Source organism: Scomber japonicus, chromosome 4 (genome assembly GCF_027409825.1).
Source record: "Scomber japonicus isolate fScoJap1 chromosome 4, fScoJap1.pri, whole genome shotgun sequence".
Taxonomy (NCBI): Eukaryota; Metazoa; Chordata; class Actinopteri; order Scombriformes; family Scombridae; genus Scomber; species Scomber japonicus.
In genome coordinates, this window is record NC_070581.1 from 28,314,954 (window position 1) to 28,459,132 (window position 144,179).

Sequence of the window (144,179 nt, forward strand, 5' to 3'; positions counted from 1 at the left end):
AGTGGGAAGCAGACAATCAAAAAGAGCATGATTAGAGCTCAGTCGTTAGTCTGCTGGAGTATCTGGCACCGGTCCTCAAATTAAACTGTGATGGTGCAGCAATCTCATAAGCAGAGCCAAACCAGCTATGAACTGATCTACTTACAAGCACTCTCTCTCTCTCTCTCTCTCTCTCTCTCTCTATGTGTATCCACAGCCTGGTGTATGGTATTCCTCTGTGTTGCAGACTTCTGTTGTGGTCATAAAAATGATTAAAACACATCAATGAGCTGCAATGATGCGCTGGGTGACATTGTGAAGAGTCTGGTCATGTCAGAGGGACGTTTGAAACGGCTCCAAAGAGTAATAACAGTGATCAGAGAAAACAATGTAGAAAATTGTCAGACATATCCTTTAATTCAAGGGTTAAAGGAGGTGAAGTATACGCTCATTCTTTCTAGTTATCATTCTCAGCAACACTGTTCTCCCAAGTAAGTGCCCCGAAACATCATCTTTATGTTCGAGTGAGAAAGTCCCCTAATGGCCGCACTACTTATAACAAGAGCAAAGAAGGAGGAAATCAGATTAAGTTATTATATAGCAAAAAAAGGGTCAAGGATGGGTCAACAAAACATCGCATACAGGACATCACTTTTAATTTCCTGTTTCCAACCATGACTCACCACTGACCAATATATATATAATAAACCTGCATGAACTGCTTTTTTTGGCCACTTGGGGGCAGCAGAAACAAGCTGTGTGAACACTGACATATCATCACCTTATTATAAGATGATGTGTTTCTACCCACCTGGCAAATCTGTGTCCAATATTTACTCTCTTTAAACTCTGTTTTTGCCAAATACCCAGAAAAACATCTGGCTCTTTGGCTCTTAAATTCTCCTCTCTGTTCACCAGCTAGTTGCACAATGTGTCCGTCCTTTTCTTTAAAAAACAGCTGCCTGCTGCGGCCAAAAAATAGCACCCTGAGAGTGCTGAGCGGGAATCAAAAGAGTGAGAGTGGCAGCTTTAACTTCACATGAACTCACATTTTAAGGCAGTAGAAGCATTTTCACTTCTAAGTTGGAGCAGATTCATATGTTTCGTAGTGTTGAGCAGCCTTCACGGTCCCCAGTTTGATCTGTTATGACAGGGGTGAAAGGTTGTGCGTTGTCAGTTAGTGTGATAGCCTGTGTAATCAAACCCTCATGTCCTGTTGCCACTGCAGCGAGGATAATCTACACAGTATACGCTGCTCGCTCACATCAGAGCAATGCAATCTCCTCCAGAGCAGCAATGAAGTGTTATTGACTAATTGTAGCTGTCATTGAGGGAGGGGTGGAGGAAGGGGGGGGTACAGGGATGGGGGTGGGGGGGGATGCTGTATTGCTATATGCTCGAACCAATAAGGCAGATAAAACGCGCCTGGACGAGTGAAGCTATAAATGTCTGACTGTAAAATGGACCAAATTCAAGCCATAGAAAATATTTTCCTTTTATAACTTTATAACTTCTAAATAACTTCAGTTTTGGTACAAGTTCAACAGTTTTCTTCTGATTTCTTTGGTATCTGACTTGTTTGTTATGCTGGCACAGTTTCACATATTTTTTATAGAAATACTTTTGTGAACTTTATCCTCCTAGGCAATTGTCTTTTACTCTCTTTTTATTTATCAGACTTTTATTATATCTCTTTGTTTGAGTGCTGTTGGAAATGGTCCCTTTTATAACTGTATTGCTGTTTTTAATGTCTTGTTATTGCACCCTTAATGTATTTTCTGGAAGTAAAAATACATTTCTTTGTGTGTTTTTGTGTTGAAAACTTAGCAATATAAATACAGCCATTGCATTAATATTTTATTAGTAAGCACTCACTCATCTTTAGGAGAGATGTGGGTAATGCTTTAGATTACAGCAGTAAATATTTCGTACAAACTGAGCACCAATATAATACAGAGGTGGGTTTAAGGAAAGAAGCACAGACAATAAAGAGGGTAATACATCTGGAGGGACTATAAAACTAATAAAATGACATATGAATACTTACTATTAGGCTGCAGGTAGTTCCTTACACCTAAAGTTTAACCCTCATATATGTAATTTCTTCTCATCTTGCAGGTTTTCTCCAAATAAACTGACTCATGTGAATGTTTCAAAGCCAGCCAGCTCAGTCATAGCATCCATATCCACAAACTCAGTGTCTGTTTTTGTTTAATTTAAGGCTATCGTGCAGTAAAATGGACAGTGGAAAAAAACAAAATGGAACAAATTTTCTGCTCTATATCATTGAGATTAACTTGACGTGCCAGATTCGTGCGTGATCTTGTGATGTCGTGATCTTGCGAATCCAGCTGCCTGGCAAGGTAACATCAAGATAGCCGATTGAACAAATCAATGTGACAGGCTTTCTGACTCAGTAACATGAGGTGGATGAACTGGGAGTTTGTAGGTAGTAAGGTGCCCTTTTATAAATCCTCATTTGGACAGACTGAGCTCTTTCTCTTTTGGGAGGGATCAATACGTGGAAAAACTTCACAGAACTGAAAGTGGATCATGACGGGGAACATTTTAAACTCAAATTGAAACAGTTTAGTCCTTGTTTTGTGATTAAATGGACTCTATTTTATTCATTGAGTTTTGTCTAATTATCTAGTTTCATATCTAGTTTATTGCTGAGTTTAATGTATATTAACCCTTTCATGCATGAGATCACTACAGTGGAAAGCTACTCAAAAGCTGTTTATTATATATATGTGTGGATTGATTTTGATGGATTTTGATGGATTTTGATGCATAGTTGCACTTCAGCCATCACAGTAGACACTAATACATCATCTGCAGTTACTTTGCTGGTTATTATGATGTGATGTCAAGTAATTCGATGAAAAAAGGTTAAATAATCAAACTGAAATAGGCTATAAATGTTGTGTTATGTCACATTTGTCCATGCTGTATACTTGTCGCTATACAAATAAACATTAAATAAATAAATAAATATGTCACATACATTTTGGTTTTGTTTAGTTAAAAGAGTGAGAGGTCACACGAATCTATGCAATGTCGAAGATAACACAAATACAAGCTTAAGCTTATTTCCAGCATTCATATTTCAGCTACGTCATCAAAAGCAGAAAAACTACATGTGGCAATTTTACTTTTGTGTGTTTAAAAACAAAATTATATTATATGTTTAACCCTCCTGTTGTCCTCAGGTCAAGGAAGGACAGAAGGAAGGACAGGAGGAAGGACAGGAGGAAGGACAGGAGGAAGGAAGGAAAGGAGAAAGGATGAAAAGAGGATGGAATTTAGGAGAGAAGGAAGGAAGGAAGGAGTAAGGAGGGATGGAGGGAGGGAGGGAGGGAAGGGCGAAGGAAGGAAGGAAGGAAGGAAGGAAGGAAGGAAGGAAGGAGTAAGGAGGGAGGGAGGGAGGGAGGAAAGGGCGAAGGAAGGAAGGAAGGAAGGAAGGATGGAAGGAGGAGGGCGCAAAGAAAGAACGGTGGAGGGGAAGAAGGAAGGAGAAATTAAAGAAAGAGGGAAGAAGGAAGGAAAGAAGGAACAGTCAAAAGAGAAATGGGGTCAATTTGACAAGGGGTTAAAACAATACAGATGTAAACCCTTCTCTCCAGATATAGCCAAATATTTTAAAACCACCATACTGACGATAACAAAAACTACATATTTAAAAGCTTTCAAGAGTGTAATTCATGTATTTTTTAATTCATAAGGACAATGTTCATTAATCAACATTTCTGTAAATGTGCTGCTTCTGTTTGCCAGCTGGCTTATTTTCAATTCTCAGCTACAACACTCCTCTGGACAGATGTTCTCAAACCAATGAAGTGATGGTTAAAAATTACAGACAGAGGACAACCACAAAGACACATAGCAACAAAATAAACACTCACGAGACGCTTCGGAAGCCATGCAGAGCAAAAGGAGACAGAAAGACAGTTTCCACTATTCAGGACATGCAGCCGAGCAACGCTGACTACAACCATCGCTTGACACATGTAGAACAATAAGCATAAATTAGATATAAATAAAACATGATAATCATAACATTAATTCCCTAAGTTGAGTACCCTGTCATCATTTTAAAATAAATTAAATCAAAACAAATTTCATTACCGTATCGAGAATGCAGCCACACTCTTTTACCCATCTTCTCTTTGTCTTGTTATATCACAATATTACTTATATTACCTCCATCTTCCTTTCTACTAACATATTTGTCCTTGTAAAGATATTCAGTGCGTTTTTTATTGGTCAGTGGTAGCCTAAAGGTTAGAGAAGCAAGCATGTGACTGGTGGTGGTGGTGGGGTGGTGGTGGGGGGGGGGGGGGGGGGTCAACAGTTCAATCCCTGCACAGACAGGATAAATCTGGATTGGGAAAGTGAAGAACCAGCCTCTCCCTCTTCACCACCACTTAGGTGCCCTTGAGCAAGGCCCTTTGACCCCAGCTGCTTCAGTTGAGCTGATCAGTGGCCGTCAGATCAGACTGCGGTTGTACTGAGCAGCTTCCAGGTATGAATGTGTAACTGTACTCCTGAAAAAGAGACAGCATCGCTCTTAGTGAAATCCCCCCTTTATAAATAAAGGTTAAAAATAAATAAAGTAATTAACTCTCCTGTTGTTCTCGAGTCAAGGAAGGAGGGAAGATGGAAGGAAAGGAGGAAGGAAGGAAGAAGGAAGGAAAGTAGGAAGAAAGAATGGAAGGGAGGAAGAAAGAAGGAAAGGAGGAAGGAAGGAAGGACGTATGGATGGAAGGGAGGAAGATGGAAGGAAAGGAGGAAGGAAGGAGGGAAGGAAGGAAGAAAGGAAAGGAGGGAGGGAGGAAAGAAAAGAAGGAAGAGAGGAAGGTAGGAGGGAGGAAGGAAGGAAAGAAGGACAGAGGAAAGAAGTAAGGAAGGAAGGAAGGAAGGAAGGAAGGAAGGAAGGAAGGAAGGAAGGAACAGTCAAAACAGACAGGGTCAATTTGACCCGGGAGGACGACACGAGGGTTAAACTAAATATTCTGTAAATGTTGGACTGTAATCTAAAGCATTACTGAGCTATGGAGTCATTCTAATGTGATAAACTGTGTGCCAGATATATTTTAGTTTAGTTTATTTAATACAGAGATCACACATATCTACAAAATGTCATAACACAATAAAAACTAAGATTTATCACTATTCCCTCTTAAACACAGTTCTTACCTCTAAGTACTGATACTCTGTACGTAGAGCTGGGAGATAAGATAACAAACAAATATCTCAATGAATTTGACTAAATACGTCGATATCAGTATTGCGACTATCTTTTAGGGATGACTACCGGTGCTTTTAGAAAATATTTACATAATGGGATTTTTGATAACCATCTGTAATTTCCATTTTTCTCTATTTTCTGTTCAAACAAGATGGCGTCGTGTGCTCAACGAGAGGCTCTGCATGTCCTCAGTCTGTGATCTGATTACTGCACTTTACTGGTTTGCACATGTGATAGATGCTCGTACTACAGTATGTGCAATGACAATAAAGTTGAATCTAATCTAATGTGGACATAATGAATACGTGGGTAAAGCCAAACCCACACCATCAACAAGACGTGTTTAAACAATTTATTAAGAAAAATGATTGATGAGCTTGGTTCCTGAGTTATGTGGCAGCTCAGAGGCAGTTTGCTGTTGCACTGCAGCGTGGACCCCCTAAGGACCCTACAAAGGAGGGGAAGAAACAGGAGGAGAGAAATAGGGTGAGGAGGGGGAAAGGGTGCAGAATGTGAGAGTGGAAGGGGGAGGAGGGGGTTAGGTGATATATTTATAAGAAAGGCTGGAGGAGGAGCAGTTGTAGTGAAGTGTGGTTCTGCCTCTGAAACTTTGCTGAATGAGCTTCAACAATTAAACAACTTTAAGAGTCTGGTAAGTTCAGAAAATGACATCACTTTACTGTAATGCAGCCTTTACAACCAGGAAAAGACGACACTTATGTTAAATGACATGTTAGTAGAATATAAACCCAGTAGAGCTCTGAGATCTACTGACTCAGGTCAGATAGTTGAGCCCAGAGTTCAAACTAAACATGATGAAGCAGCTTTTACACTGGAAAACTGGAACAAACTACCAGCAGAACTGTGAACATTTTAAAATCCAGGTTCTCTTCTCCTGTGTTTATGATTGAGCTCTTTTAAAGCACTTTACATTTTAATCTTTCATTTGCACTCTATGTCCTTTTAATGATTTTAACCACTTAACGCACGCTGTTCCGTCTATGGGACGGGACGGATGTTAGGAGGTAGCCACACGTTCTTCTGGATGTTTTAAACACCAACCCTTAAACATATATATTCATGCCGTACATTGTTAGAAAGCTTAGATTGTCCTGATTCATTCAAGACCACTCACGACGTATATGGTTGCTCACAGCCGTAATAGTATTAGCGATTAGCTTGGCTAGCCACTCAGCTAAGCGAGAAAAGCTATAATGCTACATACCTTCAAAGTCTTCCCTTTATCCACAACGATCATCTTATGACTCAGGACTTTCTGTACAGCTCGCCAAGTATCCATTCTTGTGAAATATGAAATCCGTTTCCATAAAACCGAAATATTTTCCTCAATATGTCCATGTATTTAGTCCAACACGTAACGTAATAACACAAATAACAAAACATATACGGTCCGTTTACGTCATTTCCTGACCTGCGCGTCCATCTCAGAGTACACGTGACTAGATGTTTACGACCGTGAGCCTCTCCTGCTTCTGACGACACCACACACAAGCCAATCGGTGTTTAGGATTAGGCAGTACATGTCTCCAAAGCCAATGAGGACATGTGACCGAAGTTGATAACCTTTTAGCCAATAGTCTGAGGTTTCCAACGGTGTATGACCTATGTGTATGACACTAAGCTATCAAGTTTGGCTGTCCATAAACAAACTCCAAGCGTAACCGGCGTGCGCCCGGTGCATAAAAGAGTTGAACCATATATCATTACGCACTCGGCATTTTGGTACATGGTTGGTTCTTCTTCATCGATAGATCGATAGATAGATAGATAGATAGATAGATAGAGCCAAACAAAAAAAGGCTATATATAATAATATCATATTTATTAATAATAATAATAATAATAATAATAATAATAATAATAATAATATGGCGTCAGCTTTCATTAGAGACCAAGATTTTGATTGTAGGCAAAGGGGATGTGAAGTTATAGGTGTTTGATTGCGGTTATACAGCTTTGGTAACCAAGTGTCCATTTGGAGTCTCCAAAAAGGACCTGAGGAAAACGCATGGACATACCTGTTGAAAAATAATTCTGAAAAATTCATCTTTTGGTCTTTTGACTCCAAATTTGGACTGCATGAAGCCAAGACCTGTGGCTGTGGCCTCATTGTGTCTATATCCTGCTGAGAGGTCCCTGAATGTCTGTACACATGTCATTGTAAAGGCAAACCTATGGGCGAGTAAACAACCCCATCATTGTAACCTCTGCCACTCTTTGTCAGTAAGTCACAGAATCACACAGACACTTTTACAAGAATCCTGAGAGTGTTTCCTTTCCAATGATACCAGACACATCTCTGAGTCTCAAACTATGTGGGATCTGTGCTGCTCACAACTTGGGCATGTCGTTTAGACTAACAACATAAAAAATGGGGGCGTGTATTAAGTGGTTAAAGCAAATCATTATTTTATGCTGCAATCTCATATTTAATGCTCTATTCTAGCATTTTATTTCTCTCTTTCTATTTTTCTGTATTTTGTTTTTATTATTAGTGTGGGGGGGGTGGGGGGATGGGGGGTTAATTGTATGTTTTAATGTTTCTCAAATTACATGTTTTTCTGTTTTATGTAAAGCACATTGAGTTGCCATTGAAATGCGTTATATAAATAAAACTGCCTTGCCTTATGTTATCACGATATTATGATATAAGATATCTAAGACAATATCTAGTCTCATATCACAGTAACAATATAATATCAATATATCGCCCAGAACTATCTATATGTACTTTACTGATATTGTGATGTATTCAATAATAACTGGAAGGTGCGAGCTTTAAACCATTACCAAAATCCAGATGTGACATAAATCTACCATATATTTCAAAATCTTCACAGCAGTTGGGTTCATAGTAGCATCTTGTAATGAAACTGATCCAATTTGACCACGGAGCGGCATATGACGACATGATATGATGTCATATTAAGGTATACTGTAGATCAGCTTCATGGGTTAGTTGGACAGAGCCATGAATGAAAGCATCACCTCAACTAAATATTAAGTTATGTTGTGTCTGCACTATTTTTTCTCTACATGCTTGAGACGGTGTGTGCAACATGTGCAACAAACACACATGCACGGAGCGAGCAGACCACGCTCACTTCTCGAGGACAGAGAGGGGTAAGAGGCACAAGGCTCCTCCCTGAGAGTTTGTGAAAACATTCCAGCAAAGTGAGAGCAGTCAAAGAATTGGAAACTCTCTCTGTGCGGCCTCTTACTCTCTCTCTCTCTCTCTCTCTCTCTCTCTGTCTCTCTCTCTCTCTCTCTCTCTCTCTCTCTCTGTGTCTCTTTATCCTTCTCACCACCTTTGCATAAGTACTTAAACTGTGTGCAAGTGTTTAAAGTTTGTGCAAAGCTCTAAGGACATCCAGCTTATTCTGCAGGCGAGCACATCAAGGAAGCTAAATCTGAAGATTCCTTTAAAAGCTGGACAAAAGAAACGTAGGTGTCCCATTGATCGGCTCACAATGAAGCCGGTGTTGGTTCTCCTAGTTTCCACAGCCTGGACTTTGACTGGAGCCCAGTACTACTACCAGGGGCTGATGGACTATCTGGAGAACAGATTATTGGCTATTGAGGTAAGAAATAACCCAATTTAAATGAATGAGAACTGATCATTTAAGAGCAGTTCTTCTCAGTTGCAGGCCATATTTTCCTCACCTGTTAAAAAAGTATAATATCAGTTGATATTCTTTAAAAACTGAGTCATCCTCCTTTAATTTAAGCTCAATGTCCTAACTAATGCAAACCAATTAAAGCAATCTGTGCCCAGCTCATCAACTTCGCAGGGCCCTGTGGGGGTGTATCACTTGATGCGTGCATGCAGGCTGTTCTTCTCATGCAACACGCCACTTTCTGTCCAACAACATTACGATTTCCTCGGCGTTTTTAAGATGATGACACACCAGTAATGAGTACAAGCTCAACCTTTTACCTCGGTGGCATCCAACATCCCACCAGCTTCACAAAAACTGTTTTCTGTAAAAGGTAGAATGAATCTGAATTACAAGAAAGCGCCTGAGGGAGAGATTTGAACTACACAGAGTTCAAGTATTGTTTCTTTTTTTTCTTTTTTTTACAAGGGAAGTTATAAAAGACATGTCTGTGTCATGGAAAAACAAGTGAGGTTTGTGTGAGGGGAAACGTTTGTTGGCTTAAGGTGAGCGTGATATGAAATACAGAGGATTACATGTCTAGTCTCCTCAGGTACCAGCTTCAGCTACTCTCTCTGCTTTAAATATTTCCTTTAATGTATTTTTTGAATCTTTCTTTTTCATTAACTGTGTGGCTGCAGAACAAAAAAAAAGACAATCTCAGAACTGTTATCCACAAGAAATGAATTGTCTATTTACAGCTAACACCGGCCCCCATCACGTCCCCCCCACCCCGCTCCCTCCGGCAGCTTCCCTCCAGTCTCAGTTCCAATATGCTGGTGCAACTTCTGCATTGATATGAACATGGCAATTCATCAGCAACTTTTCATTGAACTTTCATTTCCATTTGACCACAGGCCCACAGAAGGCAAAGAAAGAAAATGAACCTGAGGCGGAGGAGAAAGTGAAGCAGCCGTCTGTTATTACCTGAATAATTCACCTGTCACTCTAGCTGCTGTGTCAATCACCACACTGGAAATCACAGTGTGATGTGTTTGGTAATGGTGATCATTCTTTGTTTGAAACAGAGACGTTTTACCATTTAAGATTCATGAAGTAGGCAAAGAGACTAGAATCTACAGCCACACTAGTAGCTCTGTGAGGCTGTTCTTAAAGGACGGGTTCACACATTTTTCCAAATGTGTCTTAAAACAACAGTCAGGAGCCCAAATGTACACTGAAATAGGGTTTTCTCACTATAATCACTCCTCCTGTTCATACTGACCATTAGACGATCCCCTCATAGAGTTTAGGATGTAAATTATGGAGTCCAGAACCAACTAATCCACTAATATGAAGCTTCAGCCGTCCAAATGAATCAAATCAAGTAGATATCTTTCAACGTTAGAGTCTTTTTAGTTCTCCTTTTTTTATGACTATATTTCCACCACAGCTCAACAGGGAAACACAAAGAGGGACTTTGATGCTAATAAGACTGTAAGTTAGTCAGATATCCACTTGATATGACTAACTCAGACTGCTGAAGCCTCTTATAAGCTTTACATAAACTTTTAAATCCATTTTTGGACACACTGTGGATTTTGGCCTCCATGGCTTACACTGAAAGCCAGTAGCCAGTATGAACAGGAGGAGAGGTGGTGGACAAAGTACTCAGATCTGCTACTGAAGTAAAAGTTGTAGTACCCAGGAGTAAAAATACTAAAGTGAAAGTCCTGCATGTAGTTGGGGACTTTGCAGTGAGACCTGTAGTGGAGTAAAAAAAAAAAAGCTGAGGCAGATGGGAATGCTATTAGTTTCTCAGATATATAAATTAAAGTATTGGACAAATTAACATTTTGACCTGATGGTGGCACTACATGAAAAGTTAAGAGCATGAACCTCATAATGACACTAAAGGAAAAGTAACATAATAACATGATGTAATTATTGTACATCCTCTTTGCTGCCAATCTACCAAATAGATATTTCACCGGATACATTAAAAATTTGACCTGCTGGTGGTGCTATATGAAAAATCAGAGAATCACCAAAGTTACTGAGATTCATCCTGTGGGCACAATGAATGTCTTTACAAGATTTTGCGGCAAATCATTCAACAGTTGTTGAGATATTCCAGTTTATACCAACAGACCGACTGACCGACAGACAGGACAAGATTGCCATTCATAGAGCCTCACCGCTAGTGTGGCTGAAATATGGAATAAAGTAAACATCTTCCCTGGTGAGGTGGTCTGAGTAAAAACCAGAAAAACCTGACTAACCTAATCTTATCCTACAGTAACATTATAGCACTTGTTTTGCTCGGCCTTGTAGGATCGCATGCAGCTGTGGCACGACCAAACTCATCGCTACCACACAGAACTGCTGGATTTCAAAAAGCTCACTGCTGAGAGCATGGACGGGCTGAAGCAGGAGCACAGCATGCTGCTCAAAGACCTGGAAGGAGCCGCAGTACGAGTGGAGCGAGTGGAGCGAGAGATGGACTACGTGGAGAGCCAGACTTCCCCCCGGGCCTGTGTTAATAAGGCAGACAAGGTAGTGGAGCAGGGAGCCTGGGCTCTGGAGGAGAGCCGAGGAGAGGAAGAGGAGGAAGACGACTGGGAGGAGCTGCAGTCCACAGTCTCTGGTGAGCTGCGGGGAAGTACAAACACACGTCAGCCAAACATCCTCTGCAGGATGCTTGTTTGATCTTTCATTTTTCATTCAGGACAGAGCTCTGGCACTGTCAGAACGTATGCCATACATAAGATATATGTCCTATAGCTAACTTTCACATTACACCAGAAGCTATACCACCTTTTTTTTCTTAATTTTTCCTCTTTTTGCAAAGTTGCTGTCTTGGAAAAGTCATGTCACTGGAAAATGGGAAACAAACAGGCTGCTGTTACAAGTCATTTAATGGTGTACTTTAAGTCCGTGGGCAGTCATGTTTTCCAGGAGATGTGGCTTCTCGATGCAACTCATTTATTTCTGCAGAGCCGTTCCCCCAAAAGTGCAGTTTGAGCACAGCAGCGTTTGTCTTTATAATCCTCCGAATCCCACGACATGCTGCTACAAACAACGCTAAGATACCAACTGCTACACTGACTAATTTACTCGGGTAATACGGAGACTTATAATTGTTTTAATGCGTGATGTGAGAAAGTTGTGAAATCACATCTTGATTCCACGAAACACATCAGTAGCACTTCACTGACACAGTCATTGAAATAGCCATATATTTGCACTTAATTGGTTCCAAAAGCTAAAGAGCCAAATCTAAGATGATGGATCATTACGTTCCTTTGGTGCAATTTATAATGACTCTCCTCACTGAGAGAAGCAACTATTCATTCTTTTATTATTCTCATACAGAAAATAAGGCAATCAATAACACATGAATTCAAAAATTACCCTCATAAACCCCTCTGCTCAGAATTATAAAGCTAGTCACGCTCTACATAATCAAGAGAGATTTCAGTCCATTATACGAAAGTGGATGATAGGACAATCCAGAGCTCTATTAGTCTCTGTGTGTTCGCTCCTCTCCTGTGTCTGCAGAGAGAGGAGCGACAGGAAGCTGCCCCGAGGTCAGCGACATTACTCTCCGAGCTCATGTTCGCAGGAGTGAGCTCTGCACACAGTGATCCATTGTGAATGTGAATGTGAACTGACCCAAAACCAACTTCGCTGCATTGTAAGGGTCCAATTCAGATTTGTTGAGCATAATTTTAATTTTCCTCTCCTGGAGACACCGGAGGGGGCAGCTTTTGTTCGTGTGTTTCACTGAAAGCACGCTATTAGTCTTTGTACTGCACTCATATCTAGTCTAATTATAGAGTCCTGTATGTCTAACCTCCCTTACCTTGTGAGGCAGCTGGATTCGTGATATATCAGGTCATCATGAGATCACGTGAGAGTCCATCTTATCTTATCAGGTTTGTGTCCGAAACACCGGTGGTTCAGACCACTCAGCGTCCTATAAGGATTCTTGTGATCTTGATCTCACAAATCCAGCTACCTTGCAAAGTTAGACAATGATGGATGTTGATAGACGGATGGTTCGTCCAATCACCTGTCGAGTGTTTTCTGAAAGCGGAGGCCTGTTTCCAAGCAGTTTCTAAGGATGAATTCTCACATCTGTGTAAGAAACCATTTGGAGCATCAGGTTACAGCTTCCCTCAGACTGCTTTGCTTTAATTTGGAGTGCCACATATTGACTGCTGCAGGCTGCCTCATGTTTTCTAAAAAATTAGGTTGTAAATATCCATTTCAGCTTCGGAGCAGCACTTCACTGGAAGATGCTAATTGGACTAATTATGACAGAGGATATAAATTTAAATTCAGTTATAATTACACCAACTGGTTGCAGCCTTACAGGTGCAGTATGTAGATTTTAATGGTATCAAATGGAGCAGACTCGGCAGAAATTGAATATAATATTCATACGATTGTTTTCATCAGTGTATAATCACCTGAAAAGAGAAGAATTCCTGAGTTTTTGTGCCATTTATATCTAGACAGGGAGGGCGTCCACTTCCACAGAGGCGGCCATGTTTCTACAGTAGCCTAGAATGGACAAATCAAACTCAGGCTCTTAGAGAGAGACTTTTGTGATTCGTGGCCAAGCTTGGAAGGAGAGGGGCGCAGTTCGCATTTCAACCTCACCACTACATGCCACTAAATCCTACGCACTGCACCTTTAAAATTCCTGAGGTTTTGTTACCTTAGAATAAGCCATTTATATCTAGACAGGGAGGGCGTCCACTTCCACAGAGGCGGCCATGTTTCTACAGTAGCCTAGAATGGACAAATCAAACTCAGGCCCTACAGAGAGACTTTTGCTTTTTTGATGAGTTTCGTGGCCAAGCTTGGAAGGAGAGGGGGCGGGGTTCGCATTTCAACCTCACCACTACATACCACTAAATCCTACACACTACACCTTTAAAACTCCTCAACATGCAGGTATCTAATAAAGTGTAATGAATTCAGTTTTTTTGAATTAATGAGATAATTATCACAGAGTTCTGAGAAAGGTTTTCATTTGGGAAAAAAGTAATTCTGCACTGATTTTGTGAGTTAATGAGATACCTGACTGCTGAACTTCTGAACCCCATTATGCCTAAAGTAGTGTAATTACTGTAAAGACGGCCTCCGAGCACGGCGAAAGTCCTCTTTAATGTTCTCTCTGTGTTCTTTAATGAACATCATGCATTATTCTTTTTTCTCATGTTTGACCTGTTGTAAGTTTCATTTTGCCAGTAAGTTATGAGATCATCCCTGAAGTTTTCTGTTCTCTCTAACATTGTTAAACTTTACCTGTTTGCAGAAAGTTCATTTTAATTCACTTCAGTTCTATTTATATGGCAGAGAATCAAAACAGAAGTTATCTCGGGGCACTTTTCACACAGAGCAGGTCGAGATCGTACTCTTTGTTTTACAGAGACCAAACATTCCCCCCCATGAGCAGCACTTGGCATCAACAACAAGAAAAAACTCCCCATTGGCAGGTTCATGAAACTGGAAACTAAAATAACCTCTTTGCTCTGTAGGCAGTCTGCTGGGGTTTGTTTCATCTATTTTTGGGGCTTTGATGAAACATTTTGCTCGTCCTAAAGGTGCCTGTGCAGAGTCGATAAACTAATAACAATAACATCTATATTACTTAAAGAAGCAGGTTTTTCCCCAATGCTTCAAACTGAAAATAAAGCTGGATGAAACTTAACAGGCATGACGGGTTTGCGTCCATGAACTCGAGCCCTCAGGTAGGAACAAGAGCTTCTCCTGGGATTTGGAGGTATCTGATTAATTCAGAAAAACAGAGACGAGTCTTTTTTCCCATGAAAACTTTCCTCAGATGATAATCTCGTTAATTCAGGATAACGGGGAATTTTTTTTTTTCTCAATTGAATGCGTTTCACTTCCGTAGGTATCACCATAATTATTACTTTATTTATTTTAACTGGCTTTAAAAAAAAACTTGAAAACAAAAGACAATCATGGTTTGGGGAAACACCATGCATAGATAATATTTATTAAAAGTTTAACTAAAAAAAAACAGCTAATCTGCTTTAATCAGGCCTGTGTGAGTTTGGTTTGATCAGATTTCTTTGATAGTAAAGAGGCAACATGAGCAAACACGTCTGTCATATTTTCATCCAAACATTGCCCCCTGTTTTTATTTCTGCATCACTGCAACACATTGAAATATCCTAAAATGTCTTATATGTCACTTTATATACCATACTGTATAAAGTTTGGGATCGCAGCTAATTCTAAATAAACTTCTGTGTGTTGATAAATGAATAAAGCTTTTATATATAACAACATTTATGATGAACTTAAGTTAAATTAATGTTAAATCAGAAATGAATGCACCGTGTGGATGAGTGAAAAGTGTCATGTGATGTCTGTAAACACAACCAAAAGCAAAACTCTAACCCATCTGGTTAGTGGAGGCCTGGAAGATAGAGAAGAGAGATTGATTAGCACAGAAGCTGCTTAAATAGGCTGAGACCCAAACCACCCAGGTGCTGTCGTCTCCCTGACGTCCTCTCTAGTCCCGCCCACCGGCCCCTGAGCCAGGAAGCCCAAACAAAAGGGAGAGAGGGACACAGCATGAGTTTGTGATGACTGGTCCATCAGCTGGGAGGTAGATTATGGAGATGAGTGATTGGGTCCTACATGGATTGAGTTGGATTTCTCCACATGCTGAAGCTGTTTTTTTTTCTCCAAAATCTAAAAACATAGCATAAGAAGAAATGGATTAAACAGTATATTTATCTGCTCTGCTGTAAGATGAGATCATGTCAGGCTAATTGGCTCACTAACTACTGCAGTAACCTGATGATGCTTTCAAGACTGAAGAGCACATCAGTAACTAACCTCATTAATTTGTGCAAAACTGTAAAAACACTCATTACCCTGAAAAGTGAACTATCATACTACCAACAGTAGTATATTTTCATTTATATTTTGTTATTCAGCAGACACTTTTATCAAAAGCTACTCAAAAGCAAAGCAAGACAATCAAACGTGAAGCAGCTGAGCAGGTAGAAGTGGAGAGAGAGAGAGAGAGAGAGAGAGAGAGAGAGAGAGAGAGAGAGAGAGAGAGAGAGAGAGAGAGAGAGAGAGAGAGAGAGAGAGAGAGAGAGAGAGAGAGAGAGAGAGAGAGAGAGAGAGAGAGAGAGAGAGAGAGAGAGAGAGAGAGAGAGAGAACTGAACTGAACTGAAGGTGTCTCTAATATATAAAGTAAGAAACAAAATGTGCATGGTCACATACGCTATTACTTTGAAAATTAAAGGGCATTTTCTTTTTTAATTGGGTTACTAAAACTTATACACCAGAAAACATTTGTTAAAGACATTAATTAGTCATCCCTTTCTCTCATCTAATATAAAAGTTTAAACAATGTAAGCTAAGCAGCCAAACAGTGTTGTGTTGGAACGAAATTAAAAGTCTGATCTTACATTTTTCCTCATTGCATTTTTTAATACAAGGACTAATTAGTTCTACACTGCAGCACCAGAACAATACTTTTTCTATTTCAATGGATTAACTGCTGATTTTACGTGTGGGGAAATATATCTTTAGCTTCATTCATTCAGCACAATATCATATACATAACCAGGTAGCGTCTCTATGTTCCCTGTGCTGTGGGAATGTAGGCCTGGGGAAACATAAGGCCTAATTTTGATGGGAAGAACATCTTATTCTTAGAAATGGGGGAACATAAGGCCGACCCCCATAACCATCAATCAAATCTTTAAAACCCCTTTTTTTTTTTAGAGTTCTTGTTTTAAAACGAGTCTGCTGGAGAAAACTGACAACCTAAAGCTTGACTCATGAACATGTTTCCTCCATTATTGCTGTAAGTACAAAAACATGATCCCATATTTCTACGTGTTTTCTCTCTCTCTGCAGACTGCGTGGAAATCATCTCTAACATCAGATCAGTGAAGATCCTGAAGAGAGTGGGCAGTCCGAAGGGTATGTGGGTCAGAGATCCCAGGTCGTCTAAGCTTTACGTCTTTAACGGGACAGCAGGAGACATTATCTACGAGTTTGACTCCGTGAGGGAGTTTTCCCCGCTCTCCCGGAGTCACCAACAGCCGAAGGATCAGTCTTCCTTCAGAATGGACGGGGACAGGAAGTACTGTTTATAACGGGTATTTGTACTATATAAAGCAGGAGGCTGAAACAGACGTGCAGGTGGTCAAATTTGACCTGCTGAGCGACTCGGTCACAGACTCCGCCATGCTCCCTCTGGAAAGCCACGCTACTGTTTACAACCTCAACCCAGAGACCGTCGCTGACCTCACAGCAGACGACGAGGGCCTCTGGCTTCTGTACGCCAGCAGTGACAGCGAACCAAACATCAGCCTCGCAAAGATGGACCCTGCCACACTCGATATAGAACAAATCTGGGACACCCGGTGCCCACGGGAGAACGCAGAGGCGGCTTTCGTAGTGTGCGGAACTGTCTATGTCGTTTACAACACCCGCCTGGCCAGCCGCTCCCGGGTTCAGTGCGTGTTTGACGTCAACGACATAGTGATCAGCGAGGAGGCTCCTCTGCTCTACTTCCCCAGGAGGTACGGAGCCCACGCTAGTCTGAAATACAACCCCGAGGAAAAACAGCTGTACGGCTGGGATGATGGCTACCAAATCATTTACAGACTGACCATGAAGAGGAAGCTCCTGGTCTGACAGCAGGGGAAGGGGTGTTTAATTTCAAAAAGGCGGCGAATAAAAAAAAAAAAAAAAAATGGCAGTAGTAAATTTGTACATGCCAGTCTTTCAGAAGCTTTGCACTTATCTCACAGCCTGCAGACTCTTCATTCATGGTAGATTTAATACAAATCACCCGTAACATCACACATTTTTTAAGAAAATGAATCAGCTTTTGAAGTATTATTTATTAATTTGACCCTTTTCTTGTGTGTATAATACACCAAAACAAGCAAAGAGACATTGAAAATGCCATTCAGTTTATTAGAGGCTGTCAAGTGTCGCTGCTCTGTGATGTGTGTGTGTGTCCGCTCCTCGTTTCATTTAGACCGTTTGATACAGACAAAATCTCATTTCCTTTTTGTGCCTGTTCTCGCTTATTAAGCCACTGGCTGTGTTGTCATTATACGGTGTGTTTGCCACAAAACTGACAGCGCGGCGACCATTTTTTGCATAAGTCTTTTAATCAAAGAAAGAAAAAAATCCATGTCACAGAACCGATAACACATCACACCCCATGGGAGAAAAAACAACAAACTCTTTTTCTGCTGTTGATTTCAGACTCTTTGAAACATAAACAATGACAATTTATGTGGTGGAAATACTGTAATGCTATTTCAGTTTACTTCATTAACACACCGGGTCACTTGTTAATTAATATGAGTCTTGATTATGATCTAGCATCTAAAACAAAAACTCATACAGTAGTCGACTTTTTTGCCCCCGAACTAACAACTGTTAATGTTACTCACCAAAAAACATTTTCTCAAACATTTCTGTCGTTACAAATACAAAATGTTCAATAAAAAATGTTGTAAATTCAGTGCTATCATAACAGTTGGAAGGGAGACGAGATCATATCAAGAAACATTACAATAGTAGGCAAAGCTAGAAGGTCTCGAAACAGTCCATAAACTGGAGGCAATTGATTTAACAGGTTTCATCTACTATGAAAACACACCACATCGTCAGAGAAATATATGACCATCATAAACCACATGTTTAAAAAAAAAAAAAAAGGAAAGAAGAGGAACAGAAAATACGCCATTATTCAACCACTTCAATTTTTTTTACACTTAAATAAGATATTAGAAATATATGAATAATGCCATAAGTCTTTTAGAGAGGGATTTCACCATTAAAGCAACTGTGTGTGAATAAAAAGGGTGGGGGTGTGAAGGGGGGGGGATTTAAAACTATGTGAGGCGAGGTGTTTGGTGATGCAATTATGGATTACGTCAAGCATGGACCATAATGCACTCTGACTCATTCTCTCTCTAACAAGTGCCAATTAGAGAAAAGTCACTTCTCTGTAGATGCTGACCGTTCCGCCCATCAGCTGCCCCCGCGCTGTCGTCTCCAGCTCTCAGACGCACACAGATACCATACAAGGTAAACTGACCCTGTGAAGCTTATGACTAAAACAGAGTCTGCTGCTGCGTCTGTTGAATGCATCTCATGCTCATCTGTCCCTCTTTCTCTCTTTCTTCAATGGCATTTTCACAACCGCTGTGATAAATGGTGTGTTCATTGTACAGTAGTCTGAGACTGAGAACAGTTTGTCTTTCTGCTATATCACTTGTCCAGAGTCTGTTGCCGTGTCCTCTGTTGCCAAGGCGAGACACCCGGCAGTCTGGATCGGTCCAGCTCAGAGCCAAGAACATTGTTAGACATCAGATTAAAAAAGTAGCCATGGGGGCAGCTGTAGAGATAATGCAAAAACTGGATGCAACTCAAAAAAATGGTGCTCGTATTGGAAATGAACTATCTGCACACCCATACTGACTATAATCTGAGAGTGTTTCCTGGCAATTTTTCCCCAGACCTGATGTCACATTGAAACATTTTTCTAACCCCTTGAATGTACTGATTGTATCTGTGCTTGCCAATTACTGCAAAACAAAAGTACTGCAGGAAGATAAAGCCTGAAAAACTGGAAGAAAAAATAATGAAAACCAGATGATTATGTTTTATTCTCATCACAAAGATATGAGATCATATTTTTAATTAACAGCAATAGACAGGAGGGGGGGGGGGGGTTTGTTTAGAGACAACAGACCTTTTCACAGCAGATATTTTGACTTGTCACAGCAGGAAACACACACAGGTGGAACTGATAGCATTAACGATGGGATGGTGCAAAGAAGCCATACTGATGATGAACCATCACACAGTTATTAATTGCACCTGGGTTTCTCCTGCTTGGACACGTCTGAATATCGGCTGTGAAAATAAAAGGTCTTTTGAGGTTTTGTGCACAGCAGTAAAAAACTCACTGTCACAAATGTCTTGGTAGCTTCTATACGGACGTTTTCAGTGTTTAGGAATAAAGTGACTCGCTGCAAATCAGTAAAATGACTGTTTAGAGGTAAATTTGTATGTGACAACAATTAGTCGATTCATCAATTAGTCGATTAACTTGCAGCCAATTTGATATAAAATCATTTCAATCATTTTTAAAGGCAAAAATGCCAAATTAACTTGCTGGTTTCAGCCTATCAAATGTGATTTTAACTGTATAATTTGTCTTACATGATAGTAAACTGAATATATTTGGGTTTTGGACTGTTGCTTGGACGTCTGAAGGTGTCACTTGAGTTGCGTTCGGGAAAGTTATCGCAGTCACAATGTCTTGGTAGCTTCTATACGAACGTTTTCAGTGTTTAGGAATGAAGTAACTTGCTGGAAACCAGTAAAATGACTGTTTAGAGGTAAATTTGTATGTGACCACACACTGTTAGACATCTGTCACGTATGTTAGAGCTGCAACAATCAGTCGATTAATCATTTAGTCGATTAACCTGCAGCCAATTTGATAATCACATCATTTCAATCTTTTTTAAAGGCAAAAATGTTAAATTAACTTGCTGGTTTCAGTCTATCAATTGTGATTTTAACTGTATAATATGTCTTACATGATAGTAAACTGAATATATTTGGGTATTGGACTGTGTTGCTTGGACGTCTGAAGGTTGAGAAGTTATCGCAGGATCACATTTGAACATCACATTTTCACTCTTTTTGGACATTATATAGAGAAAACAATGAATTGATTGAACATGATTGTTAGTTGTAGCCCTACAGTACATGAAATTAGCTCTTGCAGGTTTTGAGAAATTAAAATGAGCCTTTTTTTTGCTTCTCCTGTATATTCTAGTCATAACCTTCAGTTTCTCTTAAAAATAATTAACCTGCAGTGTTTAGAAATACCCAGGAGGTAAATCAAAAACACAATATTCCCAAAGACTCTTCTGACCATCTGGATGAAAGAAATCTTTTTTTAACAAGTTTTCCAAGTTTCCTCTCCAGGTAGCCATCTTTGTTATGATTGCAAAACAGAGGTTCAACTTGGGCAACAGGGTAAAAAAAACTTCTTTATACTTCAGTGTTAGACTCCAGATGGTTAAAATAATCTTTGGAGATTCTGGAAATAAAGTCAAAGCAAAGAAACTCTAGTTAATTATCTTTATAGAGAAACTAACTGTTACCTCTGTGACCCAAATATTTACTAAATACTGAGTTTCCTGTATGTTTATCCCAAACCATTAATGGGCTGCTGGGGTTAAAAGTACAGAAACTTCTCTCATATTTCAGCATTAAAAAATATATTAATGAGCATATATTAAATTACTACTGTTTGCCTCCTGCACAAGTTAAGAACACATAAGCCCTCGTTGTGGATATTAGCAGCATTAGCATGAATGAAAATCATGTTGTAGACTATTAAAATGCACCAGATGATAAATATATGCCAGAAATTAGTCAAAAAAAACAAATCAATGTTGGATTTCATTTTTGTTTTAAAGTTATTATCTATCAGCTACAAAGGATCCCGAAAAGAGACGCTATGCACCTGATTGTTTTTTTCTCTCCCTGACTAATTTTAAGCATCACAGTTTGATGCATTTTCAATTCAAAGCCATCAGTCTGCCAACTCTACTGTATCAGCCGCAATCAAGTCTCACGTCACGTCAAAGTGATCACCAAAGTATTGATCATACAGCCTGACAAACATTTCTACAGTATTCATTAAAAAGCCACAGACTGAGCAAACATGGTTCACCTTTGAAAAAAACTATCAATCAGCTTATTAAAATCCAGAGACGGGGCTGCGAGGTGCTAATATCTAATTAAAAGTAAGATTTCATTTTGCACATCATGTTTTTGATTTGTTTAACCCTTCATCTTCCCATCAGCCCTCATTTGTTTCTATACATGTGCATCTCTTGCAAATCTAATACAGCAAATGAAAAGTACTACTACTGGAATATAAACCTGAACCTGAAACTGAAAGAAAATCATGTAAATAACCAAATTTATTGTGTTTTTTTTTTTTTTATACCACAAAGCTATATTGAGTCTCCATTAGGCAATATATTTAATTAAAAGCTATTATTGACACATTTTTTCCCCCCACCTGAACAATTAAAAGACAAAGTAATCCATCCATGTTTTATCTGGATTTTTGTGCATCTTTTTATCTCACTTTAAAATGTTAGGTTATTTATATAAAGAGAGGGAATAACAAACAAACAGGGACCCAAATGATTCATAGTGAAGAAGAAAAAAAAGAATGGATTTACCACATGTTGCAGATCATCTGGATTCAAACACACGTTATTTATCCCTGCGCACAGAGTATGATTAGTATGTTTAGTGACAGAATAAACATTGAGGAAGTTGCATGTTTCTAAGATCAAAAAGAGGAATAAGTTCATATCTTATTCAGGTTTTTCTCAATCACCACCAACAAGGCTACATATATTCAAAATGTCAGTAATTTTTCTCTTTTTCTTTTTTTTTTTTTAATCTTATACCTATCATCATATATCTTTTCTGATTTTCTTGTTTTAGAAAAACTAAAAACATACATACAGTAACCAGCAGACGTCTTCTGTACATGAGACTATACACATCCACTAAAGCCTGTTCTTCAGTAACAGAACAAGAGGAGACGAAGCGGGTGTTTCGCGTGTTTGTCTGAAGGAAAGAAACAGAAAAAAAAAAAAAAAGAACATGAGTGTTTGTGTGTGTGAATTTCTCACTTGGAAGAAAAAGGGCGCCATCGCTCAGAAGTAAACATCAAACAAGAGAGAAGGAGGTAAAGCGTGTGTGTGAAGTGTGCTCGAAATTTCCCCTGTTTACAGAAACCTCCAGAGCTCCCTTGTAAAGAAAAAAAGAAAGAAAGAAAAAGAAAGAAAAAGCTTTTAGGCTGTTTCTTCTTTCTATTTGTGTTGTGTTTAATAGTTAAAGCTACGTGTGTCTTTGTCAGATAATTTCACTTTTCTACTTCTTTTGTTGAAAATTGACAAAAAAAAGGACAAAAAAAGCTAATTGGTTTTTTTAGAATTGAAATCAGATACAACACTGCAGCCTATTTGCTCTCACTTCCTGTTGTTTCTTCTTCTTCTTTTATATATTAAACTTGTTGTTTTGGCTGCTTGTGACCACACACACACATATCGGCAAACTGTCAATTTGGGAACATTTTAGTTTCAGCCTCTCAGATAAGCTGCTGTTCTTGTTGATGATGATGAAACTGGAAGTGCAGTGAACTCAGCTGGAGGTTTAAAATTCATTATTCACAAACAATAATGCCTGATGGAGCGGAGGGTTTTTTTTTCTTTTTTTCTTCTTTTTTTTCTTACATCTAATAGTTCCAAAAATGCTACACTTCAGTATCATTTTTATGCTAATACAGCACAATTATATATGAGAGATGGATAGTTTTAAAATTTGCTTGAGATCTCATTTAAGGATCGTCTCTTTTTCTGCCCCCCAGCCGTGTCCTCAGCTTCCCTTCTGTGAAACTTCTGCTGCTCTCGCGTAGTGAGTTTTTTCCATCAGTGGGTCTCTGCAGCGCAACTCTGAATCTTCAGTGCCTGGAAAGTCTCCAGTGAGGACGTCAAGATCTGCTCGTCTCAGCCCGCTACAGATCGTTAATAAACATGTGCAGACTGGATGTCCAGCCTATCTCTTCTGAGGACAATGAGGGCAGCTCTGGGTCGCCGTGGTGACACCCACATTTCAGCTTAAATCTCCCTAAAACTTAACCCGAAAAGACTGCGCTTCACACAATTAACTGACTGACGGTGGTCTGGGATCAGTTCTTGGGACTGGAGTTGAGGAAGGGAAGGATAGAGGGAGAGGGAAAGAGTGAGAGAGTGAGATAGAGAGAGAGATAGAGAGAGAGAGAGTGAGAGAGAGAGATAGAGAGAGTGAGAGAGAGAGAGAGTGAGAGAGAGAGATAGAGAGAGTGAGAGAGAGAGAGAGTGAGAGAGAGAGAGAGAAGGGAAAGACAGTGGGGGGGGGGGGATTAGGGATGGGTTTCTCCTCAGTCAGACAGACAGGAAGTGGATCAGCAGGAGGGAGGAAACCCCCTTCTGGGCTGCTGGGTCACAGGTGGTTCTGCTCAGGGACTCGCAGGGGGTCTGGGTGAGGGGCACGAGCCTTGGCTGTCAAAGCTGGCTGTCCTCGCCTTCCACTGCAGGATACAGAGAGACACAAAGCAGTCATTCATAGGGCACGGGCTGCTTTTAGGTTACTGACATTTATTTAGGTCAATAAAAGAGATGATGAAGTTTAAAAAAAAACACACAATATCTCAACATAAAGATTCCTGCAGTGGAAAAAGGTGAGAGCTGAAGCTACATTTTATTATCCTGACCTTTACACAACCAATACACCAATACACCTAATATTATTATTTACAATATCTATGTCAAACCAAGTACAGGTACATTATTTTTACCCTTAATAAACTAATTTTGTTACGTTTTCAATTTCTCATCACCTCTTTAACTGAAATACATTCAAAATGAGTCTTTTATTCTGAAATCATGTCAACTTTCTCTCATTTTAAACAACTTTTGGACACCTTCAAATCCTAATCGATTCATTCACTCGATTTTAACATGATTTGAATCATTTGAAAGATGATATCAAACCTCTAAATTCTAGTTTCTTTAATTAAACATTGGGTTTATTGGTTCCTGGTAAGTCGTTTTGTAGTTTTTAATTGTTACAGTTCTTCTTCTGATGAATGGGAATTGGTGTTTTATATGTAGTTCCCATATTTCCACACATTAAAGTACATATAACTATAAGAGAACAGTATGACGGCTTAATTCAACATCATCTATCATGAGTTTAATTTGTGAGTTTGTTATTCTTCTTTAGTCTTTAGTATTCTTCATGGCTGTCACCGGTGGAGTTAAAGGGTGGAAACGAATCCCAACAAAATTTCAAGTAGTATTATTTCACGACAAGAGTAGCACCCTGGAGGAATATATTCTTCCAGCGAGTCGAGATTTACCAGCTAAGCTCTTGATTCCTCACCCGAAATGACAAACATGTCCAGAATAATCCTTTAAAAAAAATGTCTCCGGTGCCAAACTTTACCTCTTTCTCAGACTTCTTAGACTCCAGCAGGGGGTGCCAGTGTGCAATGGGTTTACGTGGATAAGCCAGCATCTCGTTCCAGTGGTCTCTGCCAAGTCCCTCGGCGTTGCATCCAAGCCGCATCACACCAATGATCTCATTATGACCTACCCTGTGGACGCACACACACAGACACACAGACACACAGACACACAGACACACACACACACACACACACACACACACATACATACATTCATACACCGTGTAAATGCATCTGACTTAACCTGACACGACATCTCATACATCAAATTGTTTGTTTGCAATTGCAAGAGTGGCATGGTGTCATCAAAGGAGACACAGAATTTGAATGTGAATGTCCTGTCAGCTGATACGGAGACGCTGCTGCAGCTGCTCGTCTCCGTGACATTACAATTGACTCATCTCAGGAGGGACATCAAAGCAGATCTTTGCTCCATTAACAATGTCTGAAGTGCAAATGATCCCCGAGATTATTAGCTCAACCTGATCATAAGGGCGGACTGTAAAAAGCAAACACACAAGGGGGCTAGGTTTCTAATTCTGGGAGAGTATCTGTTCTTTTTATACTACATGGAGAAAAAAAAAATCCACACTCTGACCTTTAACACGTGTGTTCTCATTCTGTCAGCTGTCTGCACTGTATCCACTCTTTCCCTTTCTTGTTAAAGCTTCACATACACGTGAATATGAAGGTAGTGCTCTCGTCGTTTTCCAGTGGTGAAGAAGGAGAAGAAGGATTATGAGCTTTTCTTTTAAAGATCCCCTCTAGACATTGCATTAGGACACGTAAAAATCCTTTGCTTGGTTCGATTTCCTTGTTAAAATCCTTTAACGACACACCATCGACTGATTTTCCTTCATAAAAGAAAACTAAAAATCTATAAATATGCAAATATTCTTTTCATTAGCTGGATACAAGGTGTCTCCTTCACTATTAAGTCCATTTTCAGTGTTACCACATCACACTAGTACAGAGCCGCCATTGACTACACCCTACTTGTGATGTCATGTTCGGAGGTGAGCTCAGAGGAACTTTTTCCTTCAGCAGATAAAAGAGAAAACATCCAAGTCAAGAATCAAAAAGGAAAGTTTTTTTTTTTTCAGTGGAAGGGGACTTTAAGTAAAACTGGCAACATCAAAATGTAAAAATACTCAACTTCAAGTAAAAGCCTGGTATTCAATATAGTGTTTAATAATTAAAGTACTCTGAGCTAAATGTATTTAAAGTATAAAAATTGAAAGCACTCATCATGCAGAAAAACTGTTGAATTATTAATATAAATTACATTAAGGCTGATGCATCGATGTGTAATTCACTGCTGTAGCTGCTCGAGAAGGAGTCAGTTTGAACCACTTCCCAAACTAAAGGGTTGGGCCTCTCCAAAAGGTCATAAAATAAATATAAAAGGTTTGTGAGATGATGAGATGATGATGCTGGAGATGTGCAGAGACAAACCAACAATGAACCCATCCTACTAGCCTGATGTATCTTATTCCTCTGTACTGTGGACCTCCGTTTTTGTCCACCATGAAAAGTTTGGGCATGTTTCTTTATTTAGAAACAGCTCCAAAGACTAATAAGAGATCACATCTTCAGTCTCTGGAGAGTAGTTCTGTGTAAAGCAGAAGCCTTATTATGCTGCATATTACAAATTCTTCACTTTGTACTGAAGTTCAATGCAGTGCAACATAAACATGAAATCTGTTGCCAGCCATTTCTTTAACCCTCCTGTTGTCCTTGAGTCAAGGAAGGAAGGGAGGAAGGGAGGAAGGAAGGAAGGAAGGAAGGAAGGAAGGAAGGAAGGAAGGAAAAGAAGATTGGAAGGAAGGACAGATGGAAGTAAGTAAGTAAGGAAGGTAATGGGGAGGAAAGAAAGAGAGAAGGAAGGAAGGACAGAAAGAGAGAAGGAAGGAGGAAGGAAGGACAGATGGGGGTCAATTTGACCCTGGAGGACGACACGAAGGTTACTGGGGAGGACAAAAAACTTATATACATATTTGTGTTAATATTCAAACCAGGGTTATTATAGTTTTGACATTTTCTTTAGTTTTTATTTTTCTTTAGTTTTTCAGTTTGCTTTTTTATTTCAGTTTAGTTTTAGTTAGTTCATCAAGTGATGAAGTAGTTTCAGTTTAGTTTTTATTTAGTTTTAGTTTTTCAGGTATTAAGAGAAAGCCTTGACTTGTAGAAGCTGAAAAGGGTTTAGCATCAAGTCCTTTTTCATTTCATTCTTTAACCACGAAGCATAGCGGCTGCTGCAGGACAGGAAGTCATCGAGGGAGAAAACGAAACGACAACGAAAACTAAGCTGAATCTATCTGCAATTCAATTTTTAATTTCACTTAACTGAATTATTTTTTAATTGCTATTTTTAGTTTTAGTTAACTATAATAACCCTGATTCAAACTTTTTTTTTTGTCAAATATTGAATAATTTGACCACTTTCGGGATAAAACATTTGAGAGGTGTCTGTTGGTGGGAACACAAAAAAAAAAGATCAGAAACTACTGGTTTAATCATTAATGTGTTGTAATTTATAAGTTTATCATGTGTTTTTATATAAATACAGTTACCTAAAATGTACTACTACTACTACAACTACTACTACTACATTCAACTATATTTAATAATGAGGAATGATCCAAATTTATATTCATTTCACATTTAATTAACTGTTCTTCGCTGTGATGCTTAATTAGACATTTTATACGTACAAGTCGTAGTCCATGACGGAGATGTGCAGGCTGACGTGGTCCATGCTGTCCGGCGGGATGTCGAAGATGATGGCCTCGTTGTAGGTCGGATTCAGCGTGTTCTTCTTTATGCTCGTCTTCTTCTTTTTCAAACGTCTCCCGTCACATATGAGCGACACTTTGACATACGGATCTAATCGGTTAGAGGAGGAAAAAGAAAGGAAGTTGACTTTATAGTTACACCAAGATGTTTTTATGCTCTCCTTCCTATTTTTGGCAACTTGGTAGGACTGATAATTAGCATGAAGAAGCTTTTTACAATGTTTGCCTTGACCGTTAAATCATCTACAGAGATATGAAAGCCTTTGCAACACCCAGTGTGTATTTTTTCTTTTTAGCTTGTACTTAAGCGTGGCAGCAAACCCTGGAGGACTTGGCATCAGCAACGTGCATCGTAGGAAGTGTGAGTAGATGAGTCGACGCCTTGTGTAAACTGAGAGGATGGGAGGCCACGGGTAGCTTTAAGTAGCATGACTGAGAAAGCTTCCCGATGAATGCTGATTTCGATCTTCATCCGTTGGCGGCGAATCGTCCCCGTTTGATGCATTATGCCGCGTTTAAGTCAGATTTAAGCTGCCCTAAATCTACAAAACAACAAACATGAATGCTCTCCTTTTTTTTGCAGTATAATATGCTCGAAGGCACAATTTGATGGCTGCGGTTTACGACGCACAGATTGAAATAATGGCAGACAGCTAAACCCCCCGAAAACTTGGGAGGGATTGAAAATTGTGACTCACATAAAAATTTGTGAAATGTCATTAAACATTGGGAGGGAAAAAATGTCACATTAACTCCAAATTACAGCTGAACTCTGGCATTTAATGCACAATAAACGTCACATTTTACAAGTGATCTCAGTATTGTGGGGAAACGTTGAATAAAAAAGTGGAACAACAGTCGATTGAAATAAAACAGACAGCCTGAAACTATTTGCTGACAATGTTTTAATATTGCAAGTGTTGAATATTAATAAGTGCTGAAATAAACAAAACCCAGCAGTGCAGAGGGGGCTCTCCGCTGCTCATCTTATCTGACATGCTTACAATTGGATAGTCAAAGAGGGATAGTTTATTTCGAGTCAGTGCAGCTGTGAGTGAATCACACACACAGCTGCATATCACACACACACACACACACACACAGCTGCATATCTCACACACACACACACACACACACACACACACACACACACACACACAGCTGCATATCTCACACACACACACACACACACACACACACACACACACACACACACAGCTGCATATCACACACACACACACACACACACACATAATTATACAGTAAACACACCTGAGTATCCAGTGATGTCCATGGCCTTGAGGTTCCTGCATTTAATGACAGTAAGTGTAAGTCTGCCCGCGGTCGGCAGGTAGCAAAGTGAAAACATGATCTCCCCAAGGTCGACGCTTTCCTGTGAGAACACACACATACACATACACACACATATACACACACACACACACACACACACACACACACACACACACACACACACACACACACACACACACACACACACACACACACACACACACACACACACACAGAAAAAAATCTCTTCAGTTTCACATTAAAATTCAGCACAAAACCGCTGATCCAGAGTGATGTACAGTAAGTAAAGAGAGGCGTTTCCTCAAGGTCTGACCCGGAGATCAATTTTATATGTTGTTTATAGTCAGTGAAGCAAAAACTAATGAAAAATACTCATGTTGGTATATCTGAAACATCTCCCCCTCTTTTCCCCCTCTATCATGAAATTGCAAAAAACACTGTATTGATTGTTGGATCGTGTATTAAAGTCAAATCATTCTTACAACTGAGAATAGAAGACTACAGTGGGCTTGTATTGGAGCTCAGATCAAAGAGAAAAAGTGTATTTAAGGAATAAATCACGCAGAATGATTCAACTTTAAATTTGCATTTTTTGGCTTGAAAGAGAAATGCATTATTATCTACTGACTGCACTGACTCCTGAAAGACAGATGATATTTGCTGTGAAGCGAAGAACAAGAATAAAAATGATAGATTCCACTTTTAAAAGGACTAGTTGGACTTTTTGGTAAATATGCTTATCTGCTTTCTTGCTGAGAGTTAGATGAGAAGATTGATGCCACTCTCTCAAGTCTGTGTATGAACTATGGAGCCAAAGCAAGGAGTTGATTAACTTATCTTAGTGTAAAGACTGGAAACAGTTAGCTTGGGTCTGTCCAAAGGTAACTAATGATGCTTTTCCACTACACAGTTCCATCACGACTCGACTTGACTCGGCTCCAGGAACAAACTTTTCCATTACAAAAGGTACCTACTCAACGTGGGCGGGGTCGTCATAGCAACGGCTCAGCGAAACTGCCGTGACTTCGTTTTATACGCGACACAAACACATAAACAATCACTGTTAAACAATAATGATGTTTTATGATGTGACAGCGCTGCGGTTAAACTCTGGGTTAGGTCTACTCTGGTTTTGTTTAGGAAAAGATCAGAGTTCGGATTAAAATAGTCACTTAAAATGAGTTGTGGAATACTTTAAAGTTAGGAAATCTGTGTCGTCCTGGCAACCATAGTTATTTTCGTGGTCAGAAGCAGGATTTTTACCCTCAAACTATCATCCACCCAACCCTTCGCCACCTAATGTGGAAATTTGTCGTCACCTTATACAGAACGACATGTGAACTGCGTCAGTTCCCCGGGTGTTAGATTTAGACTTGTTGGTGTTGAGTACACACACACACACACACATGTACTTTTCACCCCTAGACGAGACAAAACGTGACACTAACGCGCTTTGACGTGATGTTGTGCTGATACATACTGAACTGGATGTTTACTATTTGAGTGAGAAAAAAAGAAACAGAACAACTAAAGCTTCACTTCTCGAGTCTCTCTTTGGAACAATTTGGTTTAATTCTCAAAAAACTGGCTCGATGAATTCCCCAAACAGTGAATCTCACCGCTCTCATTAAAGCTTTCATTACATTTAAGTGTGAATCCAGATTATGTTGATCCTGATGATCATTATCACTCAAGACAGCAAATTAAAGCAAAACAAATAGAATATCAAATTTACAGCACAGTATTTTCACAAGATGCAGGAAACCAATTACCGGCTCAATCAACGAGCGGATGAGGTTCAGAAAAATGTTTGTTTTACAGCCTTCAAGATTCCTTATGTAAGAATCTTAAATGACTTATAAGGCAAAAACTTTCTAAGCCCAATCTGTCCAGACACTAAAATATTAGCGTTCACTTGTGCAGAGACAGACGTGTACGAGCCCCTACTGAGCTAATAGTCTCAAGCTGACTGAAAGTCCTGTTATCTGTCCCATGTGAGTGCTCAGCTCCATCCTATAAACAGTATTAAGGTCGCACAGTCTCCTAATCACTCCGAATGAGCTTGAGAACCCCACTGATTGGCAAATCCCAACACGTCTGTCTAAGTGCTGCTGTTTTTGACGTCTCTTCTCCCATGCAGCTCCGATTTTTGGCTTTCTCTGCTGCGGGAAAGTGAAGGATTTTGTTTGAAGGGTGTGAAGGTTCAGCCATAATGTGAGAGTCATGTAGAGTCAGAGTAATGTGAGAGCACAGCAGAAATGTCAAATGTTGTAAAAGCATGAAGTGACACTTTGATTGTGTTTGTAGAAACACTGGCTGTTATGTTGCATCATCTCTGCAGTATTAATCTTTTTTTTTAGCCATGTGAGCAGCAGGGTTATTAGTTAACTAAAACTAAAGCTAGCAATGAACAAATAATTTAGTTAACTGAAATTAAAATAAAAACTTCAATTAAAAAAAAAAGAAAACTAAATAAAAACTACAATGAACAATGTAAAACTAACTAAAACTAAACTGAACTGCAGATAAATTCAGCTTCATTTTCTCTCTTGATTACTTCCTGTCCTGCAGCAGCCGTGGTTAAAGAATGAAATTAAAAAGGACTTGATGATAAAACATATTTGGTGTCACTCATTCTTTCATCCTTTTCAGCTTCTACAAGTCAAGGCTTTCTCTTAATACCTGAAAAACTAAAACTAAGACTAAAACTAAATGAAAACTAAACTAAAACTACTAAATCACTTGATGAACTAACTAAAACTAAACTGAAATAAAAAAGCAAACTGAAAAACTAAATAAAAATAAAAACTAAAGAAAATTTCAAAACTATAATAACCTTGGTGAGCAGTGTGGCTCCAGTTGTCCACCACTTTGATCCAGACTGAAATTTCTTAATAATTATACGATTGATTACAATGAAGTTTTCTACAGGCGTTCATGTTCCCCAGAGGATGAATCACACTGATTTTGGTGATCACGTGACTTTTCATTGAGTGTCTCCAGCAGGTCAAAGTTTCCACTTATCCAGTAGATATCTCACTATTTACTGAGACATCCTAATTATTATTTTTGTGATGACTTTTCCTCTAACTCCACCATGAATTTGACATTTGTGTTTCTGAGTGAAATGTCTCAAAAACTATAATAATACATTTTAATCATAAATTTTATTTATAACGCGCTTTTACAGGTGCTCAAAGACCCTTACAAGTAAAAATGCAGAAGTTTAAAAAGACATAAAATAGAAAGAGGATAAAAAACAGTTTACAGGTTAAAAGCCAGTTTAAAAAGGTGTGTTTTTAAGAGTGATTTGAAGGTATGGGGGTCTGTACAGTCTCTGATGGGTTTGGGGAGGGAATTCCAGAGGCTGGGAGCTCTGTCCCCCCAAGTTCGGTGCTTGGTCCGAGGGGGTAGGGCAAGGAGATTTCCCTCTGAGGATCGGAGGGCACGGGAGGGGGTGTAATGGTGGAGCAGGTCTGTGAGGTAGGTGGGGGCCATGTTGTTAAGTGATTTGTGGGTGAGCAGGATTTATTGGATGACCTGCCATAATATTTGTTGCAGACATTCACGTTCCCCTCAGGATGAAGTGTAATAACTTTCCATGATCTTTTTAATGCTTCATCTAACACCATCATCAAGTCAAGACATTATAATTAGGGTTACAACTAAGTATCATTATTTTATAAAATGTGATTAAGAAAACCAACAGACCACATCCCCAAATATATTCAGTTTACTGTCACAGAGGACGAGGAGAGGATTTAGTGCTATCTAACTTTAACACTTGTAGTATACAGAACAACTTCATTGTTAGACCAACGTGTTTTCGGCTTGTTGACTCCAGCTTGTTGACTCCATCATTTAAGGGCACAAGCTGAAACATGTTGGTCTAGCAATAAAATTGTTCTGTATACTTCAAGTGTTGCTGGAGTTTTGACCTTTTTAGAGGATTTACCCTTATCTGTGCACCTTGGAAGTACAGTAGGTGAAACTGTGCCAGAAACTCTTCCTCTGCTTGTCTAGCTTTGAGCTTGCAGGTTGCGACCAACTGAATACTCTCTCTACCTCTCCTTCTCTCTCTCGTTCTCCCTCTCCCTTTCCAAGCATGAAATACCCTCTCTAGAGTCAGTGTTTGGTTTGTCTGTTCCTCCCAGGTGGGGAGTTCCAGTCCTCTGAAATGAAGCCAACACGCAAGTAACTTAGAACTGCATTCTATCAAAAGGCCACCAGGGGGCGACCGTCTCTATACAAGTCAATGGAGAATTCACCAACTTCTCACTTGATTTCTAACCTCAGTAAACGTTTTCAAAATGTGTTTATGGTCTCAATCGCTAGTTTAAAGCCTTCTTCAATGCAGTATGATGTTCATTTGGCCTCCCTGATTTTATATGTGATGATAAAGCAGGGTATACATTAGGGTGTGGCTACATGGTGATTGACAGGTTGATTGCAGAATGTCCTCGAGATCCAGCCCTCGCAACTATAGCAACCTCCCCGCTCCGCCCATGGCCCCGCCCATGGCTCCGCCTCATGCCCATATAAGTAGAATCCGTATTTTATTTTTTTCCCAGCATGCACCTGAAATTTTCAAGATGGCGCTGCCCAAATTCAAATCTATTGGCTTCCGAGCAGCAGTCCACAAACCAATGGGTCACGGATGTTACGTCCATTTATTCTACACAGTCTATGGTTCCTCCATGGCAGAGGACCTGCTGCTCCCTATCTAGACATAAAGGGTTCATTCCAAGGTAACGAAAACACAACAATTCTTATTTTCAGGTGATTATACACTAATTATATTCAATTTCTGCTTCGTCATTTCTTCTAGATGCCTCTGAATTCCACAAACTGGTCCTTTAAGAAGCTGGAATCCTCAAATTAGTTAATTTATTACCAAAAAATTAATCGACTAATCGCTGCAGCTCTAATTATGAGTAAATTAGCTTGTTAAAGTTAGGATTTAGCTCACAGCCTCACCACTGTGTGTGAGTGCAGCCTCACAGAGCTAGCTGTAAGCACTGCTATTATTTATTTTTTAGTCATTTGCTCCAATTACTGCTTGTTTATTGCTTTGTGGATGCCTTATTACAAAGAATTATTACCTCTTGGGTTTTACTCATTTCCACATTTGACAAACACTCGTCTGCATTCTTGCCACTGATTAGTATTAAAAAAAAACCTTCCCCCGAAATAGTTTGTTTACATCAAACATGTGTGAGAAATAGTCTGAAGTCAATAAGGATGCCCGTCTCACCGATCCTCGGGGCTCTTTATCCTAGTAATGCTTGTAAGTTGGTGTTATTGATGAACATCTCTCCTTGATGTATGAACTGTGGGAAGCTGCTGGCTCTTATCCTTCACCCTTCCTCCCATATTTCAGCTCTGGCGTCTCCTCCTCCTCCTCCTCCTCCTCTTCCTCCTTCTCATTAGGCTTCACAGTGTTTTGTAAGTGTTGTCTTTATCTCATACAAACATACCAATACATGTGTGTGTTTCTGTTTCTACTTAAAGACCCACCAGCTGTGCATTCTTTACTTTGCCAATCTTTGAATTTAATGTGAGCAAGGGATTTTGTCATAAAATCATTTGGCGGTTCAATAAAGTTGGAGTGCCAAGATGAGGGGCTGCCCACATTTCTGCCTCCTAAGCAATAACGTTGAGGTTATTGAACAATGCTTGGAGAAGCTCAGGTTGAACAACTGGAGGGGGCGAAATTGTCAGATATAAGGGCTCTGTGGAGGTGATAAAGTGATGAGGGCTCTGAGGTGCCTAACGTGGTGCTAGAGACAAGAAACACTGGCAAAAGCTGCTGGGCACTATATCAAGAAGTAATAAAGCAAACAGAAAAATATCTACATGAGTAAGATTTTTTTGGAGGTATTCTCACATCTCAATTTGTAAGTGTAAGTGTTTGTATAATACCAAAATACATATGTAATTATTCATATTTTTCAACCTGAACCCTGTTTTCACATCTTTTTGTGTTCAAGTGACTAATGGGGACAACAGTTTTTGATATTGGTCCAGTTTTGAGAGAAACAGGCCGCTTTTCCACTACACAGTTCCAGCACGACTCGACTCGACTCGCCTTAACTCTTTTTTTTTGGCGTTTCCACTAGGGATAGTACCTGGTACCTGGTACTTTTTTAGTACCTGCTCTGCTGAGGTTCCAAGCAAGCCGAGCCGATACTAAATGTGACGTCAACAGACTGCCGGCCACTGATTGGTCAGAAGAGTTGTCACTGGAAGAGTCATGAGCCGTCCCACACAAGAATCAAACCCGCCATTTTTAAATACCGGCAACAGCGTAACAGCCATACGTGCATGCAGCTAGTACACCACTGCCTCCATGTCCTCCATTATTTATGTGTTTGTGTCGCGTATAAAACGAAGTCACGGCAGTATCGCCGAGACGTGCTATGACAACCCCGCCCACATTGAGTAGGTACTTTTTTGTAATGGAAAAGGTTGTTCCTGGAACCGTGTCGAGTCAAGTCGAGCCGAGTAGTGCTGGAACTGTGTAGTGGAAAAGCGCCATATATCAAGAAGTAATAAAGCAAACAGAAAAATATCTACATGAGTAAGATTTTAGCCCATTTTTTTGTTTGGAGGTGTTAAAACATCTCAATTTGTAAGTGTAAGTGTTTGTATTATACCAAAATACACATCTAATTATTCATATTTTTCAACCTGAACCCTGTTTTCACATCTTTTTGTGTTTAAGTGACTAATGGGAACAACAGTTTTTGATATTGGTCCAGTTTTGAGAGTAAATTGGTGCAGCCAGCAGTGGAGCAAACAAGCAAACAGGCTGCAAAGTAATCTGATGAAGCCGTAGTGCCCCATCGCGCCATGCTCCACTTGAAGTACTCAGTTTTTGCTACTGACAGGCTCCCATTGTTATTATAAGTGTCTGACAACATTATGGAAAGAAACATAAAGAGATATAAAAAAAATTCTTGACCTTTAGTTTGATCCGGTCTGTTTGTTATTGTGTCTGACCGAGTCTCACTCAAGGATTTAGTCTGAGATCTTCGTCTGAGTTGTAAATCAGTTAAATATTCAGCCAGGAGGACTTTGTGTTGTGTTGGACTGCAGAAAGTGTAGCTCGGTGTTATTTAAAGAGTCATGGCTGAAGATTTAGCTCATTTCAAAAAACAACAACTCTTGCAAAGACTTAAGGACGAGATTTCTCCTTTGAGCGAGACTCGGTAAGACACAATAACAAACAGACCGGATCAAGCTAAAGGTCAAGATTAAGAATAAGGTTTTTATTTCTCTGCATGGTTCTTTCTTCATGTATTTCCATAATGTTGTCAGACATTATGGAAATACATGAACAAACATACAATCATTTCCTATTCAGGTTGTTTTTTTACATTTCATTTCAGCTACAAATAAGTTATTCTGTAATTCAAACGTCTATTCTGCTTTTACTTTCATGTGCAGTCTCTCTGTGACTCGCAGTGTTTTCAGGTATATGTGTCATTTTAATTGAGGTTTCTGAGCTGCAGGCCATCCCTTTACTCCACCGCACGCCACACAGCCCTGTAACATTATCCACTTTTGTCTCTTAAAGACTCAGTTTTTCATTTCAGCAGCTTATATTTCAGCTTTGCTCAGGCTTCTTCTCCCTGTTGGTAGACTAGAGCTTCCCACCGCACAGCAGCTTTTAGCCATGTTTCTGTTGTTAGCTAGCAGACAGAAGTGACAAGGAGCTACTTTCACTCGATGTAAAGTCAATAGAGAGTGATGAAAGGTTTCCCCTCTTGGATTGTCAGGACTTGATTGCCCCCTCTCTCTATCTATCCCCCTCTCCTCTGATTGGCTGACTATTTATTTTTTTAACCCTCCTGTTGTCCTCAGGTCAAGGAAGGACAAGAGGAAGGAAGGAAGGAAAGGAGTAAAGAGGGAGGAAGGAAGGAAGGAGAGAAGGAAAGGAGGGAGGGATGAAAGGAGGAAGGAAGGAAGGGAGGAAGGAGGGAGGAAGGAAGAAAGGAAAGGAAAGGAGTAAGGAGGAAGGGAGGAAGGAAGTATGGAAGGAGGAGGGAGCAAAGAAAGAGGGAAGGAGGGGAAGAACAAAGGAAAAATTAAAGAAAGAGGGAGGAAGGAAGGAAGGAAGGAAAGAAGGAACAGTCAGAACAGATGGGGTCAATTTGACCCGGGAGGACGACACGAGGGTTAAGTGACGCACGCTCAGTCCAACCACAGGTAACAGATTGAGCCACAGAGCGAGAGAGAGAGAGCACAGAAGAGAGGAGAGAAACTAGCCCGACCATAAATGACAGCAGAACTCAGCAGAGACTCTCACACTGAGTGAAATAAAACAAGTGCACATAAATTAAGTTAATAACATAAAGAAGCACTTTTTTGTTTCTTCCAGGAGGGGCCAACCCTCTAAGGCTTTAAGGGAAATGCTGAAAGACACAGTTTCTGAACACAAGCTGAGTGCATTTCTCTATAGACTATAGAGAGTTTTGATACCTTCACAGTACTTATTTAGCACCTAAATCTGCTTTATAATCAAAAAAAGAAATGGAAATCACCCCTTCCACAATATGTCCCTTTGTTGCATTCACCTATTTTCTTCTGTTTTCTCTTAGATGTGAGCAAAATCCAATAGTTGTCTGGGTATGTTGTACAAGACATGAACAGATGGCCTGTCTTTCCTCACAGAATGATAAAACACTTGTTTGAGTCAGGTGCCCAAATAAATACGGACACATGTTTTTCATGCTGTGATCAGTCCTCCTGTTTATACTGGCAGTAAACACATCTCCATATTCATGATGGACGTTCAGTGTAAGTGATGGGTGACGAAATCTGCAGTCCTCATTTTGTGTGAATCTAATGTGTAAATGTGTAAAAGTGTATTCAAGAGTTTATCTAAAGTTAATATGAAGCTTCAACTGTCAAAATTATTAAAATCAAAAGTCAAAATCTTTCAAAGTTTAAAGTCTTTTTTGACTGTTTTGACTGTTCCTTCTTTCCTTCCTTTCCTTCTGTCCTTCCTTCCTTCCTTTCCTTCCTTCCCTCCATCTGTCCTTCCTTCCTCCCTTTCCTCCCTCCCTCCTTCTCTCTTTCTTTCCTCCCCCCTACCATCCTTCCTTCCTTCCCTCCTTCCTTCTTTCCTTCCTCCCCCCTTCCTTTCCTCCTTCCTTCCTTCTTTCCTTCCTCCCCCCCTTCCTTTCCTCCCTCCCTCCTTTCCTTTCTCTCTTCCTTCCTCCCTCCTTTCCTTTCTCTCTTCCTTCCTCCTTTCCTTCCTTCTTCCTCCCTTCCTTCCTTGGCTCGAGGACGATACGAAGGTTAAGATTATTTTATATTGTTTCATTTTATATTGTCCTACAGTGCAGTGAACTAGTCTGTCTTCTTTTGTCTTTCATGAGAACATGACAGACGAGGAACTGGGAAAATGGGAATATCTCTGATTTTATGCCTGCATGTACAAATTTATTGACTCTCTTCCAGCCTCACAGACCTGCAAATCTGCATAAATTTCATTGTGGTAATCATAATTGAAGAAGAGATATGTATGTGACTATGCATCAGGAAGAAGAGAGAGACACAATGGGTTAAAACTCATACCTCATTTAGCTTGTAAAATCATAATGGCTGCTAACTCTATTTTTAGTAGCATGTGTGTTTGTCTCATTTGTATATCAGTTTCTCATTTTCTCCTTTACTGTATTTTCCAATTACCAGGGAGCAATTATGGCTGTCCACTTACTTTAATTCTTTTCGTTTTGTTTTTTCATGTGTAACTGCATCCATATAACGGCTTGAGGGGTCATTAGAAAATAATACAGAGAAGTCTGAGGGTTTTATTTTAATTGCATATGAACAACAAGACTTCCCGCTTTGTACTGTACTGTGCAGCCATTCAAGACCAAAAGTGCAGGCTGAATGTGAACACTGATCTAAGGTGATTATGTGGTGATTATTAAATACACTCTCAGTCAGTCACATCACTGCTCTCATTGAGTTTTTTTTTAACAGCTAATTAGCACATTGATTATAGAGATAAACAGTAGAAAATAAAATGTTGGTGTAGAGTTTTTTGAACTGCAAACCATGCAAAGATATTCCAGGAGAGAGCCAGAATATGAATCCAGACCTGGAGATGACCTGGATATAAGGAATAAAACATGAGATGGCACTTTGGCTGAAAAATAAAGGGAAGGTAGATGATGATGGTGCACAGGACTCTCTAAAGCCCCTCTAATCCAATGTTTCCTGCATAAACAGACTATAGCAGATCAGTCTGATGTGTGTTTTGTTACTTTGTAGTCTGGTGTCACATTTCAGGTGATTTAATCAAGGTAAACACAGCGGATAACAGCGTGTAATGGTGCAGCTCTTCTCACATCCGAGGCTGCAGATTTATCAGCGTGTATCTGTCCTGCTGCTGCTTACAGATGCTGCAGAGGTTTCATGAGCTGAAGGAGAAGCTTTTCACTGAATACAAATCAGGTGTGGACAACAGATACAGTAAAAATGATTAATTCTAACTTTAGATAAATGCAGATTTCTAACCCACATTAAATATTTTTTTATGCTGATTTAAACCTATCTACGGTTTAAAGAGTGTTTATGTGCATTTTAAGCATTATTCTGTTATTGCATGATAAGAAGTGTTCTCTATAAAGCATTCGCCGCCTGGAATATGCTCCCTACAGGCAGGAGACACATCAAATGTAAGTTTTCTTTCTAAAAGTCACAAAAAGAATCTGTTGAATCCTACATCAATGTTACTTTTAGTTGTTAAGTTTTTTTTCTTTTCTTTTTTGTTTCTATCTTGAATATTTTCATTGTAAATTTGTACTATCTACCTATCCAAAGCTATTTCACAATGTCTTGTTGTATTGATCAATGTGAGTTTAAATTGCTGTTTGTTTCATTGTCACTGTTGTTTTGTGGATTATATAAAGACTAATGAACACTTAGTAAAAGCTAATGGGGAGCCAGATAAAACTGTGCATATGTTAAAAAGTATTTAGTTTGCTTTGGTTGATAAAATAATCTAAATGTCAGGTGACTTTGTGCTAGACAGATGTGGTTCTGAGTGGTTTATTCTCAATCTAATAAATTGATTTCTACCAAAATATCAACAACTGTTTGCATCTGTGTGTCATGCACGCTGCACTGGACAAAATATGAAGGTCAGTAAAATACCAAACTGTCCTGCTTGTGCTGGTCGTAGCACTGCCACAAAAATATAAATCATTGAGTCTGAAAGTACTGGAAACAGCTTATAAAATACCTAGCATGTGTATTCTTCTTCCCCAAGCTAACCCTCCACCCCAAATTCCCAGAAAAAGGACATGAGGATATGACCTTAGTGACCTCGTTGGTTGATGATGTAATGTGTATATATATGGATTGTAAACTTGAGCTCATTGGTTTTATAGTATATATTGTTACCTCTCTACAATCATTGGACACAGAAGAAGAAGAAGAAGCCAATAGATTCTTACACTGGTGGCATAATCGATGTCCCTCCATATGTTCGTCTCCCTGGAGAGGTCCGATGTCTCAAACAAGTTGTCCAGCACCACCTCCCCGATCATATCGTGTCGCGAAAACCGGTCAAAGTCAAAGACGCTCATGTGAAGCTTCCTGACCGCCAGCTCGTCGTAAGGCACAGGAAACTGGAAGCTCTCGCTGAATGTGGGGTTGAGCGTCTTCCGGTGGACGCGTGTCTGGAACTTCTTTCGGTCGGGCAGCAGGTAGACCTTCACGTAAGGGTCAGACGTGCCGCATAAGTCCTTGGCAGGAAGGTCTACTGCTTTGAGGATGTTGACTAGCAGGGCCTCGTTTTCGTAGTCGTACTTGAGGGAGAAGTTAATCCTGCCACAGTTTTTGCTGCTGCCATTCTTGGACGAATCCTCTGACTCCAGGGCCTTCTGTTGGTAGAGCTCTGGCTGGATGCGGCCAATGCTGGTGGGCTTTTCGTCTTTGTCCGGCATATAGTCATTTCCCAGGTCCAGACTTCCTACCTGCATCTGTCGGGGCAGGTGTCTTTTGAATGAGTTGTGCCTGTGGGGACAGGAAAGACAGGAGGAAAGAAAGAGTGACAAGGAATAGCTGTGGTGAAAAACTGTGGTGAGGTTTTGAGTTGAAGGGCCCCCGACACACCGAGCTGACCTCAAAGAACTAAAAGTGACAACAGACAACTGACTGTGTCGCCTCATGTCTTCTGTTAAAGGTGCAATTGATAAGACAAAGACAAGCAAAGCAGCCAACGGCTACCAAAGTTATTTCCTTTGTGAATAGAAATAACTAGTTAGAGGCCTGCATTCATACTAAGAAGAAATTCATAAAGCAATTATTCTGGAGAGATTACTATTCTCATACCACCATGAATTTGTTTGAACATCTGTTGTATGCTCAGAATACCAATGAACACATTTTGCTTTGCAGTAGTCTGGTCTTTTTTTGTGTGTGGAAAAATAAAAAAGTGTAGGTGAAATATAAGGATAAAACTTGACAAAATTCATGAAATAACCAAATAATAGTGTGCCACCGCCTGCCTCTGATCTCCATTCAACACGTCCTGTTGGCCCAACATTAAGCACCAGCACTGCTGAATGGTCAGAAGCTGTGCCGATGACTTGCTGTGTCGGGGACTTAGATGGGAATTTTTACTGCTTTAGTCCAAGGACAAATAGGTTTGCTTTTAAAGGAAACCTGCATAACAAGCAGAATGGACTACTGATGTTCACATATTAACATGCTGAAAACATGCAGTGCTGCTTCAGTGAATGGTTTCTTCTCCACAATGTTTCATTATTTCTCATGAAGAAGCCATCGCATACAATTAGCTTTACCATAATGACCTACACTCAGATGACTGTGAGGCAGAGTAACATGATCTAGAATATTATTATAATTAACTTTGTAGATAGCAGATTGCAGAGATAGAAAATTCCTTCTATCATTAGTAATATATTAAAAGGTTTTGTCTGCCTACTTGCTGGAAATTAGTCTGAGGCTCTTTCTGATTACTTCATGTCAGATTATTGGACCACAAGATCTGTTTTATATTCTACATGTGTGCATGCATGCATGCCTGTATGTATCCCTAAGCATATTTACATATGAATGACCTCATCACACAGTCTCATGTATTAGCAGCTTTGCATACACACACACACACACACACACACACACACACGCTCGTATCTGACTAACCGGGTGGAGGAAGCCGGCTCAGTGGTTTGCCTCTGCATGCGCTGCGTGCGGCGCAGGAAGTGCTCCCTCATGGAGAGCTGCACATCGGTGGGGATGTCGGGGGAAGTATGGCTTATCTTCACTGCTGCCTCTAGGAAGCCCATCGAGCCCATGGGGTCCTTCACCTTCTCTGTCGCCATGGTGACCGGCGGCTGCTGGGGACTGGGCAGCAGGAGAGGCGGCTGTAGTGGGCAGCGTTCGGTGCCACAGGCTGAGCTTAAGGATGAATTGCCGAAATGGGCCTTGTTCCGCCAAGGCACCCAGCACAGCTTCCAGGAGATGAACGTAAGAAGGCCCAGCAGAGCCAGGCCACAGACCACAAACACACCGAGCAGGAGGCCAAAAGTAGCGTCTGGTGGCGAGCCGCAGGGACCAGAAACAGAAGATCACACAATATGGACAACAGATGGTGATTACAAGGGTGAGGGAGGACAGAGAGAGATAGAGACAGGATGAGAATCTGAGGAGAACAGTCTGGTGCTATATCAGTGGTTTTTATATAAGTCTGAGGATGGCGAGCCAAGTACACTGGGAGAGATGTGCTTCATAAATATTAAAGTAACCTCCATTAGTCTTCACTATAGCCAAGGGATAAGGAAGCATATTAATGTAAACAGAATTCAAATGTGGGTTGGGTACGCTGTCATACACACAGATCATTTCCTATGACATAATACTCACTTCAGAGGTAAAATTAATTATAACCTGACAGATGATTAAAAAGAAAACAATATAATCTATCTGAATAAAATGAAAACAAAAGGCACATGGGGATAGAAAGAAGGTGTCACACGCCTTCCTCTGGCATTCTTTACTATCAAACAGATAAAAGCAGCCGGGCACAGTCATTAATTTTTCCAGAATTTGAATGTGCTTCCTGGGGAACAAGCAGCATACAAAGACCTGGAGACGCACCCAGAATGCTGACAAGGACTCTACGTGGATTCACACAGACCGAAGAGGGGAGGGGAGGGAGGGGGGGCGAAAGCAAACAGAGAAAACATACTGTCTCTGTAACTTTGCCTTTGGGACTTTTGCAACAGTCAGTCCTTTTTCTTGATTTAAAGTAATTATTCTTCAGCACCTGATACTTGGAATGTTTTCTGCAGTTTCCAGCTGGGATTCAATTCAATTCTCTAAATTCTGCTGGAGTGCTCTTTTCCACAAACTCTGATTACTGAGGTTTATCTACAATAACTCACGCTGAGGAGCGAAGTGGTGTGGCCCTCTCAGAGGATCCCTGACTCCAGTTTCCACAAAACACTCCAGAGATAGCAGGAAGAAGCTTCAAGGCACATTGAATTAGGTTTTTTTTTTTTTCTCACATCAACCTGGCTGTAACCTTTTCTCACTGAAGCACCGAAAACTGAATGTGAACGTTAATGAGCGCTGAATCCTGCAGGGAGGTTTGGTGTTTATGGAGGTTATGTTTTGACAGGATCATGTGATTCATTATTTAAATAGAAAGTCAGATAAGTAGTGGGACTGACTTTAGCTTAGATCGAACTAATAATAAGACTTTGTTTCATTTCTATTGTAATAAGCAAAACAAATGAATACAAAGCTGTGTCCTTACTAACACTACAGATAGCCTCCAGGCATGTTTCAAGACAAGCTATAAATACACTGCTCTGAATAATAATGTGTGTGTAATGTCTGGGTTTAACTACGTGGTTAAACTCATTTTACACTTTTAATCTCCTATTTTCCTTCATTGAAAAATCCAAAATCTATAAATAATCAAACATTTCTCATTTCAAAAGTGTACTGAAGGCTTCAAGTGTTCACATATTTTCTTATTAGAGTCTTTTCATAACTTTTTTACTTAGTTTTTGATTTTCTTATCTTTAATATTACATTTCTGGAGTTGTTTTTCAATGTTATTTTATTTTATTTTCAGATTACTATTCTCTTTGTTTTAAGATTTTTCTCTAAACTTTCCTTTTAATGTATTACGTGAGTGCTTTATGTGCTTGTCTATGTCTGTGATCTAACTAAGACACATTCCTATCAACTCGGTTTTGTCATAAAATCTAATGGTTTCTAATTGTGATGTTAAATTTTTAATTAAGTGCCTTGTGAAGCACTTTGTCCAACCTGATCTCACAATCTGCATACAGATAGCATGACTTCACATTTTTACTTTACATGCAGTTTATACGTCATTTAATGCTGTTGGTTAGCCACAAAATGCCATTAGTTAAAATTAGGCACAAAACACTGTTACTGTAATGTAACTGGCTATAAAAATAAAAAATAAAATAAAAGATTGGACGCATAGAAACATGACTCATCAAGCAGCTTCGTCCAGCTCCTCTTACTCCAGCAGATGTGTGTTCACATCTTGAAAAATCAGTCAGTTACCACCAGAACATTTACAATATGATAAACTTCCAGTAACATCAATCAACACAACTCACACTTGTACGTTATAAGAGCTGAGGTGCCGTGGACTCTTACGACAATAAGACGTCCTCACCGATGTGTAATTCTGACATGTCATTGCTCGTTTCACAACATACAGACAAACACTGTGTCTTAATCTGAGGAGCTTTAATTTCTCCTTTTTGGGGCCACACAGATCTGATGTTTTCATCTGCTGCAATTTTTCATATTTTTGGTGGAGAGGAGTCACTAAATCTGTCTCTAATATACTTTGTCATATTTTGCTTTAATCAATACACATATTATCTAGTATAATCAACTTTTTTGTTAATATTTCAATATTAGTGAATTGTCTGTTTCCACTGTGTCAAACTGACCTGACACTCTAGACCAGACTAAAATATCTTATTGAGATTTAGTCTTTTATGTGAAATGGCCTTTAATTTGAGAATAACTCACTTACTTGAATAATTACGATACACCATATATTAATAACAGGTATTACATTCAACAGACTGCTGCTTCCAACCCTAAATTATCCTTAGTCGACCAAAAGGCTATGAAAAGACATCATTTTCCACCCTATTTTGCAAAAATTATGAGCTTTCATGTTCAAAAATCAAATTAAATTGAGTGTCCACTAAGGCAAATTTATAGCTTTGCCAAGCGTTGGACAGGATTTCAAGACTGGAGGATTTACAGCTGAGGATTTCTCAGCTGTCCGCGGCCTTGGCCTCTCCATGTCATCTGAAATTTCACACAGCTCTCCACAAGGCATCGTCTTGACTCGACTGTCGCTCTCAGAGTCTTCATCCGCCGTCACGGCAAATTGAAGCAGACCCTGCGCAGCGGACTGAAATTCTCCAGCGAATGCCTGCGATGACAATCTTTCCCTGCAAAATGCGATGACAGGTCGGAAATTCGGTTCTGAGTATGTAGCTTCAGCTTGTTTTACTTCTACTTCCACTGCTACACTACCCTTCAGAGTGAATTATCCACTTATGCCACTAAATGGACTGCAAATGGTAAATGGACTGCATTTATATATCGCCTTTCTGGTCTTCCCACCACTCAAAGCACTTTACACTACATGCCAACATTCATCCATTCACACACACATTGGTAAACTGATGCAAGGTGCCAAGGTGCTCATCAGGAGGAGTTTCTAATGTTCATTCACACACACTCACACACTGATGACACAGCGTTCAGGAGCAATCTGGGTTCAGTATCTTGACGATGCTTCCACATGCAGACTGGAAAGACTGAACCGTTGATCTTCCAATTAGCAGACGACCCACTCTACCTCTGAACCACAGTTGCCAAAAAAAAAAAAAAAAAGGACTAAAAGCTGCTTAACAACAGTAATGACCGTGTGTTAGCAGACTGGCAGACATGAGGAGCTGGAGTGTTTGTGTAATGACCTTTTGTTCACATCACAGCTGTGAAATTACACTGCAGCACTTCTTTCTCATTTCTTTTTGAAGTTTTGCACTTTACATGATAGATACTGTAACTGATAAAGGCGTTAAAAAGAAATAGAAACCATTGTTTAGTTTTTTTTTTTTTTCTACTGGGGAACTACTTCTGTTGGCTTCTGTGATACTAACAGCAGCTGTATCTGAATAATGCACCTGTCACCAGTCTAGTTCAGTGTGAAAAGGTTAATGAGAAGACCACAAGCGCTGCAGCGTCTGCACAATCCTGTCAGATGATGTAAGTAACTTTTACCATAATGACTGCAGGAATAGAAGTATTGAAGCTGAGATGCTGCTAATTTTTCAATCTCTCTGTTACCCTCTAAGTGTGGAGAAGATGAGACATGCTGTATGCAGAGAGCTAATGATACAGCGACAGCGAGACACAGACAGACAGAGAGCCAGGGCGTGAATGTTAGAGAAATAGAGTCTGATAGCAAAGCCCATTGTTCTTCCTCTCAAGACGGATGGGTAATGGAGCAGAGCTGTGTGAACATATTATTCCCTCTAGACACAACCTGGCCTGACAGCGTGAGACTAGACTGACCTCAGGGTTTTAGCACACTATTGATGATCACACCCACACAATGGCGCAGTGGACTATCACTATCCTACTGTCAATCAAAAGGGGTCTTTTCTGGGTCCCTTCATGCTGAAAATACCTCTCCCAATCAGTACTTCAGAGGCTAAATCAATCTCACTGTAAAGCTCCTTCAGGCGGCTGTTAGGGCAGGTGCAGAGGGCAAGGAAGTAAGTGGAGGGTGGATATTTAATTTTAAAAAAAACGAAATGGTGTTGACCTTTGAGCCGGGCGACTTGCGTGAATGCACAGAAGGATCTGTTACTCTAAAAACATTGTGGCATTCTTACCCTTTCCCTCAAGATGGACCACATCGAGCCACCACTTTGCATGAGTCAGCACGATCTTTAATTCAAAGTCGAGTGGCGAGTTTTTTGGTCATGAAAACGGGACCTCGCTAGATATTATCCGAGGTTTCTAAGGGTGCGCAATTTTAATTAAGGTTCGATTTGAAGCGAAGTCAAAGCGCAAAGAGCAAAGTGAGGCCTGAGGCTTTTTTTTTTTTTTTCTTCTTCTTCATGAAATGCTTTAAAATCTAACCTGGTTTCCATAGTAACAAAGTCATTAGAGAGAGTAGGAGCTTGCTCTGTTTGCTGTTATGAATTGACTCATCTACACCTTCAGTGAAGATAATATTCACAGGTGCATAGAGACGTCAAAATGCCACCAAGGTCATCAAGACATAAGATGCCATTACTATACACAAGCTGCAGCGTAAAGCACAAACTATAGGCTTTATTTCACTCAGGAGAAGGCAGTGATGTTATTGTCACTTAAGGGACTGTAGGAAAATGAAAATAGTACAGGGAGGCAGGGAGGGGCAGATAAGGGGAGCGTTATGCATTTTTTCATTTTGCTTTAGGGAATCCTGTTTTGTTTTAGTTTAGTTCAATTTAATTTTATTTCTATTGTTAAGGGAAAGAAGAAAATAAAGTGTAGTAGTAATAAAGTATATAAGCAAGACATTTATTTGAATGTTTTCTTCTAAGCTAAATTAAAAATATAACAAAAATAACTGAAACAATTATAACTATAATATGATATATAATACATAATATAATAGTATTTCAAGAGGAGAGGAAGGTATAGGTGGACTATGTCTTATGCAGGAGGTGCGATCTGAAAGAGATTGGAGACTACAAGTCAGCATCAGATGGTGGCCTGAAGGATGTTTCATATGTAACATATTAAAGGAAAGAACAAAGTAAAATGTATAAGCAATAATCTAAATGTAAATAAGCAAGAAAACAAAATCCTAATCAGTCACATATATCATAATGACCTAAGACTGATTGTCTTGCATGATTTATCTAAAAGAAAGAAAAAAGAATTTCAAGAAGAGGGAGGAAGTTTATAAGACAGGAGGAAGGTGAACACAGGTGGAGTATGTCTATGTGCAGGAGATGCGATCTGAAAGAGTTTGGAGACTGCAAGTCATCTTCAAATGGTGGCCTGAAGGATGCCTTTGCAGATAAAGAAGAGGAAGAGAATAAAAGGCAGAACCGAGGATCAAATGGTGGAAGTTGAAGAAGGAAGACTGCTGTGTGGAGGTCAGGGAGGAGTGAAGACAGTAGGAGGAGAGGGAGGGGGGTAACTACTGCAAAAGTGGCAAGAGAGACAGACAGTTACAAAAGTACCTGATGTGTCATCTGGACAGTGGAGGAAGGTATACAGAGGAAGAGAATGGTATAGCCAGAGAGATTAAGAAAGCAGAGTACAAGGAAATGTGTCATAAGGTGAAGAGAGAAGTTGTGAAAGCTAAAGAAAAGGCTTATTATGTGGAGTTATGCATGAGGTTACACACTAAAGAAGGAGAAAATGAACTTGTACCAATTGATTAAACAGACAGACTGAGCTGGGAAGGATGTACAGCAGGTTAAAGTGATGCAAGGCAGAGTTGGAAATGTGCTGACTGGCCAGGAGAGTGCATTGAGAAAGTGGAAGGAGTACTTTAAGGGGCTAATGAATGAAGAAAATTAGAGAGGTAGGTAGAGAGAAGGTTGGATGGTGTGTGTGGGGATAGTGAGTCAGGTAGTGTGATGGATTATTAAAGGAGGAAGCGAGGGGCAGCTATAAAGAGGTTGAAGAGTAGATAGGTGATTTGTCCAGATGACACACCTGTGGAGGCTCGGAGATGTTTAGGGGAAATTAACTAGACTGTTTAACACAATCTTGGAAAGTAAAAGGATGCCTGAGGAGAGAGGAAGCACACTGATACTGATTTTCAAGAATAAGGGGGATGTGGAGAGGTATTGTAACCACAGAGGTATAAAATTGATCAGGCATGACATGAGGTTGTGGGAAAGAGTAGTGGGAAGCTAGGTTAGGAGGAGAGGTGGTGATTAGTGAGCAGCAGTATGGTTTCATGCCAGGAAAGAGCACCCGAAGATGTGTTTGCTTTGTGAGTATGAAGTATGAAGAAGGTCAGAAGGAAGCTGCACTGTGTGTCTTTGTGGATTCAGAGGAAGTTTTAAAGTGGAGGTGGGATTACATCAGCGATCGGCTCTGAGCCCTCTTTCTCGTTTGAAAAATGTGATGGACAGGTTGACGGATGAGATCGGGCAGGAGTCTCCGTGGACTACGATGTTCGCTGTAGGGAAAAAGTCCCTCCATGTTTCCAATGGCAGACAGTACAACCCTCAAACAACAGGACCAGTCTCTTTCTTCAAACCCCCTCCGAGGAACGCTTGCCAAAAATCATCAGTGAGATTTACAACATCCTGCAAACAGCAACGACGGAGATAAGAAGACTCCTTTTTGTGCTGCATTGACCGTTGACCCAAACCACTTTTGATCCTTCAAGATCTCCAAAAGCCAGCAAAGATGGAAAGACCAATTCACGTCCTGGTGTGAGCTGATGGATAAACCTCCCCCCGCCATTAGCCGCCATAACTCACCCTAAGAGCCGGACAGACACTGAGACAAGCCAGCATCAACTTTAATCCCGCTTTGAACTCTGATTTTCTGAAACCGACCCAAGAAGACGTGATCCCTGGCCAAACCAGCATGGACTTATTAAAAATGTATTTCATTCCCTAACCCTATTCCCGCCGAGGGGTGCGATCCGGCCCATTTGCCATCCTGTGTTATTTTCCTTCCTTCCTTCTGTCCTTCCTCCCTCCTTTCTTTCCTTTTTTCCTTCCTCCCTTCCGTCTGTCTGTTGTCCTTTACTGTCTCTCTTTCCTACCTTTCTTCCCTCCTTCCTTTTGCCTGTCTTTCTTTCCTTCCCTTCTTCCTTCCTTCCTTCCTCCCTCCCTTCTTTCCTTTTTTCCTCCCTTCCATCTGTCTGTCGTCCTTTACTGTCTGCCTTTCCTACCTTTCTTCCCTCCTTCCTTTTGCCTGTCTTTCTTCCTTCCTTCCTTCCTCCCTTCCGTCTCTGTCTTTCCTTCCTTTCTTCCTCCCTTCCTTTTGCCTGTCTTTCCTTCCTTCCCTTCTTATTTCCTTCCATCCATCCTTCCTCCTTTTCTTCCTTCCTTCCTTCCATTTTCCCTCCATCTTTTTAATGATCCGGCCCACATGAGATCAAATTGGTCTGTATGTGGCCCTTGAATGAAAATGAGTTTGACACCTCTGCTTTAAGCTATAGGAAGCATATCATCTTCAAGGATCAAACATTTTTATTTTCATTCCAGCCATGTAGACACATGAAAGACAAAAAATACTAGTCTCAGGTCCTGGTGAGTACTCAGAGCTGGAGAAGCCGCTGCACTGCTGCACGCCGCCATCTTGCCAAGAAACACTAACATCATGTCTGGTATCACTAAACACTAAAGCCTATTATCAAAAATGCAAAATTAGAAATGATGAAATTATTATAAGACTGACAATTTTAAATAAAAGAGTAACATCATCCAGGAGTTGAATCTGTCTTTCCATGAACAGGAAGTAGAAGAAGGATGTTGAAGAAGAAGAAGTGCTCTGCCTCTTTTAGCTCGTCCAGTTATTAATGATGATAATAAGTTGAACCATTTATTGGAAAGACGGCTTTTCAGGATTAAAAAAAAAAAGAAATATTAATAACTCTTGAGAAACATAAGACTTCAACAGCCTTCCCCATCCTAGTAATTTTCATACTGTCCCTAATTCCCCTCAGTGATATAGCAAATGTGAAGGACTGCTGTTGTGTGATGTACTGCTGGCCTCATTTACCTAAAGGCCAATGTCTGAGGATGGTGATGGTGAATGCTGGTTCTGTCTGAGCCACGTAGTCCGCAATTACTCACACTGTCTGCCTGTCACAAATGGCCATGACATCTGATATTACCGCAGGAGAAAGAAAAGAGCTGAGAAAACTTGTGAATGTGGGTTAGCAAATGAGAATTTTCTTGCCTGTCAGGATTTGATTTTTATTCCCCGTGACAGATTTTATTTAATTTGCCCAACAAATTAATATCTTTTCTTCTCCAAACTTGTCAGAAGAATCAAGTTCACCCATATATTTTCCTTTTTTCTTACAAACCCAGTTAAGCATTAGTTCTACTGAATAAAGTGCAGTAAGTTCAGAAGTAATTTCAGCCCAAATATTATAATGTTAAGAGGTTTATGTGCAGTTGAAATGGTGTTAATGGTTACAATTTCCTGTGAAAATTAAACTGGTTCAGGAAAAAGGAGAAGTACATTTTAGACAACGAGCAATAACGTTCCATGAAATTGGAAATGTACAGCGACTTCCCAAGGACTGTTTTCAGCACAAAAATAGGCTTTGTAGTTTTCCTACAATCTCCTTAAATTGTAAATGTTTTTCAAACACACTTGTCTCACAAGCGAGAGGGGGGTTGTCAGAGTAAAGGCTTCCCTGTCTTCTTTCCCTAAGGGGAGGAAATAATACGCTCTAATCTTGATGTGGGTAACTCAGCCATTTTTGGATTTCTGTATCCCATGGTGTCTTTTTCAGAGCAATCAGAAAATCCCCTAATCCTTCAGATCCCCTCCACCACATGCGAAGAGGAGTTTAGACCCCAGCAGATCAGCCGGAGGTGTGAAGAATTCGAGGCTTTGGAGGGAAGGGGGGAGAGTGGGGGGGAGAAAAGAAATAAATCACACTTTTCACTCCAATGGTAATAGAGAAATTCTTCAAACGAGGCGCAACAAAGGATGTCTTAGTAATTATCCTTACTTAAAATATTTAGAAAGCTATTACTCGTTATCCAATGCTTTAATTTGGCTTCATTTGTGTCTTAACATTAGAGAGCGTAAACGGACAGTAAACACTCAAATTGAAGGGGATGGATGATGTTCCCTTCCAGTCATTACAGAGTGAACTCAGTGCACCCGGCTCTGTTGGCCAAATAGATAAAAGGGGACAAGAACCTTTAAAGACACAAGAGATAACGCTTTTTTTCCTCCATTATGTGAACTCGATAGCCTTTAGGAGAGAACATGTATATTGGGTGCTACATCAAATCCAACAGCAGAGACTAAAGTTTTTGGGACCTGCATGTGATATCCCCACCTCAAACCAGCTGAATCATGTGTAGTTGACAGTTCCAACCTGCAAAGCTGAGATATACTGTCATGTGGAAATATGCTCAAATTTTTTAAAGCTGACTGTAAGAGGTGTTTTTTTTTTGTTTGTTTCTTTTTTTTTTTTTTTTTTTTTTTTCTGTCTCCCGGTTTGCCAAAATGTACGACAGAGCTGTCTCATCCAGGAGACTCATGGTGTAAAATCTCCATGACAGCTGCAGGTAAACTAAGGAGAGATGTTGTTGCAGCCGAAATGTAAAATAAACAAACATATTGAGCTTTACTCATCCTTAATATGGCTGTAAATATGAAATAGACCTGCTAAAGACATCAAAGCCCTCGTATCATTTTCAGCACGTAGCATCAGCTCCTAAAGGTGTTACGGACCAACGCCTTTGTTAATTATAAATTCATTAAGCGTTGCATTTTACTCTATGTTGTACATGCTGAATAGCTCTGTGCTGCTGCTTTAACCCTCCTGTTGTCCTCAGGTCAAGGAAAAGACAGGAGTAAGGGTTAGGAAGGAAGGAAGGAAGGAAGGAAGGAAGGAAGGAATGAGGGAGTGAGGAAGGAAAGGAGGAAGGGATGTAGCAAGGAAGGACGGAAGGAATGAGGAAGGAAAGGAGTAAGGAGGGAGTGAGGAAAAGAGGGAGGAAGTAAGGATAGAAGGAGGGAAGGGAGGAAGGAAGGAAGGAAGGAAGGAGGGAAGGGAAGGGAGGAAGGAAGGAAGGAAGGAAGGAAGGAAGGAAGGAAGGAAGAAAGGAAGGAGTGAGGAAAAGAGGGAGGAAGTAACGAGAGAAGGGAGGAAGGAAAGGAGGAAGGGATGTAGGAAGGAAAGAAGGAAGGAAGAAGGAAAGGAGTAAGGAGGGAGGGAGGGAGGAAAAGGGGAAGGAAGGAAGGAAGGAAGGAAAGAAGTATAGAAGGAGGAGAGAGCAAAGAAAGAGGGAAAGAGGGGAAGAACGAAGGAAAAATTAAAGAAAGAAGGAAGTAAGGAAAGAAGGGAGGGAGGGAGGAAGGAAGGAAGGAAGAAAGGAAGGAAAAAATAATAAATATATATGCTGCACAGACACAAACCTCTGATGTAAAACGTAGGAGACAGCAGTTGGTAAGTTGTGAAGTGTTTTTGAATCTTTGTGTCTAAATTCAGATGGAGGATGTCAAGCTTTGTTGGGTCGGAGCGGTTCCTGCTTTCACTCTGAGTTTGGACAGGTGGGTCAGACGCAGGTCATGTCCTCTATTTGTTGCTTTTTATTTTGAAGGTATGAAAGAGGCGGGACTGCACACTAAAAGCCTAAAAAGGGATGCTGGACTATATATATTGAGAGACTGAGGCTTTAAATGGAACAATTGCTAATCTAAAGCATACAGTAGGAGACGGCAGGTGGTTGGTAAGAGACCCAGCTCTTTTGCAAACAGCTCTCGTACCTCATGGATTTACATTATAGAAAATTAAAAGTGTATTATCTGCTTCTATGCCTCAATTCAATGTCCTCAATTTAGATTTTATAGCACTTAGTCTTGTTCTTTTCTGAGTAGATCCTTACTTGTGTTGTATTAGTTCTCATTTATATGTTGCTTTGGATAAAAGCGTCTCCTAAATGAAAATGTAATATTGCAACACTTTCCAAAATTATAGCATATATTTACGACCACTCGAAGCTCTTCACATTACAACTCATTCACCCGTTCACACACATTCATATACTGATGGCACGGTGCCAACCTGCTCATCAGGAGGAAGTTAACCATTCATTCTCATTCACACACCGTTACCGCAGCAACGGGAGCATTTTGGGGTTTAGTGTCTTGCCCAAGGACACATCGACATGTGGACTGGAGGAGCCGGGAATCGAACTACCAATCTTCCAATTGGAGGACGACCACACCACATACAGTATATACTAGGGCTGGGCCGATATGCTTTTGTGCCGATTCGATTCTCAAACGATTTTTGGGTCCAGATTCGATTTAAATTGCGATTCTGGGGGTAGAGCATAGCTCAGTGGGTAGAGCACCCACCCCATGTGTTGAGGCTACAGTCCTCGCAGGTGACCCCGGTTCGAATCCCGCACCGAGTGGTCCTATACTGCATGTCTTTCCCCCCTCTCAGCCTCCAGTTTCCTGTCTCTCTTTACTAATCTATACAATAAAAGCAAAAAAGCCCCAAAAAATGTTCTTTAAAAAAAAATAAAAAAAATTGCGATTCTGATTAAACAAGTATTGTGATTTTATATTTCAATGATTGTGATTTTCTTTCCTTAAACAAGAACAGGTTGAACCAAACACTTGATAATACATTATAAGTCATATTTACAAAAAATAATATACACATCACATCAGTTTGTGAGATTTATTTTTAAAACTGTGCACCTGCCCTCACAAAAAACCCTCATCCACCAACATCTTACAATAAACTGCTACATTTAGCTGGTCTTTAGAAAAAATAAAAAATAAATAAATAAAATAAAATAAATAAATAAAAATCAATTCTTGTATGAGGATCGATTTTTTAAAATCGCCAGACAAAAATCGTGATTAAAATAAAAATCAATTTTCTGGCCCAGCCCTAGTAAATACACAGAACTCAAGAAAATACACCAACCATGATAAAACAACAACAAATCATTCACTATACTACTGATTCATTTTCAAAAGCTGCTTCAAAACTTTCAAATGGTCCTAGATATTATCCATTTTGAATTCCATTACACATTTTTCTGTCTCTATAGTCAGATAAGATAAAATCCAGCTACTGGCAGTAATAACACCAAATGGTACTTATAAATGGACTGTACTTATATAACGCCTTTCTAGTCTTTGCGACCACTCAAAGCGCTTTACATTACAACTCATTCACACACATTCAAACACTGATGGTAGGAGCTACCACGCAGGGTACCAACCAGGGGTACAACAAATCATTCACTACACTACTGATTCCTTTTCAAAAGCTGCTTCAAAACTTTAAAATGGTCCCAGATATTAAATCCATTTTGAATTCCAGTGATCTCAATACACATTTTTTGTCTCTCTAGCCAGATAAGATAAATTCCAGCTACTGGCAGTAATAACACCAACTACTGTAAGAGTACACAAAATTAGCACTAGAGGTTGGTGATAAATTGTGTCTGAGTCTGACACCATGGCAGCCAGGCAGCGCTGGTTAATATCACTGAAACGCCCCCTCACTCTTTTCTGTGTAAAACTATCCACCACCTTATTAAAATCCAGAGTGCTGACCGGCTCTTTGGACACATACAGATGATTGTGCACTCTGAAACTGAAAGGCAGGTCTTCCTTTTTCAGGATATTAACTATTTTCCATCCATTAGTGTTTTCTGCAGTTCATGTCAGGGTCTTATCTCTCACATCTCCCTGCATTGCACCAAGTAGGAGACATCTTGAGTCAGAGCAGTAAAACTGAAATGAGTCATATTTACATTTTTATATATTTTGGAGAGAGAGAGAGAGAGAGAGAGAGAGAGAGAGAGAGAGAGAGAGAGAGAGAGAGAGAGAGAGAGAGAGAGAGAGAGAGAGAGAGAGAGAGAGAGAGAGAGAGAGAGAGAGAGAGAGAGAGAGAGAGAGAGAGAGAGAGAGAGAGAGAGATTTAATTTAAGTAGTTTTTAATGAGATGATTTAACTTTATTTGTGAGAGATAATTGTTTCCGATACAAATTATTATTCAAAGCCCAGAAATTAAATGTCTGGAGAGGATCTTTAATCATCGGGATCGTACATAAGGATCATCGTTCTGACTCTGTTCTGGGCCTTAACCTCTGTGTCGTCCTCCCGGGTCACATTGACCCCGTCTGTTTTGACTGTTCCTTCCTCCCTTCCTCTTTTCCTTTCTCCCTCCCTCCTACAGTACCTTCCTTCCTCCCTTCCTCTTTTCCTTGCTTCTTTTCCTTCCTTCCTTCCTTCCCCCTTTCCCTCCTTCCTTCCTTCTTCCTTCCCTCCTTTCCTTCCTCCCTCTTTTCCTTCCTTCCTTCTTCCTTCCATCCTTCCACCCTCCCTCCCTCCCTCCTTCCTTGACTTGAGGACAACAGGCGGGTTAAAAAACCCTGCCATGTTTACCTTCAGGTGACAGAGAAGCTGTAGTTATGACAGGAGGAAAGAAGGAAATAGTTCGTATAGCATGAAAAAGTTATAAGAAGGAGGTCGTGGGTGGAAAACATCTGACTTCAACTCTGTCGCTCGCTGTTTGTTTCCTATTTTCAACCACATGTCAACATTGTTTTTAAATTATCATGACAAAGAAGGTTCCTAACTTATAATAAAGTACTCACTTGGACACAAACCATCTTTTTCTAAATATAATCTTGTGTTTTTTGTGCTTTAACCTCATCAGACGTTAACCATAGTGTTTCCACATCATAAAATGATTTGTTTTGAAGGCACAAATTATGTCTTCCTGCTGATTACTTCCAATGTGGGTGTCATAAATCCTAAATGTAATGACTGTGTTTTGTCTTCTGATTTGGATGACTTATTATTTTTGACTTGTTTTGAAGTTTAAAAAAAAAAATCAATTTATGTATTTTTGTCACTCGAAAAAAAGTCTCTCATGCATATCGTCGCGGTCTTGCCACATAATGACTTGAGTTTTCTAATGGGCATCAGAGGGTTCATACAATGTGCCAGCACTCTCACTCAATAATCCACCCAGGAGAGACTCTCAGAAAGCTGTTATCTCCTCCACAAGTGTGGAGTTAATCAAAGTGCAGTCTCTCGTCTCCTCCGCATCGTCTAATCCTCCAAACCGTTTGAAAAAGGTTGTCATCTATCCAGGAAAGTCAAAATATTAAACTCATTAGAAAAACCCATATATTTTGGCACGAGCAGGTTTTTCCTCGGTGTCAAATGTCATGTGATTGCTGTGTTCTGCAGCCAATCAAAAGCCGTGGGGGAGACTCCCGGCGGGCTGCGGCTGTGAAGTTCAGCCCAGTATTAGCATCTGGTCCTATCAGACAATTAACCTGCTTGTTGACCAGGAGTCCCTATCTCTGTCGCACAGCCTTCAGCGTGCCAGGTTGCCTTTACTCATGGGCGCTGTGTGCAGAGAGCAAATATTGAAATAGATTGCAGAGCTTCAGAAGCCCCGCATCTCCCCTGTTTAAGAAAAAATAAACATTTAAAAATAGAAAGAAGACACAGTTTCATTTCCTGCTAAATCAACCCATTAGTCATTACCATTTAAACTACAGTACAGTACAGTACAGGACTCTCCTGAGGAAAGCCACTAATACAGTATACACTCATCATAGCGTCTTATGTCTACTCATTCATGTAATTCAAGTGGATTTTTACAGTTAAATCAATAATTTGCAACATATTCAAAATGACTAATGTGAGGGTTAGGGTTAAAATATGCAAAAGATAAAGAATTTAAAACGTTTAAATAGTAAATTTGTTTTATATATTTTCAAAATGGGCACATCCATCTATCCAAGAAGGAATCAGTTTCATCATTGGACGCCAGAAAATGCTTTTTCATTTAAACTAATCTATCAAACACTTCTTCAGAAAGAGCAGACATAACTAAAACTTTAAACTACAACTAAGTTCTTTCTACATCAGTAATGTACATATGTTAGAGCAAGAGTCAAACAAGTGATCAAGAAAGACTAAATGTCATGTAGGAGTTATACTCTTTGGTTCTTTGTGTGAAATATGAATTACAAGAAGCACTGACTTAGTATTTTTCAGGCTGTGCCGACTGCCGAGCAAGACTTTTATGTAAAACCACTCTCATCATGTCAGCCCCAATCCTGCTGAGATGCCACAGACTTGATTTCTAGATTAGATTTGTCCTGTTTACCCAAAATAAAAAAGCATCAGCTATGAAACTGGTGGGAAATATTCTCCATCCTGAGGGAGGAAGAAAAAAAAAATGCACAAAAAAACAACAACTTGCATATTTTCTCCTTCACTGCAGTTAGTGAAGTGTGCAGGGATGTGTTGTTATCTTCCATAAAACATGTTGTAGAAGATAAATACTGAAAAAGTATAAGTACAGACTGAGAAATCTGCTTTTTCAGCCTTATTACACACCAATATAAAGATAAAGCTGTATAATATGAGGACATTTTAAACCCGTTATAGTCTTCCAAGACAAACCAACACCAGACAAGACTGTCAGTATTGTTTTTAATGTCTAACGCAATGATTTAAAAACTGTCACTTCTGATTATATCTGCATGTACGGTGTGCTTACTCTAATTTAGCTTGATTTAATTTCCAATCTAACACTTTTAATCATGTTTAATCATGTTTTTATTTTGCCATGTGTTGCTTTTATATTGTGCCTTGATGCATTTTATGTTTTATGTAAAGAGCTTTTAAGGGCTTGTTGAAATGTGCATACAAAAAAATGTGTCTTGCTTTTAGGGAGAAGGAAAGATTGTAGTAAAAGTTAATAGCAATGCAGATCTGTGACTGGAGGGGATCTCCTGTTACATGCATGAAATCACACATGCTGCACACCCATCATTCATACCAGCCTTCAAACCTGAACCTCCTGTTCACACATACAGACTCAAACGCCGGAGGTGCAGCAGTAAAAACTTGAATCTATCCTACAAATAACTTCCTGGCACCAGAGAACGATTCAAGACTGGAAACACTCCCAGTGAGAAGAACCCGGAGAAGCTAAGAAAGATTCAGTCCTGTAAAGATTACTTCTGACATGCGGGAGTGACAACCCGGAGACCAATCATGGTTGTTTTGATCCCCTCGGGAAACACAGCTGAGCTGTCAAGGGGCCGCTGTATACTCCGTCAAAACTGTAGTTGGATGATCAGATAGGCTCAGAAACCCCTCTACTCTGACATGGAGGGGACAGAGGACGGATCCTTGATGCTCCTCTTGAGGATTCTTGCATTTTTTCCCAGTTAAAGGGAAAAAGGGAGTTTTTCCCTATCCGAATTGAGGTTACTGTTGCATTGCTCTAGATGTTAACGCCCCCTGAGGCACAGTTGTGATTTGCGATACTGGGTTGTATTAAACTGACTCGACTTTCACACTGTGACTGTCCAGCTGTGTAGAGGTGAGAAATGAGCCCCAGGGTTTGGACTTCTCTCCCTCTCTGTCTCTAGCTCTATTTAACTATTTCTGTCACATTTCATGCGAACAAACCGAACACAGCTGTGTAAATGTCTTCCAGGAGAGACTGTCTGAAAACTCAACGACTATAAACACTTTTTAAATTTTTCCGAAACGTTGTACAAATTAGTTCTGATGGAGTATAAACTGACTCTCCTTTCTCTAACTCAGCTGTGTGAAAGCAATGTGGGAAACACTGATAGTCACAGTTAACGGCCTCCCAATTCAATGTGATGAAACTTTAAATTGCTCAGGAAATTAAAGGTGCAGTGTGTAGAATTTAATGGCATCTACAGAGAAAAGGAATATAATACTCATAAGTATGTTTTAATTAGTGTAAAACTCCACAAAAATGAGGATCATTGTATTTTTGTTACCTTGGAATGAGCCTTATATTTCTACACAGGGAGCGAATCCTCTTCCATGGTGCACCACTGTGTCTCTACAGTAGCCCAGAACGGACAAACCGAACACTGGCATCACTCTAGAGCGAGCCTTTCATGTTTTTTTGTGAGTTTCACTTCCACCATATGCTATTCTACACGCTTGGAAGGATTTGGGGAAGGGAGGGATATTCAGTCGGTTACAATCTGCAACCTCACAGCTAGCTACATGCCCTAAATCCTACAAACTGGCCCTTTAACTACTTCACTGGGTGCCAGTATAGTCGCAACAGGAGAAAATAACCGTCCAGCCAGATCTGAGTATGTAAATAATGTGTTTAACACTGACACATCCGCAAGCTTGAGAGGCAAGATAGAGCTGCAGCTTTGAGTCCATATGTGCGAACAGGGTGTTATTATCCGCCTCTGTTAAATACAGACCTACATCAGGAATCAGCAAGGAAAAGATCTGTTGAGCAGCAGCGTTCTCTGTCAGACGTTTACTGCAGACAAATCACCCGGAGAGTTAAATCCAGACCATCTTCTCTGTAAGGACTTGTGCAATAAATGCTCTTAAATCTAACAAACTTGGTTTCTAACTTTATTTTTCTTATCTTTACTCTCCTTGTTGCTGATTTCCTTGCTTTCAACCTACATAAGCTATATATATAGTAGCATCACTTTTAATGTATTCAAGCAGCTGATTGTGTTTTAATTGCGTTTGTTTTTACGGCTTGCTGTAAAAACAAGAAAGAAAGCTATTTGGGAAGTTTCCCATCCAATTTGGCTACTTTTTTATTTAATCTGATGAGTCAATATTGTTTTGGGCATATTGCCAGGTTTTGGTTTCCACCGGCTGTATTTCAATAAACTGGCTCCTCCATCTCATCTGAGAAGAATGAAACTGATACTACACTGAGTTCAGTAGGCTGATGCTTTGTTCATGTCATATTAAAAGTTATCACGTCAACATCAAGGTTGCAATTATACTCCTTTTCCTGAAACCTCTGATATATCTGACTTGGCACTTCATAATACGGAAGTGTCTGAAACTCAAACAGTCTTGCACACCTCACATTAACCAAAGACCGACGTTCATTTAATTAAACCCACATTTAACTGATATGGAGTTAATCCAGTGTTTTAATCTTTACATGACTGCCTAATACTGCCTAATTATACTGATAAAACAGGAGAATGGGGGCGATAGGATTGATATATGAGAAAAATGTGCTATTTTTAAGATGATTGGGGCAAGGTTTAGGTTACTTGGACAAAAAGCTCTAATCTGATATAAGGCACATTAATTCCTGCATTGACAGTAATGTTGACATAGGATGTAAATCATGAAATGCAGAATACAGACTGGTTTATTTGAATGCACCAGTAGCTAATTCATTTATAATGTGTTTATACTCCAAAACTTACTCAATATACTTTTATTACACAATGACAACACACATATTACACCTGAACCAATGTGTTGGGTTTAGAAATGGGATGATAACCGTGTTCAAGGTATACCGCGTTTTGAAAAAGCCACGATAACCGAAACCGCAAAATTGTCCGTCATACCGTTCCTAAGGTATGAGCAGTTTTTTGTCTGGTCAAAGACAGAAAGTGCAGGTCACAAATCCCTCAGGTGGTGCAGCTGCAGCGTAGACTATCACGACCCCTCACACTCTCATTACAGTGTATATTCAGGTTAAATTAACATGTCTGTCTTTATTTTTCTTCCTTTTAGGAACATTTTAGAGCTGTAATCACAATACCTCCATACCATTAAACTGTGATACATTTTTTCTTATGGTTATCATACCACCAGAATCTCATACTGACCCATGCCTAGTTGGGTTAATTGTTAATGATTAATGGTATTGATTTCCTTAACTGAACTGGACCGGTATATTCACTCTGACCAGGTAGGTTCGGGTTAGGCTTGTGTGTACAGTGTGTACCTGTATGCTTAGTCCCAAAAACTCTTCATCCGAGCTGTCACTGTGCACAAATAGACTACTGCACCTGAGTCGCCCTTAAACATCAGTCTGGTCTATAAATACTGAAACATCACAGCAACACACAATCATTTTTTCTGTACAGCATACAGCATTAATGGATCATAAAATAGTCTATCTATTTTCATTAGCTGCCAACACAGCTCGAGCAAGCAGTGCGTGCTTGACATCGCTGTTTATAGGACGTTACAGTTCATAAGTGTGGATGCTCCCATCATTATGTTTATAGTTATTGTTATAGTGATCATTCTTAGTGTGGACGGGCCTTTACATACCTATGATCATATCCAGATCCAACCTCTCTTTGTATTTTACTGGTGAATAGGACACACTAGTATATAAGACGCACCCCAACTTTTAAATGAAAATATATTGCGTTAAAGGTTGTTAAGGTAATTCAGGCTCCACCCAGCCTGTTCAGCTCCATCTTCCCTTCAGGCATTGAGTTAAATTTGGCCATTGTCCCCCTACAGCAGTGACAGGCAGAGATCCTGTTCCTTATAGTTAAGGTGTTATCAGTAGCTGACCTCGAGTCACCTCATCAGTGCCCTCGATCCTCCTTGGCAGCCCAAGTCAGTGAGATAACACGCCATCCCTTCAGCTACCTGACTGAATGGGGTACATCTGCATCCTGCCTGATCCATCATCCTACGCAGCCTTGTCTCGGAGACTCTCCCTATCATTCTGTAGCTAATGAATTTTTATCGCACAGAGAGCTATAAATATTATATCCAGTATGAGGTCATATGATTTGTTTTATATGAGATCTGGAGGAAAAGAAAATCATGAAGCTGCCGAACCCTTGAGACTGAGCGGAGCAGGTGGACTTGCGAGATCAAACAATAAAGGTGGACAATTTATGACATTGCATAGGTGGAGAACCTTTATTGATTTCACCCATGTTGCCTACATGCCGCTATATGAATGTTTTAATTTCAAGAGATACTACAATAAACCCAACAGCACTGCAATCCGGCCCTGTGAAAATAGCTTAAGCTCATTTTCAGTCCCAGTATTTGCCTCACCAGGGATTTTAAATGGAGGTGCTACATCCATTTGCCACACACAGAAGTTATAAGCGCCTTGGTATTGCTCGATGAAAGCTTTTTCTCCACTTAAAATGCTCCATTGCCCTGAAATATTGCATTGTTAATCATGACGAATAAACATGTCTACCGGCGAGCCTGTCGTGTTGCACAGAGAGGATATGAGTGATGTCGATGGAGTGGGAGGATGCTACAGCTTCTTAATATCCTGTTTAAGTTCAGGAAAAATATGTGGGAGAAACATAATTGAAGTGGTAATACTTTAAGGCCCAATCTAAAGAGCCTATTAAAATGTTAGATTGTTTACCAGAGGCTGTGGAGACAATGGATATCTAATAGAGTTTGTTTAAATAACAGAGTCAAGGAATAAATATTTATACATCACATCATATTAATATGTATTAATGTTGTTTTTGTAGTGGAAGAAGTATTACTTGAACTGATGTTTTGGAGGAATATTCTTATTTAACGAGCTAGACGAGAGTTAGACATTCAGTCAATATGAAGCTAAAGCCAGCAGATGGTTAGCTTAGCATGGCATAAAGACTGTAAACAACACCTCTAAAGCTTGTTTGTTTAGTTTGTACAAATGCCAAAGTGTTAAAATGACAATTTGCAGACAATTTGCACAAGCAGAGACTCCAGGAAGTTACTGAACCCAGCCAAGAAATAGTCTAGCATGCTAATAGGCTAGCTGTCTCCCCTTTGTGCTAAGCTACGTTAGTCAGCAGTTACTGGTGGCTTCATATTTACTGTACAGACATGACAGGGATGCTGTATAGATGATGTATGAATAATAAAAAAGTTTTTTAAAATGCAGAACTTTTCCAGGGAACTTGGGATAGATCTATGACATTTAATTTGAAGCCTAATTAAGACAAATATCACCTAGGTAACCTGTTAAAGGAGCATTATGGACAATACGCTTCTCCACTTTCCTGCTGAGACTTAGCTTAGCTTATCTTAAAGACTGGAAACAGGGGGAAACTGCTAGCCTGACTCTGTATAAATGATGCTTACAAATACCTCCGAAGCTCACTAATTAATTACCACGTTAATCTGTATATTTAGACAAGCAAGGCAAGCTGTTTCCAATCCTCATGTTAAACTAAACTAAGCCATGCAGCTGTTCTCTCCAGCTTCACATCATTCAGACATAGTGAGTGATAATGTTCTTTTGATTTAACTCTAGTCAAGAACATGAATAAGCAAATTTCCCCCAAAATGTTCCTTTGGGATATTTGTTTTAATCAGGTGTCATAATTAATCTATCCCAAGTTTCATGTTCAAATAAACATCAAATCTTGCTCTCTTGCTCTGAACAGTAAAAAAAAAAAAATAAGTAGAAGAAAAAAGCCATGACATCAGATTTCTTTGGAGTCAGGACCTTGGCTTGACCTGACCTTTGGCCTTGGGCCCTGAATGATGGCAGCAAACAACAAGTCAGCATGAAGAAATGATGCATCCATCACTCCGACTCTGTTGAATCAACCGAGGGCTGATATTTGGGACCCACGTGCTGAGACGCCAGTGGCCTCATGATGTATTATAGCCAAGCTGATAATGAGAAAAAATGTAGAGCACCCAGCGTTTTATCGCGAAAGGCAGCAGCGTTATCGCCATGAACGGCTCCTCGGCACTGCTCGAGCAAGACAGTTCACTGGCGATGGTTCGACAGCTGAATACACTCATTTTTCTTCTCTACAGCTACGACTTAATCCGTCAGATGAATGATTATTTCATCGTTCAATGCTTATGCAACTCAGAAGCTCTGAATAGTGTAAAGTATATTACTGTTTCAAACTGAAACAACTCCAGCTACTGCTCTACAGATACAGAGAAGCAAAGAATTAATAATTGATTAATAAAGTTTTTGATATGTCCTCTGAAGCCACTTTCTATATCCAGTTCAGTTCCACCACGAAAACTCTTGAAAGCACTTTCCTCCTCTGTAAAAAATATTCTGGGATGAAACCTCCAACGCTTAAACTGTCCTTATTGACTTTTTGGGTTGCCCGTTGGAAGGCACCTAAATTTATATCCCTGTGTTTACCGGACAAAAACAGAGTTAAAGAGCGCCCTCGGGGTGTTTTGGTGTTGTCTTTGCAGGTGGGAACAGATCACAGTGTTCAACAAAAACAACATGAGGTGGTGATGAAGGCTTCAGAGCTAAAAACATGCAGGTCACAGTCAGAAACAATGACTGTGCTTTAAAGCTTTAAAGAGGCCCATCAGTGCTTGTGTGTGTATATTTAAGCCTAAATTAAGACAGCTCAGTTTGGTTTGTGCTGATTTGCTTTGTACTCTTGTGATTTAATAAGCTAATCAGATTCGATGACCCTCCTTACATCACTTGGAGTTTAGTTAAAATTGACCGACCTCCCTTACCTGCTTCAGAGTGTCCCCCCGCTAAATTTCTTGAGGTCCGCCATGTTTTTCACACAAGTGCTGGCTGGGACCTCGCTAAACTAAACTAAACTAAGGGTGAAAAATGTGCATATATCACAGGGCTGGACCAAAGCATAGAGCTGCTGCTTGGCGACAGAGCCGGGTACCAGAAATGAGGATTAACTTCTGGAAGAATGAAGTCCCGATGCGGCTCTGATCTGGAGGAGCAATTTATGTTTTAAATTTTTTTTGGGATTATGTGGATTTAATTTCAAACTCGCTTCTCAACCTATAGCCGGAGCAGAGTTCACACTAGAGCCACACACCCTCTCAGCTGCTGTCATCAATGATAAATATTTTAAATGCTTCAATTAGTTAATTAAGTTACACAGTAGATATCTGTGTGTATGAACAATAAAGTTGCTGCCATATTTATGCCTTTAGATTATGTTATTCTGAATGTGGATGGAGCAGATACAATGTTAGCATAACCCAAAGAAGACGAGCATTTTAACTTGTTTGCTTGTTACCTTGGCGACAGACCTGACAAAGCATGACTTCAGACCTTTTTACAAATCAGTGTCATGATGCATATATTTCAGCATCCATTTGATCTGTCTATTCTGGGTTCATTCAGACTGAGCTTCAATATCATCACTGTGCTGGTTTGGGACTAGTCGGTACCTGCCGTTGCTCGCTGGTTGTTTGGGGCGAATAAACACAAAATGATCCCACAGTCAAATTCGCACAAATAACGTTAGGCGTTTGTTATGTTTGCTGCACTGCTATGTTTTCTCTGGCAGCCATGTTTCTCCGGGGTCCACAGTCAACAGTTGCCATGGCAGCCAGCGCACCAGGACAGGCACTAAAACCCGACCGTTCTGAACGGGGCTGTATAGACAGGATGAGAAGGCTGCTCTGGTGCTTGATGCTTGTGGTATTTTAACGAAAGCATACCACATACACTTTATCAAGTCCCCAAGGAACTGTGTTAACTTGTAGAAAAAAAGGGTGTAGTCTGGCCCCTTTAAAGGCCGTCAACACTCACGACTGCCTTGGATTTGATAATTATACGTTAAGATGAAAAGTGTAATTATGAAGTGATAATTTGTTGAGAAGCTGCAGAAAATGCTACGTGCTAAATAATTTGCATTTCAGCAATTTCTGTCTGAAACGGTTCAGAGATTCGACGTTTTAGCACCTGATAAACAGGATTCTCCTATTTTTTTCCCAGGTGCTTTATTTGCCATTAGCTGCTTGCACTCCCATTAAATAAGTAAATCATTGTCCGTATAGCAGATCCTCTCATTTACAAGAGTAATATTGTTTCCCCTCACAGACGGCCATTGTATTGATCCAACCCACTGAGCTGTCAAAAGTCAGTCCAATTTTATATTGAACTGAAACAAATTGTACCTGTAAGGGGCTGTCAGAGGAAAGCTCAGTATTATCTCGCCCAAAGCACACAGCATTGCGTTCACAGCTGTGTGCTTTACCAGGTTTTATCACACCGCTGTGTTCTATTGTTCACACGCTAAGCTCTCGTGCAGGGACATTTTACAGTCCAGCCTTAGTGAGTGACATTTTAACAAGAAGTCATAAAACATGTCACAGGAGAGCGGAAAGAAGACAAATGCCAGAATCCCTGAATCCGCCTCACAAAGAAAAGCAAGCGACCCCTGCGGCTATTCTGATCACACACAATCATGTCAACGCCGCTGACTACACACACATACACACACACATAAATGCACTCAGTCACATGCGATTTGTAACCATGTACATTTGCACACACCCACAGCAGAGCCACCACACACACACACACACACACACACATACATATACACACACACATAATAACACAGCCTGCCAGGAAGGGCCACCGGGGTCCAGTCATGGTAGGAGCCAGCAGAAAACTGATAAGGCTGGCTGGATTTGTTTAATTCAGCCTTTTCCCCAAAGCTGCTACTGCTGGAGGGAGGGGAGAGGAAATATAACTGCACTGTAGGAACAGGTGAAGGGAGGCAGTGGGGGATCCAAGTGAACCGCAGAGATAAACATAAGCACTGACAGAATTCATGCAGATCGACATAACAGGTTGTAAGGAGATATTTCCAACAATAAATGCAGTCGTTCCAAATAGATTCAAGCTAGGAGTCGTTGCTTTTTTATCACATCGGAAGTACTTTAAATCCAAAGTGTCAACAAGGGCTGACAATGATCAAAATAACACAATTTCCTCACACTCAGTCTGATGTGAGACGCAGGGTATCCTGCTGTATCTCTCCCCTATTAGCCCCACAGCTCTGACGCTTCATCAAAGTGTCATGATGCACGTTGATCAAACCCAGCAAGAGCCAAGAGGAGAGAGAAAGAGAGAGAGAGAGAGGGGGGAGAAAAAAAAGTGGCATAAGCATGTGCAAACAGAAGCAGACAGAGACATAAATAGAAAACATACACAGACACACATATGACGCTGTGACCTGACTTAACATTTTACGCTATGCAGCAAAGTAAGTCTCATCACCTCTGCCGTACAGGTGGAGTACTGAACACAAAGCATTAGTTCAGTTGCTCAATAATTGATAAAAGCTGTGGAAAGGACAAGTCAATATCTCACTAATTTCAGCATGGTTCAGACGACAAATATAATGGGCAGAGGTGTGTAAGATAGAGGCGGAAAGTGCAGCTGCAGACATCCAATCTAATCAAATATTAACATGGTGCTTAATAAATGATCGAAAAGAAGTATGATATAAGCGGGAAGGCTGCCAAAAAAAGAGAGGACTAGTTTTATGTCATCATGTATAATTCAAAAGTAAACACACACACACACACACACACACACACACACACACACACATGCACACACACCCCTACACACACACACTGTTAGACAAGGATTACCAACTAAAAGGTTACAACCGTATTAATGACTGATTAACAAATAAAAGAGCTGCTGCTGTTCTGCCTCTGCGTCTCTGATAAAGAGAGCAAAAAAAAAAAAAAAAGAAAGAAAGAAAGAAACCACCGCTCTCACATCTCTCACAACAAAGTGACAACCTGCAACCTGTTTCATGGCACCTCAGCAGCAGTGAAATCAAGCCATAGGAATCAATCGTCAAAAGCAAAGAAAGAAAAAGAAGAAGAAGAAGAAAAAAAAAGACGCTCAAAGCATCAAATTTGAACCACTGATTCAATCTGCTATGACAGCTATGTACTCACCAGTGACAGTGTCTCTCACTTTTCCTCTCTTGATCCCTCACTCTCTTCTCCCTCTCTCACTTCTCCCTCTCCCTCGGTTTCTCTTTTCCTTTCTGTGTCTCTTTTTTCTCTCTCTCTCTCTCTCTCTCTCTTTCTCTCCCCCCCTCCTCACTCGCTCATCCTGATCCTCTCCCTTGCTTGCTCCTGAACAGACTGAGCCTCCACTGCACTCAGGAACCCTGTTTCTATGGCAGTGTGAGCAAGCAAGCAAGTCAGCAGGATACTATAGTGCAAATGTCTAGGGGCAGATCCCTCACTCAGCCCAGCGAACAGTCAAACAAGCTCAATAGCCTCTCACTTCAATCTTGTGCTAAAACACCCGCAAGCCACTTCAACTTCTGTTGTGGAAAGAATTGTTGAGACTGAACATTCAGTGAAGGGGGGGGGAGAAAAAGAAAACGCCACTAAGGAAATATTTATTTGCGTCTTTATAAAAAAAGAAAAAAAAAAAAAAAAACAGGCAATGCAGCAAAACAAAGGAAACATGCATAAGTTTAAGCAGCATACATATTGATGAGGGTATCCTCATAAATATCAAAGCTTTTCTTTGAATAGATGTCCAGATAACACATTCAAAGAGTTGTTTTATTTCTACATAGAATGAGATTAGGCAAATGCGTCATGAAGGATCAAAAGGGAGTCTTTTTTTTTTGATGAGCAACACATGCAAGCCTTTGCTTTGTTCTGTGTCAAGAGAGCTTGCGGTAAGCTGCTGTGATGAACACATGTATATCCACGCGCTGCTTCAAGAGGCATACACCATTGATTTAATAAGCATGGGAGAAATTACACCTCACTCTGCAGTTCTGACCATGGTCATGCGACATATTGCAGCACAATCAGTACAATCTTCAACAGAGAGAGAGAGAGGAGAGAGAGATGGAGAGAAGACGGAGGGGTGGGGGAAGAAAGTACAACCCCCCAGTCTTCCCTCTATCTAGATTAGCATCAGTTCCTCAACAGCCTGTGGTCCGCAGAGGATGCTACTCTGACCAGAGGCTGCGGGAGCACCTTAAAATCAATTGGATGTGCAACACTGACAAACTAAATAGGAATGAACAGCAATTGAAGCGCTGCACACATGTAGAAAATGGTGCAGTTGGCAAACGTACAAAAAATTGTTAGGATGGCTGGACTTTAAAAGAACGAGGCTTGAGGCAGAGATTAGGCTTTGACCAACCAGGTGTTTATTTCACCCACAATGAAGACATAGTGACAATAACAGTCACATTTTCCACATAAAATACTGCAGACCAGAGGCAGCACGTGTTCCTGAAAGCAGCAGGGCTTGATGAAAACTGGCTGTCTTATATAGCCTGCATCTGGCAACGACCTCGACCCCTACCACAGTGTGGAGAAATCTGCCCCTCACCTGGCAATAAGCTACACCTAGCACAACAAAATACATTCAAATACATCTATACTACACTCATGTCAAATAGTCCATCACCTTAATTTATGTTACACATTAGAATAGAGTCACAAAAAACCTGAACAGCAGATTATTAAAGTACACCAACACCCCTACACCAATTACCACATGGTATCTCCCAGAACCTTTAAATTGGTGTTCAGATGCCCTGGGGACTCTTTTATCCGTAACACCCTGGAGAGGAGACCCAACAAAGGTGAGTGACCTTAACGCAAACATTACAAATTATATTACTGCACAATCAAACAACAGTACAGTCATTCCACCATCATTTTGATAAAGGTTGAACCACAATAAGCTCATTAATTATATTGAGGTAATCAAACGAGGGTCTTCATATCCAGCTGAGAGGCAGCTACACTTTCTACAAAACACAGCATTAATACACCCTCAAGTTCACGGCCTATCTCTGTACCAGTACCTTAATTACAGAGATCCTCGAAAGTATGTTCTGGATAAGATAGACAGCACAGATGTTATCAAGGGAAAGCATTTCTTTGCTAACTGTTACCGTGGCTAATGAATTATGCATTACTACGAAATACTCCAGCAGAATGTTTTGGTTTTTTTTAAAACTATGTTGGCTCGCCCTCGATTCATATTTTATCATGTAAGAAGTCAGAACAGCTCCAAGGTCTCATGCATCATTTCAGGTGAGTCTGCAGTGTCCACATTGATATTTTTTGATCCGCCTGCTGCGGAGAGAGTGGATAACTGGTATTAATGATGTTACTCATTTGTGTCAGAGATCAACTCCAGTAAATCCTGCATTGGTAAGCATTAAGTGAAGAACCTCGGTTACACTTATACAACACTGTCAGACTCACGTTGAATAGTTCATCTTTTTTACAACACGCATTCGTCTTCCTTTTTTTAAAAATTGCCTACATTTCCCACAATGCTACTTTGCTGTCAACAGCCCATGTGTGTTATCCAACCAAGCAGCTAGTGTTGAGCTTGCGAGCCTCAACCAAAGTTGCATAGTGGGCTATAGGGGTCTGGAAACGTCGCTTTCTAACCTCAGATTTATTTTCAATTTTGTAGTCTTAATCATCAACCGATGCTGACTCGAATGACATCACTTGAGGCAATTTATCAGATTTAACACAGCTCCCTCTGGAGCCACAAAAGGCTTATACAACCCTTTTTTTATTATAGTACTTGTACTATTAGAGACACTGATGTTCCCCTTTAATCACCAACCGCTTCAACACGCAGCACACATCTTGCTAAGAAGCTTATTGGGATTTTGACTTCCATCTCTGTCCTTTAATTTCTTTCTAACAATTAAAATCAAATCTAGCATCTGTAAGACGAACAACGCCACCCCCCCCCAAAAAAAAACCTAATATTAAAGAAACAGATGTACCCATAATCCAGCAATTCTGTAGTCAAATCACATAATACAGTTTCTAGTGATGTACTCAGTGCAAACAGCACACACAACAATATCCTTTAAACATTAACTATGCATGACAGACTGGTTTATAAGAAGCGAACAGCATGACAATCGGCTGACAGGGTCTGACAGGCATTTGATGGGGCATTGATGGGTGTAAGCAGAGGGATAGTGATGCCTCAGCTAAAGGTAGACTGCTCTTGAGCGTTAGCCAAACAAATGCCAGTATGTGGCTGGATGCAATATGTATGAGCTCAGAGTGTCAGAAGAAAAGAATTACTGTCCCATATGATTTATCGTCTGTTGAGAAATCACACATAAAAGGATGCGACTGACGTAATTATCAATCAACATTTTAGACCCAGACATGACATTCCAGATGTTGGTGGCCTAATTTTGATTAAACTTGGACATATGGTGAATTTCAAAATGTGTCTCGATACAATAATACATTTTATGGCTTCTTAGGAGCACAGTTATTAAAGTAAAAGGCCAAATTTAACTTTCTCCAGCCAACTCTGTTAAGCCCCTTTGATACACAACACTTCCTACATGTTGCAGATTAGGTTTTTCTCCTTTCTTCTAGCCCACTTAACTGTCACTGGGATGAATTCAATGATTCATCTGTGCCCTAATTACTGGGTGCCATGTTCAGAGCTATATCTAGGCAGGTGACTGTTCCTCAGATAGACGTTTCTGCCTCTTTCTGAAGCCTGATTTCCGTGCAGCTGGCATGAGCAGTTTGGCGTACTGGCCTGTCCTTTTATTTTCGATCTGGTCTCCCAGCAGTTTTTACCAGCAGATTTATAATCTTCCTGTTCCTGACTGTTCATAGCATGTGTTATTGGCATTTTATCTGCTCCTGCTCTCTTGCATTGCAGCATGGTCTGTTTATCTTCTGGCCACAGACTGATATAATTTTTCCTCATTTTTAACTTGTTGAATGCAGCGTTATTTTTTAATCTTACCTCAATAACCTTAACAGTTTTTATCTGGCCTCCAGCTGAACGTGACTTTTTCTTTCTCTCTCTCTCCCTCTCACTGCTGGGAAGCTACACCTTCACTTTCATGAGTTGGCGTTAATTTTGATTCAGCTGTAGTTCCCAGTTGGTAATTTTAGTGTCCCATGTACTTCACTGGTACTTTTTAGGCCAGGTTGTGCACCGCTGTGAGTGACCCTTTCTAATTCCTGGCCCTGACACAACTGCTGTTTTGTCTCTGCTGTTTCTACTTTTCTTTACATCCCTAAATCAGCTTTTTTGTTTCCACGCTTCCACTAATAATTGTTGGTATATGGACTAATTTTTGTATGTATTGGTTTTTTTAATGCATATGTGTGCCACCACCAGTTTGGCTCCACAGCTCTGTCTGTGCATAGTTCAGCCAGCAGCTAAATGATGTTTACATCAGGAATGCTACTGGCTTCTGTGTTAAAATATAACAATATGTGGTTTGGGGGTTCTTTGTCTTCTTTATTCCTTGGTCCATGGTTACAGAGAGTTTCTTTTAAGAGTAGTTTGCGTCTTGGGGCCACAATTGTCTCCAGTCCTGTCAATGGCTGCAGCTTCAGGTGGCTAATGGTCTTGCAGTCTGTTGTACCCTCTGTCCCTGGAAACTTGGGAATAAATGTCACCTGCTGATGCTGCCGAGACCTCTCTGGGGAACAAGGTCTTCCTCTTTTCCAGTTAAGCAGGCCCCCAGCCCAGTCATTGTGACCCTGCAGCATTGACACCAGTCTGCCCTTCAATGTCCAAGAAATGAGTACTGTCAGGGTTTGAGGTATGTAAGCAATGCGCATATCTGGCGGGGTAATGAAGTTGGTAGCTAGCACTTGCCCTGAACAGCTTTCCAGGTCATGTTGCGTTCATTGAGCCCAAGTATTGGTCTTTTCGAATGGAACCAGATGTCCTTTCGGTTGAGTAATGCCCCAAGCACCTTTCAGCATTCGATGCAGAGATTGTCTGGGGACCAGTAGTGTCTGTCACTGCTTCTTTATCTCGATGACATCATCATGATCTCTTCTTCAGTCACCCAACACCTGCAGTGACTGGAAGTCGTCCATGGTTTCCTCCATGAGGAGGGACTTTATATATATATTGTAATTAATATAATTTTAACATGGGGTCTATAGGGATTGACTCACTTTTGGAGTCAAGTGGCCATTTGAGGAAGAACAGTTTTGGTACTTCCGTATTGGCTTCATTTTTCAGCCACTTGATGAAAGCGAGTTGAAAGCATCTCCCAAGGTTGACTGCAGAAACACAGCAGGGCATCAACTGCTATCGAGCAGTCAAAGATTGCTGCAGTCACAGATGAGGAGCTCAAAAGAAACAAAGGAATCAGTGTGAAGTGTGGGATTTATGTTCTGCTTTATTGGAAGTATTTTATGTTTTACTTTTACATCCTACAGTCAGGGTCATGTGAAATGAAATGTGTGCCAATATGGTAGATTTCTTCTCCATGCAATTACTCGTTCCAGAATCAAGCATATGACATGACTACTCGACATGTGAGAAACATGACAACAAACATCAGCCTACAAAGCTTCCTTATTATAAATGCATAGCACTATAGCAAGATCTGCCCCAGTGGACAGCAAGGAATTGTACAAGACTGGCATGAGATGAAAGAGGGAGATCCCCATGCGGCCCAAAGTAATGAGGGTCATGGCATGACTCTAGGGCCTGAAGCAAAGCACATAGGGATCCAGGACCTTTATCCTGTAGGTGAGCTCACCATATGGTTCATGTTATAAGAGCTGCGGGTGTTTTGTATAGCTGCAACAGACAAAGCCTTGTTGTGTTCTCAGCTCTAAAATGTGCAGAAGAGGAGGTAGATACTTCCTCCTTTTGCATCATCTCCTCACTAATAGCAAAAGTAAGCTGCAGGCACTGAACTGATGATGATGATGATGTCAAAGATGGCCCCAAGGACTGTCTCAGGAGCAGCAGAAGCACCACCCTGGTGAGCAGAAAAAATGTCTAATTTGTCTCGGCTAGTTTTGCAGAGAAAATGGTCACCATGGTGCCATTTTACATGTTACCAGGCTTGTGCTACAAAAGAGAGCTCAGTATGATACATAACTGAGAGCAAAGCCGCAACAGGGTAAAATAAAGCCAAAAAAATCCAACTCAGTAGCAGCCACAAACACAATGGGAATCTGCCAGGCCACTCATGTGGTTTGCAAGCCTAGGGAAACTGGGCAACCAACGAAAATGCTGAGATTTAAGCTAATGTTGGACTGGGAGAGCACACCACCGCCTAACAAAAGACATAATTTACCTCTGTCAGATGGATAAATAACCAAAGCTATCCCTTCTGGAAGAACAACCTGAGCATCTGTACCTGACTGGCTTTAAGTGGATTAACACTGATTAGGGGGCACTCAGGATAGATCTCTGCCCAAGGGGGCAAAAGACAGAAATAACAATGCCACACAGCACGACATACACAATAACAGTCTTAAATACAGCGAGGAGGAACCATTTTGTTCAGGTGTGCTGTCAACATAATGCCAGTGATATACAGAGTGTTAAAGAGAATGAGGGACTTCTTGCTACTTACCTGCACAGCTGAGTGTGTGAGGTTATCTGCAAGAAGATTACAGATGAAAAGAGATGAAGGGATTTTCGGATGACAGAGCATATGTGGAGGCATTAAGTGGAAAATCAGAGACTTTGCTGCTTGAATCTTTTGACCTGTGCACATGTAGCTCAATCTTATCCAGTATGAAACACTGCCTCAAGCGATCAGGAAGAAAGAAGGAAATGCAGCATTTCACTACCAATGATTTGGGTGACACTTCATGATTACTCTATTAGAGTTGTGAAGTTGGAGGAGATATTTTGGACATCCCTAGTACCAGAAGTAAAAATCACATTCATTTTTTCCATAGACAATATTAAATGACACACAGTTTGAGGATTTCTACAGCTTAGATTGGCATGTAACTCTCCCAGTTAAATCATCAGTAGGAAAGATGTAAAATATTTGATAAAGTTTTGAAATTAGACTAAGGCTATGTACATAAAGATTTTGAAAAGAACCAATCACTGAGCTTAAAATCACACGACCGCAGGCTGAATCTCAAGATTATGGTGTTGAGTAAAATGATTTTCAACAGTATAATCTTCAATCTGCAGCGTCAGTCAGTTCAGTTTTAATTTCTGGGTCACTTTTGTGTAAATTCAGCAAGTATGGCAAAGTGTTTTAATTCTACAGATCAACTGCAGCTGAGGCTCATGGGTATTGTAGTATTCTGGGCCATCTGATGTGCCAAAAGCAGACAAAATGTGATTTCTCAGAAACAAATTTGAAATACATTAAACTAATTATTACAAACTTTAATGATCAATACCATCATCTGGGGGAATTCTGTATTTCTATGATAATGATGATGAATATATTGTTTGAAGACAATTTTGAAATGAGAGTACAAAAAGGGGGAAAGCACTTTTAAAACTCCTACTCGTAACTCTAAAGCAACAGCAAATGAGGCTCATGGGTACTGTTTTTGTTAGCTGTCTGCCACATCAAAACAACATACAAAACATGATTTCTCAAAAACAAAGTGGTCATAACATAAATCTTCAGGGTTGTTACATCATCTGGGAAAGTCTTGGTTTCTGTAATATAGAACGGGGAGAAACATAAAAACAACTTACTGACCCGTCTTTGATTATTACACACATGATGTTTTTTAGGATGTTTCTAGTTTTTAGCCTGTCACTCTTTCTAGGTCAGTATTCAGCTCCATACTACCAACCTGCATGCCTCACCCTCTCACTGAAGTTTTAGGATACAAACCTTTTTATATTTCTACAGTCAGTCTTATTTTGCAATTCATTTTCAAATGGACTGCACTTTACTTTATTCTATTGAAACCCTCCTAAAAAAAAAAAACGTGGTCAGCAATATTCCACTATTTATTGATATCCATTTTCATTTAAATCCTTAGCTTTGATTCAACTACAAAGATTACACTATGTGTTGCACAACCATATGACCTACTATTGTAATGTGGGTGATGGTGTAGCACGATTGTGTCTACCTGCTACCCCCTAGTGTATGTAGACAATTTCAAATTACCCACAAAGGACCTTTTATTATTTTATTTTTTATTTTCAGCCTTCAAGTAAATGTGAATCTCCAGTGTAGGCACGTAGGCATTTTTGCAGGAACAGAGACAAAATGACTCTACTATATTTTCTGCTATCTAGATGGTCACAATTTCTTGATTTCAGTCATGGCAATTCCTTACCTCTTGCAGAAGGAAATTGAGTAGCCTAAATATTCTCTAGGAAGAAGCTCTTGTGGCTCATCTACTCCTTATTGTTCTCTTCATCATGAAAATGTCAGAGTGCCATGGCACAGTGTGCTCTCCATTTAAAGGGAAGGGGGAAAAAGAAGTGATCCGATAGGTTCAATCTCACCTACTTGAAATTCATTACGATTCACTCAGTAACCCTTTCTGTTACAGTCCCCTGATAACTAAGTTTTTAACCAGGAAATAAATGGTAAATTGAAGTATATTGCTGGGTAATTAATCACTACAGCTGGAATAACAATAAGACCTCTATTTGAATTGGTTCTAGAATTCTACTATTCGAGAATCCTACCTAGAATTCTAGAATCCCACCTAGAATTCTAGAATCCCACCTAGAATTCTAGAATACAGTCACAACTACACAGTACTTAAAATGAGATGTCATGTCTCCAGCAGTGGAGAGGTGCTGCACCGTTAGCTCCAGGGAAAGACATCACTGTCCAGGACACTGAGCGGGTGCAGGATTTTTGAGGTGAGGCAGACTGAGTGAGCACCAAGATATTTTCTTTACCTCAGAGCTGGATTAAGTTGTGTAATGCTGCTGCAGTGTGTGTTGGTCAGCCGGTCTTGTTTGTTACTGCTGGAGTTCACTGCTCCTCTCTGCTAATGTTGCTGATTGACAGCATGCAAAGTTCACAATATCCTTCAGGCTCGTCTTGCAAAGGTAGACATTAATGTAATTGTATTGACAAGATAACTTTAGAGTGTGCGTGCTGTAGACTGTCAACATCAACATCACATTATTTTGAGCATTAATTTTTGACATTTGTATATTGATTCAGAATGGTAAGAGATAAGAAGGCTGACAGTCTGCTGGTCTGTGCACATTATGAAATGACAATTCTACTTTTTGGATTTTATCTTCCTGAGTGGGTCTAATCTATCTAGATGGGGGTTGTAAGCCCTTGTCTGTGTTTTATACCAGCAAAATTATAACCCTTAATCATGCATGGTTTAAAGGGGTGGGTTAGGGTTAGGTTTGGTAACCTTTACCACCCTACAATCTGACTGGCCATCCCAGATGCCACCCTAAAATTTCTGTTACATGATTGGCCAGCGTGACTGGTTCACTATTCAAGCTGTGTGGGGTGTGGCAAATCACACAAGGGTCCTGGCCTCACCCTCATGTCAAAGCAGGTGTAAACTTGGATGAGAGGATAAAGTGGAGCTACCCTTGTGGTTATTAGATAAAGGAGAAAAAAACATAAGGGTGAGTTTGGGTAACATCTTCAAAATCAGGTAAACTTGTGTTGTCGCCTCTGTGTCTGATTTCAGCAAGTAACAGTGATTAGTTAGTTGGTGTGTTAGCTTGCAGTGCATCTTTGGTCTGTCTGTCTGTGTCCTGCTTGCTCGCCAGGCCTGTGTTCTGTGATTTTGTGCCTAACAAAAGTGAGTGAAACACAATTATTTATTACTTTTGGAAAAGGCCAGTGGGCAACAATGTTTATGAACTGCAGCATAGCTGAAACTTGCACTTTCAAGCAGTAGCCTCTGTGGGGACCAGTCCAGACAATATATGGGTGTGATGGCATTCCTCCTAGACAGTAAATAATAACCATCAAATATTCAGCCAAGCCATAGTTATAAATAGAACTTTATATCTGAAAATGTATAAAATAAAATTGGGCCAGTTTGAATGCACTGATAAAGCTGATTGGAATTGATGATAGTGTTATCTATAATTTATAGGTGCTGGGATTAATCTTTGTTTAATCTTGGAACGACAGATGGAGCACACCTTTTAAAAAGGAGGGAGGACTGTAGTGGGAGTACTGGGATATCAAGTGTGTGACAATGGCAAATAGTTTACATGGCTCAGTGGTCAGGTATGAGGGCCCCTTAGCAGCTACATTATATTTTTCAGTCTTTTCTATTCCTCAAGTAGTGTTTTTTAAACTGAAGATTAGGGCTGCTCTGATTTCCCAGTCTATTTGGTATCACAAGAACTGTACATGCTGTTTCTCTCTCTCCCTTCCCATTTATTTTGATGTATGTTGCTTGTCCACAACCCTCCTCACAGGTGCTGGTTATATGAACATCAATTTTGTTTAATCCAGATAAGAGATAAATACAAATACTGTACAATATCTGCATTTATTGTCAGATGCCTATTTCTTTCACATAGAAGTGCAGCTTGTAACTGTTGCCATTGCACTGTCTCCTTATCAATGTCTCTGCAGTCTCTGATTGCACATCAACAAGGCATTGTTTTATTACTGCATCATGCACAGGCTGATCACAATATTTTTGCTGCTCTTTTTCTGAACAATAATGTGAAGCACACTTGTCCTGCAAGCTGTTGTACTGATTCATATAAATAGGCCTCCAAGTTTTTGATGAGGACTGTCATTGCTGCCTGTCAGACCTCATCAGTGTGCCATACAGGGGAAATATCTGATGACAATATAATTGTGACATTTGAGTCAATCTGCATAATTGTTTACCGTGAGTTGGTGTGCCTTGTGATTCTGGTTTGACTTTTGGGCCCCAAAACAAAATGCATAATGCATTTTTGTTTGGTGGTTTGCTCAAAGCATCCAACTTCTCTACAGCCTTAACTTTTGTAAATGAGCTTAGAAAAGGTCCTGTTTATTTGACATTGTTAATGTTACCCTACTTAACTATAAAGGTTTCTTAAAGGTTAAAAAATTCCACATACACATTAAAAATACATTGTGTCCACCTCTAGACATCACTTTGCCACCCCTGAACAACCCTTGACCTTAATCCTTGCTTACAAACCAGACAGAAAGTCTTAGTAAGCAGATCCTTATTTGAGTATAAAATGCTGTACAAATAAAACCAGACTTAATTGACAAAAAATTATATTCCTGGCAAAACCTAGCTAGAAGTTTTTATTGTCAAGTTGAGTTTATTTACTTTTCTTTAACTCTCAAATTGTTTTTACATCTCAACTGTAGTGGTACATGGCATATCTTGGTATACAATTAATTATTTAACAACAGATGAAATGGTTCCTTGCGTCCAGTGGATATGGAGAAAGCAATGGCCTGAATACTTTCAAAAAATACTCTAGTACATACAACAGGGTCAATCCTCACCGGGAATGCACTCAGCACAATTCATCTTTCTGGTGAAGCATACATCAAGAGCCTCCTGTCCTCCGAAGGCCTAAACAACACATTGGATCTGCTTATGGCCAGTGTCCCAGCAAGAAATGTAAGTAGAGTTCAAAGGAAACTGAGCTCAGGATGGAGGACAGCGCTCTCCAGGGAGTTATGCTTCAAGAATAAAAATCTAAATCAAAATCCACTCAGGTATTCACCAGAGGAGATTTAATATAGCCCCCTGAAATCCTTCCATGCATCAGCATGGCTGACCTAGAACAGTATGTTGACTTGGAAAAGATGGGAAGGTTAAAGGAGAGGCATAAGTAAGGCTAGACTCAAGAGGAGCAGGGAGTAGAGATCATGGGGGACAGACATAAGACTATTTTCAGGGAACTGAGGACGTCCACTGCTACTTCAATGAAGGAATAGACAAGGTTATGGGCCTTAGTGGTCTCTTTTTCCACAGCAACTCAGTGGTTTTTTATCTCTTCAAAATATTCTAATTCCATATCTCTATGCAGCACATGCAAATCAGTATGAGAAAGTGCAGTGTTTCAAGGTCTTCATATGGTGGCTTCTTGTGTTAGCCCCCAATTACAGTAAAAAGCTACCTGATGGAGGAGGTTATAAACAACAACACCTTGAGGCAACCTCTTACTCAGGGGTTTCTACATATGCAGGGTAAATTTTAAAGATTTTATGTGACATTTCGTGACTGCGATGGTGTTGCTGCTGGTGACCTTATTCATGTATCCTCATGAATTCATTTCTAGACACGAAGTAAAGACAAAGGGCAACGTGCTGCCTTGTTTACAGGGTTAGTTTCATCATGTCAGGTTCAGCTTGCTATAACTAGTCAGTGTGTATGGACTCTGAATATATTGACTGGGTTATTAAAAATAGCTCTAATTAACTGGCTAGACCGCTTTCCAAACAGTTAGTGTCCAATCATAGTCTAGAAACGGACTTCTCTGCATGCCAAAGTAATGTTTATGAGACATTAGGCGATACTCCAGTAAATCTGTAAGCTGCTAACGTTAGCATGTGTGGCTGACTAGCATACTACCTAAAGCCAATGAGCATTAAATAAATTATTTTGTGTTACAGACTATATTTAAAAACCCCCCAAAAATGATTCTTCATGATAGCAAAAAGGGATGGATTTATTAAAGTTTACACTCCAGCATCCCCAGCCAAACTCAGTACCTGAGATAGTGTTACTTTAGCCAAAAGCCATTTCTTTTTCAACGTGTTAAATAAAACATAGTGTTTAAAAAATAGAAAATAAAGCAGGAATCTTGCTTCTGTCTTGTTTATCGAACAACTAGTCCGGCTTATGTTAGAATAAGTTGTTTTTTTAAAGTCTGATTTTACTTTTTTTCTATCATACTATATCTCATATTTACTATACAGTTATCATACTATGACTATAGCTACACTGCAATAAAAGAACAAAGCTTCTTATTTATTTATATGTCTACATGAATAATTGAGGCTGCTTTTGCCCGGGACATGAGGCATTTAAGACTCTTTTACAGGGTACAGGGTTAAAAATGAGTCAGCTAAGAACATTAAAGTATCAGTCAGACACTGTGTTTTCAACTAATGGAGAGAACTAACATTAGCTTAATTAGCCGGCTAGCTGCAGTTGATAAAAATCAGCTAGCAATTTCAGCTAGTAGAATCGATGTTCCCTAGTTAGACATGAAAAGCTGCTTTTATCTACTTCTGTCTGAGATCAAGGACCCATTGTTTCAAAAATTAGAGGACAGAAAACTTCCCAGGCATGGCAACTTTAACTGAAGGGAAGAGACTTAACAAGAGGTCAGTGAAGTTTAAACCTGAAGGATAGAGGGTGATTAGTATTTTTTCTGTGTTAACCCTGATAAAAGTAAAGCACAGAAGCTTTTTGCTGAGCCACAGAGGGATGTATCAGCTCCCGATCAAGTCAGCCAGAGGCCGGATATTAGAGGACTTCTCTGTCTAGTGGTTTGAACAGTCCAGGGAGAGTGTTTCCATTTCCTCTCTCTGAATGACCTGCTTCATTCTGAATGCAGGGCAGCCCTCAAACACTGACACTTTCTTTCTTCAGTCATGGTCAACTGCTGCAGCGGCTGTGGCTATAGGAACACCTACCTACCTATCAATTGTACAACCTTACACTGTAAAGGATGCTGGAGACGGACTCATTTCCATGTTGAACTCGTTGGTATGCAGAGCCCGCTCACCAAGACGGGTAGAGTGCAGTGAATATACCTGAGGAGTACCAAATCATTGTCACCTGTGTTATGATGTTAGGAAATAAAAACTGTAAAAGCATCAAGAATTAAAACAAATAAAAATTAGCCTGTTTAAAATTGCCAACCCAGTCTCACAGTTGGTAAAATAGTCAGAGATTCATGTACATCGACACAAATTAGCCTATTTTTTTCGTGACACTCGTGCACAACTTTCGAACTAATGTATATTTCCTGCATCACAGTGACAGACAGATATCATCCATGACATGTATATATGGTACCAATCTCAATGTTTGGAAGTGACAGGTTGGGTGAATGGATGGATAGATAGTTGACTTTGCTGCAGGAGACTACTGTTCGTCTCCCGTTTCAAATCGCGGTGTAAATGTTGCCATGGCGATGAAGGTTACATCATTTTAAGGATGAAACATTCCTAAGTTTATCATACAAGTGACTATTTTAACGAGGAAGTGGTTTTTGTGATTTGTGTGATTTTAACGGCTTCCCAATCCCAACTGGCAAACATAGTGGAGGCACGAGATATTGTTTCAATTGAAATACATTCGTTTGAAAGTCCTGCTGAGTGTCATAAAAAACAGTAAAGGTTAGTATTAAAGTCATACTTGGCTTTAAGACGGATGGGTCAAATTAATACATGTAATATTAAAGTAGTCGCGTGTAACTCACAGACAATTAAGTATTTTAGTGTCTTATTTTTTCTCATTTTGCTTTTTTACGGCTGCAAATTTATTGTTTTGGCTGACGCTCACTTCTCTAATCAACCACCATTCCTGCAGCAACAGCAGGCAGCTGATTCTGCATAAAAACTAAAAAGAAAAAACGCCTCTGTATGCTGTCCAACACTAAATGACATAGTAACTACAAGCCAGATAAAATAGACAAGTATTTAGCAGCTAAAGAGCCGCACATTTCCCTCTGGAGTTGGTGGAGAGCAAAAAAGAAGTACAAGGACAGTAAAAAATGGACTTTCATTGATCACAAGGACAAAAACACAACAGCAACTGAATGTTAATGTAACTCTGAGTATGCTGGATGTGTGTAACGTATTCACTATATCAACTTAATAGGTGATGTCAATGTTGCATTTACAGCTTATTCTGCCAAAGTGGCCACAAAAAACAAAAAAGAAAAAAGTAACTTGAGTCAGTAAACTGCTAATGTTGACCATCCTTTTTGCCAATTAAAAGATATAAGGACATATACAATAGAAAGAATTATCAAGGGTACCAATTATATGTAACTCACCCACATTGGTAATTGTATATCAGCTACAGATAGATGACAAATTAAAGAGAAAACCACCATGAAGTGTCTCAGTAAGGTGCTTTGTCACCACATTTCACCAGAAAAGTTTCAGTGTACTCTCTCTGAACTCTACTGGAGGGATGAACACCGTTCTTCCAAAAGATATTCCCTCATTTGGTGTTTTGATGATGGTGAAAAGTGCTCTCTTGCACCTCAGTCCAAAACCTCCTAGTGGTGTTTAATGATGCCTTTCCCGTAGATCCAAATTCAGATGTCACTTTAGTCACTGTTCCTATCGAAGCACCATACAGATGAAGAAGTCTTTGTGACTGACGCTCCTGCCATCCGTGCCCCAACAATGAACCCTCTTTCAAAGTCGCTTACATCTTTTCCCTCTTGCCATCTTAATACTAAATCAGAATCAAACAGGCCTGCTCAGTATTTTTATGCGTGCCACAGAGCATCATTAGATGTTAATTGCTTAATTGTACCATGCAGTGCATCTGTGTGGAAACATCTGTATTTGCTATGTTTATCAATGTAGACCATATGCATGCAATCATATTCAAATACCAGGGAGAAAATAAATCTTTTTGTATCATGAAAATTTAAAACCACTTTCAACGTAATAGCTGTCACAAACTGCCTCAAAGCTGGACAAAGGAGGGGATGCAATGCATGAGTTGTAACTAAATACAGATTTATTGCACATAACTTAAAGATGGATGAATTAAACCAACATTAAGCCAGAGGAGAGAGGACAAGCAACTGACTTCTAACCAGCTGAATCCACCTGATGACCAATAATGAACACAACATACACAAAAATAAATAAAACACACATATTTTCAACATATATAGTATTTTAGGTTAATTGTACATAAAATATATACTTGGGATTATTTTATATCGGACTGGAAGGATAAATATGTATCATGTCTGTATTTGAGCGAATTACATTTTTGTTATTATCTATCTGATCATCAGATAAAAATGAAACAAACAAACACCTGCTTGATTGATACTCCATGGAGTGCACAAGCTGAAAATCATGATTTCAGTGAATCATGTTTTCCTTTTGTGTTTGCACTCCAGGGAGTATATATTGTGTGTGTTTGTGCACTCCGGGGATTATCAATCACACAGGTGTTAGTTCATTCACGGTATGATAGGTTTTTGTCTGCTTTTGCCAATGAACCCTTCAAATATAAAGAGAACATATATTTTGTATAAAGTTTGCCAAAAAGCACCACAAATCTGGTACCCTTGGGGTCACAAGTTTTTTTTAACATTATTTCATTCGACATGGCTGCGGTTTCATCAGCCTTAAGAGACAGCTCGAAGGAGAAGTTCATCATATTTTTTAAAAAAGCACACAGTAAGAGCACCTCTGATCCGATTCTCAGCAACAGACCCTCAGGTATGTGTACCATATCTGCTATAATGATGGGATTATGGTATGGTAATGCAATGATATGATACAGGTCCAACATTGTAAAGGGTAGCTTGAGCTTGAGGCTCCAAAGCTCAGTGATTCCCTCCAGCAGTGGTTCAGCATTCTTGAAACACATTTCTTAGAGTTATGCAGTGAAATCAGACATTTCTGTCTTAGGTAAGATTCACTTCTGTTCATCACTTAGTAATGCTTTCCCCTCTCCTGTCTTCTTCAAAACCTGGCTGATCGAATGCATTAGAGAGCATGTTTGGTGAGTGACAGTGACAGGTGATTAGTTACCACACCAATGGCACAGACCGATGCTTCACTGTCATGTCACACGCATGTATCGCATTCCCAGCATACCCAACTCTCTGCTCTTAATTACACGCCTGGCTGGGGATTAGCTCGTCAAACAGGGGGCTATGATCTACCAGCCAAGGGAGGAATTACCATCTGCAAAACTTATTTACATAGTGAGATTTCCATAAGTGACCCCCCCGAGGTCATCGCTGATAACATGTAAATTGGGGTGAGTCATTTCTGTTCCTCTCTCTCTCGACGTATTTCACCTGTTGTAATGTTAATGACACGCGAGTAACAATTAATCGCAGACATTACAACACTGATATGCCAACAGTTACACCTAATTGCCATATTAGTGAAAATGATTAATATTATCATCATCTATCTACATGCAAATCAGCTGTTTTTCCTATTTTCCAAAAACAATTAAAAGTCAACATTAAATTGCTGATTTTCACGCTATTTCTTTTTACAGGTTCATTATTTCTAAAAGTTTGCTGGAAAGAAAATTGTTTATTAGTACTGGCTTTGGGAAGAAAAATTAAAAGTTCTGGGAAAGTTAGTATAGTTTAGATATATATAGTTAAAAGTCAATTTAACCCAAGTAACTTCATTTAATTATTAATGCTTAGACATTTTACATTGCATTGTATCCTAGGCTGTAGGCGTATTGTATTTTTTTCATGTTCAGATGACTGGCTGTGCACTGAATAGCAAACACTGGATTGCACTATTGTTAAAGCTGGTAATTTATTGTAATTCATGTGTGTGGCTATTGAACGCTGCCTCTGTTTTCTCCCCTCTATAATTACTACCATATGTCAGGAGTACTCTCCAGGAAATTTTCTAGGACATTATTTGAAATTTAGAGAAATGTAAAATAAAGAGATAACTGCTGATTAATGCTGCACACTTAGGGATGTAGTTTAACTTTATAGAAACTTTATTTAGCAAGTTTTCAGCAGATTTATGACAATATACTGACACCTTTAACAGTAGACACGGGGCATTAAAGCAAAGCAAATCTGTTCACATTTATTTAGATGTTTCTAAAAAGTTCCACTTTTACGATTTGCATTTTCCCCAAACACTTATTACATTGTTTTCTGGGCAAAAACTCAAACCTCTGCCTCAGAATTAATGAATTTAAAGTAATTTAGTCGTAGAACACAATGTGTAGCTGGATATTTATTACTGCGTCTAACAGATAAATGAAATATGCAACATGAACGGATGCATGTGGTAATGAATAATGGATCATGGCCCCCAGAGAGACAGAGAGAGTGTGTGTGTGATTACAACTGCTTGTTGACTGGCTGTGTGTCAAATATTCAATCAACAGTATATTCTACTGTATTTTGCATTTTTATGTAAGTTTTAGACGTTTTTCCAAGAACTCATTCCTGCTGTGATCTCCTGTGTGTGTGTGTGTGTGTGTGTGTGTGTGTGTGTGTGTGTCTAGTATTTTTTACAGTGATGTAACAGAAGTGATAAAAATGCAACAGGAATACACGACTGTGTTTTCAAATCTCCCAATGTTTCACAGTGAAACCACAGAGCAATTTTCTGCCGGTGGACAAGCTTGTAAGGTCATTCCATCAATTCTTGTCAGCTTAGGTAACATCATTTCAGACCGGGCAGTGCCTGCTTTGCAGAGGGCGCTAATATAATCAGAGGATGAAATGTCACAACAAACCTCAAATTGCACCTCTATTTTCCCATTCTGCCCAAAGAAGGATCTAAAAATCTAATTCTGTCTTTAGTCGTAATGAAACATGATCACTCCGTTGTTCAAAAGCCTCGTGCTCTGCCACAAAAAAACACACCTATTCACATGCACACACAAATCTACATGAGTGCACACACACACACACACACACACACACACATACTTCTCTATGCCTTCAAGTCTTTTGTCATGAGATTGTTATTCAATTTGTCCTCCCCGCCCCTCTCCCTGATTGTACTTCTTGTGGGTCATGTTTCCTGGGGGGATTGTTAATGGCAGTATAAGTGAAAACACAAAATATAGGAAGCAGCAGAGATTCCAGGAAATGGGAATGATACAGTCTGAACTGATGCAAGGCCTAAGGCACCATATGTTCTAGGTACTGTGACCAACACGTTTTCTGGCAGCTCAGGAACACTGGGTATATATATATATATATATATATATATACACACAAAAGATTACAGTCTGCAACCCAAAAAAAGATACATTGCACACTGTATAATAGACTATCTTATCAACTACTACATACATTGGTGCTCTTCCCCTTTGGCTGAACCTTAAAATAAATAAATAAAAAACATGTAGTCATCTTTAATCAGTGTCATAATAGATAGCAGCAGTATTCAGTCACTGTTGGGGAACTGCACTGCTGCATACATATTACACCCTTAGTTTGTCCCTTAAGCATTGGTATTTGTATTTCATTTAGCCTTTCATGCGTACAACATCTCTGTCTTATTAGTGAATAAAGTTTTAATATAGTGGACCTCCTTCTCCTCATTATCTTGTCATAGCCTGTGGGTTATTACAAGTTAACCTTGCGAGGCAGCTGGAATCACAAGATCACGCAAGAATCAGTCTTGTCAGGCTTCGAGTAGTGCCCTCGTGGCTAAATCGCAGTAGTACGGACCAATCGGCATCCTATGAGGAACTACTAGCAGTTTACGGGCGTGGTTTAGATGTGGTGACAGGACGTAATAGATAGTGATAGACAGATGGTTCATCCAATCACAAATGCCCACCCTTTTTAAAACCGTTTTCAAGGACGATTTCTCAGATGAATACTCTGTAATAAACCATCTGGCACGTCAGGTTAGGTTACAGTATTAGTAGAAAAAAACATCTCACCTCCTTCTCCTACAGGCAACAGATACAACACATCTCACACCACTGCTGAGTGGAGCTCTTGTGGTTAAAGGAGACACTTGTGAGAAAAACAACACTACTGCAATGAGTCACTAGGATATATGTGCATGTCTATATTTAGATATAACAGAACATATGGTTTGATGAAAATAAAAACTGGCATTAGCTGAGGTTAAGATATCAGCCAGAGACTTCGTTTTCAACCAATTCATGAAGATACGAGTTTAATTAGCTAGCTAGTCACAACTGACAACAAAAAGCCACAACAAAGTCTGCAAACTGGACCAACATTATGTTAAGACAGTATTAAGGGACTGGACTTGTCATTAATCATTCAGTGAGTTATGACAGAAACAGAAAATTAAATGTCATGTTTTATATTGCCTTTTATCATGATCTAAGAAAGAGGATGTTGTTAGAAATAATGGAAAAAACTGCAGCACTCAAAAGATTATACAGACCGAGAGCGAAAACAATTGGTGCCATAAAAATGCAACCAAGGACTAAAACACTAACAAAAGGCCTGTAGCCACTAGCTAAAACATTAGATTTGAGCATGTCAAAGCGTTATTTTAGCACTCAAAGTCTGCCAGAGGGGAAAAAGTAGTTCATAGCATGTTCTGAAACCTGTTAAATTTAGTTGCAGTCAGGCGGGGAGTTCCAGTCCTCTGAAATGAGGCCAATGCGGAAGTAACTTAGAACTGCATTCTACCAAAAGGCCACCAGGGGGCGACCATCTCTATACAAGTCAATGGAGAATTCACCAACTTCTCACTTGATTTCTAACCTCAGTAAACGTTTTCAAAATGTGTTTATGGTCTCAATCGCTAGTTTAAAGCCTCCTTCAATGCAGTATGATGTTCATTTGTGAAATTTTGGCCTCCCTGATTTTATATTTGACGATAAAGCAGGGTATGCATTAGGGCGTGGCTACGTTGTGATTGACAGGTTGATTGCACAATATCCTCGAGATCCAGCCCTCGCAACCAATCGCAAACCTCCCCGCTCCGACGTTGGCTCCGCCCATACTTCCGCCCATGACTCCGCCTCAAGCCCATATAAGTAGAATCTGTGTTCTTTTTTCCCCCAGCATGCACCTGAAATTTTCAAGATGGTGCTGCCTAGATTCGAAACTATTGGCTTCCGAGCAGCAGTCCACAAACCAATGGGTGACGTCACGGATGTTACGTCCATTTCTTTTATACAGTCTATGGTTGCAGTACATGAATGCAAGGGCTTACATCCTGTCCACACTGAGATAGCTCAACTGTATAGCAAACCCAACCACATAACAGGCTGGCATGACACTTTTCACAGGCAATGATATGGCAAGTACTGTTTCAAATTTGGAAATTATACCTACAAACATGCAATAATTTCCCATTCAGGCTGCATACATTTTAATTAAACAGCTGCTTGGTTTTTCCTTTCATGCCCATTCTCTGTGACTACCACCGTGTCCAGGTATATGTGTCATTTTTGAGGTTTTTGAGCTGCAGGCTGTCCGTGTGTGGAAGTGTCCCACCACACAGCAGCTGTTGACATTTTGTTGTTGTTCCAGCAGACAGAAGTGACAAAGAGGCACCTTCACACCATACAAAGTCAGTGGAGAGTGATGAATTGTTTTCGCCTCCAGGGTGGGCGGGACTTAATTGTGCTCCGTCTCTATTGACAACACATGAGCATTAACATCTCATTAATATTTTTTTTTATTCCATGCATGCTTCTTCCTTGTCATAATCTTGACAAAACATACGTTACCCACCATACAACTTCACTTGATTCACTGGACTGCACAGACTCAGGTGTGTGTTAGGAGCCATTTTCAGACTTGTGTCTTCAGCCCGTCTGATGACTTACATGACATCACTTTTGTCTGTATTGCTGATGTTTGTCGTAGGGTGGGGATGTTTACTGTGGGTTTATGGATGTCTATTGTAGAGTAGTGGATGCTTGTTGTCCGTAACTTCAATGTATTTGTATTTATCTGACGATTGCTGTAGGGTAAACCATGAAAAACTATCTATTTATCTTGAGGCAATTTTTTGGATTTAGACAAATATTTTCTACATATACACATTTACATATGTACTACAGTAGTACCCTACCTGTCCAATATTCAATAGACTAATATGTAAAATCGATGGAGGGTCCCTTTAAGAAAAAAAATTAATTGTATAGGTAGTTTTATATTGTTAAATTTTTACACATTTTTTTGTTTAGATTAAAATGCTATTAATAAGGTAACGGCACTCTAAAATGTTAGAGAGATCCACCAGGTATAGAAACTCATCATTATTCCATTCTCATAATATTCTGTGAAAACTCAGACCAATCTTATCATTCGGTCCGAATATTTAAAAAATGATGATACCAGTACCGATTCAAGTACCCTTAAAGTGATACAGATACCAACTGAGTACTTCATTGGATACACATTACACCTGTTGTGCGCTTGCTTTCATTCGGTGTAACAGGCGTGTAGTGTAGTCACACTTTAGAGTGTTTAGGTGGCATCTCAGCTGCTGAACTGCTAAACGCGCTAACTCAAATTCACCACGACTTCACCACCACAGACGGGTTGTAACTACTGTGGCAGTGGGCCAATCACATGTTGCATTAAATCAAAGATCGCTTTCATTGATTGGCTGTGAGCAAGTCCATACAAATAGTCATATTTTCTAGCTCTGGGTGCAAAAAAGGATCGATTGCAGGTATCGTTTGACAGAAGATGATTCAATGCTACTTGGTATCGATTTATTTCAGTCAATACCTTAAAACGTATCAAGTACCGATACCCAACCCTAACAGCAATATGTGATATTATCATGTACTATGTAATCCTGTGGGATGGATCATTTCAGTTGTATGACGGGGGGATAACATTCATTCATTGAAATACTTTACAGTTCGACTATCTTGACAAACAAGCACGGCTTTAACCTTTCTGTATAATACAGCACCACATACAAGAGCTGGCAAAAAGACAACGAGGTTTAATCAACACCTCTGACTTAGTGAGTCATGAACAAATCATTCGAAACAAACTATTGTGCAACTCTTACATTAAGGGTATTTATGTAAATGCATCAAGTTAATTACTGGATTAACCCTGCCAACTCCGAGCCCTTAGACTTTCTCGCAGGGCTAAGTTCACTTTGCTGCTTGTTTCAATTCAGTCGTCGCTCTCCCTGCTCGGAGCTGAAGGTCTAACTCAGGTTGCACTTAGCACTCACTCACCCGCAACTTCCACGTCACAGTCAGTAAACATCCATTCATTGTAATTTGTCCTTTTTTCCGTAGTTTTCTACCACTCCATTCTGATTCATCATGAAATTCAACCATCTGTGATTTCTGATTAGTAGACTCACCACATAATCCGAGTGTGAAGTGAAGTAAATCAGACTCCCCCAGAGACCAAAGACTACCCACAAATGATTTTCACCCATGGGGTCTCCCAAGAAGATATTTCATAAGATGTATTTATTTGTACTAGTCGGAGTTGCAGGCTGTAATTAGTAGACGAGTGTCCGTTCACCGTTGGAGGACTCCCCAGGCTCTGACTTCAAAAGCCGACTCTCTTTAGTGACTCATAAAAACTCGAGTAAAAAAGAGCTGAACCTCTCATCGCTGGTCTGAACACAAACTGAATACAATAAGATTAATTTATTGTGGTCCTGTATGTGTGCTGGATTATATTAGATTGTAGAGGAGAGACGTTAAAGCACCACAAATATTCTTTTAAATGATCTTGTGTAATAGATGAGATAAAAAATAAATAAAATAATGATTGTAATATTTATCAGTTAATTACCTTGTAAACACAGTTTGTTTTCTAAATGAGCATCAATTGATTTCTTTCCACTTGCCAGCACTACAAGCTGTGAAAACACCATTGATATATAAAGATCATGAAGAATATGTTAAACAGTAGACAGCAGACACGGAGAAACAATGTTATGATTAAATTAGTGAAATGATCATTAAGATGATTAAAGTTCTGGTTTTAAATACTGAGACTTGTGTTATTACATTGGTGATCAGTAGTAATTGTAATAACTTCAATAAAACTTGTCTTTTCCTTCTGTTTCTGGCACAAATTATAATCAAAAGTTAGTTAAAAAGCAGAAATTTCTACTGAAGTGGTAATATTGAGATTACACCAACATCTAAAGAGCTCCAAGAAAACTAACTGGTATAACACAGTGTAGATGTCTCTCTTAGAAACACAGAGCTCCTCATGAGGATATAACAAGATATTAATACATTACATTACACAAAAAATGTCTCTCAACAATGTCAGGTCTAAGCCACAGTTAATTGTATCCTCACAGATCTCAGTCCTGGTTTTTGTTCTTTGCAGGAACAATGTAGCGTTTCTAGATTATCCTCCAAGACTGCACATTAATTTGTGTGATGAAGTGTACAGGCCCCATGTCTGATTCTACACTGTCAACCTTGTGAGCGTGACAGAAGTGTCGGTCCCAGAGGCCTAAAGCTTTTTACTGTGACAGACAACTCAACGAACCAGCCAGCGAAACTCAGAGACAGAGGAGGTACAGGGTGGGCTCGTTAGAAATGAGAGGTATGAAAAGGGCTTGACAGTGATGCAAGGAAGTCAAACGAGGTAAAACAAGACTAAGAAACACATCATTTTCTCCTTCTCAGCTTCTTTCCCCCGCAATTAAGCCATCCCAAAACACACAGTATAGAAATGTGCAATTGACTGCTAGCAAATCCTATGCCCCCGCACCATGATTGTCCAATCACAGCCTAGCTACCATAACGAGGCACGGCAGGCCTGTCAAGCTTTGGATTTCCCCACATGCTGAAGAAGTGTGCATGTGGGGCTGTGTGTAAAAGTGATACTGTGTGGAGGATGGTGTCTCTTTTTTTAGCCTTTCCAAACCCAAAAAAGACCCACAAAGTGAAAAGGTGTAAATAATTGAGTAAAATGTGTTTGTATGGTTTAATGCAAGCTGCAAAACACACAATCATGTTCATCTAACTAGCATACTACCTCAGTAGAAACCCAAAACCAAAGAGCATTTAATACTTGGTGGGTGGTTAAAAAGGTTAAAAGCTCAACTCGTAATAGCAAATTCACCATGAAGCAGCTGGTCTTTGATGCTGTTACAGATTAGGTTAACATTAGTGTCTCCGTCCTGTTCTCTATTGAATTTGGGGAAGTTTCCACTCCAGCAACCCTAACCGAACTCGTTATCAACCACAGTAGATCATCAAGCATATGATAGAGATAGATAGATAGATAGAGAGATATAGATATAGATATATAGTGTATATTTAAGTCCCCCTTTTATAGGGTTCTTGTTTGTCAGCTGGAAACATTAAAATGTCAGCCAGAGGAGCATTGTCGTAGCCAAGTGCATGCAACATCCCTGGTTCAAATCAGGCAAGGGACCTTTGTTGCATGTCAAACCCATTTCTTTCTCTCCCATTGTTTCCTCCCTGCCACCAACTGTCCAATAAAGGCAGAAAAGCCCAAAAAATAATATATAGGTTGAAAAGAAAGTCAGTCAGAAACAGCATTTTCAGCCTGTTCATGAAAGCCTCACATTAGCTTAATTAGCAAGCTAGCTACTGAGGATTAAATCTACCAGAGACAGTTTTCATTTCAGCTGAAAAAACTAAATAGTCTCCAGGTAGAAATAATAAGCTCATTTTTGTTTGTTTGTTTGTTTTTCTCATAACATTGTGTTTATAGCAGCAGCTCAGTCTGTTTTGGCAGCGCTCACAGCTCAATAAAGATACATAATCAGTGTTGTTACATATGTACATGGGGAACGTGCACACATCAGGTCATGGTTATATGTATGAAGTGTGAATGTAACATGAGTTGCTACACAGCCAGTATAGATGGCTGAATCGATTAAAATAGAACAGCATCTGTTCCATCAGACGGGTGCAAAGATGGATGACTGAAAAAATGCGCTTTCTTCGAGTTGTTAATCCGCCACAGTTTTCAATGTAAACTGCATTACATGCTGCGTTGCTAATGGAAAGCTTGACAGGGATAGCAACAGTAACTAAGGGTGGTGAGAATAAGCACATGATCAATTAAGACTCAATTGTTTTATACGTTGTAATGTTACGCTTCGGTGAGATAGATGGATGGGCGAAAAGAAAAAGAAATCTCATGCTCTATTGTGTCTGTCCTCGACCTGTGAGGCTCTCATCGCTGTGCTTGCTTGGGGCCTGATTCCTTAATCAATAAGCCAATGTTACTGCTCAATAGCCCAGCAGAGGCCATGCCCAAGTGCACTGGCCTGGGTAAAACACAGCAGGTTTCTACATTACTCAACCTAAATAACAATAATGACACTGATGCATTTTGTAGGAGACAACCAAGCAAGGAAAGACTGTTCTCTGAATCACTAACAAATCCTACAAAGCACTGTGGTCGTCTGCACTATTTAATCCAGGAAGAAGGACTTTTATTTATATATTATTTATTAATGGAAATGGATTCACATTCAGGATAGCACCACAGCTGTTCAAGCTGAGGAGCAGATAACATCACTCGAAATTAGCACCTTCAGGGACATCCCAGTTGCCATTGAGAATCACAATTAAAATGTGTAGGGAGGAATCACCAGAGAAGCCCTGAGAGAAAGACAGATTATAATGCTGTTCACAGTCTGCTTATAGAGGAGCTGATTGGTATTCAAGCCGCTGTTTGACTTTTGTCTTTAGCGCATTAATTTTAATGAAAAATGTGTTCCACTTGGCCGGTCATTATTTCCTCCTCCTACTGAACCGGATCGCTGACCCTACTCTGGCGTATCTATTTGATTTTAACCCCTAGTGCCATCAAAAACACCCTTACATTAGGTAATTAATCTTTATACCTCCTCACTTGTGTGTTAAGGTGCAAAAACAGGGATTAAAGGCTGACAATTATAAATGGGACTACATAAACCTTCCTAAAGCTTTGGATTTATTTCTCCGTCTGGCTTGTTTGAGTGAGTGCTTTTACAAAATAAAATAAAAAACTACCCCAAAAAAAAAAAAAAAAAAGTGTTTCATTATTCAAATGATTACAGCAATAATTACTGAGGACTTTGAGGACTGACGTTTGGTCTTTTCATGACAGCTGAGACAGACATTTTTTTGGCTTGTTATCTCCCCCAACAGGAACAGACGTTGTCTCCAGTGTTCTTTTGTGGTCTACAGTGAAATGTTGTATCAATAAAATACCAAGACAGTAGACAGTGGGTATGAATTATTGAAAGGCACATTGGTTCAGCTGGGGTTCTAATCTCCACAGTGCAGTTAATTTGATGTTCTTGTTTTTTTTTTTGTTGTTTTTCGGATTCAACCTGCAATGCACCATCCATGCCTGCAAATACCACAGATATATAGAAAGAGAGGAGCGGACCAGCGGGGGAGCTAAATGAATGATCCGTTGATGCTAATGTCCTCTGCCAGCCAAGGTCTTGCTTAATAAACCTGGAGATGAGATGGGAGTGTGAGAAATAATGTGATCAAAAATAAGCCTTGTCAATTCAAGCCCACACACCTGAAGCTGCAGCTGATAATGAAAGTGGAATTGGTAATGAGCATGAAGCAGGAGGAGGAGGACGAGGAGGATGGTGGTCATTCAGGCTTAAGGGATATGTTTTGTAACCTGTATCAATGCCCTGAAGTAAACATCAATTTCTAAAGTAAGCAGCTGATCAGTGGGGAAACGTTCGCTCGGCAGAGTGTGAGCCGCTGACCCGAGCTCTCGTTTATCTAGCCTGGAAAAAAAAAAAAAAAAAAGTCTTGTGTTGTCTTTCGCAAGCAGAGCAGTTGGATCTCACGCTGTTCCAGTCTCAGCTTTGATTTGAACACAATCAACCAGCTCAAGATTCAACAAATTGGTCAATAAAGATGATGGGGTTATTATCTCTCAGCCACATCGAAGCAGGGGGAATTGAAGTCCCAGGCTTTTCTAATTGGTCATTCTTATTTCTTATTTTATCATAATCGATTTGAAACTAGTGAGGGAATACTCAGTCAACGGTGGGCGAGATCGGAGGGAAATTCGCTCTGTTTAAATGTCTCTTCCGCTGTGAGCCTGATAGGTGCAGATATATTCAAACAGCTCCATGTTCACAAGCCTAATGTGCACTGAAACACAGGAGAAAATGAGGCAAAATGAAAGTGAAACATTTTTATGTTCTTGAATCACCCTAAAAAGCTTGATAGAGAGAGATGAAGAAGGAAAATAAACATTACATCTAAATGTAAGAATGAATGAATGTTTTGGGAGCAACAGAGCGGCTAATGGATAGTTTCAGCAGAGAGTGGGCTCTGTTTGCTGACATTTAAATGGGACATACTCACATTTTCAAGTTTATATGATTTATCTGGGGCTTCATTGTCTTTCTTTGCGTCATTTACAATTTAAAAAACTTCTCCTTTAGCCCTATATTGACTTGTTATACAGCCCCCTCAGTTCAGCCTCTGTCTCTTTATGTTCTGATTAGCCGGGTTTAGGGAAGCCTGCAGAGGGTTGAGTTACTGCCGATGCAAACCCAACCTCTCCTACTACACTGCTTTAAATTAAATGCTTTAAATGACTAAATAATGGGAGACTTTACAGGAAATTATTAAATGAAAATATTTTTTTTTTCTCTCTCTGCAGTGGCATCTCAGCTGAGTCATTACATTGACCCAAATTTGAGAGGGGGTTGTGTTTTTTAATGCAGAGATAATTGTGGTCTAATACCACCTAAAGCTGCAGAGATTCATCATAACGAGGGGGCGTCCTCTCACATTACCAGAGTTGAGCATGTTACTTGAAACATGTAATCACTTGCATTTTACATACTGGGCTGTGAAATTTACCCCCACACTAAAAATGGTTTTACATTTTAATAAATTACAGTTATATAGGGTGCATATCACAATATTTTCAGAGGCAATATTGACATAAAATGAAAATGTATAAGGTATAGTGTACTAGTATTTTATTATATTGTTGTCTGACCCTCAATATAATGACAATAAAGCTACTACTACTAGTAATATACAAGGGTCTTATCAGCTTCCACACCTGCATGCTACATCTGTTTATTTAACAGGTGTATAAAAAGAAAAAGAGTTGTGGTTTAACAAGCAGCCAGTGTCCAGTTTGGAGGTGTTTACTGACCATTAACAGCTAACTCAACATTTGCCCCTCTGACTGCATTAAGTGTTCCCACCTCCTCCAGGTCTCACACCAGGCTAGCATGTACCAGTCTGTCCACTGAACTCACAGACATCAAACTGATATCAACCTTTCATCAAATTAGCAGGGATCATCAATTAAAAAAATCAAATCATCAAAGTAAAGGTGTAATACTGGGATTAGTAACTGTAATGTAATTGCTGAATTTTTAAAAAGTAATACAATTATTGTAACCTAATAAAATGCCCAGCACTGCACATTAGATATGTTATAAGTATAAAACTTTAGATTATAGCCGCTTTAACAAATAATATATAATCACAAATAGTATTTTGGCATTGCATTGCTCTTTTTTGGTATGTATAAACCCTTTTGTTTCAGTCTCTACTGTGCATAAGATGTTTGTTTGTTGAACACAGCCGCATATTGCTCTCTGCAGGATCTATGCATTGTAGCCCAGAAAATATATACAAGGAGACATTTTATCCATCCCCCAACCTACACATCCTCCAACATTATGAGAAGCAGCTTGTCTTTAGCTTCCATGTGGCAGAAATAATTTACTTCAATGGCTACATAACATGCAATGGCATTTAATGTCCCCACAGCTCAGTAGTGGATGCCAGTGGCACTGTGATGTACGTTCAATTCCTCCACTGAGGATGATGTGAGGTGACAGTGGTTTTGGTCAGAATTGGTGTGACATGCACTCTGTGAACAACAGGGACCCATCCTTTAAAAAAAAAAAAGCAGCCATAAATGGTATTTTTCTCCTTTCTGTGCACCTGCTGACAGAGCTAAAGACCCTGTCAGATATAAGAGCTCAAAATCAGTGCTCAAAGCTCAGCACTTTGGTTGGAAAATGAAATACAAAATTAAACGGATTAGCAAACAATTTAGGAATTTGGATATAGATATCACATATGCAAGAGATCTCTTAATCAGTATGAAATCATGTCCTGAAATATTTAAACTGATGTACTGATGTCTTTATATTATAAATCCAGCTTTACTGCATGAGGTAAGGTTTTTTGTCTGTTTCATTCAGACACAGATTTTCCTGCATTCACATAAAAATAGTGTCATTCTTCACATTGTTTACAGAACATGTTTTATGCTTAAGCTGTGCTGCCTAAATATCTGTACACTGTGAGCGAACTTAAGCCTGCCTTTCTTAATCTGCCATGCTACAATGTTTTAAACACCCTTTTGTCATGTATCGTATAGTTAAATCTGCATTGAAACACAAAATAAGTTTCCTCTGCTTTTGAAGACAATTCCACCAGTATTTGCTTGACTGAACGGCGCACTCTCAAAACTAGACTTCACAAAACACACTAAGTCTTCCCGAGCCTGTAGGAGAGCTGCTACATTAGCAAAGCACTTGAAAAGAGGGATTATTCCTTTAAAAGGGGGCGAAGCCCACTGCAAGTGCCAAAGCAACAGATGCACAAGGCTGCAACAGATGTGTAAATCATCCCTCATGAATAAGTCATAAATCCAATTCAGGAGGAAACTTTGCAGAACGGATTAAACACATAACGCTACTGCTCTTGCACTAACGTGGTCGTATTTGTTTATTCACCCAGGCGTTGTACACGCATGCATTTCTGATAAGGTTTGTTTGTTTCTCGTCTCTTGTCATTCTAAGCTTGAGTGGTCAAGACAACATCAGCTGGCATTAGTCAGCCAGGCTTATCTATTAACGGTAAAGAAGCTGTGTTCTCTGGGGCAAACATGGGGAGTCATTGTTAGTTTGTTTTGCCCTGTTTTCACCACAACTGTATAAATGGCTTACAACACTCAATCGAAGTCCTGTCCGAGCAACCATATGTAATGGTGCAAAGTGATGAACGTGAAAGAAAAGGAATAATATCAAAGAAAAAGAATCAGAACCACATGCTAAACAGCAAGAAGGCAGACTGTAGCTACCTTTGGCATGCACATACAAATAAAGCACTGCTACAGAGAATCCTTTAAAATTAGCTCTCTCTTTAAAACACACTGAGCATAGAGACTCACACATCACACCAGACAAGCTACTGCCTTACACTCACTACAGATCAGGAGTTAATTATAGTCCTTACCCGGATCTTTGCGGTCAGAGCTTTTGCCAGACAACAGGGAGAGGAAATCCTGACAGGTGTCCTGATCCAACAATGTGCTGTTGTGCAGGCAAAGGTCAACAATTAGGGTCACAGCTCTCTGACAGACCATGTCATACTCCTCTCGGTCAGAACTCATGCTCCCAGCTGCATCCTCAGCCGTGAGTGCTCATCCAAGGGGACTAACACACCCACACACACACACACGCTGCAGCATAGCATGCAGAAGATAAATGCAACTTGTCTCCGTCCTCGGCTGATTCTTCTCCGTCTTTCCTCCAGAGTCTCTCAAGAGTGTTTACACACAAACACGTGTATGCATGTGTGTGTGTGCATGTGTGTGTGTGTGTGTGTGCTTCAGTTTGTTTGCGTGCCAGTCCAAACGTGGATGAGTGTGTAAGCCGGGCCAAGACTGTTAAATGTATAACAACATGTTGTATGCATTCTACGCCATAGCAAATGTTTGTGTTTGTGTGTGTAACATTTGCGTACTTAATGAATCATATTGTCCCCAGGTGATGTAAGGACAGAATTATTGCATCATATCTTTGCTAAAGAAGTATGTTGAATGAGACTCAACAATCATGGGAAAGACTCAATACACCGAGAAGCAACCAGGGTCTAACAACCCCCCATCGCCCCCCTCCTCACCCTGCCTCTTCTTTGCTCCGTTTCCACTCCGCTCCCCCCTCTTGATCCGACTGTGATGCCACTACCGCCCCTGCTCTTGAGCGTGCTCAGACTAAAATACCCTCATAACGACCACTGGGCTTGTTTTTCTCAGGTCGACTGAGATGGCTGCTCCCTTAGGTCAGGACGTCTCCTGTGAGGATTTTCCCCTGAGCTGAACCACCTGTGACTGAGAGGTCTCGCCGCTCCCACCGTCAATCCCCCGCCGTTCCAATTATGATCCCTGAGTGTTTACAACCAGTAATGATGAGAGTTTACCTGTGTATGTGTGTTGTGTGTGTTTGAAGGAGAAACACAGACAGCAAGAAGGAGAGATCATTACATGTGGCTGTATACAGTGTGCATAAATGCCCACTTACAAAATGCTGATGTATACATATTTATATATAGATTTAGAAATTTGTAACCTTGCAAAACTGTGTGTAGATGAAAATATGTGTGAACTGAGATGTGAAATTGCCTTCATGTATCTGTTGGGACAGTGTAGCTGATGAGGCTCAATAAAAGCTAATACGTCTCCAGTAGAGGATTCATGCACTACCCCCCCCCCCCCCCCCCAATAAACCTCTGAGGATTCAAGTCGAATTAATTTCTTGTATCTGATTATTACAATAAGTGAACATTCAAATGTTTATTTTTTAAATCACATGGCAATGGGTGGAGAGAGGAGAGAAAAAAAAGGGAATTAATTGACTTGACTTTTTCAGTATATTACACTGAACTTCACGTGAACCTTCTTGACCTTCTCCTTTAATTATGTTCTTACTAACTTAACCATTAATCAAAGTAATTTAATAAACTCTATGACGAATAAAGCATTAAAAATGATTTCGTGCCCATCTAATTACAAAGTACTACTGAGTTTAACCAGATCTTGGTTGACTCCCTTCCTTTAATTGAGTTAAACCGGGGCGTAAAGACGACACTGTCTACGCTGGTGGGCCGTTGCTCCCAGATAACTTGGATAATTGAGAGCTTATCTAAGTCCTTCCCTCTCCTCCCCTCAAAGGTTGGATCTGGGGTCTACTGTGCTTCCTGTTATTGGAGATTACATCTGCCCTTCTTAGACAATTCTGATTAGCAAATTGTTTCTGGCTTCAGGTTTTCAAAAGAGCCAATTACCTCCCTGCATCTGCTGCAGCTGATACTGACCCCCCCCCCCCCCCCCCCCCCCTTCATTTGTCCAGCAGGTCTTGTTAATGCACACAGGTTCAGTGCTACCTGAATTCACAAGCTCATTGTTAGGCGTCAAAGCAAAATTAGTCAATAATTTCCCTCCAGCGTTGCTCAAACCGCCAATGCAGCAGTTTTAATGGTATAAGAAAATACACCAGGGATTTAAGAGTTCTTCCTTACGCCCATAACATTATTTAGAAGGTGTTGTCAAAGGATGTCCAGCATGTGAGACAAATAATAGTATTGCATGTAATGGTTCCTTGTTAACTCATATTCCATCACTCGGGGTGACAGCTGGGAAATAACCTGCCATCGCTAAGAAAAATGTACAACTTCCTCCTACTTTACCACGTTAGTAAGAATCGTATCCACACACGCTGCAATTTGAGGAAAACTTTGAAAATGTTTGCAGTGCGAGATTAAGCCAAATAACGTCGTAAACAAAGCTAGATAAAAACACACAGTGGAAGCCGGCAGAATCATATAAAACAGGAGTGTGAGTGAAGTAAATAAAAACAGAAGCAACAGTGACTACAGAAATCAAAGCAGAATCAAATGTGCTCATATTTAATGTGTTGAAATGACCGCGCTCGATGTGTTAAACAGAATAAAACTGACTAAACTGCTGAGATTGGACTGTGCGGTACAACGTTATCTCCTCTGTTAATTATTCATGAGGCACAGTTAGACAGAAAACAAAATAGCGTCTCTCTTATAAGTGCATTTTTATCTCTAAATAATTTAGAGCTCAGGCAGCTACAGAAGTGCTTTAACGAAAATAAAATTAACCCGTCTCTATGCTAATGGTGAATTAATGTGATAATAAAGACAACTGCTGAGAGAGCTCATTTAGATAGTCACACTAACTAATAAGGCAACACATTTTAAAATATTTTTCTCTCCTCTGTCATTAAGGATTCTGCCTATAAGCTATAAATAAATGAGGAGGGTAGTGACGGTCATATTGATAATTTTGTAGCAGGTGCGGACGTATTTTTCACAGCAAATGAGGCGGCTGTGGCACATGAGGTCCTCGGTTTTGATATGGAAATCAACTTCATCTGTGGCAAATCTTTCTGTGGTGACAGCCCGGTGGCTGCAGATGTTGAACTTGATTCATCATGGCAAATGCATGACAAAGGGTTGGCTCACTCAAAGCTATGCTAATCAACATCAGCACTTCCAAACTTCTCTTCCTGAGGGGGCAACGGTGGCAGGGATTTTACTGTATATAGTTGAGTGTGTATCGGTGTGTGTATGTGTGTGTGTGTGTGTGTGTGTGTGTGTGTTTCATTGTCACGACGTGTTAATCAAAGATTCCCCAACTCAGCTGTGGGGCAACAAGAGAAATATTTCTATTTTGACTCATAGTTAAGCTCATTAGTAACAGTCTTGAATTTGTGTAAGCAGGATTTGATGGATGATGCTCTGCAGCTACAATACAACAGATAAAGAGTTGATCTGTGAACAAACAGATCTGCCAATCCATATTACACAAGAGCCTGCATGATATACAATGAAATATACACATGTTGTTTATGTGAGGCCCTCAAAAAGGGGGGGATTAAAATACTTACGGAAGCCACATCACAATATTTTTTCAACAAGGCAGAGCACACAACACTGTGATGAACGAGAATGGCATTATCCGCAGCATGGATAGGGATCAGCATAATCATTCTGCGTCCAGGTGAAATGTGCACCGAGTGGTATCTCATCCAAACACGTCTAGCATGCCATTGAGATGGGGTGTTTAATTGAGCTCCTGTCAGCGCGGCCCAGAGGAGTGATAGAGTCCAGAGGAGACGGTTCTCGGTCGCCGCTGTCATGCATATCAATCCCACGTCATGTAAATACTGTCAGGGGTTTTTTTTTTCTCCCCCTATTCAATATTCTCATAATTGCTTTACAGGTAAACACAATGCAAAAACCTAACAAAAAAAAAACAACCCCAAAATAATTTAATTGGAAATTGAGACCGCTACTCGAGGTGTAATCAGAAGACTGACAATGAAATCATCTCTATTTGGTGCGGTGTTATAGCTTTACATAAAGAATATATTATCCCTAAATATGCAGGAAAAGGAGAACAAAAAGCCGCTCCTGTTCCTGCCAAGAATACTAAACCGGGATAAAAGCACTTTGACTTAAAAGATCCATCTTTCAACGTGACTTCAAGGGTATCTCGTTACGTTCGCATGATAACAGAGCAAAGTATGCGGGCAGCTGTGGTTGATTGCACTCCACCAGGCTGATGAAGAATGAAGGTTTTACTTTTAAAGGCTTTTGGTAAATACTCTTATTTGCTTTCTCGCTGTGAGTTTAATGAAAAGATTGATGTCGCTCTCATGCTTGTAAGTTAAGTACGAGGTTAGGAAGTGATTGATTTAGCTTAGCATAAAGAGTAGAAACAATGGGGCAACAGGTAGCAGAGCTCTATGGTTATAAATACATCTATCAGCACCTCAAAAGCTCACTAATTAACACACTGTATCCTGTGAAAACGACTGAGATTAAAACACAGTTACAAGCTGTTTGTATAAGAAGTCAGTTTAAATGCGTCTAGTCTTCACGCTGAGCTAATACTAAATACTCAACTTGCAGACTTAAGAGTTACATTTATCTTTTCCTTGATCTTTCAGCGAGAGAGCAAATAAGTTTATTTCCCACAAAACTCAAAACCATTCCTTCAAACGTTGTGAATCTGTAAACAAGAGAATAAAAGAAAGATTTCCACTGGTTTGAGTTTTGGCTTCATTTTCCCCATAGACGATGTTACATAAGTGACTCACGGTGGGAGTACTTTTAAGGTTTGGATCAGCAGGAGACTTTCTTGGTTGAATCATCAACACAAAAGCGTAACAACAGCATTGTTGTCCAGTTCTTTGATAAAAAATGTTGAATGTTGAAGCTTGTGTACGTATAAAGTTTAGGGGAGAAGTTAGCTGTGACTCCCAAGGTGCATTTTGGCAAGAAGAATCGAATCATTGAGCTGAGATTTTGCTACGGAGAGACGAAGTGAAACCAGAACTCCCAGAATCTGTGATGAAAATTAAAAAGGTAAAAAAAAAAACCTCAATACAAAACTGATGTTTGTAGTAACTGACAAACAACCTTGGAGCCTTTCTGAACTTTATATTGTGTTGTTCACTTCATGTATCAACAAGGATTTGTGTCTTTTTTTGCAGCCTTTGATGAAAAAGCGTTTCGCTGCCGTAGAGACCCTGGATGAGTCAAGGGGCTGCGGTGGGTTTAAAAAGTAGAGATTGCAGCATTACAGCTGAAAAAGCAATAGAGGATTGTGCTTTATGGACAAAATGAAGTTAAAATGACAAGTTCCTGCACTTCTGCACACACACTAAGTTTTCATTGTTTGTATTGTCTGCTCAGAGTAATCTTTGTGTAACTTAATTAAAATCACAGAGTAAATGGACTGTACTTATATAACGCCTTTCTAGTCTTTGTGACCACTCAAAGCTCTTTACATTACAACTCATTCACACACATTCATACACTGATGGCAGGGGCTACCACGCAGGGTGCCAATTCTCATTCACACAATGTTGGCGCAGCAACGGGAGCAATTTGGGGTTAAGTGTCTTGCCCAAGGACACATCGACATGTGGACTGGAGGAGCTGGGAATTGAACCGCCAATCTTGCAATTGGAGGGCGACCGCTCTACCTCCTGAGCCCTATCGCCCAAAGGTTTCAATTCATGATAGCTAGCGCTGTTGTGGATGCCAATTTGGCTTCAAATATGGAAAATAAACCCCGGAAACATGCTTAATTTATTCAGAAAGAGACTGCATTGAGTTAGAAACATTAGTAGAACTATTCAATTTCAGATCCTGCGTCAAATTCTGATAAATTCAGCAACTATGCCGCCATATTTGTTCACAAATTAGACAACAAAGCATTGTGAATTTGCTAACACTCACCAAACATCAAATATATCTTTCTTTCTCTTTAATATGTCCTTTTGAGTTAACTCTCCACTATGTGAAACTCTCAAACTCAGTGTTTTGACATTAAAAAGAAAATTGCAATAAACACTATCATACTGCAGCTCCTCCTGCGTGTACAGTAGATTATTGTAGCAGACTGCTATTCCTCAGATCTGAAAGCAAATGAAGGCGGAGAGGATCAATGCGGTCTTTGATCTATTCTCTGGGTTTTAGAGCGACAGAGACGAAGAGAGAGGAGGTTCTGCTTTGAAAGTTGAAAACTAAAAAGGACGGTAAGGTGTGTATCCCGCTGCATTTCCCTTTTTAATGTGTTTAATGTATTATGTGAAGCACGTTGAACTGCCTTTGTGCTATAAAAATAAACTTGAATTGCCTTGTAACGCAGCACATCTGCTGACAGTAAGACGGAAAAAAGACACGCTCACCTTCCAGATCATAAAAAACTGCAAACTTAAACGCTCTCTTATCTGTAATTCATCGACTAAGCAAACTAAATAAACATCAGATTAAACCATTCACAAAGCCAGATGAGTTAAACAATATTGTAGACTCATACATCCACATAAACCTGAGCTTTTGTTAGTTATGCATTTTTAATTTCCCCGAGACATTTGGGGATAGTAGGATCTGATAAGTAGAAAATCTTTGAACAGGAAGTAGTTTTTGAATAAAATAATATCCTCATATGGGGACAATGGGTTTATATTACTGTAAAACAAATAATTCACCACTGTATGAAACTATTTATTTCCTTATATTTACACTTTTCCTTTGCACGAATGATAATAAAGTCCCAATGTCCTCAAACAACTACTTCCTGTTTAGTGTAATAGCTAGCTGCTGTTGCCAAAATTAGTCCACTTTTGTTTGGGGATCGGCTGATGATTGATTTGGCCAAGATGCCCGCCATCTGGTTTTACACTGATTATTATATTATTATTATATATTATTGTATTGTACTTTTCCTACTACCAGGTGGCACAAAAAAGCATTTATGAACAAGGATAACCAGTCAAAGTTAAGTAGAAATAAGTATACGGTTCAGCAATCCCAAAATGTAATGTCCTGATATGAGGACGCAGGGTTGCAGGAGGTTAAAATATCAAAAAACATATCTAATGTGCTTTTCTATCTTAATGTTTTACACTGTCAGGAGGACATGGACAGCAGATCTGTAGCCAAACAAATCAAAAAGAAACTTTTTTGAAGAAGAAATGTGACGTGAAAGTAATATCAACTGAGAAATACTGCTAAAAGACATTGCTTCTTCTTCTTCTTCTAAAAGTCTTTATTTTACAATAAACCCCAAAGATGTGTTTGTTTTTCACACACACATACATCACATTTAATAATAACATAATAACCTTTTGCCAATATTTTAATAATTAAAAGGTATAGTAAGCGATGTGGGGGCAAATGAGGAGAAAGGAGTTGTTGATATTTGATTAAAAACCAAAACAACCGGGGAGCGTACCTATGTTCCCCGATCGCGGCTAACTCCGCTGCTAGCTCGGCGGCTAACTCATCTGCTAACTGGGCTGCTAAGTCAGCGGCTAACTCGGCCACTAACTCAGCTAACTGGCTAACTGTAGACGGGATCATCCCATAGAGATCATCCCTATGTTCCGCGGTCACATACAAAGCGGGGAACATAGGGATGATCCCAACGGACCACGTAACCACTGCGCAAGCTTCAGTTTGATAGCAGCATTTATTTATCTGATAGTACAGGTGGCTAGCCTGGCTAACACCAGACAGCGTCTCAATCTCACGTGAGATTATTGTGATAGCAAACCTGTGTTTATGTCTTCATGACTGTAAACACTTTGAAAGCAGTGAAGAAACACAGATACACAGCGAACAACAACACAGCAGCTACGTTGTAGGTTACGTTAGCACGCTGCTAACGTTAGCACGCTGCTAACGTTAGCTGCGCAGCTAACGTGCAGAGCGTCAAACAGCTGTAGTAACAACTCTGCTACTTTACAGCTAACATCACAACAACAACACATCCTGACGAACTAGACAGTGAGCTGAATGTCAGCAGGTAACGTTACAGTGTATGTGAAGCAGCGCTGATGTTACTCACCTGTAGCACCGTCCGTCTTCACTCTCCGGTCCTCCGCCGGTTCTCTGTTGGTCCCTCCCATAGACTGTAGGTCCCTCCATCGGTCCCTCGCGGTTATAAAACCACACTGATGTGTCCGCGGGTCCTTGTCTGGTCAAAGTCCTTCTTTTATGTTAAATATTTTTCTAACTTTCTCCTCTCTGGATGTTCCTTGGTCAACTCTCCTTCTCAACTATGTGGTTTGTACCACACGTTTCTCGCTGCGTGCACTACGTCACCTCTCCTGCCTCTCTGCCTGAACGTGAACGCGCATGAACGCTCCCTGTCTCTGATTGGCTGGAGCATTGTTGTGTTGGCGCGCTCCGAGCCACTTATTTATCTACTCCTTAACTCTTGTATTATGTTTGGTCAAATAGTAAAACTTAGAAACGAGTCCAAGAGAAAAATAATACAAGCATAACTTTGTTTTAATCTAAAACATGGTTATTTAATTCCCATTGTAAAACTCATGTCTTAAACATCTCCAATGTGCTTTAGTATGTTAATGTTTTACTGACACGAGGTCATGGACGGCAGATCTGCAGCCAAAGAAATCATGTTTTTGAAGAAGAAATGAGATGTGAAAGTAATATTAACTGAGAAATACTGCTAAAAATACAAAAACACATAAAAACACACATAAAAAACTAATAAAAGTCGATATCTTACAGTAAGCACAAAGAACGTCCTTGTTTTTCACCATTAAAATAAAACAAATCACATTTAACATCCAAGTTCACCTTGTGCAGACTTATACTGCTTAAATCTTTTACACTGTTTCGCCCTCCCTCCCTGCAGAGTCTCTCCAATATATTATATATTTTTTGCCAGTCAATCACTTGTATTATGCTCTGCAGTTGTTTGGAGACCAGTGTCAGTGGAGACTTTATATACTTCTTTCGAGTTGTAGTTTGAATGACCTGCTCAGGTATTTCAACAGAGTGGTATGCAGAAGGATTACTAATTTAGTTTTGTGGTCTTACAAAACAAAAAAAAAGTCAGACATTTCAGGAAAATAATTAAATGAATCATCTCATCACTCATGCTTTTTCATTTTTACCTCTCTAGCCTGAGGGGTTGTTCTTTCTTCTTAGACACTGCTGCTGCTTCTGCTCTGTGCTGCATTTTTTTGTTTTGTTTTTTTGCTCCTCAGTGTGTTTATAAGCCACAGACAGCTACTCAGTATGGGAGAAATGTTTCCAGGTGAGCGTCTGGTCAACTGTTGGATGAGAGGATGGGACGCTGCCAGACAAATCCTGTGGAAAAATGTAGCTGGTGAGCATCTGGTGGTGGAAATATCTCAATAGGTGCTTTAGTAAAAGGATTGATTAATGAATAAATGGATGAGAGGAAGATTATATTTGTCTTTTTTTTTTAAACCACTCTAGTGTAAGGTGGGCAGTTATTCAAACACTTTGCTCCAGACTGAAATAACTCCACGATTGGATGGCATGCCATAACATTTTATTCAGACATCCATGGTGCCCTGAGGATGAGCCCTAATTACTTTGTTGATCCCCTGACTCTTCATCTACTCCTATTTGGAGGTCAAACTCTTCACTTACCCAGTGAAATATATTTCCTCGGACTCCATCATGAGGTTGAATTGTGTGATTTTGAGAGGAAATGTCTCAGCAACTATTAGATGGATTGCAATGAAATACACACACACACACACACACACACAGGATGAAGTGAAATAAGTTAGCCAACTCTTTTTTCCAGTCAAAAATAACGTCTTTTTAAAAATCTATTGCTCAGGTTTGTTTTCAAAATAATGAAAATAGCTCTTAACAGATGCTCCTTTTCGTCTCAGCCATCTGGAAGAATGTGCGAGTGTTTATTTGGTGGCTCGTTCGACAAGCCGAGGTGCGGGACAAATCATGTGTTCACGTTTCTAAGTTTGATGAGGGAGAATCTAGCAGGAAAGCTAATGTGAGTTGTTGCTCAGATGCAGCTCTTATTGCTCTTGTTGTGTAGCACGCAGCTGTTTGGCTCACTGTGACCGTCTGTTCTCCTCATGATCGAAAGCTCACATTACTGCTTCATGCAAAGCAAAAATCATGGTCCAGCACACAGCTTAGAAGTGTAATAAAGAAACTTCAGACTTAAAAAGCACTAAGAATGGGAGGCATCTGATGTCAGTAGTTTAACTTTTGAAACACAAATTACTATTAACAGAGATCATAAAACATAAAACCCTAACTGAGGGAACATTGCATCCAGCAGCATCAGGTCAAAATTTAAATTTGTCCAAAACTTAGTGGCTGTACTTTTGATTTAGTCAATCAATCAATATTTATTTGTATAGTGCCAAATCACAACAAAGTCATCTCAAAGGGAGTCGGATTTCTGACTCGGGAGGTGGGAAAAAAAGTGCAAGTGGGCCAGTGAGGAGTCTCTGAAAAGTCACACGATCCCAGCATACAACAGTCAAAATTAAAATACCACCAGGAGAAGAGACGGCTAACTTCCTGTTTAGTACTCCTAGTACTCGCTAATTAAACTTGAGTAAGGAGAAAAGTATTCAATCATGCAACTTTTCAAGACTTTCCAATGGTGATCGGACCAAATGGATCTTATTCTGATAGTGAAATTAGTCACTCCGGGGTTGTGACACTCAAATTTACATACATCTCTCGCAATGTACGTTTGTTTTTGTAACTTTATTAGCATCCATAAACATTAACAGAACAAAAATCACATTAAAACTGCTGCATAGAGTCAAAATACATGCCACAGGTCCATACATCACATAAAGAATTTAAGTTTTCACCAAGGTAGAGATAACAGATGTCCAACTCCTTATAAATATAGGTATTTTTAGCTGTAAGAGGGCAGTAATATGTTCCATCATACAGACATATCTGATTTTTTGTACCCATTGCGCTATCACAGGAGGGTTAGGCTTCATCCAGTTAATAGTAATCATTTTTCTTGCAAAAAATGTATGCAATATATAACAGGTGGAGGTGGTAGGACCCAAATGCAGCACAAACACACCAGGGAAGCTGTTTGTAATGACCTTTATTAATAGTCTCAGCAAGGTACTTGGCAGATTTCGTTGGGGGGGGGGGGGGGGCTGGGCTCATCGAAGATGAAGCAGAGTCGGCAGGAGGTAAAGTAAAGCCAGTAGCACTCATGGAGATGAGGTGTTTCACTCGGCAGGAGACTCTGGGCTCTCCAGACAACGCTGGAGTCCAGGTGAACAGAGTTGGCTGATGAGGAGGGTGTGGCTGACTAGCAGGAGTGGAGCAAGAGTTGGAGTAAGTGGAAATTTACTGGCAGGTAAATGGGAGAGCTGACTGTGACAGATCAATATAAGTCTATGGGGAAAAGTCATTTTGGATTCAATAGCATCACATGAAGTTGTCATTACACGTTTGGTCGCTATGTCAAATTGGCTTCAAATCCTGGCGCTCTTCCTGTATCCATTTCACTTTATACATCCATCATCTGGAAGTTCCTGGCTCCAAACGGAAAAGATGGTACCATAAGCAGCAACTCTTATATACAAAAATAAAATTGAATACTGACATGGAGAGGGAGGCGGAGGAGGGGGGACTCACACGTCAATCTTTACTGTGTGAATGCTTAACTGGAAAAAACATAAATTGACTCAAAGCCATCTGTTTGTTATCTTGTCATCTTAACCCAGAATCACCATATCGTCCTAAGCATCCGGACTTTGAAAAGACATTGCAAGAAACTGGGCCTGTCAGAGAATACCCGAGTTTATTTCTCATCAATTTGACGGAGTAGAACGGAAGTGAGTGGAAGTTGATGCACAGTGATATACATGTGATCAGAAAAGTCAAGAGTAATAAATGTGTGGCCATCCTCTTCAAGCCTCCATGTTTTGGATGTAAGTATGGGTGTCTATAACGCTCGGTTACACAAGTATCTCCTTATTGCTGAACCCAACTGAAAAGTACAATTTGATCAGTTCTTCCACAGCAGGCATAATGCATGACAAGCGACGTCTCTCCAGTGATGCAGAGTGAGGCTATGTGACTGCTTGGCAGAATAAAACACCTTTTTTTCCAGAGTTTTTTTTTCTTGCAGATTTGCGACTTTAATCTTAGTTTTTTTTTCTCAAAATATTATCCCCCCCCCTCCTCAAGGTCAGTACTGATTTATTTTTACATAGCCCTAATATGCTTGTCATGGTCAACTTTATTTTTCCATGTTATTGGCCAGGCTTTGCTGAAATGCTGACTATTGAGTGCTTATTATTCTGAATATCTTCCTACTATATTATAGAAGCTTCTTCTTCTTCATGAGCCCCAAAGACTAAAACCCAAGTATCTACTACTTTACTACCTCAAGTTACTTATTTACAGTCTGATTGATATGTTGGCAGTTTAAGGCATTTATAGCCTGTACTGAGCAGGTGCAGACACACACACACGTACCAAATGAGCTTGTTTTTGTCTGCCACAGGAGGAAATGTGATCCAGTCACCACGGCAACTGAACCCATGGGTGCACACAGGATTAAGTAATTAAAATCAAGGCCAAAAAGAAACTTCAATATTATTACTTATTACTGCCACATACCGCAGGCATCTCACAAAATGTAGTGTTTATTTGAGTAATGAAGTCATGAGCAGTAAGCGCCACACACAGTAAGCTTGAAGATGTCTTCAGTGAAAGTCTCTCTGCTATGAAATGTCTGATTCATCCAAGTTTAATTTTGACTGTTCAGATTGTGGATGGGGGTGAAAGTGAGTGAGGCAAATAGCTCATGGATCCATTCAGGCGTGTACTAAAAGTGCAATAAGAACAATTTAGTGAACGCTCCTCTGAACATCGGGCGCCATAAAAAGGATATACATACCTGTGCTAAAATGTGAGCACAGCAAATCAGTTAGTCTGTGTTTAGGATTTCCCACCCAGGAGTTCTTACTCTTGTATCTGATATATTCTCACTAACCTCAGCCTCTCAGAGCATGAAATCATTCAGGCAGAATGACACAATGTTTTGCTGTGGAGCAGAAGTGCGAAGATTTATTCCCGAGCAGATAAACACAAGCTCGGCTCTTGTCTCAGCAGCTGAGAACATTTTCTGCTTCAATTTCAAGGAGAGTATGCATGGCAGAAAATAATCACACGAGGAGCGAACAGATGCAGCTAACGGCCTCAGATATCTTACCTGTCAGTGTTAATGACTGGGTAAAAATATTTCTGTTTTGATACGGATATATAAATGTTAGATGTGGGGAAATGTCTTGATTATACGATGTATCACGAAGCAGATCGGACGACTCTGCATAGACTCACAGAAGTCAAGAATTGATTATTTATACTAGTTAATAACTTGATGTGGGAGCACATGGTGGTCGAGTGGTTAGAGTGCACGCCACATAATCGCAGCGTCCCTGGTTCGATTGCGGCCAGGGACCTATGCTGCAGGTCACCCCCCCCCCCCCCCCCCGTTTCTCCCTCTGCCTTTTTGCCAGATACTATTTAAATAAAGGAATAAAAGCCCAAAATAAATCTTTTAAAAAACCAACAACTTATGGGGCTTTTCCACTACACAGTTCCAGCACTATATAGTACCTGGTACCTGCTACTTTTTTAGTACCTGCTCTGCTGAGGTTCCAAGCGAGCCGAGCCGATACTAAATGTGATGTCAACAGACTGCTGGCCACTGATTGGTCAGAAGAGTTGTCGCTGGAAGAGTCATGAGCCATCCCACACAAAAATCAAACCCGCCATTTTTAAATACTGGCGACAGCGTTACAGTCATACGGCTCAATTTTCTTGCTTTGTGTGTGACAGAAAGCCACATACAGCAGCAAGTACACCATCGCCTCCATGTCCTCCATTGTTTATGTGTTTGTGTCGCGTATAAAATGAAGTCACAGCAGTTTCGTAGAGCCGTTGCTATGACGACCCCGCCTTCGTTGAGTTGGCACTTTTTTGTAATGGAAAAGGTTGTTCCCTGGAACCGAGTCGAGCCGAGTTAAGTAGTTCTTGAACTGTATAGTGGAAAAGTGCCTTTAATGTTGATGGACGACAAATGTGGAACCAAACTGTGGGGGCAGCCGGACAGTCTTATAGGCCACACACACAAGAGTTCATCAGTAGTTCATCTTAAAAAAGAAGCGACTGCAGCATTTTTTAATCGAATGACTAAATAATTACCTTTGTGAGACGATCGTGAAGTTTACTGTGAACTTTCAACGCAGTCACTCAGCTAACGGTAATGTTAGCGGAGCTCCTAACGAGACCAGCTGACCAACACAGACTACAGCATGAAACAATGAAACTCTGAAGTGAAGAAAATAACTCAGTGCTCAGTCTGTCTCACCTCTACAACCCTGCAGCTGCTCAGCGTGTTGGACAGTGATGTCTTTCAGGCTGTTCTCTACTGCTGGAGACATGATTAAATAACAGTGCTGCACGCTGACTTATTTTGGTCTATTTACTTTAATGTGAAGACATGCATGTTGAAAGTTGACATCTAGATTTTTAAATGGCCTTCTAATAAATGTTATGTTTAAAAGAATAGTCTCAACAACTTAAAACAAGCGGTGCTGTATCTGGCATCCATGAATAGTTTATTATTGAATCATTTTAACATCAAAAGGATATTTTCTACCACAAAGAGAAAAAAAAATCGATGTGATTATATAATAAAACTAACAATAATATGATAATTATACTGTAATAGTTCATTTGTTTTATAGTAATTTACAAGTAATCTGAATCACTCTAAACACTAAAAGAAAAGTAAAAGTCTTGTTATATTACTCAATTAACTGATTAAAAGCAAATGGAGAAATATTAAATGGCACATGCTACTCATTGCAATTTAATTCATCATTGAAAGTCATTCTTAGCAAAAACTATAATTATATTTTTGTAGTTTCTTTGATGACTTGCCTGCTGTAAAAAATGATTGTTTGGGTTTTTTTTTTATCGATGGGCTCCTGGGCTCCCTTGTTGTTGTTTTATTATGAAATATTTGGCTTGTTTGTTGTTTTGTGTGGACTCTGAGAACACTACAGCGACTCCTTTGTGAAAGGTAACAGAAGTCAAATAATAAAAGTTTGATAAATTGGTGTGAAATGGTTAAATAAACTACCCTCTTAGGACAGGAACATTGTCTTCTTCAACTAAATTGTGGTATAGTTAGCAAGAGAAGAGGCAGCAGTTCTCTGGTATTGTAAGAAAAAATTTGCTGTTACAAAGAAAAGGCTTCTAGGCTAAAACGGAGCCACATTTCTGAACTTAAAGGTCACAGTTTGTCAACCTCTGACTTTTACATCGCCTTTAAACACCGGGGGCGTTTTTTCCCCTACGCTTAATTTGAACATCAATATATTTTCTGTAACTGTTGTTTTTATTATGAGTACTTTCCTACTGAACGTTAATAGTATGCAGTGAAAAAGGGTCGTAATTGTTTTTCAGCTCCAAGTCCATTTTTATGAGCTTGCACCCATCGAATAAAGGCTTCAACCTATCATGAAGCGATATCTGCAGACAGCTGTTTATCATGAAGACCCGTGTGTGGTGTTGAGTGTCCCGCTGTATGTGTCATTAATCGTGTCTACGTCGATTGATCAGCTCCCAGTCTGTCTCTGAGGTCGCCCATTTCACTGCAGACAGACGGGAAGATAAAGCCAATAAATAAATATATTGATTATTGCATCATGTATCATCTTAAATCATCATTTATTTATTAGTGCAAACCCTGTTGATTTCTTCCCTGGCCGCTGTGTGGAGCTGCTGCTGACAGACGGCTGCTTCTGTAGACAGAGACGCTGAACGCAGGTCAGAGATCATCATCATCATCATCACTGGAGGATCTTAACATCATCCTGTCTTCCTCCTCCTCCTCCTCACTCAATAAAAGAAGAGAGCATTATATCTGTTCAATCGACACAGAGTCCGACCTGTTTTCAGTATCTCTGTCTACAGAGGCAGCCGTCTGTCAGCTGCAGCTTCTAAAGGAAGTGAGAGGACAGCAGCCAGACAAACTGCCTTCACCTGGCGGACTGACGGCCAGATGAGCCGCTGCAAATTCACATTACTGTTGGTATGAATAGTTTTTCTGTTAAATACTCACAAATATTTCAAGTTTTTATGCTGTTTATTCATCATCAGGTCCTCTGTGTGTAACAACTTTTACTGTTAAGGAGCCACAGTTTAACCATCATAAACCAAATACGTCTCATTTTAATCAGTAAAATATAGCAGGTAGCATTTAAGTGGGAGCGTACCTATGTTCCCTGATCGCGGCTAACTCGGTTGCTAGCTCAGCGGCTAACTCCGCTGTTAGCTCGGCTGCTAATTCGGCGGCTAACTCGGTTGCCAGCTCGGCGGCTAACACAGCTAACTGGCCAACTGTAGACAGGATCATCCCTATGTTCCCCGGTCACATACAAAGCGGGGAACATAGGACCCGGGGAACATAGGGATGATCCCCATTTAAGTTAGCCAAACTACTATCTCGAAATAAAATATCTAAGTCATAAAATCATAAAGTTGTTTACCATATTTACTCATACTGCTTCAGAGTGATCTACCTCACTGGTTTACAATACATTTTGTCAACATCACAGCAAGTTTTCAGTTGACGATTAGCTAACTAATGTGCTAGCTACTTGCACATATTTCACGTTTTTATGCAGTTTATTCATCATCAGGTCCTCAGTGTGTAACAACTTTTACTCATAAGGAGCCATAGCTTGGCTATAATTTCATGTGTTTAACCATCATAAACCAAATACATCCCATTTTAATAACTTTGAGTAGCTTTACACATCACATCGGTAAAATGTAGCAGGTAGCATTTAAGTTAGCCAAACTACTATCTTGAAATTAAATATCTAATTAAGTCATAAAATCATGAAAATACTGCTTTATACCTCACTGGTTTACATTTTTACATTAGGCTACATCACAGCAAGCTTTAAGTTTTCAGTTGACGATTAGCTAACTAATGTGCTAGCTAACAGTAACAATTTAAGTCCCTTTATTTTGTGATTAAAAGCATTTAACAGATAATTAATAGTTTATAAAATACTTATATTTAGTTGTAAGCAGATATAAGTGTTTATTCATGTATTTATAAATAAGTACGACTCATCCTGTGGGCGTCCATACGGTTTATATATCACTATAGTGCAGCTGTACAAATATCAGAAAAGCTGTTAATTCATAAACACTTTAAATGTTTTTTTATCTGATTACAACTACATTATAGTGTACTTAACTATTTATGAAATGTTATACTGTTTATATGGGGCACTTAAAGTAAGAGGATACCATTAGCCTCAAATTACATTTAAATAGCATTTATCTAACTAAAGTTAAAACATGATTTGATTCATACTCTTATGATCAAATGGTTGCATTATAGAAACAGATGGTTAAAGTGCAACAGAAATGCTCCAGTCTGGGTCGTCTTAAATTGGATTTCTGCCTTGACAAAGTGCCGTAGCTCCGCTCTCTACGAGGCAAGAACCTTTAAAAATAAAAACGGCCTATTTTCTGTACAAATCTAATATTGAACCTTTTTTGTGGTAAAAGGCTCTTTGATTTGTGAAAAGAAACCACAGGGCTCCTTATTGAGCTCTTTTCTTTACCAGAAAGACTGTTTTTTTCAAAGTGTGGGATAATTGTGTTGAAGCAGTAATCCAGCAGGCCACCCTAACGCAGGCAGCACTCTTTGTTTCCCTAATAACCAGTTGAGGTCGTTTTCTGCCCACCAACTCTCAGTAATCTCCATCCATAATCACACAGCTGCCTCAGAAATGTGGCAGGAGGCAGGAGCCCCCAAACATATAAGCGCCTTTCGGTTGAAAAGGAGGCAAAGCCGCTCTTTCCAAGACAGGCTGCAAGGAACATACGGCTCCCCCGGCCCTCCCAGGGTTTAATGTCTTATTATTTTCCACAGACTGTACCAAAATGAAGCGTTTTGTCAGCAGGGACGCCGCTGTGTTGGTGTCACTTCCTCTGAATACGCAGGGAGGGAAGTAGCAAGGCTGAGAAATGACGGAAACTAGAGGAAACTTGCTGTTTCATTATTAGCTGCTCATTTAACTGGCGTCTTGGATCTGAAGATTATTTAAGAGGGAGGATGCGTGTTCAATAGATCAGTCATGCATCCTGCCAGAGTGAAGTAATGCCTAAGTATTGTAATACATCGAAGCATCGAGGCAAATATAGCATTTACCCAATTATTTTGTTCTTTTTCGCTGACGCCGTCCTCGGGTGTCTCCATTCCTGTTATAACAATTTGCACGTATTGAATTTCTGTTTAACACATTGTCGGATCAGGGCGGTCTGTTTGAATCGAATGAATCATCGCGATGGTCTTGAAGGCAAAATTAACTGTATGTAATCACACAATGAGCACAGTGAGAATAGAAAATGTTAAATCATGCTTTAATATTCATTTTATAAAGAGCTTGCCCCCCCTCCGTCAGCCCCCTTCATACATCTATGAGAACAGCTGATTGACTGATTAAAGTGGACTTTGAGTGTACAAAATAATTATGAAAGATGACTGAGGTGTATTTATATGCACATAATTACAGTTAAAGGGTAAGCTGAAGTATGACATGTACAAAAGCATCTTTAAATATGCTTATATAGTAAAAGAGTCTCCTTTTTTTTAAATATATAGTTGATATTTTGATGTATGATGAAGGAACTGCATTGAGATGTTAATCACTTGGGTGTGTTGGATGATTGATTTAAACCTTTATTTGATTGACTAAGAGCTCACATGGATTGAAATGATGCCAATATGAATACATTTTGTGGTTTGGAGACTCTTTTTTGCTTCATTTGGGAACAGCTGATTGATTAAAGTGGATTTTGAGTGTACAAAATAATTACATAAGATGAGTAAGTGATAAGGTGTAATTATATGCACATAATTAGAGTTGTTTGGTTTTTTTAATATTATTTTTTGGGTGTTTTTACCTTTTATTGGACAGTTGGCGGCAGAAAGACTAACAGGAAATATGGGGAGAGAGAGAAATGGGTATGTCATGCAACAAAGGTCCTTTACTGGACTCGAACCAAGGACGTTATGGGTGAATGGTAAGCACTTTAACCACAAGGGTGCTCCATAATTACAGTTATTTAAAAAAACACAGTTAAAGGGTAACCTGAAGTATCACATGTTGTACAAAAGCATCTTTAAAAATGCATATATAGTTGATATTTTGATGTATTTTACTTCTACTATTTGAGATGTATCTTCTTGATTGTAATTTCGTTGAGATGTTAATCACTTGGGTGTGTTGGATGATTTATTTAAACCTTTATTTGACCTGACTAAGAGCTCACATTGATTGAAATGATGAAATGATTGAAATGATGCCAATTTGAATATTTTGTCTTTTTTTCTTCATTTGAGAACAGCTGATTGACTAAAGTGGACTTTGAGTGTACAAAATAATTATGTAAGATGAGTGAGATGTAAGTGATAAGGTGTAATTATATGCGCATAATTACAGTTATTTATTTATTTTTTAAATATAAGCTTTGGGTGTTTTTGCCTTTATTGGACAGTTGGCGGCAGAGAGACTAACAGGAAATATAGGGACAGAAATAAATGGGTATGATATGCAGCAAAGGTCCGTTACTGGACTCGAACCAGGGACGTTGGGGGTATATACTGTAGCATGCACCGTAACCATTTGGGTGCAAGGTCGCTCCATAAATACAGTTATTTTTCAAAAATGCGGTTAAAGGGTAACCTGAAGCATGAAATGTTGTAGCATCTTTCAAATTGCATATATAACTGCTTTTTAATATATAGTTAATCACCCTGTGCGGTTTGAATGATTTATTTAGACATTTTGACCTAACTAAGATCTCACATAGATCTAAATGAATCCATTTTGTGCTCTGGAGACTTTTTTACATTAAGGCATGCACATAAGGCGATAGTTAACATCTTCTGTTATTTTGTTTGACTGTATCACTCTGTGCCTGGTAACCCTGGGCCATCTCGCACTCATGCATAGATTGTGTGACAGCATGATTAATTGTGTCGTGTTAGGGAGGCAAACTGAACTAGCAGATGGATATGTGCGGAGTCCTCTGCAGCAGAGGGGGGGGAAAAAGAAGCAAGTGTTTATTCCTTGTGTGCGAAAGAGACGACTGGTATAATGATAAATGAAACCACAGAGACATTCAGCTGATGCTTCAGAAAAAACGCTGCTGAGAAATACTCCAAACAATATATTTTTCAGAAGGATGAATGAGGTCTAATCTTCCCATTTAAGTGCTTTGATGGCCCCAGTAATGGCAGCATAAACTATCACCCACATATTCTGTTTGAAAGACTGAGAAGGGACACCAGGCAATTTTACTGCAAATGCAGAGAGAAAAGAGGAGGATTATTTTTGCCGATTCCATCTATTTTTCTCTTAGTGTGCACTCAACAAATGCGCATGTGCCACAAGAGGTATGATATCCAAAAGTAGTGTCCCCACTCATCAGGAGAATATAATTGGATTAGACTGCAGATTATCACGTAGGCTGTGAGCACCAGGCAGGCACATAACCATGCCTTCAGAAATTATTCATCACAATAAACCAGCACTAAAGTCTTTTTTTTCCCTTCCCCTCCAGTGAATGCATCAGCAACTGCCTCACATTTAAAATAAACTATAATATGCAACTGCAAACACAGCACATCCGAGACTGATGACGGAGAGCAGAAAATGTGCATATTTGTGAGTTCATACAGTCATACAGCCATACAGCGCGATTTATGATAACCCAACGCATAAAAGAAACACATTTCAATCATCTGTTTTTCAATCTCATCACCGACAAGCTGACAGCTTTTTATGATTTCATTTCACAATTGTTTTTTTTTTGTTTTTTTTTTTTTTGTTAATGCGACTCACTGCTCGACGTCTGATAATGATCAACACTTGCAGATGACTGACCATGAAAGCGATGTTATAATTTTTTTCTTTTGTGCTGTAATCTCACCGCGACGTGTAAACACTGGCTGGATGAAAAGAGAGAGAATGCCTCGAGAACACGGAGGTGGCTTCACTGTGTAATTTGGCATTAACCGTGTTTTTACATGCGAGTCATGGAAATAATAGTGACAAATAAAACATTGGGACAGAGGGATTTTCAGTCTTTGCTGGGTGCACACACACACACACACACACACACACACACACACACACACACACATACAAACACACAGTGATGCCTGAGTGAAAGATGCTCTTTATAGCTCGGTTGACAGCACTTGAACAGTGTTTGGGCTCTTGCAACATGGAATAACAAACAAAATGTGTGCTCATGTGGATCACGTCCGAGCGCAGGGGAGCCCATTACGCTGCTCCACCATGTCTCCCGCCTTACATGACAAACATCATGGCAGCTGCAACACATTAAATCGTGAACTGCAAACTATAGTTTCAACTTTTATGGTGGTCAAATAATTTAAAATATATAAAGAAAAGATGATGAATTAAGTTGCAATCTATATATCAGAGGCTGAGTTGAAGCTTCATGAAAGAACATTTAAAGGAAACTGATTATTTTGCCTCATTATTAGGAAAAGAAAATCCAAGGAAAGTAATTTATTTTATTCACAAGGCATCAAACTAATTATGGTGGATAAACAAATGGATGGTGAGGTCCCAGCATAACAACCTCTTAGACTACCGCTGCATGCTGAATACAGATATTCAGGATCCTGGCTGAAATAAATCTGCTCTCAGGTGTATACTGCAATCATAAAATAACCCTAAAAGTAAAAAAAATAATAAATAATAATAACATTTGAATGCATGAATAATAACGACTTTAAGAAGAATGCATATAAATAAATAAAAAGTTTTTTTCTATTCTATTCATTTTTGCTGACCAAGCAAAGCTCTGTTTCCAGCCTCCCAGTGCGATACAGTTAAAAGAAGAGACCACAATAAAGATGCGTTCAATGCTTTATGTTGCCGTCGAATGTTTTTGCCCCCCCAATCTATAAATAAATACACCTACTTATTCAACAAGGCCAGGCGGTGTTATTACTGTGCCCTTCAAAGCTGTCACTCTATGAAGAGGGAGCGCCATGAAACAATACATTTGGAATTCAATTAGCCAAAGCACATCTTGACCTTTGATATTATATCCTAACGCAACATGAGAAAGGTAGCCGTCATCCTCGTGTGTTATATAACTGAGTCAAGGTAAAAAAAACAAAACATGAAAAACTGTTTTACTTTATAAACAAACTCAAGGATTTTAACTTCTGCTTCACTTTTCTTCAACCCCCCCCCCCCCCTCCACACCCCGTCTCCATCTATTGATCACACCTCTTTATCTGGATTTCTTTCACTTTCTGTCTCAGAGAGCTTTATCGACATTCAAAGCTGCAGACTGTCATATCAATAATTTACACTGTGGCTGTGCTGTGCCCTTAAATATGCAGCCGAGCATCACAACAGCAAATGCTTATATATAGAGTATAGCGTCAATGTTATAGATGTAACTACTGTCTTTAGTGTCCAGTTGATTTACTGCCGGACCGCTGCACCATGAAAGAGGTTTATAGACTGCATGCTTTTCTGCTTTTATCCCAATAAACATAGTAAAATTAGCATGGAAAGGAAAATGTATTGATTGATTGACTGAATAATTGATGTGTGATGAATTATGCTCTTTAAAAATCATCTTCATACTGTGCTCGGAGGTGACTAAAGATATTATCCGTTTGAATTATTTACAACAAATCTGTTCTTTCCTCGTGTTTAAAAATTCATAAATATTGTTCAGTCCCAAATAAAAACTGAAATTAAAACTTTGTGTAAATAAAAAACCAAACCCAAATATTTATCAGGGCAAATAGGTTTTTAATGAGAGCATATAACAACAGTTTTTTGCTTACTAATGATGAATGAATATATTCAACTTCTTAAACCTTTGTGTCGTCCTCCCAGGTCAAATTGACCCCGTCTTTCTTTCCTCCCCCCTACCTTCCTGCCTTCCTTCTTTCCTCTGTCCTTCCATCATTCCTTCCTTCCTTCCATCATTCCTCCCTCCCTCCTTCCTTCCATCTTTCCTTCCTTCCTTCCATCCTTCCGTCCTTCCATCATTCCTTCCTTCTTCCTCCCTCCCTTCCTTCATTCCTTCCTTCCTTCCTTTCTTCCTCCCTTCCATCTTTCCTTCCTTCCTTCCATCCTTCCTTCCATCCTTCCATCATTCCTTCCTTCCTTCATTCCTGCCTCCCTCCCTTCCTCCCTTCCATCATTCCTTCATTCCTTCCTTCCTTCCTCCCTCCCTCCTTCCTTCCTTTCTTCCTTCCTTCCATCCATCCCTCCCTCCCTCCCTCCCTCCCTCCATCCTTCCTTCCTTCCATCCTTCCTTCTTCCTCCTTTCCTTCCTTGACTCGAGGACAACAGGAGGGTTAAAACCTAATTAATAAACCCAGTCATGTGTTATCAGGTCTGCCGGGTTACTGCGGACTGATTTAAAGCTCCTATGAGAAGTTTTTCCAATGTTTATTTAAAGCTCGTGAACTTGCTGCTGCTGCTGCTGTTGATGTGTGTTACTTGATGGACTCGTTGGCTGTGATGGAAATTCATCGATATGCTGCAGCTGTTGTGTTATTTATCTAATGGCTGCAGAATGAATTTACAAAAAGAGACAATTAAGTTATCAATCAGTAAAAAAGCCTGTTACATGATTTCATTGATACAAATCTTGCAGTCTGTTAATGTTAGTCACTAATGTCTTCGACGACTGCTAAACTCACTCAGTATTCACAAAGTCCTTGTAGAGGCTTTAGACTTGTTTGAGGTTTTTGTTCTTTGCCTTAATTCAGTTCGCCACTCTTAAGCTGTTTACTCATAACCTTGTGTCTCTTTAGTGAAACAGAGGAGAGAAAAGTGTGGGTGGCATAAAAAACAACAACATCAAACCCTATCACACCCTACAGAAATAAGACCAAGGTTGTGGGAAACAAAAAGGTCTGGAGCTGCACCTCACTCAGGGCTTCCAGTGCAGCTCATTCAATAGCTGTTTGATTTACAAGCAGTAATAGAATGATATGGGAAGTTAAAGGTTGAATATGTAGAATATTTATTAAAAGCTATATTTTTAAAAAAATAATACAGCCACGGGGCGTTTTGAGGGGTACAGAATGAAAGTATTGCTTTTCCATAAAAAAAAAATTTAGTCTGAATTAATCATTTAAAATTTTTTTGACGGTTCGACAATGACGTTCTGACACGTTCTGTGTACATTGTACCAGCCAATTAACGGCCGGAAGTGCGGGTTGCCAGGGTTGTCTGTTGTTCCGGCGCAGCTACTGTAGGCTGGCACTGGGTGAAATGGAGTTGTAAACAAACACGGCCGTGTTGGACTTATTAAAACCAGCGTTTTTTGCTCTCAAGTACAACTTTTCATCACAAAATTTCGAAGGTAAGACAGAATATCTGTTAGTCGCTGTAAATAAGTGGTTGTTTACCTTTGTATTCTTTGGCTGCTGGTTCACTGAGTTTTTAGCACAATAATAGTGGTACTGTTGAACTCACCAGGGTCTTAGCTTTCATATGAGATGCTATTTGTTTGTGTACCATGAAGTATCAAAACGGTAGCAATGGAAATGTGGAGAGTGGGTTGACTTTCTGACGCTATTCGGATTTTGATATTTGATCATTAACCTCTTAAAGCACGCTGTTCCGTTCACGGGACGGGACGGATGTTAGGAGGTAGCCACACGTTCTTCTGAATGTTTTAAACACCAACCCTTAAACATATATACTCATGCCTACATCATGTCTTGGATTAAACACACACACTACACACACATAGACACACATTACACACCGTATTCTAGAGTGAAACGGCAGAGTGTATGTTCCTATGAATGAAGAGCAGTTTATCCTCTTAATGCACGCTGTTCCTCTGACGGGACGGGACGGATGTTAGTAGGTAGCGACACGTTCTTCTGAATGTTTTAAACACCAACCCTTAAACATATATACTCATGCCGTACATTGTTGGAAAGCTTAGATTGTTCTGATTCATTCAAGACCACTCACGATTTATATGGTTGCTCACAGCCGTAATAATATTAGCGATTAGCTTGGCTAGCCACTCAGCTAAGTGAGAAAAGCTATAATGCTACATACCTTCAAAGTCTTCCCTTTATCCACAACGATCATCTTATGACACAGGACTTTATGTACAGCTCGCCAAGTATCCATTCTTGTGAAATATGAAATCCGTTTCCATAAAACCGGAATATTTTCCTCAATATGTCCATGTATTTAGTCCAACACGTAATGTAATAACACAAATAACAAACCATATACGGTCCGTTTACGTCATTTCCTGACCTGCGCGTCCATCTCAGAGTACACGTGACTAGATGTTTACGACCGTGAGCCTCTTCTGCTTCTGACGACACCACAAACAAGCCAATCGGTGTTTAGGATTAGGCAGTACATGCAGAGACATTGCTGCTACTCCCACTGGCGTTACAATGTAATATACCTCGGTGGTTTCAAGTCAGTTACAGCGAGGGTATGTTCGCTTCCTGTTTTCAAAATAAAAGCACCAACTCTATCGTTATGGTTTTCTTAATAATAAAAGGCAACGGGTGTTTTATTTTGTGAAAATGACCGGAAGTGCGTTACTCGCTACGGCTAACTTGAGTGGCTCCGAATTCGCAGGAACAAAACTTTAAGCAGATGTTATTTGGACAAATTAGCGTCACATTGTGGATCTAAAGGGCTACTTTCTCGCCTAAAAAGGTTAGACATGTGGATAAAGTGGTATATTTACAGAGTTAGAGCTAAAATAAAATCCGGCACCGGACCTGGCAACCCGACTGCTGGAATTACTTTTTGGTTGTTGCGACTACGATCTTGAGACATTAGATGGCGTTGTTCTGCTCATTCTATATATTCTACCTTTAATATTAATGATTATACAGAAATATTGTTTTGCTGTCCCGTTTAAAGCTCACGTGTGCATTGAGCAGGAACTAAACGCCCAGCTGGCCAGACCCTGGCTCTGAGGGAAGATGCTGAAACAACAAATCATGGTGAAGTACATCAATGCTTTTTAACCTTCGTGTCGTCCTCCTGGGTCCAATTGACCCCGTCTGTTTTGTCTGTTCCTTCTTTTCTCCCTTCCTTCTGTGCTCCCTCCCTCCCTCCTTCTCTCTTTCTTTCTTCCCCATTACCTTCCTTCTTTCCTTCCTTCTTTCCACCCTCCCTCCTACCTTCCTTCCTTCCTTTCTTTTCTCCCTTCCTTCCTTGCTTACTTTCTTACTCCCTTCCTTCCTTCCGTCGTCCTTTCCTTCCTTCTTCATCCCTTCTATCCTTCCTTCCTCCCTTCCTTCCTTCTTCCTCCCTTCCTTCCTTGACTTGAGGACAACAGGAGGGTTAATACAGTTACAGACAGGGTTGCATGATTTTAGATTTGATTTTTGGCAACACTTCATTTCCTGGGCTTGGCTATTTTTCCATTCATGTGTTATTGGGTTCAGTTTTCCATCAGGAAAAGTACATGAGCGCCCTATCAAGGGTTAAAAACAAGTCAGGTGAATTGAGATTGTAGATAAACATGAATTTTCCTAGTTTTGATATTTCAGCATAGCTGCCCACAGCCAGAGTTTTCTGTGAATGGCAAGAAATTTGATCTGATATAAAAGCTGAGTGAGCCACAGTTACTATTTTAAAATATAATAGTCCCCAAATGTTTCACTCTCTGCTGTGGCTGTTTTTGTAAACCAGAAATAAACCCACACTTGTTATCGAAAGCCAAAGCCAAACTGGGCCATTAGCTTAAGAATGACAGCAAGGTTTCTGCTGCTATTCCAATACACATAAATTCAACTGGATTTTTTATATTTAACTTTGCAAAACCAAAAGTGGGAGCTTTCCAAACAGCCACTCGGTGGATCCAATCCAATGAGAATGTGATGTAATTTCAAGTCGGAGATGCCGATGGGGAGAAAAATAGATTGGCTATGTTATAAATAGGTTGTATTTTTAGTCTTTGCCTTTATGCTGCGTGTTGAAAGGGTTTAACACCTCTGCAGATTATCTCGTTTGACTGCTGATTACATGTGTGAATATACAGTCTTTCCTAAAGGTGCCGTGTGTAGAATTTAGCATCATCTAGCAGAACAGGCTTTGCAGAAATGTGATATAATATTTGTATGTTTTAGTTAGTGTATAATCCCCTGAAAATAAGAACCGCTCTGTTTTTCTTAAAATGAGCCCTTTATATCTACATAGGGGGCAGATCCTCCTAAACGGAGTACACCATGTTGCACCGCCATGTTTCTCAGGTGGGGAGTTCCGGTCCTCTGAAATGAGGCCAACGCGGAAGTAACTTAGAACTGCATTCTATCAAAAGGCCACCAGGGGGCGACCGTTTTGGTGTCAAAAGGACTTCCGTCTCTATACAAGTCAATGGAGAATTCACCAATTTCTCACTTGATTTCTAACCTCAGTAAACGTTTTCAAAATGTGTTTATGGTCTCAATCGCTAGTTTAAAGCCTTCTTCAATGCAGTATGATGTTCATCTGTGAAATTTTGGCCTCCCTGATTTTATATTTGACGATAAAGTAGGGTATGCATTAAGCCGTAGCTACATCGTGATTGACAGGTTGATTGACCAATGTCCTCGAGATCCAGCCCTCGCAACCTATCACAACCTCCCCACTCCGCCCACGGCCCCGTGTCATGCCCATATAAGTAGAATCCGTGTTTTTATTCTTCCCAGCATGCACCTGAAATTTTCAAGATGGTGCTGCCTAGATTCGAAACTATTGGCTTCCGAGCAGCAGTCCACAAACAAATGGGTGACGTCACGGATGTTACGTCCATTTCTTTTATACAGTCTATGATGTTTCTACAGTAGCCCAGAAGGGACAAACCAAACACTGGCTCCAGAGAGAGACTTTGACATTTCAACTTGATCTTGGGTAAAAGCACAATATGACAAAACACAAAAGGACTTAATTTCTACAATGAACTGATTCTGGTGTCACCCTGATAAGTTGCCTACCTTTCTAAAGGCGGACTTGTTGAAGACCTGTTACAGGTAATGATGTGTGAATCAGTCTTGCCATTACATGTATAGTAATTAATAAAACAGTCATATTCCTCACACATTACCCTTTTGTTACATAAGGATAACTCTCATGTCAACTTGGTGGACTTGTGGCTGTAAATGCAGGTAATGATGTGTGAATCCGTCTTGTCTTAACATGTCTAGCAATTAAACAAAGCCGTTAAAGTCCTCACACGTAACCCCTTTTTTATTTCTGTTACATAAGAATAACTCTCATGTCAGCTTTGAAGAGGTTCTTGGATTGATTCAGGCCTGTAAGGGCAAAAGTGTCACGCATAATTGCCGACAGAGCTGTGCAGCATTTGACATACAACACATTTAATTTCTACTATGAACTCATTGTCGTCTTAACCCTTTTGCTTGAGGTGGAGTTTAGACCTGGTGTAGACCCTACATACTCGATCAAGACATACATGTTGGACCAGATGGACACCATGTTAAAACCCACGTATGCATATCACAAACAAATGCGACAACACATCCTGCCCAGCCGGTGAAAAGAAAAAGCAGAACAGCAAAATAGATTAAAAAAGAAGTAAAGTAAAATTATGTTTAGTGTAAGAGGGAAATGGAGAATAATTTTCCCTCAAAGGCCACAGGAAAAACTTTCTCATTATGCATTCAATGTGGCACATCTCAGTGGGTTCACAACTGACATCTACAACTGTTATGCTGAATGTTTCTCACGGCAGCGGAACGTCAAAAAATGACCTTTAATTTGCTAATTTGTTGAACACAATGTATGCTTCACCTCTGCAGGAAATAATGCTGTTAACCTCCACAACACAACCCCCAAGTGGACACAAATCTGTTTGCCAGCATTATCGTGAAGTGGTTGGCTTTGACCCCACTAAATTGGGAGCTATCTCTGAAACAACTAGAGAGATGTTGTTATTCAGTTGAAATGTATTGGGGTTTTTTTTTGCTGTTTGGCCTCAGAGGGGTTTCTGATAATCGCCTCACAATTTGGCTTCGTGGAGATTGTTGTTTTCTCACCAGTTTCCCGAGGTTGTGAAGAAAAGTTTCATATTTGAAAATAGAGAGAGCACCCAACAGCCCATGGTTTCTAACTTCCTCTTCCAGGTGTATTACATTATGTACACAGTAAGAAATGTACTGCTACCCTTACAGTTCCCCAAATGCAGGACAAAAAAGGGGTTTAAAAGTGCAAGGATCCCCAAAAAAAGAGGTATAGCAGCCGATAACATCATAATATTGCCCCTTTTTTAATGTAATAAGCAGATAATGTAATAACGTGCCAATAATGTAGTACAGCAGAAGTGTGAAACTTTATATCCAATAAATAAAACTTAAACAAAGTCATATGAGTATATTATTACGTTATCGGCTCCAGTTATAACATTCTTTCTTTTTTTTACCAGCCAATAACGTAATAACTTATTACATAATAATGCCAGAAAGAAAAAAAAACAGGCAAAATTATTAGGGGTCATCCCTATGTTCCCTTAAAGAATTTCCACCAATTTACCCAATACATGTTTCATCTATGAAAATGCTTGAAAGACAGGTGAAATTCTTTACTTTATTATTAACTTGAGGGAACAAAAGGCTGAGGGAACATAGACACACTCCCAATTATTATGTTATCGGCTGCTGCAAGCTGCAAGAAGTATAAATTGCTGTGTTTACAATGCCAGCGATCCAGTTCTCTTAGTGCCTTTGGTCTCCGAGAAATCTCGAGAGGAACGTCACTTGTCACATCTGTGAGTCTTTGGGAAAAGTAGGGTGACATTGACAGAAGACAGTCTGCAGGTAAGAGGACCCTTCACAACATTAACAGTCTCTGCATCACTCCAAGGTAGATCAGATGCATATAGTCTAATAGAAATCCTGACACCTTTTCCGAGAGATATCCTTTGGAGGGGTGCAGGGCCAAGGTGATGCTCTGCATTAGTTATCAGACCTCAGAAGGGCATTGGTATCAGAATAAGAGACCCCCTCATCAGTCTAAGTCCCCTCCTATGTGTACGTCGGTGAAGCCAAAATACCGGTGCTTCACACACCCCTGAAGGCAATTTCAATCTTAGTATCAGGCCTTCAAACTCAAAACCATTTTCTAACTGAACAATTTCACTGACAGAGTCCTCCAGAAAATCACTGATGGAGGTTTTTTAGTTTTATTTTTTTACAATGTGTTACGTGCCGTAGTGTTTTTATTTTGGGTTTTGTGCTGTTTTCTATTTTTCCGTCTCTTCCCGCCAGGCACTGGGCCTCCTCCTTCCTCAGCTGATCACCGCAGCTGTGCTTCATTGCAATTTAGCCTCAGCATAAAGGCTCCAGCCGCTCCTAACTCGGTGCCAGTAGACCATCAGGCAGCGTAGTGGTTGTTGCCTTGCATGTGACTTCAACATAGTGCTCCTGATTAGTGATTAGTAGTCCTGTTTCTATTCAGTTATTGATTCTACTTTATCAGATTGGCTTCTTTCTTTTAAGTGAAGTTCATTCTTAGTTGTTTATTGTGTGTTGGCTTTTTCTGATTTGTTAAATAAGTCATTTTCCCTGGTATTCCCAATTGTTACTACCCTCCTCCCCTATACATTTTGCAGTGGTAACACAATGGAAAAACCCTTTAACAACAGAGTGAACAACAGGATCACTGAACGTTTTGTACATGTCCAGGAATAGGCTATAATTGGATGGTTGAACTCCTTAAAAGTGGTAATCCATCAATATTTCCCTGCAAATTGACACACATATTTTGTTCCAGCTGGGCTTTGTTTGCATAAAATATTCCTGTAATGGCGTTCAGCTCTCCAAAGTACTGATAGTGCCCAACAGCTTTCTCTAGTACATCCACAGAGTGAACAGTATCCAGCAATGCCCTGGACTCTCTCGTTAGAGAGCTGTGACGTGCCAAAACCAATTTCAGCAGATCATTTGAGGCTGCATGGGAAATTTGGTGCTCTCCAGCCCAGTTTGCCAAATTGCTTTGCAGCTGGTCACAGTCTTTGCCGTCAGAGGTTCCAAAATCATCATCTGAGGCAAATGACTCATTGGCATCAAAGACCACATCGCTGCTCAGATCATAGTCTTCACACCTCAGCTCTTCAGCTTCAGGTAATGTTCAGCATCCCAAATAAATGTCGTCACTGTTGGGAATAATTCTTGAATAAAAGACTGCCTCAAACAATGAATGAGGAAAAAATGAATTCTAAATGTTTGTTTACTCTCTCCTTAGGTTAACTCTGCAGCGTATAATAAGGAGGTGTGTTGCTAGTGTTGGCCAAACTCACCCACAGACAAACAGTAAAACAAACAGGCACAAAACTTCAGAGTCTCACCCACTACATTAACCCTCCTGTTGTCCTCTAGTCAAAGAAGGAGGGGGGGGGGGTGAAGGGAGGAAAGGAAGGGAGGGAGGAAATGAGGAGGGAAGGCAGGAAAGGAGGGAGGAAGGAAGGAAGAAGAAGGAAGGAAAGAAAGGGGGAAAACGGAAGGAAAAAGGAGGGAAGGGAGGAAGACAGAAGGGAAGGAAGGAAGGAAGGAACAGTACAGACGGGGTCAATTTGACCCGGGTGGACGACACAAAGGTTAATACTGTAGCTTAAAAGAAAGAGCACTCAAAACTGACTAAGTTAAATCTAGCTAACATTGGATATGTTTAGCTAATTAAGAATACTGGCACATACAGATTATATATGTAAGCTAATGTTGGATCATTTGTTTTAACAGTAAGACTAGCTAAAGTTAGCTTGAGCATTGATTACGATGGCTTCAATGTGTTGCCAATATTATCCTGTTAGCTTTGTTCTTCTTAACATTACTGGCATTTAAGTTCTTGGTTCGTATCAATGTCATCAGATACTTTGGGTCAATAAAACTGAATTTTGTGTGCAATCCCTGCTTAGTTTTCAGTCAGCTGAATATCACTTTCAAAGTCCAGTACAAAATGTTTGGGATTGGTTGATTTCATGGCTAATCTGAGTTGGTTATTTTTCTATTTTTCTCTAAGCTGGTTTTGTTTTGTGGTGTGAAGCAAAACATCCTGTAACATTTCATTTTGTTTTAGGGAGCAAGAAGACTACTGCTCAGTTTATTAAAGGTTACATGTAAATGCTTAAAATCCTTATCCTATAAAAAGAACATAATAAGACAGCCAAGTAGACAGGCAAAAGGCCTACCCTTTGTTTGTTGTGTTATGTGTAGTGTCACATGGAGAAAGCTGTGGCTTTCACCTTTTGTCTTTTTTCTTTTGTTTGTGTGTGTGTGTGTGTGTGTGTGTGTGTGTGTGACCCAAAATAGAGCATCCTGGCAGTAAAGGATTTCTGGGGGTTTGTGTCCGTCCTGCTGTGTCACCTTTTCCAATCTCTCTAAGTTTGCATCTCTGTGTGATTGATAAATGTTTCCCTTGTTTTCTCTCAGTGATTAGAACAACTACAGACAAATGGGCCTGCAGGACAAGGTGACTCCTGCAAGCAAAAACGGTACAATTGACAAGGTACAACGTATGCACATGTGATTATAAATTAAAATCATTCGTTTTAATATTGCAAGTTAAAAAACACACTTTTTTTTTTTTTTTTTTTTTTTGCTGTTCCTCTGTTTTAGGATTGCAGGTGTCCAAGGTCAGCAGAGGGTGTGGGTGAGAAATTACCTGCTGAAACTTGGTGGTGTTTTATCCTTATGGATGAGGTGTTGGGACAAAGGCATTACACCACACCCCTGTTCTAATTGTCTCCGTCCCTGAAGACACATCGAGGCCAAGTACAGCAGTGGACGACCAGGAGGAGGGAAGCAAGCCAGATCCACTGAATAAGGGAATTAGAATAAAGTAATTGTTAAAGCCTTTATAACTATTTACAACTTAAAGTATATGAGAAGGGAAAGTAACAGGATGTCTTCAAGTCTTAAAAGTCTTAATTAAATTCAATTATTAGGCCTTAGAAAATGTATTCAGCTGAGCAGTGAGTCCTGCTGGACCTGGATGGGCTGCCACAGTAAGGACCTTTAGTGTCTTCTGTCAGTGAGAAATCATCTGGGTCAGTCTCCAGAGTGTGTTTGAAGATGCATTTTCTTCACTGTCCAAAGCATTGTACATCAAATGGGTTTGCATGGCTGAGTTAATCAATGGCTGAAATGTCAAGAGGTTTTCAGAGTTAAGAACAAAAGACAGTCCTTCACAACCTTATTTTGATAAAAGTAATCTCTGCATCAACTATTTCAACAGACAAAACTGTCTGACAAAACATTTTCAATAAATAGGAACAGGCAGCCTGTTAAAATGGTAATATATAAATAAATAAATAAAAAGAATATATTATACCTCTTAAAAAATAATTCATCCTGTTTAAATTACTCTTCTTCAGTACTCTAAAAAATCCTGTCTAGTGATTAATAACATGAGGTACAAAGGTTCAGCGCTCGCATAAAGATGACCCACAACCTGGTCTTTATCATCCCAAAAGCACTCTCTAATGGAGCGTGCCCTTCTGTGATGGCTATTGAAGCGCTGGGCTCCCACACTTTGTACTGGCCTCTTGTAGGGAGTGATGAGGGGGAGTGGGTGTTGGAGGCACAGGTACCCTCCATCTGCATGGATAAAGTGGCTTGGAGCAGGATAGAGTGAACACCTGTATTGTAGCGAAGCACTCTTGAGCCATGGACTGACCCACGCCAGCCCACGTAGGTGGCAATGAAGCCTGATGATCACAAAAAAGCCAGCAGGATGATTGAATGGAACCGTTTCCTCTAGTGCTGACCATCAGAGCCGCTCAGTGGCTGGATGCGGACATGGCAGCTGTCGATTGCTCTGATTGCTGCTTTCATGAAGGCTCTGCAAACCCAACAGATACTGCCTCCAGGATCTTCAGGATCTCCAGGAGGTGGATGACCTTAAGGTGAATGGCCGCCATCTCTTCAGTCACTTTGTAGACAGTGGATTGAGGCATTCAAAAAACTCTGAAGACCACCTAAATGATGTCCCACTTTCAGCCTGAAGAGAAACACCAGGGTCATCTATCTATCTATCTATCTATCTATCACATTGCTGTTGGCTAAAAGTACACACCTTAACAATTCTTAATTTACCTGGCCATGGTCCTCTTACAGCCTGAGATACATCACACACTGGTGCCAGCGGTCAAGCATCTTCATTTCCTCTAATAAATGAAAAATTTAAAATATTTAAAAGAATGAAAGTTTCTGGCCCATTTGAAACATTACGAGCTGTTTCCAAAATTGTCTGCTGCAGCTGTCAAAGTTGCTAGGTGACAGGAGCGGTGCTTTGTGACATATGGGTAAAAAGTGGGATCAGTAGGTGACGCAGATAGTATATACTCTGTAGATGAGAGGCCAGTTTCATACAGTTTGCTTAAGGCTAGTCATGGCCGTATATCGTCAGGTTAGACTGGTGTTATTAAGCCCGTCTGTTGCATGAATAATTACACTGACTTCATTTGAGGTAGAAAAGTTAGCCACTTCTCCCCCCAGCTAAGCCTGAGGTGTGTTATGGTATTTCAGATACTGACAGAGGTAATTAATGATGTTACTGTCTGTCATTGACAGCAGAGATACATCAGGTGTTAGTGGGGTGATTGATGAATAAAGCTCCTGGTGTTGATTAAAACCACTAAATAACACTTTTTTCAGCATTGTAAGGTTTTCAGCAGGTTTAAGATGTCTTGATCTTCTGTTGCTAAGTGTTGCTGTTGCACCCACCGATCGAATATTTCCTTTCAGGGAGCTGATGTCATTTGGAGCCAGGAGCTGTGCTGTAGAGTCGGGCGGTGGGATTATTGTCAAATAACTAATTAAAAGCAAACTTAGCTGAGAAATGAACACTTCATCAGCGTGATAAGAACAACCTCAAATAACAAGACAGTCTTCGGGAAAAATGTATTTGACTTGTACTTGAGTCTTTTTTAGTTTCATGTCCCATCCACTAACATGGAGGTGGAGGGATTTATGATGTATACTGCAGCCAGACACCTGGGGGCGATCCAGATGTTTTGGTTTCACTTTTGAGGAGCTGTCATGACCTCCATGTTTATATACAGTCAATGCAAGTGCCTTTTTTTCCTTCTCAGTACAGAAAAATGGTGCATGTGCATAATCCATTGCACAATAGCCTATCTAAATCGATCTTAGTCTCTTATTGAGAATCTTTATGCAACAGGTAAATTTAAATGTCTATAGCTAGTCTGACTAAAACTTATATGTAAGAGACTAGGTCTATTTTTATGCAACTGGCACCAAACCATCTCACTTAGCACCATGTTCAGCCTTCATAGTCTACAAAGGACATGACTAGTGTAATAGAATTTTTGTAATAGAAGTTTCTCTGAAGAAAAGCACATACGATGGAGTGATGAATCTTTCTCTTTTACTCAGTACGTGCCAGCATGGAGAAGGACACACAGTCGTTCTGCCAAGCAACAACTAGTTTCAGCTTTTATACAGTACCTCCCAGTGGAATTTGAATAAGACAGGGTGACAAGATGGTCAGTTTGCTGTTGATGTCTTATCTAGTATAACAAAAGGCCTGTGGCTTAGGTGTTAACAGTTTTTACAGGCCACCTGACACAATGAGTCCCTCATGACACAAAAATTCCCTCACACTAGACTGCGTCATTTGAAAGGTGCAGCACCTGAATTTGGACACCATTGAGTCATTGTCCATGCCGCTTATCCTACAGGGAGTCTGGAGCTAATCCCAGCTGTCATTGGCCGAGAGGCGCTGTGCACCCTGGACAGATCGCCAGTGTGTCACAGGGCTCACATATGGTAGACAGGCAACCATTCACACTCACATTCACAGGCAATTTAGACTGACCAATTAATCTAACCTGCATGTTTTTGGTCTGTGAAATACCCGAGAGAACCCACGCAGGCACAAGGAGAACATGCGAACTCCACGCAGAAGAGACCCAGAACCCTCTTGGTGTTTCTAACCACTGCACCACGTGTTGCCCTGAATTTGGACATCAGAGGCTTAAAATGATCGCAGTTTGAAGAACAAATAGGGGTAAATGTATAATTTCAGATAACACATTTATTGAGACAAAAAACTTTTTGAAACTCGTACAAAACTCTTCACATTGTTAAACATAGAAATAAAAAATGCTGACAAAGTTATATGATGAATGAGAGGAGGATGTCTTCCGGGACTCCAGGATGAATAAAAATGTCCCAACTCTGAACTCTTTGATTCTGTCCTTCTCCTCGTCTCTCGTCACCTTCCTGTTCAGCACTCGTTCTCTCTTTAAGCTGTCTCGTGTATAAACTCTCACGGGGGAACGGGAGACAGCCACACTTATGAGTCACATTCATCATCACAACAAGCATCATTAGCTGGAAAGATGTCCTGTGAGAAGAGATGTGTAAACACGTAGACAGAAGATCCATATTTTACTATCGTGATTGTGTTTAAATGTATTAAAAAAAGAGAGAGAGAGAGCCTAGACTGATTTTAAAAAGATCACATTATTGTACATTATCAGACTTGGAATTATTGATCATAATGAAGGAAAGATTATTAAATCTGGCATCATTTTGGGACACAGCTGATGTTCCTCTGTAATGCTGATGTCAGTGCAATGTAGAGTGCTGTTTGGGCATATTTCTACATGTATGCATATCTGAATAAAACAAAGTTGTACCTACATTTGAAAAGTTTTGGCAATTAACAAATATTAAATCATAAAGTCTCACTGACCAGTCTTTGAAACTAGCTTGTAGTTACTTTACTTTAGGACTTTACACACAAAATGTTGGATTAACAAATACTTGGTCTACAGCGACTTTAAATGAAGCAAAGCATGAATATATTGGTTATATTATAAGCTCTCACATGCAGAGAGTCTTCAGTTGGTGCTTTAAAGCAGTGGTTCCCATTATTTTTAGCTTGTGACCCCTTAAAACAACCATGAATATTTGTTTAATTAGTTCAACCAGAAAGTATTTTATGTCTTTGCTTTATTCAAATATTGTTTAGAAGCCTGAAGACATGTGGAAGTATGAAAAAAATATCATACCTTTCTCTCTATATATATACTTTATTCTGCTCTCTTATTCTGTCAATAGTTTCTTGATCCCTCAGACCCCTAATCTCGTGACCTCCAGTTTGAGAAGCTCTGCTCTAAAAAGTCCTCAGTCATAGCCGCTCTCATGATGGTCTGAGTCATAAAGTGTTGCAACCCCAACATGTAAACACACATTTAAATGTATAATTTTACAGAAGCAAAGTTTTGTTTACAGCCAAGCCAATTTAGTCAGGGATGCCCAGAAGCATTTTAATGCCAAGAGTTTGTTTTATGAATTAATGAGGAGGATTTTATTTTATTTATAGAGAGGCATTGGTCAATTAAACGTGGCTGTAACATAAAGAGTGTAGAATGTCGCCATCTAGTGGCCGAACAGGGGAAAACATGCATTTTTCTGTCTAACGTGGGTCTAATCTTTCACTCGGATGTTCTTGGAGCAGTGCTGCAAAATACAGTATATCACAAAAAGGAATGATACGATCTCGTTGTGAAATGATATCATATTTCCAAAGTTTTTACAGCAACTTTTGCAATAACTGTGTCTGATAAGGTTTGGTCTGCAGTGAGTCACGTCTCTGCTAAATAAATCATTTCATATTTTAGTGAAGCATTTAGCAGCTAAAGAGGCAGTCAGATATTTCCCTCAGAAGTTAGTGGACTCCAACGACAGAGCTGACAGGAGAGCAGATGTTTGCTTTCATGTTTGACAGATTCATCTTCTAAGTTGATGATGTGTCAGTTTTGTGTCCATGTTTGGTGTCTGTTGCTCCCAAGTGATCCGAAATTAATTAATTAATAATGAATACAGGTTTAAATTAAATGAGTAGTTTGTTATTTTGGGTGCTTTTATTATAGATCCTTTCCTGAGTTTTTATTTTCCTTTAATTGCCTTTTATGTCAGCTTTTATTTATTTTAAATTTTGTTTTAATTTGTGGGCCCTTCTTCTTCTTCTTCTTCATGTTATTATTATTATTTATTATTAGCATTATGAGTGGTAGTATTATTATAGTGGTATTAGTAGTAGTAGTAGTAGTAGTAATACTAATGGTAGTAGTTGTATTAGTAATAATGGTAGTACTAGTAGTAGTATTAGTGGTATTGGTATTAGTATTAGTATTAGTAGTAGTAGTAGTATTAGTATTAGTATTAGTAGTATTAGTAGTTGTACTAGTAGTAGTTTTAGTAGTGGTAGTAGTTGTATTAGTAGTAGTAGTATTAGTGGTAGTATTAATAGTAGTAGTAGTAGTATTAGTGGTAGTAGTAGTAGTATTACATCCTGGCCAAGAAATTGTCCAGCATGTAACATTAAAAAAACACAACTACTACTTTGTATTTAAATAAAGTTGGATTTGATATTTCTGACTGATAAACAAGATCTAGTGAGTTAATTAGTCAACTGTTGTTGTGACAACTAAGCTAATCAGCTGCTAGCTTTAGTTTCATATTTACTGTACAGTCATGAAAGTGTTATCAGGCTCATCTCTTCTTCTAACTCTTAAAAAAGCTAATAAGCAAATTCCCCAAAAATCTATAAAACAGTGAGTCGTGTCCTGAATACACCCCCGTTCACTGAGAAGGAGATTTGGATTCATTATCGAGTGTCATGTAGTCAGAATCTAATTTATTAGTAAACCTCAGCTCAGTGATCTGAAATGTCAGCATCAATTGTTAGTAGACTCTATATAAGCACCTCATTTGGCAGCGTTAGTGCAATGTCACTGCGACCGCCGTGGAAGATGTCTGTCAGCAGTTCCCAGATCTCCTCCCGCCTCAGGGACACAGCGAGGCCAGAGAAAGTTCAGCAGCAGGTCACACTTAATTGCATCGCAAAGGGTAAATTTTCACTCTTTATTTTGCATTCCAGGCCAAGATTTCTCTCTCTTAGCTCCGTACTGTCCTCCCCTGAGGGACGAGCAGCGGTAGAGAGACAGACTGTGTCCTCCACGGTCTGAAATTTAAGCAGTTTATGAGAATTTGTGATGGATATCTACTGTGAGTGTTAAAATCACAGCATAGTGTCAGTGAACGCCTCACGGATATATTTATTAATTCATGCAGGAATCCTCACACTTTGTGTTTTTGATTAGAGATACTGTTGAAATACTAATAATACTATTAATAAAAATAAAATAATATAATAAATAACAAAAAAAATAAAAATACTAATATACTATAGAAAGACAGAAATTAAATATGGGAGAGTTTACTTATTTTTTCTTTTCTTTTCTTTTCTTTTTCTTTTTCTTTATTTTAACCTGTCGTCCTCCCGTCTGTTTTGGCTGTTCCTTCTTTCCTCCCTTCCTTCCTTCCGTCTGTCCTTCCTCCCTCCCTCCTTCTCTCTTTCTTTCCTTCCTCTCTCTTTCCTCCCTTCCTTCTTTCCTTTCTCCATCTCCCTTTCTTCCTTCCTTCAGTCCTTCCTCCCTTCCTCTTTTCCTTTCTCCTTCCCTCCTTGCTTCTTTTCTCCCTCCCTACTACCTTCCTCCATCCTTCCTTCCTTCCTTCCTCCCTTCTTCTCTTCCTCCCTTCCTTCTTTCCTCCCTCCTTTCCTTCCTTCTTCCTTCCTCCCTTCCTCCCTCCCTCCTTTCCTTACTTCTTCCTCCCTTCCTTCCTTGACTTGAGGACAACACGAGGGTTAAGTGTGTTAATAATTGTTAGTGAAGAATTGAGTCCTTCTATTTGTTGCACTTCTACTTTACTCTTGCCTCAGGTATATTTTATGTATGAATTTGTATTTGTATTTTTATTGAACTATGCTGTATGTGTCGAATTATTACTTTTATGTATATTTTTTATTTTTAGAGTATTTCTCTGGTGTGGGATTAATAAAGTCTGTCTTATCTTTGTTGGTATAAGTCTGTATGTGTATTCAAATATAAATAAACTGACTAGATGATGAAAGAAAAATCAAACAGGAATCATGTGATATTAAAAGCTGAGTTTCATGTCTATAATCAGTTTTATTTATTTACACTGAAATGTAACTTTTTAAAGCACAAACTTCAGGTTAAAGTAATTTAAAACATTTGTATAAACTGTGCATTTGGAAAAAAAGCTTATTATAACACAGTAAGGTTTATTTAGACACAAAAAGTCAGTTAGTCAAGCTTTAAGCAAATATTTACTTTCCAAATGTTTCAGTGGGAGACGGAAAATGTTGATGATGCCTCGTTTCAGTTTTAATTAGCAGATGAGAGAGAATGGCCGACACTCTTTGGGGATTTATCATTTCAAGCCTTGAGTTATGAAATATGAGCTCGTCTCTGATGTTTGTTTCACAGCGCCACTTTCCAAACACACTATTATCCAATAGATTATGTGAATTTGCCTTTTTGTTTTTTTTTAAACTGCACTTCAGTCGACTTTTGTGAGAGTCCAAGAAAAAACAAACAATCATATAAACTGAAAAAGAAAAACTTGGCGTAACTTTTATTTTTTAAGTTGGCTGCCTGCAACTCTCAATCAATCTTCCTGCTTCTTTTAGCTTCTTTAAAAAAGTCTGTGGATGGAAATGCAGCTCTAGCAGTAAATTGCAGTAAATAACATCCATCTTTGCAGCTCCTTGTTGAACTTATAAGTCTTTGATTTTTTGATTACAATGATTGGATTAACAGTTATGTAACCCTTACAGACTGTTCAGGGTCAAATTTACCCCCCCTTTTTTTTTAAAACATTTGAAAGCTGTAAAAACACCCTATACACATTTCTTTGAGCCTCACTTTTCCTAATTTGACACACAGTATTCACAAATGGAAATAAAATGTTTTTTTAACCCTCCTGTTGTCCTCAGGTCAAGGAAGGACAGAAGGAAGGAGGAAAAGAGGAAGGAAGTAAGGAGGGAAGGAAGGGAGAAAGGAAGGAGGGAAGAAAGAAGGAAGGAAGGAAGGAAAGGAGTAAGGACGAAAAGAGGAAGGAATTTAGGAGAGAAGGAAGGAAGGAAAGGAGGAAGAAGGAAGGAAGGAAAGGAGTAAGGACGAAAAGAGGAAGGAATTTAGGAGAGAAGGAAGGAAGGAAAGGAGGAAGAAGGAAGGAAGGAAAGGAGTAAGGACGAAAAGAGGAAGGAATTTAGGAGAGAAGGAAGGAAGGAAAGGAGGAAGAAAGGAAGGAAAGGAGGAATGGAAGGAAGGAAAGGAGTAAGGATGAAAAGAGGAAGGAATTTAGGAGAGAAGGAAGGAAAGGAGGAAGGAGGGAGGACGGAAGGAAAGAAAGGAGGAAGGATAATACTGTATACCTTTAACTGTGTCCCTTATGAGTCCTGTGTGAGGTGTTATTGATCATCTCTGCTGGGTGAGGATCCGCTCAGCTCTCCGTCCAGCTGTCAGCAGTTATTTTCAACCATGGGCCACTTTTTCAGGATTCTTCATCGGAGGGCTGTGAAGCGGTGCGGCGGAGAGTTGAGGCCTATATGTTTGCATTATTTATGACTCTGAGGGCAAGATGTCACTTTCCCCCATTAATACACAACGGCTGGGAGCTTATTTTAATACTCATTTGTCTAAAAAAAGACTCAATCATGATGAATATATATTCTGTGTAGCACATCCAGATGTATTTTATCGGGTGTTCAGCAGTCTGCTTCATTTATGGTAGATTGGAAGTAATGTTGTTTTTGCAGCCTTAGAAAAATGGCATCAACACGACATTTCTCTTCTACTGCCTCCTATATTTATTTATCTGTGAAAGAATAAATCTGCTGTGGTACAAGAGGCTAAAGTTGAGAAATAATTAAATTAGAGTTGATATTCACACATTAAAGGTTAATTAATGGTCGGTTTATTAGGCGTAATGTCAACACAGTACAGATGTAACATGTTAGCCTTGTGGTTATTTGTTTTAATTAACTGCAGATTTGTGATTCGAACCATGAAAAACTTCAGCTTTCATCAAGAGGTCACATATATTTGCTGGAGGGCACAGTTAGCCCCCCACTGCCTGACTCATTTACAGTGTTTACTGTTTTGTTTTGCCTCTGCAGAGTTTAACTAAATATAAGTATATCCATTTTCTCTAAACTTCTCACATGGTTTCATTTCAATAAATGTTCAAAATGATCCAATATTTCACCAAAAATCAAAGATTAGAGAAAAAGTCCAAAAACTGAAAACAAATTTGTGTATCAGAACTTTTGTTCTTTCCTCTCCCATTAATCACCTCACCACCCCTCACATTTATCTGCTGATCCTTTGGAGGGCCCCACCCCTAGGTTGGGAACCACTGGACTAAACTAGCTAACTGTATATAAAGTAATGTAAACTAGCTAACTGTATATAAAGTAGTATAAACTAGCTAACTGTATATAAAGTAGTATAAACTAGCTAACTGTATATAAAGTAGTGTAAACTAGCTAACTGTATATAAAGTAATGTAAACTAGCTAACTGTATATAAAGTAGTATAAACTAGCTAACTGTATATAAAGTAGAGTAAACTAGCTAACTGTATATAAAGTAAACTAGCTAACTGTATATAAAGTAGTGTAAACTAGCTAACTGTATATAAAGTAGTGTAAACTAGCTAACTGTATATAAAGTAGTATAAACTAGCTAACTGTATATAAAGTAGAGTAAACTAGCTAACTGTATATAAAGTAGTGTAAACTAGCTAACTGTATAAAGTAGTGTAAACTAGCTAACTGTATATAAAGTAGAGTAAACTAGCTAACTGTATATAAAGTAGTGTAAACTAGCTAACTGTATATAAAGTAAACTAGCTAACTGTATATAAAGTAATGTAAACTAGCTAACTGTATATAAAGTAGTATAAACTAGCTAACTGTATATAAAGTAGAATAAACTAGCTAACTGTATATAAAGTAGTGTAAACTAGCTAACTGTATAAAGTAGTGTAAACTAGCTAACTGTATATAAAGTAGAGTAAACTAGCTAACTGTATATAAAGTAGTGTAAACTAGCTAACTGTATATAAAGTAAACTAGCTAACTGTATATAAAGTAATGTAAACTAGCTAACTGTATATAAAGTAGTATAAACTAGCTAACTGTATATAAAGTAATGTAAACTAGCTAACTGTATATAAAGTAGTATAAACTAGCTAACTGTATATAAAGTAGAGTAAACTAGCTAACGGTATATAAAGTAGTGTAAACTAGCTAACTGTATATAAAGTAGTATAAACTAGCTAACTGTATATAAAGTAGTGTAAACTAGCTAACTGTATATAAAGTAAACTAGCTAACTGTATATAAAGTAGTATAAACTAGCTAACTGTATATAAAGTAGTGTAAACTAGCTAACTGTATATAAAGTAGTGTAAACTAGCTAACTGTATATAAAGTAGTATAAACTAGCTAACTGTATATAAAGTAGCATAAACTAGCTAACTGTATATAAAGTAGTATAAACTAGTTCCACCTCCAGCAGCTACAACAGTAACATGCTGCTCTAACACTGATGCTTCACTATTAATAATCTAATGATGTCATATATAATAATATATCACTACTTTAACTGTAATACTGCATACTACATCACTCATAATACTGCAGTATTTTTAATATAGTAGGAGTTTTCATGCAGGACTTTTACATTGCTGTATTGGTACTTTTACTTAAGTAAAGGATCTGAATATTTCCTCCACTTCTGGAAACTGGTTGGTGCTCATTTAATTACTTTTGCACTTTTTGTTTTTACCTACAATCATAGTCTGGTCCTGGTCCTGAAGCCTTGTGGTATCTAATCTTGATTCTCATCCACCCTCTATCACCACCAGAGGTCATCATACACTGAGAAATTATTCAATTCTGCTGTTATTTGTATTTCATAAGGCACTGTCCTCTTCCTGTGCAAAAATGTATATGTAGAGCTCCAGAAATAAATATAGACCTGGAAATGTACGTAAGTCTCCTTTAATTGTTTCAGATACTTGTTGATGTGTGAGGCTGCACATCTCTGACCATTTAATGACAGGTCATGCAAGAGACGAAGTAGCAAACAAGATAAACTGGTCAGAGTGAAATACGCTGGATTTTTACTTCAGAAAAAAAATAAAGCTAGTCTTGGAATAGATAATCAAACTCAGTTGAGGTTTATTGTAATTTGGATTAGTTTACAAAACAAGCAACGTGGATCGCATAATGTACTGCAAAGGTTTAAATGGGTTTCACTTTCACACTCTTTCTCTCTCACAGTCTCACACACAGTCAGTTGATTTAGTGGCGTTTGTGATCGATTGTGTTTACTGTACACGGCTTTCTACGCAAACACACACATTCAGACACAAAGATGTTCAACATTTCATCTTAAAATGGAGGCAGTTTATGATCGATACACACACACACACACACACACACACACACACACACACACAGACACACTTTGTCTCAGGGCTGCATGCGAATGGCTCCGTCCAGTCTGATGACCTCTCCGTTAATCATGGGGTTCTCCGCCAGTGATGTCACCAGGTGGGCAAACTCAGCGGGGTCTCCCAGGCGTGAGGGGAAGGGCACCTGGCGGGCGAGAAAGGAGCGCACCTTCTCCGGAAGACCAGCAAGGAGAGGAGTGGAGAACAGACCTGAAGAAGAAGAGCGTCCGTTTCAATCAGGGCTCATATCTTCAGTTTCAAAGACCAGGCGGGGAGTTCCAGTCCTCTGAAATGAGGCCAACGCGGAAGTAACTTAGAGCTGCATTCTAGCAAAAGGCCACAAGGGGCCGCGGTTTTGGAGTCGAAAGGACTTCCGTCTCTATACGAGTCAATGGAGAATTCACCAACTTCTCACTTGATTTCTAACCTCAGTAAACGTTTTCAAAATGTGTTTATGGTCTCAATCGCTAGTTTAAAGCCTTCTTCAATTCAGTATGATGTTCATTTGGGACATTTTGGCCTCCCTGATTTTATATTTGACGATAAAGCAGGGTATGCATTAGGGCGTGGCTACGTCGTGATTGACAGGTTGATTGCCCAATGTCCTCAAGATCCAGCCCTCGCAACCTATCGCAACCTCCCCACTCCGCCCATGACTCCGCCTCGTGCCTATATAAGTAGAATCAGTGTTTTTATTTTTCCCAGCATGCACCTGAAATTTTCAAGATGGCGCTGCCATGATTCAAAACTA

At 39.7% G+C, this 144,179-nt stretch overlaps 3 protein-coding genes across 4 annotated transcripts in view; 1 reads left to right on the top strand and 2 right to left on the bottom strand.

The window, feature by feature from the left end:
• Positions 1 to 8,721: 8,721 nt before the first annotated feature.
• olfml3a (olfactomedin-like 3a) lies at positions 8,722 to 17,557 on the top strand. The gene is given in 4 exon segments (XM_053317283.1): positions 8,722 to 8,832; positions 11,182 to 11,494; positions 16,772 to 16,935; positions 16,937 to 17,557. Coding segments are annotated over 4 exon segments (1,209 nt in total).
• A 6,433-nt stretch (positions 17,558 to 23,990) lies between these two features.
• Positions 23,991 to 99,215, bottom strand: syt6a (synaptotagmin VIa). 2 transcript variants are annotated; one of them, XM_053317278.1, is made up of 8 exons: positions 99,094 to 99,215; positions 55,346 to 55,380; positions 42,302 to 42,695; positions 40,585 to 41,146; positions 29,069 to 29,189; positions 27,716 to 27,887; positions 24,980 to 25,130; positions 23,991 to 24,062 (listed from the first exon to the last, which is right to left on the bottom strand). In XM_053317278.1, the coding sequence occupies exons 1-8, from the start codon at positions 99,213 to 99,215 to the stop codon at positions 23,991 to 23,993; spliced, it is 1,629 nt and encodes a 542-aa protein (XP_053173253.1). The 2 variants fall into 2 exon arrangements, with proteins under 2 accessions (XP_053173253.1, XP_053173252.1); XM_053317277.1 differs by lacking the exon at positions 55,346 to 55,380 and having other exon boundaries at positions 42,302 to 42,692; positions 99,059 to 99,215.
• A 43,925-nt stretch (positions 99,216 to 143,140) lies between these two features.
• The window catches only part of hsd17b10 (hydroxysteroid (17-beta) dehydrogenase 10), a 6,456-nt gene continuing 5,417 nt past the window's right edge, over positions 143,141 to 144,179 (bottom strand). The window contains exon 6 of the mRNA XM_053317288.1: positions 143,141 to 143,638. Within this exon, the coding sequence (XP_053173263.1) occupies positions 143,448 to 143,638 (191 nt within the window). The 3' untranslated portion in view covers positions 143,141 to 143,447. The remainder of the gene's footprint in view (positions 143,639 to 144,179) is intronic.

Bases quoted from the DNA above. Each gene is read 5' to 3' on its own strand.
- syt6a (XM_053317278.1), bottom strand. From the start codon at position 99,215: ATGAGTTCTGACCGAGAGGAGTATGACATGGTCTGTCAGAGAGCTGTG. The intron at 29,190-40,584 runs GTAAGAATCTAT...GTGTTCTCACAG, and splicing joins ACATCGATTATGCCACCAGT to GAAAGCGTCGACCTTGGGGA. The intron at 27,888-29,068 runs GTGTGTTTACTG...CTAACCGATTAG, and splicing joins GGACATCACTGGATACTCAG to ATCCGTATGTCAAAGTGTCG.